This window comes from Salmo salar, chromosome 22 (genome assembly GCF_965601325.2).
Source record: "Salmo salar chromosome 22, fSalSal1, whole genome shotgun sequence".
NCBI lineage: Eukaryota > Metazoa > Chordata > Actinopteri > Salmoniformes > Salmonidae > Salmo > Salmo salar.
Window position 1 is genome coordinate 32,805,004 of NC_138312.1, and position 111,216 is coordinate 32,916,219.

The 111,216-nt window shown below is 42.0% G+C and overlaps 5 protein-coding genes across 7 annotated transcripts; 4 read left to right on the top strand and 1 right to left on the bottom strand.

The window, feature by feature from the left end:
• Positions 1-6,160: 6,160 nt before the first annotated feature.
• parp3 (poly (ADP-ribose) polymerase family, member 3) lies at positions 6,161-21,442 on the top strand. The gene is made up of 11 exons (NM_001139954.1): positions 6,161-6,242; positions 6,807-7,022; positions 7,718-7,843; positions 8,004-8,186; positions 14,365-14,503; positions 15,044-15,261; positions 15,477-15,635; positions 15,839-15,925; positions 16,129-16,306; positions 16,498-16,641; positions 20,103-21,442. The coding sequence occupies exons 2-11, from the start codon at positions 6,828-6,830 to the stop codon at positions 20,270-20,272; spliced, it is 1,599 nt and encodes a 532-aa protein (NP_001133426.1). The 5' UTR covers positions 6,161-6,242; positions 6,807-6,827; the 3' UTR covers positions 20,273-21,442.
• Positions 21,443-22,168: 726 nt separating this feature from the next.
• Positions 22,169-31,913, top strand: LOC106583185 (putative G-protein coupled receptor). The gene is made up of 2 exons (XM_014167086.3): positions 22,169-22,558; positions 24,807-31,913. The coding sequence occupies exon 2, from the start codon at positions 24,909-24,911 to the stop codon at positions 26,202-26,204; it is 1,296 nt and encodes a 431-aa protein (XP_014022561.1). The 5' UTR covers positions 22,169-22,558; positions 24,807-24,908; the 3' UTR covers positions 26,205-31,913.
• A 7,027-nt stretch (positions 31,914-38,940) lies between these two features.
• On the top strand, positions 38,941-44,064 carry LOC106583184 (caveolin-2). 3 transcript variants are annotated; one of them, XM_082967488.1, is made up of 5 exons: positions 38,949-39,314; positions 40,048-40,308; positions 40,582-40,682; positions 43,154-43,300; positions 43,472-44,064. In XM_082967488.1, the coding sequence occupies exons 2-5, from the start codon at positions 40,136-40,138 to the stop codon at positions 43,540-43,542; spliced, it is 492 nt and encodes a 163-aa protein (XP_082823614.1). In that variant the 5' UTR covers positions 38,949-39,314; positions 40,048-40,135; the 3' UTR covers positions 43,543-44,064. The 3 variants fall into 3 exon arrangements, 1 of the variants encoding a protein (XP_082823614.1); XR_014382171.1 differs by lacking the exon at positions 40,582-40,682 and having other exon boundaries at positions 38,941-39,314; positions 43,154-44,064; XR_014382172.1 differs by lacking the exons at positions 40,048-40,308; positions 40,582-40,682 and having other exon boundaries at positions 38,941-39,314; positions 43,154-44,064.
• A 1,666-nt stretch (positions 44,065-45,730) lies between these two features.
• Positions 45,731-52,654, top strand: LOC106583183 (caveolin-3-like). The gene is made up of 2 exons (XM_014167084.3): positions 45,731-45,984; positions 50,380-52,654. Exons 1-2 carry the CDS (start codon positions 45,868-45,870, stop codon positions 50,719-50,721), a joined length of 459 nt encoding a protein of 152 aa, XP_014022559.1. The 5' UTR covers positions 45,731-45,867; the 3' UTR covers positions 50,722-52,654.
• Positions 52,655-54,148: 1,494 nt separating this feature from the next.
• On the bottom strand, positions 54,149-69,579 carry LOC106583182 (isotocin receptor). Its single transcript, XM_014167082.3, has 3 exons — positions 68,905-69,579; positions 67,236-68,407; positions 54,149-55,667 (listed from the first exon to the last, which is right to left on the bottom strand). Exons 2-3 carry the CDS (start codon positions 68,155-68,157, stop codon positions 55,414-55,416), a joined length of 1,176 nt encoding a protein of 391 aa, XP_014022557.1. The 5' UTR covers positions 68,158-68,407; positions 68,905-69,579; the 3' UTR covers positions 54,149-55,413.
• Between the last annotated feature and the right edge of the window lie 41,637 nt (positions 69,580-111,216).

Consider the following 111,216-nt stretch of genomic DNA (forward strand, 5'->3'; position numbering starts at 1 on the left):
AGGTGGAAAGTATAGGCAATTAGCAAGACACCCCCAATAAAGGAGTGGTTCTGCAGGTGGGGACCACAGACCACTTCTCAGTTCCTATGCTTCCTGGCTGATGTTTTGGTCACTTTTGAATGCTGGCGGTGCTTTCACTCTAGTGGTAGCATGAGACGGAGTCTACAACCCACACAAGTGGCTCAGGTAGTGCAGCTCATCCAGGATGGCACATCAATGTGAGCTGTGGCAAGAAGGTTTGCTGTGTCTGTCAGCGTAGTGTCCAGAGCATGGAGGCGCTACCAGGAGACAGGCCAGTACATTAGGAGACGTGGAGGAGGCCATAGGAGGGCAACAACCCAGCAGCAGGACCGCTACCTCCGTCTTTGTGCAAGGAGGAGCAGGAGAAGCACTGCCAGAGCCTTGCAAAATGACCTCCAGCAGGCCACAAATGTGCATGTGTCTGCTCAAACGGTCAGAAACAGACTCCATGAGGGTGGTATGAGGGCCCGACGTCCACAGGTGGCAGTTGTGCTTACAGCCCAACAGGACGTTTGGCATTTGCCAGAGAACACCAAGATTGGCAAATTCGCCACCGGCGCCCTGTGCTCTTCACAGATGAAAGCAGGTTCACACTGAGCACGTGACAGACGTGACAGAGTCTGGAGACGCCGTGGAGAACGTTCTGCTGCCTGCAACATCCTCCAGCATGACCGGTTTGGCGGTGGGTCAGTCATGGTGTGGGGTGGCATTTCTTTGGGGGGCCGCACAGCCCTCCATGTGCTCGCCAGAGGTAGCCTGACTGCCATTAGGTACCGAGATGAGATCCTCAGACCCCTTGTGAGACCATATGCTGGTGCGGTTGGCCCTGGGTTTCTCCTAATGCAAGACAATGCTAGACCTCATGTGGCTGGAGTGTGTCAGCAGATCCTGCAAGAGGAAGGCATTGATGCTATGGACTGGCCCGCCCGTTCCCCAGACCTGAATCCAATTGAGCACATCTGGGACATCATGTCTCGCGCCATCCACCAACGCCACGTTGTACCAAAGACTATCCAGGAGTTGGCGGATGCTTTAGTCCAGGTCTGGGAGGAGATCCCTCAGGTGACCATCCGCCACCTCATCAGGAGCATGCCCAGGCGTTGTAGGGAGGTCATACAGGCACGTGGAGGCCACACACACTACTGAGCCTCATTTTGACTTGTTTTAAGGACATTACATCAAAGTTGGATCAGCCTGTAGTGTGGTTTTCCAATTTAATTTTGAGTGTGACTCCAAATCCAGACCTCTATGGGTTGTTAAATTGGATTTCCATTGATTATTTTTGTGTGATTTTGTTGTCAGCACATTCAACTATGTAAAGAAAAAAGTATTTAATAAGATTATTTATTTCATTCAGATCTAGGATGTGTTGTTTAAGTGTTCCCTTTATTTTTCTGAGCAGTATAGTTAGGGCTTTGATACCGGCAATTCCTTTCAGATATAAGCAAAAGGCGGAAAAAAGTTAGTGATATGAAAAACGTCTTATTCATTAAAACAACTACTACAAGGCCTCCCGAGTGGTGCATAGGTCTAAGTCACTACATCGCAGTGCTAGCTGTGCCACTAGAGAACCTGTTTCGAGTCCAGGCTCTGTCGCAGCCAGCCGCGACTGGGAGACCCATGGGATGGCGCACAATTGGCCCAGCATCGTCCGGGTTAGGGGAGGGTTTGGCCGGCAGGGATGTTCTTGTCCATTTGGGCACTAGCGACTCGTGTGGCGGGCTGGGCGCAATGCACACTGACACGGTTGCCAGGTGTACGGTGTTTTCTCCGACACATTGGTGTGGCTGGCTTCCGTGTTAAGCGGGTGTTGTGTCAAGAAGCAGTAAGAAGAAGAAGCCTGGCTGGGTTGTGTTTCGGAGGATGCTCGGCTCTCGACCTTTGCCTCTCCCGAGTCCATCTAAGAGTTGCAGCGATGGGACTGGACTGTAACTACCAATTGGATACCACGAAATTGGGGGAAAAAAGGGGTAAACATTTTTCAAAAAAATAAAAACAAACAAAAAAATATATAAAACTAATACATGTCAAGAGGACAGATCAAGAGGGATGCTTAGATAGGCAGAAAAATATACAGAATTAACTATAACGATTATATGGCTCTATTGCAGGAAAAAGCTGTTTCAGGTGTTTGAAAAATACAAAATTCTCCAACTTCCCAACTGGGGGCCTAGCCCCCGTCCTAACCACTCACCAGTAATCCTCATGTACTTTGTGCCCCATCAGACTTTTGGGGTGCATGATGGCCCTGCAGAACCTTGTAAGAGAGTAACACTAGACTTCCTAAATCTCTTGCCATGCTGCTCCATGTAAATTGCTGATACACAAGACAAAATGTCTGTTGTTCCTCTTAACATACACTATTCATCTATCAGTTAGTCACAGTCAATAGTACCTCTAAGTGAACATGGAAATATTTGAGATAAGGACATTTCCATAACACAATAAGATATTCTATTTCAGAGGTACATGGCTACACTGCAAATTGCTAATTTTCTACATCAGTATTATAAAGCTTATACTCTTTAATTTGGTTGAGTGCATACGATCACACCAATAAATAGGAATAGCTGGCTATGAATACATTCTGTGTGCCAATATTGGTGAGGGCAATCACACTAAAAACCAACCTGGTCTCAGAGCATTTCGTATTATTCTAAACCGAGACACTCCATTAACCTGTTGAGGACAGACGTTCCGCTAGCGGAACCCCGTTCCGCCTGCGGAACCCCTAGCCAACAGCCAATGGCATCGCACGGCGCGAAATACAAAACCAACTAAAATACCACAATTCAATTTTCTCAAACAATCAACTATTTTACACCATTTTAAAGATAAGACTCTCGTTTATCTAACCACATTGTCCGATTTCAAAAAGGCTTTGCAGCGAAAGCAAAACATTAGATTATGTTAGGAGAGTACATAGACACAAATAATCACACAGCCATTTTCCAAGCAAGCATATATGTCACATAAACCCAAACCACAGCTAAATGCAGCACTAACCTTTGATGATCTTCATCAGATGACACTCCTAGGACATTATGTTATACAATACATGCATGTTTTGTTCAATCAAGTTCCTATTTATATCAAAAACCAGCTTTTTACATTAGCATGTGATGTTCAGAACTAGCATACCCACCGAAAACTTCCGGTGAATTTACTAAATTACTCATGATAAACGTTGACAAAATACATAACAATTATTTTAAGAATTATAGATACAGAACTCCTTTACGCAATCGCTATGTCCGATTTTAAAATAGCGTTTCGGCGAAAGCACATTTTGCAATATTTTGAGTACATAGCTCGGCCATCACAGACTAGCTAATTTGACATCCACCAAGTTTGGGGTTCACTAAACTCAGAATTACTATTAGAAAAATTGTATTAACTTTGCTGTTCTTCGTCAGAATGCACTCCCAGGACTTCTACTTCAACAACAAATGTTGTTTTGGTTCCAAATAATCCATAGTTATATCCAAATACCTCCGTTTTGTTCGTGCGTTCAGGTCACTATCCGAAGGGTAATGCGCAAGCGCATTTCATGACCAAAAAATTCAAAATATTCCATTACCGTACTTAGAAGCATGTCAAACACTGTTTAAAATAAATTTTTATGCTATTTTTCTCGTAAAATAGCGATAATATTCCAACCGGGTGACGTTGTATTCATTCAAAGGCTGAAAGAAAAAAAATGGAGAAGTCTCGTGAACGCGCATCTCAGTCTCACTGTCCCCAGGCTGACCACTTACAAACTCTGCTGTTGTACTTTGCCCAGAGACAGCAGACACCCCATTTCACTTTCTGGCGGCTTTAGAGAGCCAATGGAAGCCTTAGAAAGTGTCACGTTACAGCACAGATGCTGTAATGTCGATAGAGATGCAACAGAAGGACAACAAATTGTCAGACAGGGCACTTCCTGTATGGAATCTTCTCAGGTTTTGGCCTGCCATATGAGTTTTGTTATACTCCCAGACACCATTCAAACAGTTTTAGAAACTTTAGAGTGATTTCTATCCAAATCTACTAATTATATGCATATTCTAGTTTCTGGGCAGGAGTAGTAACCAGATTAAATCGGGTACGTTTTTTATCCGGCCGTGAAAACACTGCCCCCTATCCCAAAGAAGTTAAAAGGGAAAGGTGGATACCTAGTCAGTTGTACAACTGAATGCCTTCAACAGAACTGTGTCTTCCGCATTTAAAACAACCCCTCTTTAGTATGCTATGTTATGTTTTGTATGGTATGTATTAATTTGTCAATGCCCATGACCTATTTCGTATGATATGTTATGAATTTCAATTCGTTTTATATGTTATGAATTTGCAAAACATACAACATGTTACAAATTTGCAAAAAATGTATGATATGTTATGAATACTATCTAGGTGGCTAATTTGAGGCACCTGGCTAATGTTATCTAGGTTAGGGGTTAGGGTTAAGTTTAGGAGTTGGGTTAAGGTAAGGGTTAGGGGAAGGGGAAGGGTTAGCTGAAAGGGTTAGGGTTAGTGGAAGGGTTATCTAGCATGCTAAGTAGTTGTAAAATAACTGAAAAGTAGTAAGTAGTTGAATATTTGCTCATTAGCTAAAATGCTAAAGTTGTGCATGATTTGGGTTGCTAGACATTCGTGTTATACGCCCACCAGACCACCCACCCACCGTACTTTCATTTTTGCCTTTAGTAACTATCTGTCTTATATAAACATATCAAAAGTAACATTTCATACTAATTTGAGTGTCCCCGATTAACATTTACTATGTTTCGTCCAGTCTATGAGACCAGGCTGTAAAACTGGTCCTGACACCCAGACATTCACAGTCACATGTTAACATAATTGAGTAACCATAAGAGACATTCCAATCATGCACTGCAAAGTTGATAAGGTCTGTTAATATGAGTAATGGAAGAGTTTTAGGTATAGAGAGCTCTCTGTTTAAAAGTTACACCGGCTACACTTTCACCAGTGATTGGGCAATATAGTGTGCCATAATCTGAGCAAATATTAACCTATATCATGATACAGTACTATATGATATGACCATTTAAAATAAAACAGTGTAGGGCAGGCAAATCAAGTTGTACATGAATGGCCAGACCATGGTTGATAAAACAGTCACACCTGCCACCTGAGTCAGAGAGGACAGTGTGCAGCTGTGATTGGGTGCAATCTGGAGGCTGGCTCACCCATCACTAGTCTCCTTGAGGCAAAGGTCATGTCAGTAAGGCAGGACTCTCAGAGGCTGCTGTAGGGTCGGGCCAGATACTGTAGGTAGGCTGGTGTAAATCACATTCAAGCCAGAATCCAGCTGGGGCCTGAGTCTGCCTTCCACAGGTATGCGAGACATTTTGGAAAACAAACAGAAACCTGAATCCTCACATTGCACAAGTTGAATTCAATGTTTTGACAGGTTGTACCCAACTACTCTCAGGTTGAAGTTACAGGACAGACAGAGACCAGGCAACTCTGATCAGAACAACTCTAATTATGCCATCTTTAGCAGTCTTCTTCTTCTTCTGTATAATGGTGTTTGCAACAATAGCCTACCTGTAGTAGTTTGGTAGCAGTCCCTTATTTATGAGGACCAATTGCCAATGCGTTTTCAATGCCTGATAATACTTTTGTATTCAATACAGAATGGCAGAACATTGAATTCAGAAATTCAGATTGAATTCCCTATCAAATAAAGTGCACATGTAGGTCTCAGTGTGTAATATGAATTACGGACCACACCTTGAATGGACAGTCTCTCTATAACCGGGATGGGCAACATTGATGGGGGGGTGGTCACAAAAAAATCTGAACTCATCATGAGGGGCAGCAGTGGCTCGTGGGTCTGCAGTACCCACATCCATACCCACACATGCACTCAAAGCCGGCACTAGCACTAGCCATTTGGCCCCAAAGCATTTTAGCGGCCCCCCTCTTGACAGCAGAGAGAATGTTTCAGAGTTAATTTTCTGCAATTCTACACATTTTGCCATGGGGCGTAGAGAAAATGTTGTACTTTTTTTTATCCGGTGGGCCTCCAGTTGCCCATCCCTGCTCTATAATGTACATTTGTATCCGCAACTTTCTGAATGCCGCTTACCCCTCCCCCCTCTAAAAGCGGAAGTAGAACTTCCTCGACAGTCGGTGAGAAGTGTGTCTGTCAAAATATTGTGTTCTGCTACTTCTGACAGTGACCGCTCGACCTGCCGAATACCTGCTCTAAGGTAAGTAGCAAGTCGATAAAGGTTCGCAAATTATTTAGCTAGCTTCCAATTTCTGTCAACTGTAGCGGCATCCATAGCCTTGTAGTTAGTTAGCTAGCTAACGCTAATGCGTGAACTTCTCGATACCAACGGCGTTTAGCTAACGTTAGCTAGCTAGCTACACACCCACAAAATGAAGTTATTGGACTTTGCGCCAAGCTAACTAAACTAGCTAGCTATCTACCTAAACATTACTGAGGGGTTGTACATGGAAATACAGCTAGCACAGCTGCTGTAGCTAGCTAATTAGCACTCGCTCAACCTCCTCAGTGCCACCTTAGACAGGTCAGGGAATTTACCAGCCACGTCAGAGCTTGTCTGCTGTTTCTACTGTGTCTGCTGCTGCTACTTCTGTGTTACTGGAAGTACCACGCCTCACTCAGCTGTATCAAAACACCACTGCCATTGGCCAGTGTGCCAGAAAAAGGTGAAAGGGGATTAGGTGAAAGCCACCTGCCTCAATACTATCATTCATTCTTCAAAGTTTAGTGTGTTGTTGATGCATAATGTTTCTCTTTTCTGCAGTAATTGAAATAAGGATAAGGGATGGCACCAAAGAGAAGGGCTGCCTCATCCACCAAAGCCAATAAAACGGGTGGAAAGAAGGTCAAGCAAGAGCCTGACACACCAAAGGATGCCTTTACCTCTGCCAAAGAGGCTCTGAAAGCTGCAGGGCCAGAAGTTAAGGGCAAAAGGAAGGCTGATGAGCACTGCTTGCTGTCAGAACAGCATTCAGGAAGGGTGAGTTGGACATCATGCCATATCAAGGCAGGGAGTAGACTATTTATTGGGCTGCCTGTGCCACCAATCATATAAATGTATTGTGTACTATTTCAGCTCAAAAGTCCTCCTGTGCAGTCAGTATTACTCATTGAGGTACTTTGAAAGTGTTACTGTGATTGAAGCACTTGTCACACACTGACTGTAAAGGCTATGACAATGAATGGCTGTGTGAGTTTAGTTCAGCCACACCCTTCATTTAGAATCAATGAGGTTTGACTACATTCCAATATACAAACCTTAGAAGTGACATGTAGGGTACAGTAATAGTTTCAGTTGGAAGTAAACTCCCTGAGAGTGAGAGACATTTGCCTCTTGCATTCATCTAATACAGAAGGGGACTATTCTCTTCTTTCCTTGTTCAAGACATTACCTCTGCTCAGTTGTAATGTACGCTCCCCCAAGATACCTGAGATAATGAGTGTGTAAGGTCACTCATATCTACTGTATATGCTGCATTCAGTTACAGCTGTTTCAAAAGACCAATGTGTTGCTACAGCGTGTTTGCTAATCATTCATATGTAGCAGAATCTGAGAAACTGTCACTAGTAACTGGTATTTGCCTTGATTTGTTTGATCAGCCTTGCAGTCACCTCAGTAGGACAGACTGCTGTGCAGTGCAATAGATGAATGTCCTCCTTTAATCTCCCCCACAGGTGCATGAAGATTATGATTGCATGCTGAATCAGACCAACATTGGAAATAACAACAACAAGTTTTATGTCATTCAAGTGTTGTGTATAGATGACTCTTACTACTGCTGGACCAGATGGGGGAGAGTGGTAAGCTTAATTTCAGACAAAGACACGATGGTAGTTTACTACACATTCCTGTGTATACTTTAGTAGTAAATCTACATTTTAGTTAATTATGTTAAATACTAAGCTATTAATTTATTGAGCACCCAGAATTGAGCATCATCTTCTCCTCTCTCCCTTAAAGGGAGAAACAGGCCAGTCAAACCTATCAGACCTCTCCAACAGCCCAGACAAAGCCATCAAAGACTTTGAGAAGAAGTTCAAAGACAAGACGATGAACAGCTGGAAGGAGCGGGACAACTTTGAGTCTCACCCGGGGAAGTACACACTGATAGAGGTGGATGGAGACCAGGATGCAGAGGTCAAGGTAAAGTGGTGGCTGGGTCTCAGTAGGACCACAGATTCTAAAGTAGGGTTTGGCAATTTTATGTATCAATGATGTTTGACAGTCATTGTTGATGTTTTAGCATATTTGAACTTGAATTCACCACCGGAGTCTGGCAGAGCAATGCTGAATACACAGCATTGCGACAAGCCAAATGGCCTATTCCCTATTTGCCATAGCGAAAAAACGAAACGTCCACTCACTGTCAATTGCGTTTATTTTCAGCAAACTTAACATGTGTAAATATTTGTATGAACATAAGATTCAACAACTGAGACATAAACTGAACAAGTTCCACAGACATGTGACTAACAGAACTGGAATAATGTGTCCCTGAACAAAGGGGGATCAAAATCAAAAGTAACAGTCAATATCTGGTGTGGCCACCAGCTGCATTAAGTTCTGCAGTGCATCTCCTCCTCATGGACTGCACCAGATTTGCCAGTTCTTGCTGTGAGATGTTACCCCACTCTTCCACCAAGGCACCTGCAAGTTCCCAGACATTTCTGGGAGGAATGGCCCTAGCCCTCACCCTCCGATCCAACAGGTCCCAGATGTGCTCAATGGGACTCGTCAATGAAGAGCACTTTTTGCCAGTCCTGTCTGGTCCAGCGACGGTGGGTTTGTGCCCATAGGCAACGTTGTTGCTGGTGATGTCTGGTGAGGACCTGCCTTACAACAGGCCTACAAGCCCTCAGTCCAGCCTCTCTCAGCCTATTGCGGACAGTCTGAGCACTGATGGAGGGATTGTGCGTTCCTGGTGTAACTCGGACAGTTGTTGTTGCCGCCATCCTGTACCTGTCCCGCAGGTGTAATGTTTGGATGTACCGATCCTGTGCAGGTGTTGTTATACGTGGTCTGCAACTGCGAGGACGATCTGCTGTCCGTCCTGTCTCCCTGTAGCGCTGTCTTAGGCGTCTCACAGTACGGACATTGCAATTTATTGCCCTGGCCACATCTGCAGTCCTCATGCCTCCTTGCAGCATGCCTAGGGCACGTTCACGCAGAAGAGCAGGGACCCTGGGCATCTTTCTTTTGGTGTTTTTCAGAGTCAGTAGCAAGGCCTCTTTAGTGTCCTAAGTTTTCATAACTGTGACCTTAATTGCCTACCGTCTGTAAGCTGTTAGTGTCTTAACGACTGTTCCACAGGTGCATGTTCATTAATTGTTTATGGTTCATTGAACAAGCATGGGAAATAGTGTTTAAACCCTTTACAATGAAGATCTGTGAAGTTATTTGGATTTTTACGAATTATCTTTGAAAGACAGGGTCCTGAAAAAGGAACTTTCTTTTTTTCTTTTTTTTTTTTACATACAGTGCCTTTGGGAAGTATTCAGACCCCTTGACTTTTTCCACATTTTGTTACGTTACAGCCTTATTCTAAAATTCATTAAATAAATTATAATCCTCAGCAATCTACACACAATACCCCATAATGACAAAGTAAAAACAAAGTAAAAATATTTATTCAAATATTCTTTACATAAGCATTCAGACTCTTTGCTATGAGATTAGAATTTGAGCTCAGGTGCATCCTGTTTCTATTGATCATCCTTGAGATGTTTCTACAACTTGATTGGAGTCCACCTGTGGTAAATTCAGTTGATTGGACATGATTTGGAAAGGCACACACCTGTCTATATATGGTTCCACAGTTGACAGTGCATGTCAGCGTAAAAAAAAGTAATGAGGTCAAAGGAATTGTCTGTAGAGCTTCGAGACACACTTCGAGGCACAGATCTGGGGAAGGGTACCAAAAATGTCTGCAGCATTGAAGGTCCCCAAGAACACAGTGGCATTCATCAATTTTAAGTGAAAGAAGTTTGGAACCACCAAGACTCTTCCTGGAGCAGGAGCTGACATGCACTGTCATTCCAGGGTTTTTCTTTAATTTTCCTTTTTTTTTTTTTTTTTGTAGAATAATGGTGAAGGCATCAAAACTATGAAATAACACATATGGAATCATGTAGTAACCAAACAAGTGTTAAACAAATCAAAATGTTGAATATTTGAGATCCTTTAAAGTACCCACCCTTTACCTTGAGAACAGCTTTGCGCACGCTTGGCATTCTCTCAACCAGCTTCATGAAGTAGTCATCTGGAATGCATTTCAATTAACAGGTGTGCCTTGTTTAAAGTTATTGGTGGATTTTCTTTCCTTTTTAATGCGTTTGAGCCAATCAGTTGTGTTGTGACAAGGTAAGGTTGGTATACAGATGATAGCCCTATTTGGTAAAAGACCAAGTCCATATTATGTCAAGAACAGCTCAAATAAGCAAAGAGAAACGACAGTCCATCATTACTTTAAGACATGAAGGTCACTCAATCTGGATATTTTCAAGAACTTTGAAAGTTTCTTCAAATGCAGTTGCAAAAACCATCAAGTGCTATGATGAAACTGGCACTCATGAGGACCGCCACAGGAATGGAAGACCCAGAGTTACCTCTGCTGCAGAGGATAAGAGTTGGCTGCACCTCAGAATGCAGCCCAAATAAATGCTTCACAGAGTTGAAGTAACAGACACATCTCAACATCAACTGTTCAGAGGAGACTGCGTGAATCAGGCCTTCATGGTCAAATTGCTGCAAAGACACCACTACTAAAGGACACCAACAAGACAAAGACTTGCTTGGGCCAAGAAACACGAGCAATGGACATTAGACAGGTGGAAATCTGTCCTTTGGTCTGATGAGTCCAAATTTGACATTTTTGGTTCCAACCACCTTGTCTTTGTGAGACGCAGAGTAGGTGAACGGATGATTTCCGCATGTGTGGTTCCCTCCGTGAAGGATAGAGGAGGAGCTGTGATGGTGTGTCGGTGCTTTGCTGGTGACACTGTCTGTGATTTATTTAGAATTCAAGGCACACTTAACCAGCATGCTTACCACAGCATTCTGTAGCGATACGCCATCACATCTGGTTTGGTCTTAGTCCCACTATCATCTGTTTTTTCAACAGGACAATGACCCAACACACCTCCAGGCTGTGTAAGGGCTATTTGACCAAGGAGTGTAATGAGTGCTGCATCACATGACCTGGCCTCCACCATCACCTGACGTCAACCCAATTGAGATGGTTTGGGATGAGTTGGACCACAGAGTGAAGGAAAAGCAGCCAGAATGTGCTCAGCATATGTGGGAACTCCTTCAAGACTGTTGAAAAACATTCCTCCTGAATCTTGTTGAGAGAATGCCAAGAATGTGCAAAGCTGTCATCAAGACAAAGGGTGGCTATTTGAAGAATCTCAAATATAAAATATATTTTCAATTGTGTAACACTTTCTTTGGTTACAACATGGTTCCATATGTGTTATTTCATAGTTTGATCTCTTCACTATTATTCTACAATGTTGAAAATAGCGGTTCAATTGTTGTGAAGAAGGCTTCAGGGCACCCAAGAAAATCCAGCAAGCGCCAGGACCGTTTCCTAAAGTTGATTCAGCTGCGGGATCGGGACACCACCAGTACAGAGCTTGCTCAGGAATGGCAGCAGGCAGGTGTGAGTGCATCTGCACGCACAGTGAGGCGAAGACTTTTGGAGGATGGCCTGGTGTCAAGAAGGGCAGCAAAGAAGCCACTTCTCTCCAGGAAAAACATCAGGGACAGACTGATATTCTGCAAAAGGTACAGGGATTGGACTGCTGAGGATTGGGGTAAAGTCATTTTCTCTGATGAATCCCCTTTCCGATTGTTTGGGGCATCCGGAAGAAAGCTTGTCAGGAGAAGACAAGGTGAGCGCTACCATCAGTCCTGTGTCATGCCAACAGTAAAGCATACTGAGACCATTCATTCATGTGTGGGGTTGCTTCTCAGCCAAGGGAGTGGGCTCACTCACAATTTTGCCTAAGAACACAGCCATGAATAAAGAATGGTACCAACACATCCTCCGAGAGCAACTTCTCCCAACCATCCAGGAACAGTTTGGTGACGAACAATGCATTTTCCCGCATGATGGAGCACCTGCCATACAGCAAAAGTGATAACTAAGTGGCTCGGGGAACAAAACATCAATATTTTGGGTCCATGGCCAGGAAACTCCCCAGACCTTAATCCCATTGAGAACTTGTGGTCAATCCTCAAGAGGCAAGTGGACAAACAAAAACCCACAAATTCTGACATTCTCCAGGCATTGATTATGCAAGAATGGCTGCCATCAGTTAGGATGTGGCCCAGAAGTTAATTGACAGCATGCCAGGGTGGATTGCAGAGGTTTTGAAAAAGAAGGGTCAACACTGCAAATATTGACTCTTTGCATCAACTTCATGTAATTGTCAATAAAAGCCTTTGACACTTATGAAATGCTTGTAATTATACTTCAGTATTCCATAGTAACATCTGACAAAAATATCTAAAGACACTGAAGCAGCAAACTTTGTGAAAATTAATATTTGTGTCATTCTCAAAACTTTTGGCCACGACTCTGTGTGTGTGTGTGTGCGCACACAGTTTGTGGTCACTTAGAAATGTCCTTCTTTTTGAAAGAAAAGCATTAAATTTCCATTTTTTAAAACGACATCAAATGGATCAGAAATACAGTGCAGACATTGTTAATGTTGTAAATTACTATTGTAGCTGGAAACGGCTTTTAATGGAATATCTACATAGGCGTACAGAGGCCCGTTATCTGCAACCATCACTCCTGGGTTCAAATGGCACATTGTTAGCTAATCCAAGTTTATCATTTTAAAAGGCTAATTGATCATTAGAAAACCCTTTTGCAATTACGTTAGCACAGCTGAAATCTGTTGTTCTGATTTAAAGAAGCAGTAAAACTGTCCTTTAGACTAGTTGAGTATCTGGAGCATTAGCATTTGTGGGTTTGATTACAGGCTCAAAATGGCCAGAAACAAACACCTTTCTTCTGAAACTCGTCAGTCAATTCTTGTTCTGAGAAATGAAGGTTATTCCATGTGAGAAATTGCTATGAAACTGAAGATCTCGTACAATGCTGTGTACTACTCCCTTCACAGAATAGAGCAAACTGGCTCTAACCAGAATAGGAAGAGTCGGAGGCCCCGGTGCACAACTGAGCAAGAGGACAAGTACATTAGTGTCTAGTTTGAGAAACAGACGCCTCACAAGTCCTCAACTGGCAGCTTCATTAAATACTACCCGCAAAACACCAGTCTCAATGTCAACAGTGAAGAGGCGACTCTGGGATGCTGGCCTTCTAGACAGAGTTGCTAAGAAAAAGCCATATCTCAAACTGGCCAATAAAAATAAAAGATTAAGATGAGCAAAATAACACACACACATAAAAGTCAGCTCCTGAAAAACAAATTATTTAGCCTATAACATTCTTTATAACACTTGAATGAACATTGGTGTAGGCAAAAAATGAATAGGCCAATTAGCATATACTTTTTTTGCATTTCGAACTGTACAAATCCTAAGTATAGGCCAACAAGTTAGAAAATAAAGTAGCCTAAACAAAATAAGTACTAAAATAACAAATGAGTCCAAAAAAATATGCATGTAAGTCTAAGGGTTTGACAGCCTATATATTAGGCTAAAATATTCTATATCTTTCGAATAAGATGCATCTGGATTTGAATATAGGCTACATTTAAATAAAGTGCAATGAGGAACCATTAGGTTTAGTTGTTTTTTACCATGTCTTAGACCTACCTGAAGGTTTCTGGCAGCAAACGCCAGCATGTTCACCTTTTCTGCCCAGAGTAACTCCGCAGGATGATGGACTTGTAAATGTTGGAGGTTTGTAGTCTGTCCATCCATTGCCTGAAACCGAAGGACTGCTTAACACCACCAAGTCAGCCATTGTTTTTTTTCTGATTTAATATAAGGCAGGCTATTCTAAAGTTACTTAGTGAAATGTTTTTTTTATTTTTTATTATTTACAGTCTGAAGTAGCCTAAATGAAGAATTATGCAAATGCCCTTACCCAGATCCTCAAGATGATGCAATAGCCTGCACTTGATATGGCTGTAATATATATATATATCTTTGTCTCTATCAAAAAATAGCTGTAATTTCAGACATCGCCCAACCATACTCTAAAGAATAACAACTTTTTACCTTCCTGGTTCTTGTAATTAGTATATCTTACAATACGCTCAGGCGGTCAGGCTGACTCATTTATAGTTTTGCTGTGTCCATTTCTGTTCCCTCTCTATAACATGCTCTCTTCTGGCTTTTGCAGGTGGACTGTGTTGATGGGAAGATTGTCAAGGGCCCCAGAAACATCCTCCCTTGCACCCTGGATAGCCCCACGCAGAAGCTCATCCAGCTCATCTTCAGCAATGACATGTTCAAAGAGGCCATGGAGTGCATGAACCTGGGTGGGTGTCAATCTGTCCAGCACACCACCTGTACCCCTCCAGCACTGAAGCAACTTTCTGTTCCTCAGTCAGTAAGCCTGGGTGCTGTCTGTCTATGTACACATGTTCTGTTATGTAACATACCTGTTGGACTGGACTGCTTGTTGTATTGTGTTTTACTCTGTCAGTGCAATGATATACTAGGCTGTTAAACTGAAGTCAGGGAAGCCCAGGCATCTGTTCTATGTGATCAGAGAAGAGTATCCTAAATCATTAGTCATTTTAAATGGAGGGTAAAGCCTGGCGATCTGGAGCTAAATGTCTAATCCATATAAAAACCTAGTTTGTCTGATCGATAATGTAAGTATGACTGTAAAATGTATACAATGTTTATTCAGCTGTGTTGCAAGTTCCCTAACTACCACATTTTACCAATGTAGAGGAGAGCAGTCAACATAGGCCTATATAAACTTTGCAGGTGTCTAACATATGAACTCAGACAGAGCAGTGATATGTGTGTAATCATATCCCCCATTTTTGTCTCTCTCTTTGGGCCACCAGACATAAAGAAGATGCCCCTGGGGAAGCTGAGCAAGATGCAGATCGCTAAGGGCTTTGAGGTGCTGGAGGAGATCGAGGGAGCCATGAACGCCAGCAGGCCCAAACTGGAGGAACTCTCCTCCAAGTTCTTCACCACCATCCCACACAACTTTGGACGCACCAGGCCCCCGGTCATCGACAGTTCTGAGATCGTGGAGAAGAAGAAGAAGATGCTTCTGGTGAGATCACCTTGTACTTGATTAGACGCTGTCACAGTATTGTGCTTTATGGAATGACATTGATCTTGGTCAGTACTATTTAGGGCCAATAGTTTTTTAATAGCCTACAATAAGAAACCAGTTTTCCCTGATCAGGTCTGGTGAAACTCCTGGCCCTAATCATGAGTGGTCTTGTCCAGGCCTGATCCCATTCCTGACTGTGCTGTCCCCTGCAGGTGCTGGCTGATATAGAGATAGCCCAGAACTTGAAGGCTGAGACTGAGAAGGCCCAGGAGCAGATGGAGGTGGAGAAAGTACCTCATGCACTGGACCAAAACTATCTGTCTCTCAGCTGCAAACTCAGTCTACTACAAAGAGATACACAGGAATTCAAGGTACTGTGGTCTCTAATAGAAGTTGAATTCTATACAAACACCACTGTATTGTTCAAAATCAGACAAGTCTTTAGTGATATACTGATGGTCATATTTAAATGGGTGACTATATTTACTGTGACAAAGCATCATTTATATTACAAAGAGAAGAATATTGCAAATGTTAAGCTTCCATTGTATTTCCATTCTTGCCTCATTTAAAGGTAATAGAGAGATACCTGAAGGCCACTGCATGTAGTCACAACCAGCCAAAGATTATAGATGTCTGGGAGGTGGACAGAGAGACTGAGGTGGGTAACATATGGCTCAACAACTTCATGTCATAATCCTTGTAGCGTGTAATAGAGTATTTTCTTTTTTACTAATTTGCTGTGATCTTGATTTTTGTGCTGATGTATGTACAAGATAAATATATTGTTATAACTGTAGGTTTGTTTGACTTAGCATTAGTATTTAAAGTGATTGATCTTTCTGTGGGGATTGTTCTCCCCAGGCAGAGAGATTCAGGGAGAACGACGGTCTAGAGAACCGGCGTCTGCTGTGGCACGGTACCAATGTGGCGGTGGTGGCAGCCATCTTGAAGGGCGGCCTTCGGATCATGCCCCAGTCAGGGGGCCGTGTGGGCAGGGGCATCTACTTTGCCTCGGAGAACAGCAAGTCAGCTGCATACGGTGAGGCTATAGCTACCATGTGGCTGAACTACCGGTATCTCTTTTAGACGTCATCTTCGGAATATCCAGTCAATTTCCAAATGTATGTTCATGTAGTGAGTATAAGACTGTTAGGTGCACTACTACGACACTGTTTGTTTTGTGAATAAATAACGTGCTACTTACTACATATGTGTCCTGTCCCTGTGTAGTGCGTACATCTAAAGACAGGGGGGTGATGTTTCTGAACGAGGTGGCGCTGGGGAAGGAAAACACCATCACTATGGACGACAGCTCCCTGAAGGAGGCTCCTACCGGCTACAACTGCGTGGTGGCTAGAGGACAGTTGGAACCAGGTACAGTAGCCTGAGCTATGTTGATGTCAATTAAGAAGAGCGTGGGTCCTAGGATTGCGCTTTGGGGTACTCCCTTGATGACAGGCAGTGGCTGAGACAGCAAATGTTCTGACTTTACACACTGCACACTTTGAAGAGGTAGTTGGCAAACCAGGCCAAATTCCCCTCAGACACAAATACTCCTTAGCCGATCCACAAGAATGGAATGGTCTACCGTATCATAAGCTTTGGCCAAGTCAATAACAGTAGCAGCACAACATTGCTTAGAATCAAGCGCAGTGGTGACATAATATATGACCTTTACATTGCAGTGACACATCCATAACCTAAGCAGAAACCAGATCGCATACCAGAGAGAACACTGTAGACCAAGAAAACCAGTCAGTTGACTTTTGATAAAAAGAACAATATAGAAATTGACCTATGACGGTTAGGATTTCCCAGTGCCTTCCAAGCACTGGGAAACTCCCCAGAGAGGAAAGACATGTTAAAGGTGACAGAGGCTCAACGATGATGGGGGCTGCAACCTTAAAGAAGAAAGGGTCTAAACCATGTTAGGTAGGGCAGTTAGGGTATAAGCGGGTGCTGATGGTGGATGATGGCAGTCAGCAACAGTCAACAAATAGCTATTTGAAAGCTTAAAACCAGCTAATCAAGTTGTTTGGGAACAGACTTAGTGGAGACTACCGAGCACTGAATGTGTTCCTTGGTAAAGATTGCCACTCCACCACCTTTGGAAGATCTGCTTGCCGAAAAAGGATATAACCAGAAAGGTTAACATCAGTGTTCAGAACACTCTTTCTTAACAATGTCTCAGTAATGACCAACACATCTGGATTGGAGCTGTGAACCCACACTTTAATGTACTTGTCCTCTTGCTCAGTTGTGCACCGGGGCCTCCCACTCCCCTTTCTATTCTGGTTAGAGCCAGTTTGCGCTGTTCTGTGAAGGGAGTAGTACACAGCATTGTACGAGATCTTCAGTTTCCTGACAATTTCTCGCATTGAATAACCTTCATTTTTCAGAATATGAATTGACTGACGAGTTTCAGAAGAAAGGTCTTTGTTTCTAGCTATTTTGAACCTGTAATTGAACCCACAAATGGTGATGCTCCAGATACTCAACTAGTCTAAAGAAGGCCAGTTGTATTGCTTCTTTAATTAGCACAACAGTTTTCAGCTGTGCTAACATAATTGCAAAAGGGTTTTCTAATGATCAATTAGCCTTTTAAAATGATAAACTTGGATTAGCTAACACAATATGCCATTGGAACACAGGAGTGATGGTTGCTGATAATGGGCCTCTGTACGCCTAAGTAAAAAATCTGCAGTTTCCAGCTACAATAGTCATTTACAACATTAACAATGTCTACACTCTATTTCTGATCAATTTAATGATATTTTAGTGAAAAAATTAGCTTTTCTTAAAAAACAAAGGACATTTCTAAGTGACCCCAAACGTCTGAAACTGTAGTTAGATTCTTACCCGTATACATGGATGAAAGCTTCACGGCAGACTGCAACCCCTTTCATCTTTTCCATTTAGTTTGCACAGCTTGTTTGGCCCGTTGTGTTCCACTGATTTCTAAACTCGGGTCAACGTCTCCGTGACAACAACACTGTTGATCGCCGTTTCTTCCCCATCACAGTCATCAGAAGACTCTACAATGTCTTCTTCTGCTCTTCCTCCCGGGGAAGGACTGCCCGTTCCATGATCTCGCCATCACGGTTGACAACTCCCTTGTGTCCTCCCAGAGTGCTAAGAACCTTGGCGTGATCCTGGACAACACCCTGTCGTTCTCCACTAACATCAAGGCGGTGACCCGATCCTGTAGGTTCATGCTCTACAACATTCGCAGAGTACGACCCTGCCTCACACAAGAAGCGGTGCAGGTCCTAATCCAGGCACTTGTCATCTCCCGTCTGGATTACTGCAACTCGCTGTTGGCTGGGCTCCCTGCCTGTGCCATTAAACCCCTACAACTCATCCAGAACGCCGCAGCCCGTCTGGTGTTCAACCTTCCCAAGTTCTCTCACGTCAGCCCGCTCCTCCACTCTCAACACTGGCTTCCAGTTGAAGCTCGCATACGCTACAAGACCATGGTGATTGCCTACGGAGCTGTGAAGGGAACGGCACCTCCATACCTTTAGGCTCTGATCAGGCCCTACAACCAAACAAGGGCACTGCGTTCATCCACCTCTGGCCTGCTGGCCCCCCTACCTCTGAGGAAGCACAGTTCCCGCTCAGCCCAGTCAAAACTGTTCGCTGCTCTGGCACCCCAATGGTGGAACAAGCTCCCTCACGACGCCAGGACAGCGGAGTCAATCATCACCTTCCGGAGACACCTGAAACCCCACCTCTTTAAGGAATACCTAGGATAGGATAAAGTAATCCTTCTAACCCCCCCCTTAAAAGATTTAGATGCACTATTGTAAAGTGGTTGTTCCACTGGATATCATAAGGTGAATGCACCAATTTGTAAGTCGCTCTGGATAAGAGCGTCTGCTAAATGACTTAAATGTAAATGTTCTTCAATGAAAATGTTTTTACCTAAATCAGGGATTTCCTCATCGTCTGATACATTTACAGAGTCCGAGAGAAAGTCAGCATGGCACAGTCGTCCTCCAGAAAGTAGTCCATCACAACTTTTTCCCACTGACCTTTGTCGATAGCGCCTGATAAATTCTGGGCAGCGGTGTTATTGAGAACAGTAGCAACATATTTGCAGTTCTCCATGGCTGAAGTTATATCTTTCGAACAAACTGCAGTAGAAAGGATTATTTACGCATAACGAGCAGCTCATTTTAAAGACACAAGATGCTACACCACAGAACAATCTGAAACTCATCTCTCGGCATGTCTGGCCCACTCATTATCTCAGCTAGTCATGGTTAGCGGGAATGTTCCTGGCTTTTTCTTTGGCTAAACCAACTAGGCTATTAATTTATCAACTTTATTTGTGTTTACAGATGGCAAAAAAGTTTGTTTTTAAGGCACTTGAAAGTTCATGTTCGAGAACACATTTCTCCCAGAAAACGCATTTTGATCAAATATTTTTTTACGTTCTAAAGTCTCTCGTGACTTGCGACATATGCCTAGTTTCCTGAATCGGGTCACATATTGTACAGCATTTTCATCAGGTAACGTGAATAAAAAGCCGGAGGGAGGTAGTTGAATAGGATGGGAAACCAAGAGTCTGTGTAAGAGAGTTGTAGTTGCAAGTGTCTTTCTCCATATACACTACTGAAGTGGTCACTGTATGTCTAAACATCCGGTAGATGATTAGCAGATATCCAGAAGACTGCATAAGTCTAGTGAACACTTTTGTTGTGTATATCAGTACAGTGTTTGTATAGTGTTTGTATACTCTACCAATTAGACAGAGTAGGAGACATCTCTCTCCTAAACACTTGTGTGTTTCAGCTGTATGGTTGTGTAGTGAACACTGTGTGTTGTTTCAGACCCGTCTAAGGACATCTTCCTGACTCTGGATGGTAAGCAGGTGGCTGTGCCTCAGGGTGAGCCCATTAAGCAGCCCCAGTACAAGGACAGCGTCTTCTCCAACAGCGAGTATCTGGTCTACAAGGAGAACCAGTGTCGCATCCGCTACCTGCTGGAGCTCAAGTTTTAACCGGAGAGGGGAGAGGCACCTATGCCATCTAGGAGAGAGATGTCTCCTACTCTGTCTAATTGGTAGAGTATCAAGAGTATTATTCAAATGAAGGTGGTTGTTAGACATCACTGTCACTGAGTACCATATTCAACCAAAGTTGTCTATAATGTATCTGATATACTTCTCTGTGCCTTATGCTTTACACAACAGGCTTTGAAGTCTTCCATTGTCAGTTTTAGTTGCAAGTCGTTGGTGATTCTACTCTTAACCGGAGTATAAATACTGCACTCACTTAAAATTATAATCCTTATTGTAATTCTATTAGTCTACAATATTTACTTTGAGCAGACCATAGTATTGTGGATTTTCAATGTTATTGTACTATTTGGCCACTCATTTCTGTTATGGGAGGACTATTCTCTTTACCTTTTACTGGATTTAGTGTGAATACTGTACCTTGACTAATATGCAATACAATACCTACCTGTATCTTTATTCTGCACTATACGTTTTCATTTAGCTGTGAGTATTTCCTACTCTGAATATACTTGTATAAAGCTTTATTTTCACTTACCTACTTTGTGAAAACATCTCTCTTCAATAACTGTTTGAATGTTAGTGCATGCAACATAATTCAATACACTAGATAGGCCTATATGCTGTATTGGCATGAAATAAAATGCATGTTTGAAGGAATAACTGTCGAGTTGATCTGTATGCTTATAGAAATTTGATTTGCATGTAGTGTGTGTCTATGAAGGAGACCATGCAGCTTTGCAGATCTATAATCCCAGTGTACTGTGTATGTTAATATTCATGTGTTACCTAGCAAGGCTCTGAAAGTTCCTGTGGTGATGATCAATGCTCTTGTTTCAGTTTATACATTTTCCTGGGCCTGGGTCCAGATTCACAAAGCGTCTTGAGTAGGAGTCGTGATCTAGGATCAGTTTTGCCTTTTAAATCGTAATGAATAATTGGATGGTGATCTGATTCTGGATCAGCACTCAAACTCTGAGACGCTGTAAGACTATTGGGCTGTTTATTGCACATAGCATCCTGTTGAGAGAATGTCCTTCTGCCTCGTAACCAGGAGGTGTCACTAGTGAACACTCAGTCTCAGACCACCTCTCTGAGCCTTTTTGCACCTGATCTATTTACTTGAAGGCTCAATAAACAAATAACCCTCCAGCTGGCTGTCAGACCTCTCTCTCTCTCTCTTAGGAGACTGCATATGCTTTCAACTATTTATGTAACTCAGCCCAGACCCCAGTGTTTTGACAAATCACTCTTAAGTTATTTTTTTTCAGCACTTTTGATACTTCTGTGGGTTGCCACTATTTAGTGTTTGTTGCTCAACATGTTTGCAACATGCTGTAGATGCACAGTTGGATGTGTTGACCACATTCTTCAGACAACACATTCAACATTTCCATAAACAGCAACACCAACACAGATGGTTACCATTAGTTTCTTCCATAAACCTATATATTGAACAGTGTCATCCAGTGATTGGTGGAAATGTTCTCATATCACCACAGCTGGGTCAATCACTAAATCCAATATAGGAAAGTTCAGGAGTCACGACAAGATTATACCTCATGTTTTAATAACCCTCACTCTATGAGTAATGTGATATTTGGTTGTAAAACATTTTTTTGGGGGGGGGGGGTATTTGCATCTAAGTAGTACAGACACACATTGTTGGAAAAAGCCAACATGTTAACTGCAACTGGCATATACATGTTAATGCAGAGCTGATGTCAGTCTTTTGAATTGGTGTGCTCTAGGGCCCAGGGAATAACTGTCTCTTTAAGGGACAGTGGAGTGTGTGTCTGTCTGGGAGGGAGGGGGGGAATCACACAGTGCACAATGTGTGACAGTCACTGCCTTCCACAGTGATAGAGAGGAGGAGGAGGGATGGAAAGCGCATCCTCACATCTGTCAGGGACTTAGACACCATCCTGAGTGAAGTGAAGTGATCACCCTCTACACACCTGCTCACACACTAGTGTCCCTCTGTGATCACAGCCTGGTCTGGACCAGGGAGATTCCCTCTACACCTATACCAGAGACTTCAAAACCTCCGGAAAACCCATTGGCTAACTCTATCCTCAGCAGTGTGGAGCTTGTCCTGCTCATCCAGTGGAAATACCCAGTGTAACTGGTCTATGTGGACCCGTTCAGGTCTGGATCTGCTTAACTGAGTTCTCCTAAACTAAAACAACACCTGGGATATCCAGAAAGGAGGAATCATAAAATCCTGCTCTCTTTGAATTGGACTGGACATATCATAATCTCATATGGGTAGGTTACAAGACTTCTTATCATTCTACTTATTTTGACTCAGTTCACAAGTTCACAAATCCATAAAATGTATCTTCAACAGGGGGCATAGCTAACAGGTGTACATTCTGTTGGAGATGCACTGTGCATTTTTACATAGAGTGAAATCACTTGAATGTTTCATCAGATAATCATAGATGAGCTGAAAGTTGAGGCAACAAGCTATTTTAAGAGTCATTGTTTTTTGGGGAGTGGGTTTTCTAGTTCAGGTGCATGTGTTTCAAATACAAGGTAATGTACAGTATATCTCCAGTGTTCACTATGTCTATGTGCTCTTAAGAAATTACTTAATCTTTTGAGTAGAATAGTATATGGTAATTTCCTGAATGGAAATTTAACAATGTTTTTATATCCCATCTATTATCATTCATAATACACAGCCTTACAAAACATTTGCCTCTAAAGCTATCTTTAGCTACATCCTAAATACAAAATGTAAATTTTAAGAAAATACTTTTAATATATTAACATTGAAGGATATTATACTGACTCATCTCAGTGGGTTACCCAGTTGACAGTAGCTGTGCAGGGACAGCTCGAGCTGAAATGGCTGGGGGAGAGGGAAGGGGTGGGCTCAGAGAAGGACAGGAAGTGGGGTGGGGGCAGTGAGGGGTACATTGGAGGGACAAGCATGGGTGACTCATGTGACCTCTCAAATATAGCACCATTTAACAGAAGTCATTGGTCCTTCAGTGCAAAACATATTATTTTTAAGTGTTATACTTTTTCTCCTGTCTGTAGAAAATACACCTTTCTAAAGATGGAAAGGACCAGGACATGAATTAAAGGGACTAATACTGGGCTTATGAATCAAAGTCAAAAGTTGTTTTGCTTTCTTCTGTGAGTGAAAGGTTGTTGTTGCTCAATGTTTGAAGAGAAAGTAGGAAAAGCACCACAATCCATCCATTGGCCCCGTGCACCACACCGTATCTAATGTGCCCTTTGCTGTTACCTACTTCGTGTTCCCCAAATCCATGCAATGCTGACACCATGTAGCAAGGAGTAAGGACTATATGTTTTAGACAAACTGTAGTAACCCACTGGGCATAGACGCAAGTTCGTCTAGTTTTGATTTAAATTCAACTAACATGAATTCAACATGAAATTTAAAAAAATTATTCACCATGTCATTATATTTAGCTTAAAAGTTAGCTGAAGAAAATACAAAATGCCCTCATGTTTATAACTGTTTGGAAATCTAATAATTTTTCCAAGTTGGTTCAACTTCATCACATTATTGAGGTTTTGAAATGACATGTAAACAACATTGATTCAATCAGTTTTTGCCCAGTGGGAAGTACTTTATCTGAACTAAAACAGTTTTTTTCTAATTCAGAATCAACTTATGCATCTGTTTTTCTTATCAAAATAGTGAAAATGTATGTGTATTCTCATTTCTTTAGCTGTCTTGGTTTTAGGTCCATGTGATCTGGTAGTTTGGCTTGTCAGATAACCTCCAGGCAGTGAAATAGAGAGCGCTCAGGCCATCCTCTTATGACTATAATGCTGTAGAAATGTAAATAATATCCAACATTTTACAAATTCATTTGCTTTGTTTTATTTTTATTCTAACTTCATTACTATATTAGATTATACACTGAGTGTACATAACATTAAGGGTTAGGGTTAGGCATGGACTTTACAAGGTGTCAAAAGCGTTCCACAGGGATGCTAGCCCATGTTGACTCCAATGCTTCTTGGCTGGATTTCATTTGGGTGATTTCATTTTGGATTTCATTTTGTATTTTACCCCCTAATTTCATGATATACAATTGCGATCCAATTACAATCTTGTCTCATAAACACAGCTATTTTTACTCTTATTTTACCCTAAATGTTTGTTTTTATTACCCTCTCATCCTCTTCTGTGTGAGCAAGGCAGAGCAAAGACGTCATGAAGATTCAACTTGTAGAATATTTTTTTCTCAAGAGCCTGTCAGACAGAATGTCTTTGAAGGCTTAAAGGGTTATTTAATGTAGAACATATTTTTTGTCAATACAATGGGGTCTCCAGGGCCTTCTGAAATGGAATAAATCAGTTTGGGTGTCCCTCACATGACAGGGATGAAGACTGATTTAATAGAAAAAGATTACTAGGCATCAAAGCACTATGTACCGTAGGAGCAAACCATATGTTAAGCTGCATCAGCATGACATTTCAAGCTCCTATACAGTAAATGTTTAAATTGTGTTTTTGTCTCCTTAACAGGACATATCCAACATGATGACAAGTACGTGAAAAGAGAAGAAAGTAAACATTGCAATGGGGCCTGCTGCTGTAGTGATGCCTCTGACTACTCTTCTGTGAAATATGGAGAAATCTGGTCCGATGCTGGCCTCTATTCCTAATCGCACAGGGGACAACCTCACAACCGGTCTATGGGGACCCAACCCCACAGTCCCTGCAGAGGTGGGAGTGGTCACCAGCTCCCAGTCTCAGATTAAAGATCTGATTGGGCTGTTTGCAATGGTGACCCTTAATCTCATCGCCCTATTGGCCAACACTGGAGTCATGGTGGCCATCGCCCGCGCCCCACACCTGAAGAGGTTTGCCTTTGTGTGCCACCTGTGTGCAGTGGACCTGCTGTGTGCCATCCTCCTCATGCCCCTGGGCATCATATCCAACTCACCCTTCTTTGGCACTGTGGTGTTCACGGTGTTGGAGTGCCAGGTCTACATCTTCCTCAACGTGTTCCTCATCTGTGCCTCCATCCTCACCATCACCGCCATCAGTGTGGAGCGCTACTACTACATCGTCCATCCCATGCGCTACGAGGTGAAGATGAGCATCAATCTAGCCATCAGCATAATGCTCCTCATATGGGTCAAGTCCATCCTTCTGGCCCTGGTCACCCTGTTTGGTTGGCCTGCCTACGGGGCCCACAGCTCCATTGCTGCCAACCACTGCTCCCTCCACTGGAGCCACAGTCGGTTGAGGAAGGTGTTCGCCGTGCTCTTCAGCGTGGTGTGTTTCCTGTTACCTGCCATTGTCATCTTCGCTGTCTACTGTAACGTGTACAAGGTGGCGCGCTCGGCTGCCCTGCAGCACGCACCCGCGACCACAACCTGGGCCTCGTCCAACCCAGCCAAACGTGCCAACCGTTCTGACTCCATCAACAGCCAGACCACCATCATCACCACCACCCGCAGCCTGCCCCAGAGACTGTCCCCTGAGAGGGCATTCAGCGGGGGTAAGGCTGCCCTCACCCTGGTGGTCATTGTGAGCCAGTTCCTGCTCTGCTGGCTGCCTTACTTCTCCTTCCACCTGCACTTGTCCTTCAGATCGTCCCTGCAGAGTCCTGGGGACGTGGAGGAGGCCGTCACCTGGCTTGCCTACTCCTCCTTCGCTGTCAACCCTTTCTTTTATGGCCTTCTCAACAGGCAGATCAGGGAGGAGTTGGTCAAGTTCCGGCGCTGCTGCTCCTCCGGGCCAGTGGAGCTGGTGGCCTCCAGCCATGAGGGCTCCTTTCAGGAGAACTTCCTCCAGTTCATTCAGAGAAGCAGCAGCACGGCCGACAAGCGCTCCAGCTGCACCAACTCCAGCCCCAGGAACACTCTGGACCAGGGGGTCAGAATACCTGGCCAGATACCAGAGGAGCATGGCTAAACAAAGGACAGTGGACAACACACTTCAATTTGGACTGTTAATATGACAGCTCTCTGTACTCTCACCCTGAGTTTTTCCTGATTATGTGTCCTGACCAGGAAAACTATAGGGCCCTGAGGTTTTTCAGGTCAGATCATGTGGTTGGTAAAAACTCAATCCTGTACTCATAAGCTGTACCTAATATGCCTCTGAGTAGGTGTCCATTATTTATTGGTATGGGATTCATTCAGGTAAGGTCTCCAACACAAGACCAGTGTTTTAATGTGAAATAAGAAATTATTGTGACAGAATTTAATTGACTTTACCATTGTTTCATGACAGGCCTAAACCGAAACATTATGTTAAACAGTCTCCATATATACTTCCATTCATTGTTTCAACTGGTAGCAAGGGACCTTCAGATGAGTTTCGTGTGGCCTCACCATCATGTTCGTTAGAGTCTCATCTTTCCATAGTTTGTAGGCCAAACCGTTGGTACGCTACAGATGATTTTGTGAGCAGACCGATTTTCGGGATTGTCTCGTGGTCTGACGAACACCACTCTAGTTCTTTCACCACAGATGCAGAATTGTGATATAGGCAGATGTGGTGGACTGAGAGGCATCCATTTCCCCCAAAAACACATCTCTAGCTTAAATTGACAGATTTTTATGGGGATTTTTTTATTATTACAATTAGATTTACACAGGGGCGCGGACATCGACCTTAGGGGGTTAAAATGTATGCTTGTTTTATATAATGTTGTATGAATCATAATCTCAGCAAAAAAAGAAACATCCTCTCACTGTCAACTGCGTTTATTTTCAGCAAACTCAACATTTGTATATATTTGTATGAACATAACAAGATTCAACAACTGAGACATAAACTGAACAAGTTCCACACACATGTGACTAACAGAAATTTAATAATATGTCCCTGAACAAAGGGGGGGTCAAAATCAAAAGTAACAGTCAGTATCTGGTGTGGCCACCAGCTGCATTAAGTACTGCAGTGCATCTCCTCCTCATGGACTGCACCAGATTTGCCAGTTCTTGCTGTGAGATGTTACCCCACTCTTCCACCAATGCACCTGCAAGTTCCCGGACATTTCTGGGGGGAATGGCCCTAGCCCTCACCCGCCGATCCAACAGGTTCCAGACGAGCAGTATGGCTGGTGGCATTGTCATGCCAGGATGAGCAAGGATGTCAGGATGAGCCTGCAGGAAGAGTACAACATAAGGGAGGAGGATGTCTTCCCTGTGACACACAGCGTTGAGATTGCCTGCAATGACAACAAGCTCAGTCCGATGATGCTGTGACACACCGCCTCAGACCATGACGGACCATCCACCTCCAAATCAATCCCGCTCCAGAGTACAGGCCTCGGTGTAATGCTCATTCCTTCGACGATAAATGCAAATCCGGCCATCACCCCTGGTGAAACAAACCCGCGACTCGTCAGTGAAGAGTACTTTTTGCCAGTCCTGTTTGGTCCAGCGACGGTGGGTTTGTGCCCATAGGCGACGTTGTCGCCATTGATGTCTGGTGAGGACCTGCCTTACAACAGGCCTACAAGCCCTCAGTCCAGCCTCTCTCAGCCTATTGCGGACACTCTGAGCACTGATGGAGGGATTATGCGTTCCTGGTTTAACTCGGTGTTACGGGAATTAAGTTATCAATGTTCTTAAACCGAACTTCAATTTAACTACTCAGTTTGTATACCAGAAAGTGTAAGGTTCTGGTTGAAAGAAACAGACTGAGACCCAGCTAACAATGGTCAGAACGTTTATTTACGAGAGCTCTAAAATCCATACAATGCACACAGCTTTTTATATTACCACACACACCCAAATGAACTCGCATCAGTAGAGAACTCCACCCCGCTTTAAGCGGCTGTATTTTTCCACAGTACACATACATTCATTATCAAACCTTGCAACCTGTCTTCTAATCTCCTGCCAGCTAAGCCGTTCTCAGGCAGTTGTTTCTCTCCCTAACTTAGGGAGGCCTCTTCTCCTGTTCCTTTCCCAAGGTCGTCTTATCAACTCTGCCCTGCACATTTTGAAGTAGTAACAGTGTCCTAGTCTTAAAAATCTACTCACACACAGCATTGGATTATAGTCTTTAACACCTTATTATAGCCTTATAATTTCTAATACATTTCAACAGGTTATATGGTTTCTGAGTGAAATCATTTAGTCAAACCTTTAATCATATAATTTCCATTACACTCGGACAGTTGTTGTTGCCATCCTGTACCTGTCCTGCAGGTGTGATATTCGGATGTACCGATCCTGTGCAGGTGTTGGTACACGTGGTCTGCCACTGCGAGGACGATCAGGTGTCCTTCCTGTCTCCCTGTAGCGCTGTCTTAGGCATCTCACAGTACGGACATGGCAATTTATTGCCCTGGCCACATCTGCTGTCCTCATGCCAACCTTCCAGCATGCCAAAGGCACGTTCACGCAGATGAGCAGGGACCCTGTGTTTTTCAGAGTCAGTAGAAAGGCCTCTTTAGTGTCCTAAGTTTTCAACTGTGACATTAATTGCCTACCGTATGTAAGCTGTTAGTGTCTTAACGACTGTTCCACAGGTGCATGTTCATTAATTGTTTATGGTTCATTGAACAAGCATGGGAAACAGTGTTTAAACCCTTTACAATGAAGATCTGTGAAGTTATTTGGATTTTTACGAATTAACTTTGAAAGACAGTGTCCTGAAAAAAGGAAGTTTCTTTTTTTGCTCAGTTTATATTCTGAAATAACATTTATGGACGTGTTTACTCATGTTTCCAATGAACAGGAAAAAAGGTATTGGAATACTTTCCTATTATAAAATTGTACAGCGGGAATGTAAAGCTTCTAATTTACTTTCTCTCATTAACACATTATTTAAATAAAGCATAATTACAAGAGTAACAACAATGGATTTATCTTTTCTAATAATTACAATAATTAAAACCATCTTACAGTGAAAAACTATATGTCATGTGCAAGTACATATCAATGCAAGGGATAAAAGGCAAAACTAGTATAAAACATCAAAAAAGCAACATGGAGATTTAGAAATGGAACCATCCACCATGAATCTGAGGGATGCCTTAAATGTCGTCTGTGCCTGTCGCCATGGAAATGCAGTGAGGCAGTAGGCAGGGACACATAGCAACAATGCTGGATGCAGTGCTGCAGTGCTGGATGCTAGGCTTTTGATCCAGTTTGGGAGAGCATAGAGCGAAAGAGAGAGAGGCCTGAACCTGCTCTTCACATTACATAGGCTGTGGGTCTCATTACCCACAGCCTATAGCTACAGACATACAGAGAGACAGAGCTTATTATCATCTGAATAAAGCCAGTGAAAAAGGATAGGCCAGCATGAGACTTCTCAGTGATTGAATCTACCTGACTACATATAGTGGCACAGTTCCAGTGAGAAAGAGATAGTGAATGTCCAATGGAAATCATTACTTAGTGACGTTAACGCTCTAGGAGTGATGACACTCATTTTATGACTGCTCTTAATCTGGATTGGGGCTCAGGGTGGATTCTTCCCAGCAAATAATGGCACATAGCATCGCCATAGAACAGGTGTATTTGCGTATTGTTATGTAACCTGCGTTGTATGACCGATCCATGAGTTAGTAAGAACAGGGAGGTAGATTCTCAAACACACACACCAGACCTGGGTTCAAATACAGTTGCAAGAAAAAGTTTTTGAACCCTCTGGAATTACCTGGATTTCTGCATTGATTACTCATAAAATGTGGTTTGATCTTCACCCCTTAAAATTAGTGGATTCGGCTATTTCAGTGACACCCGTTGCTGACAGGTGTATAAAATCGAGCACACGGCCATGCAATCTCCATAGACAAACATTGGCAGTAGAATGGCCTTACTGAAGAGCTCAGTAACTTTCAACTTGGAAACATCATAAGATGCCACCTTTCCAACAAGTCAGTTCGTCAAATTTCTGCCCTGCTAGAGCTTCTCCGCCCAACTATAAGTGCTGTTATTGTGAAGTGGAAACATCTAGGAGCAACAACGGCTCAGCCGAGGTGGTAGGCCACACAAGCTCACAGAACGGGCCGCCGAGTGCTGAAGCGCGTAGTGTGTAAAAATGGTCTGTCCTCAGTTGCAACACTTACTACAGAGTTCCAAACTGCCTCTGGAAGCAACGTCAGCACAATAACTGTTCATCGGGACATTCACAAAATGGGTTTCCATGGCCGAGCAGCCGCACAGAATCCTAAGATCATCATGTGCAATGCCAAGCGTCGGCTGGAGTGGTGTAAAGCTCGCAGCTATTGGATTCTGGAGCAGTGGAAATGTATTCTCTGATGAATCACACGTCACCGTCTGGCAGTCCGACAGACTAATCTGGGATTGGCGGATGCCAGGAGAACGCTACCTGCCCCACTGCATAATGCCAACTGTAAAGTTTGGTGGATGAGGAATAATGGTCTGGGGCTATTTTTCATGTTTCGGGCTAGGGAAATCTTAACTCTACAGCATACAATGACATTCTAGACGATTCTGTGCTTCCAACTTTGTGGCAACAGCCTGGGGAAGGCCCTTTCCTGTTTCAGCATGACAATGCCCCTGTGCACAAAGTGAGGTCCATACAGAAATGGTTTGTCGAGATCGGTGTGGAAGAACTTGACTGGCCTGCACAGAGCCCTGACCTCAGCCTCATCGAACACCTTTGGGATGAATTGGAACGCAGACTGTGAGCCAGGCCTAATTGCCCAACATCAGTGCCCGATCTCACTAATGCTCTTGTGGCTGAATTGAAGCAAATCCCCGCAGAAATGTTCCAACACCTAGTGGAAAGCCTTCCCAGAAGAGTGGGGGCTGTTATAGCAGCAACAGGGCAACAAACTCCATATTGGTGCCCATGATTTTGGAATGAGATGTTCGACGAGCAAGTGTCCGCATACTTTTGGTCATGTAGTGTATTTCATCCGTTAAAACATGTTTAAATTATTTATTTAAAGGTAGACTCAGCGATATGACATAGATGCATTAAGTAAACAGCATAGTAGGTCAATTTCCGGAACAACTAAGAGTGTTGATTGCGAGGCACAACTTCTCCGCTGTTTTGGTGGCCTGGCTACCACACTGTACCAACGTGAAGTGAACCCGTGCACATGCGAAGATACTGTGTACGACGGTTTGAGAGTGTAGTCTTTCATCTCACTCATCTCAATATCTGCGGTGCTGCTTGTGGCAATGTCATTTCGCTGAGTCTATCTACCTTTATGTACATTATTTATTGAAATGTCTTTTAAAATGCCAGTCCGATGCATCCGGGGATCAGACACACACACTGGAGATCTACTAATGGGTCTAAAGGTTGGATAAAGCAGATGTTCCCCTTAAAGCACCCTGGGAATCCACTGTGCCAAAACTGGTAGGGGGTAATGTGCTAAGAGCAAATTCAGACAGAGTTGTCTATTTGAACCTGTAGTCAGCTGGAGGTCCTGGCCCAAAGCCCCTCTCTCTGATGATCTACAAAGATAACATAGAGTAGTGTCTGGCAAAGGTGAGGGCCACAAAGGGCTGCCTGCTAGCTTAGTAGTTGTATAATTCAATGTTTCTATCCACACATTACTTGATTACAGTGCTTTCAGAAAGTATTCACACCCATTGACTTTTTCCACATTTTGTTGTGTTAGTCTGAATTTAAAATTGATTAAAAATATATAATAATGTGTCACTGGCTTACACACAATACCCCATAATGTCAAAGTGTATTATTTTTTTTTTTTAATGTTTACAAATTGATACAAAATAAAAGCTGAAATGTCTTGATTCAATAAGTACTCAACTTCTTTGTTATGGCAAGCCTAAATAACTTCAGGAATAAAAATGTGCTTAACAAGTCACATAACAAATTGCAGGGACTCACTCTGTATGCAATAATGGTGTTTAACATGATTTTTGAATGACTACCTCATCTCTGTACCCCTCACATACAATTATCTGTAAGATCCCTCAGTTGAGCAATGAATTTCAGACACAGATTCAACCACAAAGACCAGGGAGGTTTTCCAATGTTTCGCAAAGAAGGGTACCTATTGGTAGATGGGTAAAAAAAGAAGCAGACATTGAATATACTTTTGAGCATGGTGAAGTTATTAATTACACTTTGGATGGCGTATCAATACACCCAGTCTTTACACATATACAGGCGTCCTTCCTAACTCAGTTACCGGAGTGGAAGGGCACTCCGGGATTTCAGGGATTTCACCATGAGGCCAATGGTGACTTGAAAAAAGTTATAGTTTAACTTCTTAAAGTATAGGGGGCAGTATTTTCATGGCCGGATGAAAAACGTACCCAAATTAAACTTGTTACTACTCTGGCCCAGAAACTAGAATATGCATATTATTAGATTTGGATAGAAAATACTCTGAAGTTTCTAAAACGGTTTGAATGATGTCTGTGAGTATAACAGAACTCATATGGCTGGCAAAAACCTGAGAAAAATCCAACCAGGAAAGTCTGAGAATTGTAGTTCTTCTTTTGAATCTCTACCGAAACTACAGTGTCTGTGGGGTCATGTTGCACTTCCTAAGGCTTCCATTGGCTGTCAACAGCCTTCAGAAAGTTCTTTCAGCATTCTCCTGTCACTGGGCAGATAATAGTAGCTCAGTCAATCAGTGGACTGCCTGGGGACAAAGGGATTGGATATGCGCGATCCCGCGAGCGCCGTTCCTTCTTTTTCTTCTTGAATGAATATGCTATTGTCTGGTTGGAATATTAGCAAATTTTTACGTTAAAAATACCATAAAGATTTATTTTAAACAACATTTGACATGCTTCTAAGAACGGTAATGGAACATTTTGACTTTTCGTCTTTGGTACCGCACTCGCGCGTTATGCCTTTGGATAGTGCTCTGAACGCACAAACAAAATGGTATTTGGACATAAATATGGATTATTTCGAACAAAAACAACATTTCTTGTGGAAGTAGCAGTCCTGGGAGTGCATTCTGACGAAGATCAGCAAAGGTAAGAGAATATTAATAATACTAATTCTGAGTTAAGTGACCCCGAACTTGGCGGGTGTCTGTATAGCTTGCTGTGATGGCTGAGGTCTGTACTCAGAATATTGAAAAATGTGCTTTCTCCGTAAAGCTATTTTAAAATCTGACACAGCGGTTGCATCCAGGAGTAGTCTATCTATAATTCTTTAAATAATTGTTATATATTTTGTCAACGTTTATGATGAGTATTTTTGTAAATTGATGTGCACATTCACTGTCCATTTTGGTGGGAATACATTTTCTGAACATCACGAGCCAATGTAAAATGCTGTTTTTGGATATAAATATGAACTTTATCGAACAAGACATACATGTATTGTATAACATGATGTCCTAGGAGTGTCATCTGATGAAGATCGTCAAAGGTTAGTGCTTCATTTAGCTGTGTTTTGGGTTTTTGTGACATATATCCTTGCTTGGAAAATGGCTGTGTTGTTATTTTTGTCTATGTACTCTCCTAACATAATCTAATGTTTTGCTTTCGCTGTAAAGCCTTTTTGAAATCGGACAATGTGGTTACATTAAGGAGAAGTGTATCTTTAAAATGGTGTAAAATAGTCGTATGTTTGAGAAATTGAAATTATGATATTTTTGCTATTTTGTATTTCGCGCCATGATATTTCACTGGCTGTTGAATAGTGTGGGACGGTCACGTCCCACTGAGGCCAGAGAAGTTAATTGCTGTGATAGGAGAAAACTGAGGATGGATCAACAACATTGTAGTTACTCCACAATACTAACCTAATTGACAGACTGAAAAGAAGGAAGCCTGTACAGAATAAAAATATTCCAAAGCATGCATCCTGTTTGCAAAAAAGCACTAAAGTAAAACTGCAAAAAATGTGGCAAAGCAATGAACTTTTATTCCTGAATACAAAGTGTAATGTTTGGAGCAAATACAATACAACACATTGCTGAGTACAACTCTCCATATTTTCAGTCATAGTGGTGGCTGCATCATGTTATGGGTATGCTTGTAATGGTTAAGGACTGGGTAGTTTTTAAAGATAAAAAAATTATGAAATCCTAGAGGAAAACCTGTTTCAGTCTACTTTCCACCAGACACTGGGAGATGAATTCACCTTTCAGCAGGACAATAATCTGAAACACAAATCGGCCAAATCTACACTGGAGTTGCTTACCAAGAAGACAGTAAATGTTCCTGAATGGCGGAGTTACAGTTTTGACTTAAATTTACTTGAAAATCTATGAAAAGACCTGAAAATGGTTGTCTAGCAATGATCAACAACCAATTTGACAGAGGTTGAAGAATTCTGAAAGGAATAATTGGCAAATGTTGCACAATCCAGGTGTGGAAAGCTCTTAGAGACTTACCCAGAAAGACTCACAGCTGTAATCGCTGCCAAAGGTGCTTCTACAAAGTATTGACTCGGGTGTGAATACTTATGTAAATTAGATATTTCTATATTTAATTTTCAATACATTTGCAACATTTCTGAAAAGCTTGTTTCACTTTGTCATTATGTGTTATTGTGTGTAGATAGGTGACATTTAAAAAATATATATATTTTGAATTCAGGCTGTAACTCGACTAAATGTGGAATAAGTCAAGGGGTATGAATACTTTATGAAGGCACTGTATATGATATGACAGATTAACAAAGCCACGGTGGCTTGAGTTACGCTACATAATTTCTGTTGTGTGATAAAGAGCAGGCACATCTCTATCTCTGTCTGTGCGGCTCACCCACCAAGATGCCTGGTACACTCCATCACCATGATTTCACCACACATCAATCATCCCATCCAGTCTCAAAACCCTACCCCAGAATGGCTGCTGTAAAACCAATCCACCCATCAAGACACTCCATTCAGTACACTATATCACCAAGTCGAAGCTTATTTGATGATGATTGTTGTCTGTATATTTATCTACACTTTGACTCAAGTCTGCAATAAGCAGCAATGGGTAGTGGTACAGTACAGCAGACAAAGATGTGTGAGGAAACTAATTCTAATTCACCCTGCATGTTTGGCAATAATGTTTCATAGGCTTCTAAATAGACAAATGCAGAGTACAAAGTCTTGGCCAGCAGAGAGCGCTATAAAGACAAACGTTCTATCTCACTTTCAATGGCTCTATTACAAGGCTTTGAACAGGCTGCTTGCTGGCTCTCCATGTCTGCAGACTGAAGGGCATACTGCGTCAGCTCCGTCTCCTGTGCTGTTCAACCAGGCGATGACAACAAAATCACATCACATCCATGTGAATCATGCTGGGTGTGGATCTATTGAAGCAATTCAATGTCTGACACTTGTATATGCCCTGCGATACACTAGATGACCAAAAGTATGTGGACACCTGCTCAATGAACATCTCATTCCAAAATCATAGGCATTAATATGAAGTTGGTCCCCCTTTGCTGCTATAACAGCCTCCACTCTTCTGGGAGGGCTTTACATTAAATGTTGGAACATTGCTGCAGGGACTTGCTTCCATTCAGCCACAAGAGCATTAGTGAGGCCGGGCACCGATGTTGGGCGATCAAATCAAATGAAATGTATTTATATAGCCCTTCTTACATCAGCTGATATCTCAAGGAGCTGTACAGAAACCCAGCCTAAAACCCCAAACAGCAAGCAATGCAGGTGTAGAAGCACGGTGGCAAGGAAAAACTCCCTAGAAAGGCCAAAACCTAGGAAGAAACCTAGAGAGGAACCAGGCTATGAGGGGTGGCCAGTCCTCTTCTGGCTGTGCTGGGTGGAGATTATAACAGAACATGGCCAACATGTTAAAATGTTCATAGATGACCAGCAGGGTCAAATAATAATAATCATAGTAGTTGTAGAGGGTGCAACAAGTCAGCAACTCAAGAGTAAGTGTCAGTTGGCTTTTTCATAGCTGATCTTTGAGAGTATCTCTACCGCTCCTGCTGTCTCTAGAGAGTTGAAAACAGCAGGTCTGGGACAGGTAGAACGTCCGGTGAACAGGTCAGGGTTCCAGCAGGTCTGGGACAGCAGGTCTGGGACAGGTAGCACGTCCGGTGAACAGGTCAGGGTTTCAGCAGGTCTGGGACAGCAGGTCTGGGACAGGTAGCACGTCCGGTGAACAGGTCAGGGTTCCATAGCCGCAGGCAGAACAGTTGAAACTGGAGCAGCAGCACGGCCAGGTGGCCTGGGGACAGCAGGGAGTCATCATGCCAGGTAGTCCTGAGGCATGGTCCTAGGGCTCAGGTCCTCCGAGAGAGAGAAAGAAAGAAAGAAAGAGAGAAAGAGAGAATTAGAGAGAGAATATTTAAATTCACACAGGACACCGGATAAGACAAGAGAAATACTCCAGATGTAACAGACTGACCCTAGCCCCCCGACATAAGCTTTTGCAGCATAAATACTGGAGGCTGAGACAGGAGGGGTTGAGAGTCACTGTGGTTCTGTTGAGTTTATGGACCCAGTTTTCCCATCTCGAGGCCATAATACCCACTTTATAATACCCACTTTATAATACCCACTTTAAAATACCTACTTTATAATACCCACTTTAAAATACCCACTTTAAAATACCCACTTTATAATACCCACTTTAAAATACCCACTTTATAATACCCACTTTATAATACCCACTTTATAATACCCACTTTAAAATACCCACTTTATAATACCCACTTTATAATACCCACTTTATAATACCCACTTTATAATACCCACTTTATAATACCCACTTTAAAATACCCACTTTCTAATACCCACTTTTTAATACCCACTTTATAATACCCACTTTAAAATACCCACTTTATAATACCCACTTTATAATACCCACTTTATAATACCCACTTTAAAATACCCACTTTATAATACCCACTTTATAATACCCACTTTTTAATACCCACTTTATAATACCCACTTTAAAATACCCACTTTATAATACCCACTTTATAATACCCACTTTAAAATACCCACTTTCTAATACCCACTTTTTAATACCCACTTTATAATACCCACTTTAAAATACCCACTTTATAATACCCACTTTATAATACCCACTTTATAATACCCACTTTATAATACCCACTTTAAAATACCCACTTTAAAATACCCACTTTATAATACCCACTTTATAATACCCACTTTTTAATACCCACTTTTTAATACCCACTTTATAATACCCACTTTATAATACCCACTTTAAAATACCCACTTTATAATACCCACTTTATAATACCCACTATAGGAGGGGTCAGGAGACACCGTGGCCCCATCCGATGAAACCCCCGGACAGGGCCAAACAGGCAGGATATAACCCCACCCACTTTGCCAAAGCACAGCCCCACACCACAAAGCACAGCCCCCACACCACACACCACGCGATTAGACCTGGCTCGCAGTCTACATTCCAATTCATCCCAAAGGTGTTCGATGGGGCTGAGGTCAGGGCTCTGTGCAGGCCAGTCAAGTTCTTCCACAACGAACTTGACAAACCATTTTTGTATGGACCTCACTTTGTGCACAGGGGCATTGTCATGCTGAAAAAGAAAGGGCCTTCCCCAAACTGTTGCCACCAAGTTTGAAGCACAGAATCATCTAGAATGTCATTGTATGCTGTAGCGTTAAGATTTCCCTTCACTGGAACTAAGGGGCCTAGCCCGAACCATGAAAAACAACCCCAGACCATTATTTCTCCTCCACCAACCTTTACAGTTGGCACTATGCATTGGGGAAGGTAGCGTTCTCCTGGCATCCGCCAATCCCAGATTCTTCCTTCAGACTGCCAGATGGTGAAGCATAATTAATCACTCCAGTGAATGCTTTTCCCCTGCTCCAGAGTCAAATGGCGGTGAGCTTTACACCACTCCAGCCATCACTTGGCATTGCGCATGGTGATCTTAGGCTTGTGTGCGGCTGCTCGGCCATGACAACCCATTTTATGAAGCTTCCGACAAACAGTTTTTGTGCTGATGTTGCTTCCAGAGGTAGTATGGAACTCGGAAGTGAGTGTTGCCACTGAGTACAGACGATTTTTATGCGCTTCAGCACTTGGCGGTCCCGTTCTGTGAGCTTGTGTGGCCTACCACTTTGCGGCTGAGCCGTTGTAGTTCCTTGACTTTTCCACTTCACAATAACAGCACTTACAGTTGACCGGGGCAGCTCTAGCAGTGCAGAAATTTGACAAACTGACTTGTTGGAAAGGTGGCATCCTATGATGGTGCCACGTTGAAAGTAACTGAGCTCTTCAGTAAGGCCATTCTACTGCCAATGTTTTTCTATGGATATTGCATGGCTGTGTGCTCGATTTTATATACTTGTCAGCAATGGGTGTGGCTGAAATAGTCAAATCCACTAATTTGAAGGGGTGTCCCCATACTTTTGTATATATATAGTGTATATCATTGTCTCACTATGTATTTTGTGTCTTAAAATACGGCAAAATATGTTTTACAGGACGAAGCAGCATTACCAACATCATTGTAATTAGCACAGTGTTATCAATGGACTCAAATCAACACGTGTGCCTCAGATATTTTTTTTATATAATTCGCTCATTTTACTCTGTCAATTACAATGTGGAGGACAGCTCCTACTTTAGGAAAGTTCTCACACAGGTCAAAATTAGCTCCTTCATTTGACCTGTCAGTTGTAGAATGTCATACGTTATGGGCCTGTGAAAGCCAATTTGGGAATTCCACATTGAGGGAGTATGCACAGACGCAGTCACCAGTCCACTATGTCCCACTGGGGTGTCAGCGACTGGGCTGCTGGGGTGAGAGGAGTAGGATTGGTCTATGGTGGTCAACCTCCAGAGCGACCCCCGCCTTCATCCTCTGTCCCAGCCCAGTGAAGGTGCATGCCTCTGAGACACACACACCATGGCCACGGGACATACGCCAGCCAAGACCAGGCTAGACCTGGAGGACATAGTGGAGCAGGAGACTCCTCTGTGGGTCCCACCCCTGGGGATTCCTCCAGACAGATACACAGCAGAGGGACTACTGGAGGAAGTAGTCGAGGTAGAGGCAGAGGAACCAGCCCAGGAGGATGACTCTGTTTCACTCTCCATCTCTATCCACAGTTACACCAGGCCTCTGGTGAAGGACAGGGACCCAAGGGGAGTCAACAAGTGTCTAAAGGTAACTGACACACACGGCTGCACAGCCCGGTAAACAGCGAGTTAAAGTGAAGGTTTATACAGACAGAGAGCACTCTGTGGGAGATAAAAGCACTGCGTGTGCTTGCAAATACTCCACATACCACACATCCCCTGTCTGTTGACTTCCAGATAGGGGAAGGGGAGGTTAAAACACAGGGATGATATAAGAGAGAGAGACAGTATAATCACGTATTGATGTTCTGAGATCCTCTGGAAATGTTATGGTTGAGATAGGGAAGGATTTGGGTTACCTAAATAGAGCTCTCAGTACGACATGAGCCTTTAATGGTAAACTTGTTAGATAATGTCTATACAATGCATACAATGTTCAGTGGTATGGATTAACTGGCTAGGATTTTATTGAGATGAGCACTCATGTATCTCAAACCCCATAACTTTAATGGTAGACTGGACATACATCTGAAGGCAATAGAGAGGGAGATCTGGCATCCAACAAAGTGGAATCTGATGTTGAAAACTGGTGTGCTGAGCGATGCTGACCTCATGTGGACACAGTTTGAACTAAACTTTGTTTTTCATCTCGCACCGTGACCATATTATAAGTAATGATTCAGTCCCATTGTAATGTGGTTATTGCAGTGAGTGTGATTAAGTTCATGTCTGTGGCTTCTCTGCATCACATTAAATAAATAAAAAATAAAAAGTATTTGAGAACCTCCCAACCTCCTTATTCTGACCATCCCTATACATAGAACTTCACTAAAGTCCCATTCTAAAGAGAGCTCCCACCAGGCCATGCCCTGATTGTACTCTGTGTCTCCTGGGGTGACGTTTGAGGACATGATAGCCGAGCCCCCCTCGGTGCGGAGCTTCGATAAGGTGTGGCTGTGGAGCCACGCCCTGTTTGAAGTGTCCCGTCTCTGGTGCTACCGGCTCATCTCCCTCCTCCTGGCTGTGCCCGTCTCTCTGGTAGCAGGGATCCTCTTCGCTGTCCTCAGCTGCCTACACATCTGGTGGGTCCTCTCACCTTTGACCTCCTCTGATGTGGTCCATTCAATGTCTTCAGTTGGTGCTTGATGGAGTTGAATGATGCGCCTGTTGTTTCAGTGCATTGTGTATAGTATAAACTTGCTTTAAAAGATATTGCACTGGCCTGTTAATGCTCAATCTGTCTGTCTGTCTGTCTGTCTGTCTGTCTGTCTGTCTGTCTGTCTGTCTGTCTGTCTGTCTGTCTGTCTGTCTGTCTGTCTGTCTGTCTGTCTGTCTGTCCGTCCATCCATCCCCAGGCTGATCATGCCCTGTATGCAGCTCTTCCTGATCAACATGCACTGGGTTCAGACCGTGTGGAGTAGTTTGTTAAACATCGCCATCACTCCCTTCTTTAAGAGTATGGGAAAGTGCTGTGGTAGCATCAACGTCCGACTAGCCAGGGACTGATGTTGGGCTTTGCCACCTTCTATGGGAGTGTGGAGGGATGGTGGAGGGAGGGTGGAGGGAAGGAGGGAGGGAGGGTGGAGGGAGTGGGCTGGGCTGAAGCACACTACATTGGCACTGGTTGTTTGCAGTCATGTCTTATTCTCAAAGAAAAAACTACTTTGCAACCTTTACTCTGCAAAGGACGAATTTTGAAAAGTAGAACTTGTCATATTTATTTAGTAAATCTGTTAAATTATATTACACAGTATCTAAAAATGATATAATTTATGTTTTTATTTTAGTACAAAATACAAATTTAGAACTATTATTGGTTCATTGGAGTCAGTTTCATCTCTAAACCATAGCTTGATAAAACAGAAGGAGCTACTGACTTGTCTCTGGAGCCTAAATAGACTTAGGCAATTATAGCTGCCCCAGCAATTCAAATTATGTAAACTTTAAAAGCACTGCACAGCTGTTGTGAGATGTTAATGCACTCTACCGTACTAATCATTGGTATTTCTGACCCTTAGCATGCATACACTACCATTTTCTGGAGCTAAGAGCTGTGCAAAGATACAGCAGGGGAAAGGGCCAAACTTATGAAGCAACTATTTTTGTGATACAGTTCATTTTCAATGGAAATTGCAGTGAACCTTGCCTATACCACAGGGATACATTCTTCAACTTCTCTGGGATTGTAAGAAACCCTTTTAAGTTGTCTGGTGGACCGTACTGTTCAGTAAAGAAGTCAACATCAATGTCAAAACATCTAGGAGTCTTAGACAATCAATTTCACTCCCATGAGGTCTATCTGTGGGGGTGCCATCTGTCTGTCTGTCTGTCTCAGTCTGTCAGTCAGGACCCACTGCAGTTTACAGCATTGACACACACAGGAGACACAGGCATGCCCTCCGTGGCAATCAGGGATCTATTTCTGTCCCTCCTCCTTCTCCGTGCCTCGACCCCCAGCCCACCAGACCCCAGACCACACTCTGATCCCATTCCACCACTCCCCTTTCCTCTCTCCTACCCCCTATTTCCATCTCTCCCACTCTCTGTCTCTCTGCCCAAAGGGAACTGGTACAGGGAACATGATCAAGCCACTGCTCTTCCCTAAAGAAACACTTCAGTTGACTCAATACAGTATTTGTAGCATTCTACTAGACAGCAGTCTGTTGATGGAGATAAATTGCAACAGGCTTACAATAGTGATACACTGCTATTACTGTTGCTTGCTTAGCTAACGCTTCTTTTTCCTCCTCTCCTTCCTCCCTCTTTTCCATATCATCATAATGTATCTATGGTCTTGTTTATGCAACAAGTAAATATAGGATGAAATGACTGATCATGACAACTGTAAGGAATCCTAAATCAGATGATACATTTATTTTGAGAGAGTATTGCGTTTTATAGGGGTATGTAAGCAGTTAGACAGAGCTGACACTGTAAATCATGAAAGATCCCAGTTTAAATAATTTTTTGTGCATTGGTGTCATCATCTCAACATAATATGCATGTGAGAGGGACCAAAATTGTTTCTGTTCTACTATGGGACATATTGGTAGTGGTATATAGTGTATACGTTTATTTTTCATATTAGGAGGTCAAATCTGCTTACTCATCTTTAACTAGTTAATCAAAACATTTGTATTTCAATCAAATGTATTTATAAGGCCCTTTTTACATCAGCCGATGTCACAAAGTGCTATACAGATAAGTGCTACACCGGATAAGACAGGAGAAATACTCCAGATATAACAGACTGACCCGAGCCCCCCGACATAAACTTTTGCAGCATAAATACTGGAGGCTGAGACAGGAGGGGTCGAGAGTCACTGTGGTTCTGTTGGTTTATGGACCCAGTTTTCCCATCTCGAGGCCATAATACCCACTTTATAATACCCACTTTATAATACCCACTTTATAATACCCACTTTAAAATACCCACTTTATAATACCCACTTTAAAATACCCACTTTACAATACCCACATTACAATACCCACTTTATAATACCCACTTTATAATACCCACTTTAAAATACCCACTTTATAATATCCACTTTATAATACCCACTTTAAAATACCCACTTTATAATACCCACTTTATAATACCCACTTTATAATACCCACTTTAAAATACCCACTTTATAATACCCACTTTAAAATACCCACTTTATAATACCCACTTTAAAATACCCACTTTATAATACCCACTTTATAATGCCCACTTTAAAATACCCACTTTATAATACCCACTTTAAAATACCACTTAAACTCATGATGTCCATAAGAAGTAGAGATTATTTGTGCGGGCTTATAATACAGAATAGATACAAAATGCACTGGTGAGTTAGTTGATCTTTTAAGGATGATAAATAATACAAATAATAATAAAGGCTTATGCGAAGTCAATGACATGCTCTTGCTTTCTTCATACAGAATGCATGCCATCAAAGAGGTGGATCCCTAGCATCTATCACCTACAGTACAATGACGAGTTTGAGCATGCTCTTTCCCTGGTAGAAGATGGATGTGCCTGGGTTGACGGGAGCCATGGGATAAAACACCCAATTTCTTGTCTCCAAAGTACTATAATTTAATATTGATTTTGATTTGTCAATGAAATCAGCTACTACTAACTAGGGTTGCAAAATTCTAGGAAAATTGAATGAATTCCCTGGTTTTCCAGATGTTCTATGGTTCCACTTGTTCTGTTCTGTCTTGCCCTGAGACTCACAAGGACATTCTCCTCTGCAGATAAAACAGGCTTTGATGACATCAGCTGTTCCAGTAAAGTCAACACCGCCAACACTCTCCTTGCGAGATAGATACTTCGTACTTCATAGTGTAGAGGAGTCTAAACAGAGAGTGCAAAGGGATTTTGCCAATACTCTGATTTTCTTTTGCACACAAACTGTTTTGAGTTGACTTTAAGTCGAATACTTAGAGACAATATCATAAAGGGTGATTGCTACAGAGACATACATAATCATACATTGATTCAACTGTGTTGAATTGTATTTTTTTTATTGTATTATTTTGTCTGGTTTTGCAATGGAATTGCCACTGTAGTGTTGTGGAAGCTATCTTTAAAATACAGCACCAACCATTTAGGTACATTAAAACATTTAAATGTAAATAATAATAATAATTAAAGGTTTGATTCCCTTATAATCCCATTTCAAAACGAACTGTATATTTACAAACATATACAGTTATTCTCAATACTTAATCTAAAAGGGCATATAGCCTATATCCATTATATCTGGAATATCAAGGTGGAATTGTCGTGTCCTGTACATCCCTCATTGCTTCCTTGCCTATCTTTTTAATAAAAACTTTCAGCATCACCCTGTCTCAGCATGATCAACTTATACCACTGTGAAATAAACAGTGGTTACCTCAATCAGCAGCACTTTTATTAGTAGTATCTATTCATATTTTATTGATGATTATTTATGAACATTATTATTACGTTTTACAGTAACTAGTCTTGCCAAAATACATTGGCACTGACTCACTACTATGTGCTGTCCAGCTATATGCCATAGGTCAATGAAATACTTTATAGTGGACGTATTGAGACAGTGACACACTGCACAGTGTTCTCCCACCAGTGAGGCTTGACTCATAAATGAAAACGTCATTTTATTTTTTATTCTAATTGCTCGCTGTACAGCCCATAGAATTTGTTAATAGACATAAAGGAAGTTGTATAATATGTCACTGACAGCTTGTTAACTGTAACATTTTCAATGTCAGCGGTAGTTTATCAATATAAAGCTGGACAAGATTCTCAATAAAATATTTTTTTTATCACAGTGGGTGACAGCTTACTGATGACTGAAAATGAGCACCTCAACAGGGCATTTGCCTACAGGGCTAGCTGAAACTCATTGACATTGTATATTGATGGTCAGTTCACGGCTGAACTGCACATCATCCGTTGCTTATTAAAAGTAATTACATTCCAAAAGATGCATATGTAAAGTGCATGTTTCTAATTGTTAATGTAGGTATGCGTCAACACCTGCTGAACTATAGTATGCTTTATTGTGCTTTCATCAATACATGGATGAGTAGAGGTGGACGAGTTTTACTTCAATGACCGGTGAGGATACAGAGAGAGGATCACGTTCACCTTTTATGAATGAAGGGAAGCGGTAAAGACACCAAGCTGGGATTACAACATAAACCTTGTGTTAGTGACCAGAGGGCTGAGGACTGTTACATAGTCAAACAACATTCAATGACTTTTGGCCTCTATAAAAACAAAAACAAATCATACAACAACAACACATGGATGAATGATGAATGATCTGGTAAATCCAATATGTATCAATTAAGTATCTTGTTTTGAAAATGTTCTATGCATTCACATATACTTTGTTGACTAAGCATAATACAGTGGATTTCTGTTTATGACAAAGTCCTACATTCTTCCTGTCTGGAAGTTGTTGGTCAGTGGGGATGGTACTGTAGTGAACTGTTGGTGTTAGTGGGAGCAGGAGTAGGAGAGTCGTCACTGCATCACCCTAGAGTGGAAATTCATGCTACCATGTAAGCCCTGCCCTGCTGACCCCACAGCCCAGTGTGAAATTTGACACGGCTATGGGGTCCCCTTTAAGACATGCTTTTGCTGTGTGTGTGTGTGTGTGGGTGTGTGTGTGTGTGTGGTGTGTGTGTGTGTGTGTGTGTGTGTGTGTGTGTGTGTGTGTGTGTGTGTGTGTGTGTGTGTGTGTGTGTGTGTGTGTGTGTGAGAGAGAGAGAGTGTGGGTGTGTGGGTGTGTGAGTCTAGGTGTGTGTGTGTGTGTGTGTGTGTGTGTGTGTGTGTGTGTGTGTGTGTGTGTGTGTGTGTGTGTGTGTGTGTGTGTGTGTGTGTGTGTGTGTGTGTGTGTGTGTGTGTGTGAGAGAGAGTGTGGGTGTGTGGGTGTGTGCATGAATGTGTGTGTTTGTGTGTGCGCATGTGGGGGCAGCAGCTGTCCACTGTAATTTCAGCCGTGTCGTCACAGTAGTAACAGGGAGGATCAGTGTGACTGAGGGGGCTGCCTGCAGTCTGCTTCAGTGGGTTCACACTCACTGTCCTCTGCCCCAGCCCTCCACGCCCCACTACTCTCCCTGCCTCTGCCCCAGCCCAGGCCCACGGCCCCACCATGGCCGACCAGTACCAGTACAACACCAACGAGGAGAAATTTGTGAAAGACAGCCACACCAAGGAGATCGACCTGATCAACAGAGACCCTAAATTGATCAATGAGGATGTGATCAAGGTAGGTAAACCATGACAACACCACCCACTCACACACACACTGAATCTACAGGTTGAACTCTTTTTACCTCAAGTAAGGAAAGACAAGTTTTAAACCTTTAAAATTAAGTCTAATGTCTAAACTTAAAGCCAACACTGTACACTTCAGTATGTTGCTGTGTTGCTGCCATGAAGGTCCCAAAATAGTCCCAGGCCTATTCCTGGGTGCCCCAGCACGGCCCCAGCACGGCACCCAGGGTTTATTTCTGGAATGGGGCTAAAGGGCTGTGACAGACAGGGATATTATGAGGTGGTTTCTTTTCAGAGCTTTATCGCTGCTTTTCCTGTGTTTGTCGTCATGTTTACATACAGTAATATCTATCATGCGCTACATTTCCCCAGAGCTCAGGAGAGCGTGGAAGAAGATAGTCTACTGCCTGGCTAAACAGGGTGTATGGAAAAACGTTTATAGACTTGATTGAGTCATCTGTTAAGTATAGCATGTACAGTGGGGTCAGAAATTATTGATGAAGATGAGCAATAATGACTGTATAAAATAAAAAACATAAATACTGAACTATATTGTATGCAAATCATTTTTTGGGGGGAAATTATATTATTTTATACTAATATAATTGCTCAGAGAAGGTAATGTATTTTTTCTCAAAAAGGTAGGGGTCAAAATTGTTACCCCTAAAGATTTGTATAAATAAATTAATCAAAAGTTTAGTATTTGGTCTCATATTCCTAGCATGCAATGACTGCATCAAACTTGTTGGATGCATTTACAGTTCATCTTGGTTATGTTTCAGATTATTTTGTGCTCAATATAAATTAATGTTAAATAATGTATTGAGTCATTTTGGAGTGACATTTTTTCTAAATAAGAGTAAACCATGTATCTAAACACTTCTCCATTAATGTGGATGCTACTACGATTACAGATAATCATGAAAGAGTCGTGAATAATGATGAGTGAGAAAATTACAGAGGGTCAAAGATTGTAATGTACCCCCAAGACATGCTAACCTTTCCTGTTATTGGTAATGGTTAGCATGTCTTGGGGGTGTGATCTTTGACCGTCTGTGTTATTCACGATTCCTTCAGGATTATCTGTAGTCATGGTAGCACCCACATTAATGTAGAAGTGTTTAGAAACCTATTATTTACAATAAAAGTGACTCCAGAATGACACAATACATTATTTAGCATTTCTATAGTGCACAAAATTATCTAAAACCCAATCCAAATGAACTTCAAATGCATCCAAAAAGTTTGTAGAGTCACAAGCTCGACGTAGTCACCGCATGCTAGGAATATGGGACCAAATACTAAACTTTTGACTACTTTATTTCTAAAAATCTTTCGGGGTGTCAATATTTTTGAGAGAAATATTTTATATATTTGTATAGAGAAAAAAAGTATGACTTGTTAAACATTTTCTTTCAGCGTATACTATAGCTCAGTATTTTCATGACTTACAGTGGCTTGCAAAAGGATTCACCCCTTGGCATTTTTCCTATTTTGTCGTTAAAATATATTTTGGGGGGGGTTGTATGATTTGATTTACACAACATGCTTACCACTTTGATTCACCCTTACCACTTTGATTCACCCTATTCACCCTCCACCCAAAGTATTGACTTTGGGTGGAGGGTGAATAGTTATGCAGGCTCAAGTTTTCTGTTTTTTTTGTCTTATTTCTTGTTTGTTTCACAATAAAAAAGACAAAAAAACAGAAAACTAGAGCCTGCATAACTATTCACCCTCCAACCAAAGTCAATACTTTGTAGAGCCACCATTTGCAGCAATTACAGCTGCAAGTCTCTTGGGGTATGTCTCTATAAGCTTGGCACATCTAACAACTGGGAATTTTGTCCATCCTTCAAGGCAAAACTGTTCCAGCTCCTTCAAGTTGGATGGATTCCGCTGGTGTACAGCAATATTTAAGTCATACCACAGGCTCTCAATTGGATTGAGGTCTGGGCTTTGACTAGGCCATTCCAATACATTTAAATGTTTCCTCTTAAACCACTCGAGTGTTGCTTTAGCAGTATGCTTAGGGTCATTGTCCTGCTGGAAGGTGAACCTCCATCCCAGTCTCAAATCTCTGGAAGACTGAAACAGGTTTCTCTCAAGAATTTCCCTGTATTTAGCACCATCCATCATTCCTTCAATTCTGACCAGTTTCCCAGTCCCTGCCGATGAAAAACATCCCCACAGCATGATGCTGCCACCACCATGCTTCACTGTGGGGATGGTGTTCTCGGGGTGATGAGAGGTGTTGGGTTTGCACCAGACATAGAATTTTTCCTTGATGGCCAAAAAGCTGAATTTTAGTCTCATCTGACCAGAGTACCTTCTTCCATATGTTTGGGGAGTCTCCCACATGCCTTTTGGCAAACACCAAAGTGTTGGCTTTTTTTTTCTTTAATAAGCAATGTTTTTTTTCTGGCCACTCTTCCATTAAGCCCAGCTCTGTGGAGTGTATGGCTTAAAGTGGACAGATACTCCAATCGCCGCTGTGGAGCTTTGCAGCTCCTTCAGGGTTATCTTTGGTCTCTTTGTTGCCTCTCTGATTAATGCCCTCATTGCCTGGTCCCATGAGTTTTGGTGGGCGGCCCTCTCTTGGCAGGTTTGTTGTGGTGCCATATTCTTTCACATTTTTTATAATGGATTTAATGGTGCTCTGTGGGATGCGCAAAGTTTCTGATATTTTTTATAACCCAACCCTGATCTGTACTTCTCCACAACTTTGTCCCTGACCTATTTGGAAAGCTCCTTGGTCTTCATGGTGCCGCTTGCTTGGTGGTGTGCCTTGCTTAGTGGTGTTGCAGATTCTGGGGCCTTTCAGAACAGGTGTATATATACTGAGATTATGTGACAGATCATGTGACACTTAGATTGCACACAGGTGGACTTTATTTAACTAATTATGTGACTTCTGAAGGTAATTGGTTGCACCAGATCTTATTTAGGGGCTTCATAGCAAAGGGGGTGAATACATATGCACGCACCACTTTTCAGTTTGGAAAGCATGCCTACAACCAATTTTAAAGTTGTGTTAATTAAAATGAATAGACTGTGATTCAGTAGTAATATTTCAAATTCTAGAAAAAGGTTTACATCTGTTAGGCATCTGTTGAGTGTAACAAGTTAATTACCATTCAGATGTCTATGCAACAGTGAGCCAGGATTTTGTAAGGACCAGGTGTTGGATACTGAATACAACAAGCAATTACAAACTGGGCCATCATAGACATGCATTTTACGTGAAGAAACTCTGGGTTTCCAGAAACTTTATCCAAATCGTCCTCTGAGAAAAGTTTGGACTATGCATATTCATCAATAGTGTGAAACTGTGGGACATTTTGAGCTAATTTTTTTGATAAATGCAAAGTAACAAACAATACCATATGAGGGTGAAAGTTGACATCACTCATAACTAAACAAAGATATAGGCCCCTTTTCGGTACACAACACAATGACGTCACGCACTGACTTTTGGAGGCAGAATGAAAGCCATCACCATCTGCGTCCATTCAACATAGACCGCATTTACATACTGTAGTTATTACTTCTAAACAAAACAAGTTTTTGGGGTTCTCATACGCTTACAATGTTGTTTTGGTTATTGCTTGAGCAGTTGCTAAGAGTATATTTAGTTGTGATCTTTACCAAATACCTATTTTGGATTCAGTAGTTAACGCTCATTGATATAGTCTGTAGCAAAGTTAGCAAAGGGTATGTTTACTGGTTGAAGTTTAAGTGTTGTTTAGTTTTTTTTAACGTATAATGCAGTTGATGGGCAATGATGACACACACATTATAATAAGCAGGTCATTCATACAAGCTTTACAATCCAATCATAATCCAAGGTAGTGTGAAATGCACTCATAAGCAACATGTAAATGGAGGCTTTTTTGCTAGCGGTCTATAAGAACTCCCTGTGTCCCTCGTGTGGCAATGTTTGCACAGTACACAGTACAGATTTAAGGGTGGTATAGGTCCTAGGTATAGTTGTGTTTATTTCATCCACTATGTATCCCAGGCACTACTAATGATAACAGTAATATCATTAAGTCACAATAACGCATGTCTTTTGCATAATCATAACAATTGATTTGTGAGGAAACTGGGCAGGGATTCAATCAAGGGTGCACTGTTGCGAAGCGCATTGCTCTTGACTTTAAAAGGGAATTTACACTTGTACCGACATTCACAGCATTTACCATGACTTTTCCGTGAATATTAAGAAAATTACCGTTGAAAGGCATATTGTCAACAGTGCAAGGGGTTTATTGACAACAAGTCGTTGATTAAATCATGGCCCTGGTGTTAGGTACTCAGAAAACACTAGACTTCCTTTCATCAGTGAGAATTCACTAACGTCGTCCATGGTATTCCTTCCCTGCAGGTAGAGTTTGAGGATGTAATCGCAGAGCCCGACGGCACACACAGTCTGGATGGGGTGTGGAAGCTCAGCTACACCACCTTCACCGTGTCCAAGTACTGGTGCTACCGCATCCTCTCAGCCATCTTCGGCATCCCCGTGGCTCTGCTCTGGGGCTTCCTCTTCGCCTGCATCTCGTTCTGTCATATCTGGGCCGTGGTGCCCTGCATCAAGAGCTGCCTGATCGAGTCACAGTGCATCAGTCGTATCTACTCCCTCTGCATCCAGACCTTCTGTGACCCCTTCTTTGAAGCCCTGGGCAAGATCTTCAGTAGTGTGAAAGTGGCCCTGCGCAAAGAGGTCTAGACACTCACACCAGAGGTAGCTGGTGAGGGGAGGACGGCTCATAATAATGAATGGAATGGAGTCAATGGAATGAATCAAACACATGGAAACCATGTTTTTAATGTGTTTGAGACCATTCCATTATTCTGTTCCAGCCATTACTGTAAGCCTGTCCTCCCCATTTAAAGTGTCACCAGCCACCACTGACTCACACCCACCACAGTGTTTACATGTGTTTGGATGAAATGTTGCACCCTTTTTATATGCCAGACCAGATGACCAGTCCTGGTGTCCTCATATTTCCCAAGACAACCCCCGTTACCCTCACCCCGCCCGAAACCCTGGGCCCCGACCCTGCCCGTCTTGCCCTTTGAGTCCTGACATGCTACGAGCAACCAGCGCCATTAGAGGCTCTGTGATAGCTGCAGCATGGTTGGGTGACAGCTCTGGCTCCGTTGGAAGGCAGAGAGCTGCCTGTTCATTGAGGGAATAGAGTGCTGGCAGCCATGGCATGAGCAGGACTAACATAGCGAATGTATCTTGAGATGCTGAGGACAGTGGCTTCTCGGTCACATGACATAAACACCCCAGTTACTCTAACAACATTGCAGCACCTGTAGGACAATACTGCCTATAAAGGGCTCTCCAACCCTATTCCTGAAGAGCTGCCATCCTGTAGGTTTCCGCTCCAACCGTAATCTAGCACACCTGATTCTAATAATTAGCTGGTTGATAAGCTGAATCAGGTTAGTTCCAACTAGGGTTGGAGCGAAAACCTACAGGAGGGTAATTCACAGGAACAGGGTTGGAGAGCCCAATTCTGAATTAATATACAGTATATTAAACAGTCAGATGTGTGTGTTGTGTGTGTGTGTGTGTGTGTGTGTGTGTGTGTGTGTGTGTGTGTGTGTGTGTGTGTGTGTGTGTGTGTGTGTGTGTGTGTGTGTGTGTGTGTGTGTATTGTGTGCCTGCTGATAAACTAGTTGATGTTGTACAATAGAAAATAGAATTGTAGTGCTTCAACAAGATTATATCACCTTTTACAGAATCAATAAGAAGCATTTTCTCTACTGAATAATTTTGATTAAACACATTCTAAATTGTAAATTTTGCTTCACATTTCTTTCACATAAGCTACCAATAACTTGACTGTGTGGCTGTTGAAACTGTAAGAATGTTAGAAAGAAAGATGACTCAGGTTTTAAAATGATAAGTGGAATTTTCTATTTGCAGGTCCTACAATTCAGCCAAGTATGTGGCATCAGAGTGTATGCCAACTATCTCACTAAAGATATATACGACATTGGTATTATTGCATTTGTTTATATATTGATTGAGAAAGAGAAGTACAAATATCTGTTGTCGAATTATGATGAGTGGGGCCTAACCTAATCTGTGGGGAATTTGCTCTATCAGCATTTGCACATAATTATTTGATGGATAAGACTGTGGCTATAAATATTCCAGAGCAGTATTTGGGTTTCTTTGAATTGATATCACAGATTATTATTATTTCTAAACATTCACAAGAGTCTTGAGACCTTGAGACCACAGTACAATAGTGCAGTATCCTCTTGGCCTCTATAGATGTAGGATCTTAATTTGAACCAGTTTGCTACAGTAGTAAAATAATCCTGCAGGCAACAGGACATTTTAATTATTATGTGGATTATAATACATTTTTGTAGGGGTTGATAAACTTTTCGTAAGGGAAAATCAAGTCTGAGATTTTAAAGTGGAAATTACAAACTTATTTTTGTAACCAGGTGGACCAGTCATTCTCATTGGAAGGTAGGGATAGAAAAGCCATCTGAGAACCAGTGGTCTGGATCCAAACACGTAAGGCCATGCCTATAAAAGTAGCATTATCCCATCCCAAGTCTTTTTCCTATCTTTCTATGACATGTATGTATGTGCACAATAATAAAAATGTAAGATACAGAAGTTCAACATACTTTATGAGCTGGGTCATTCCTACAATGTGGTGCCTTTTCTGTCCCCAGGAAATATCACTTATTATTTAGTGTAAAATGTGGATTCCAAAAGGCTTTAAGTAGAAGGTCAGTGTCCTTTACCTTAAAAACACAAAAATATGGATCTTGACAGGGAATTCTATGCATTTTGAACACTTTTTTTCAGTGGATATAGGTGTTTTTGACATGTCCCTGGGTGTTATCAAATCAAATCAAATCAAAGTTTATTTGTCACGTGCGCTGAATGCAACAGGTGTAGACCTTACAGTGAAATGCTTACTTACAGGCTCTAACCAATGGTGCAAAAAATGTGCTAGGTGAACAATAGGTAAGTAAAGAAATAAACAACAGTAAAAAGACAGGCTATATACAGTAGCGAGGCTATAAAAGTAGCGAGGCTACATACAGACACCGGTTAGTCAGGCTGATTGAGGTAGTATGTACATGTAGATATGGTTAAAGTGACTATGCATATATGATGAACAGAGAGTAGCAGCAGCGTAAAAAGAGGGGTTGGGGGGCACACAATGCAAATAGTCCGGGTAGCCATTTCATTACCTGTTCAGGAGTCTTATGGCTTGGAGGTAAAAACTGTTGAGAATCCTTTTTGTCCTAGACTTGGCACTCCGGTACCGCTTGCCATGCGGTAGTAAAGAGAACAGTCTATGACTGGGGTGGCTGGGGTCTTTGACAATTTTTAGGGCCTTCCTCTGACACCGCCTGGTGTAGAGGTCCTGGATGGCAGGCAGCTTAGCCCCAGTGATGTACTGGGCCGTACGCACTACCCTCTGTAGTGCCTTGGGGTCAGAGGCCGAGCAATTGCCGTACCAGGCAGTGATGCAACCAGTCAGGATGCTCTCGATGTTGCAGCTGTAGAACCTTTTGAGGATCTCAGAACCCATGCCAAATGTTTTTAGTTTCCTGAGGGGGAATAGGCTTTGTCGTTCCCTCTTCACGACTGTCTTGGTGTGTTGGACCATTCTATTCATCAACTTCCATGAGAAATATTAGCATTGAAATAATAATACATTTATTTTATAGTCCTAGTTAAATTCTCTATCAACAATAATGTTTTTTTTCATGATTATTGTATTTATTATTATTTTATTTAAGATTTGCTGTGTGCCCTTGATATCACTTTGAACCGTGTTAGTTTGTTATAGTTCTCTATTAACATTTCAAAATGTTAAAATATGTTTGGTAGAGAAGTAAAAATCCTGTTCAGGGGTTATGCAAGCTCAATCTTGCTCACTCACAGAGCTATGGCTAATTTGGGCTCCAAATTTACACCCTGTTAGGATTATGGACCTAACAGGTAGAAAAATGCCCCCCTTTTTTTATCATAGAATAGTATTTTTTTAAATAAAATATACTTTTTTCTAAAGTTATGAGGTCCAAAAGGCTCAACTCCATTTGATGCACAAAAAAAATCATTTCAGACTCACTTGATAGAACACAAACAATTTATTTCAAATAAATAAGAGATACATACAGTACGTACTTTCCAAAATACAACACTCTAAATGCAAATAAGGAAATTATGTTTTCTATTAAATGTTCAGTAGGTTTAAGGATAAATTGAAAACCATGACGTTTACAGTAAAAGCAGAAGCCAACTTTGTAAAAAGTAAAATAAAATAATACTGCCATTTGTGATGTGCAGAAGGACCAGAGTTTCAAGTAGCTTCCTAATTAAGGCAGGTCACCCTCTTTATGCAATAGGTTCTAAATTACATTGAATAATCCAGATAGATCAAAGCAGGATTCATGAAATTGCTCTCCCAATTCTGAGTGTTCTGAGTGTGTGTAATCCATTTTCTCAATCCTATTTTGCAATGAAGAAGACGTCAGCCTACCACTCAAAAAGTACAGACAGAGTAATTATGTAGGAACATTTTTGCCAAAGTACACCACAATCTTCATAGAAATACATTTGGATGTTTGTGTTCATCCTAGAAGAAAATGGTAGCTAGTTTATTGAGTTGCCTTCTGTAAAATTAAGTAAGTAAACATTTACAGCATGACAGATATGGCAGTTGTCATTTCACAAACTGTGTAATAGTTGAAACGTACTGTGTGTGTGACCTAACGGATGGTGTGATGCAACAGACATGAGCAACATAGCACAGGAGACATCCTATATGTCAATATGTGCAAAGGAATGTAAGAGGAGAGTAGCTTTACCTTCAGGCTGACAAAATTAATAAGAATTGTCACTCTGTCTTGGTCAGTATTCACAATCCAAACCACCATAACAGATCTGATTGACACGAAGTCTGTGGCATGGGAGGCCTATGTTAATGGACTTTAAGTCCATGGTGAGGAGAACACAGCTCCCTCCTCTCCTTGGTTGGGAGTGACAGACAGTCAGTGCTTCATTTTTCATTTACCATCTCCTGTCCTCCTCCACGGACCAAATATGTAAATCCATCAGTCTGAAAACACAATCAATGGATGACTCACTCTGAACTGCGACAGGACATTTCCCTGTAAGTGGAGACGTTCAACATGTCCCCAAATAAATCTCCATCTGTACAACAATCAATTGTTCAATTTACTCTTGACAAACCATGTCTGAGACGAAATATAAAAATCAGTGCAATAGTTTTAGGTGAGCCTCCCCCGGAGCAGGACAACAGTAGGGGAAGGAGAAATGTGGGTTTGGGGCGGTGTTGGAGGGTGTGTGTGAGGGGTTTACAGTTCTGACTGGGGGGGTACCATTGTGGGGAGTGAGGGCGTCTCATGTGGTGGAGGTCTGTGTGACGCTCCTCTGGCTACTGGTGCTCTTGATGACGTAGGTGGAGGAGTTGCTTTTGCGGCTGGAGTCGTTGTCACGCTCGCAGTGGCACTGGGAGGACTTGAGGTAGCGGGCCGAGCAGCACACAAAGTTCTGCCTCAGGTCTGAGAACAGGTGGCCCGCAAAGCACATGTAGATCCACGGGTTACAGCAACTGTTCAGACTGGCCAGCAGCATGGAGATGATGAAGGGCATGGCTGGGGAAACAAGACACACACAAACACTTAGATTTTTATTGATTGCAAATTGCCTATACATTTTTAAAGATGATATCTGATTGGATCGATCGATTTCCATTGATCTCATTCACACGTTGTAATGATCTACATTTCAGACAGAGCTTAACATCTTACAAACATGACTGTTGGTCTCATTATGAAATTATCCTCTGGTTCTTCTAAGGACAAACATGAGGAAACCATTTACATCTTAATTATCTCTCCCTTTCTCCTTTCTCCTTTCACCCTTTCTCTCTCTTTCTCTTCCCCAGTGATTTTACCCACACACCGCTACTGATTGGATAGCCTATCTATGGGGCTAGTTTGGGTCCGTCAATGTGTCATTAAATGCTTTCAATATGTGTATATGCAGTGGCGGATTTAGGTATAGGAGACATGGGCAGACGCCCAGGGTGGCATCTTACCGGGGTCAGCTGCACAACAAAAAAAATCGTAATGGTGACATTTGCGCGATTGGTTTTCTATTGATCATTTGCACGTCACGTCAATGATATCATGTCAACGCATGGGACTGTGGGTCAATTAACTTTGTCGGAGTGGGCGGCCTTATTCTAGTTTGTGAGCAAGGCAGGCTACTGCCTGGGAAGGTCTCCCATTCAGAAGTACGAGATGGGTAGGGGGGCTGAGGTAGGTTGACCTCAGGTCTCCCCACTGGAAGCCCGAGGTAGAGAGAGCGGGGGTAGGTTGACCTCAGGTCTCCCCACTGGAAGCCCGAGGTAGGGAGAGCGGGGGTAGGTAGACCTCAGGTCTCCCCACTGGAAGCCCGAGGTAGGGGGCGGGGGTAGGTTGACCTCAGGTCTCCCCACTGGAAGCCCGAGGTAGGGAGAGCGGGGGTAGGTTGACCTCAGGTCTCCCCACTGGAAGCCCGAGGTAGGGGAAATCTATCAAATAGCGCACCTCTAACTTTGAACAGTACTAATGCAATTAGTAAAATCATCACTACGAAATGCTACCAAATAAACCACAATTCATTCATAACACTGTGAATATATAGTTTCACAGACATATTTGATGCATTTTTTTATGGTTTGTGCGAAATTGTTAAGAATAATATAAAACCAGTCTGCACACCACCAAGGTGAATTGGTTTAGTCTTGACTCTTGGTTGACAGTGTTGGGGGATGGGTAATGTATTGATGCCTGAGTGCCAAATCAACACAAATTTGTTTCTATTTGTCTTTGTTACTTCTTTTTGATATTTAAGAGACTTATTTTTGTATTTATTTTTATATTTATATCGTTTTAAATGTTATGATTATTTATTTGTGTTGTTCCGAATGTCTGAATAAAAATGACAGTTAGTGCAGAATGGTGCTTTTCATTTTGTTGGCGGGGGGCTGAAGGGGGGGGTTCGCCCAGGGAGCCATACAAGCTAGCACCGCCACTGTGTAAATGAATTTAAAAAATGTATAGTAGATTTCATTTTTTTAAGTCATTGGATTTTGGTGATGTTGACATTTAAAAATATTGTTCCATGTACATTGTCTAATATACTGAAGGTCCCTAACTAGCCCCGTAAGGATATCAAATGCCAAACCAAATTGACCATGGGCATTACGATTGGGTCGCGTGCAGTGCAGCTGCGTTCCGAATTGATGATTACTTGGGTGCTGCCAGCTGTGGGCATTTGGGCAAGATTGAAATAAATCCAACCCAATGAAAACTGTTACGGTATCCTTCATTCTGTGACATACCATTTTTTTCCTACCATCTCACAAATCTCTGTTTGGGACGAGACTGACTTTATGACCAATTTTATCCTATTTACACTTAGTAGTCAATTTTGACACTAGAAAACATTTTCTGAATTGGAATTCTTTAATGGAATTGTCTCATGTCCTGTATTTAACCTCTTCTTGGTGATTGCTAATCTCTCTCCATACGTCCCTCTCCTCCAATATTCCTCTCACATCATCTTTAATGGCTGGCCCTCTAGCTCAAATACGAAGGTTGCTCAAATCTAAATCACTGGGAGCAATCGGCAGAAGGGCACAGGAGCACAACCGAGTAAATAGGGACTAATTGATCCGTCAGTCATTAAGGCTGTGAGTTATATGAGCACAAGTGTCCCGATGTGAACACTGTAACTCATTCTTTTGTCTGGTGATTACAGTGTCAGAGCAGGGAGGACACACATTTACCGGGGATAGGGCCGACATGTGGGGGAAACAACTTTCAGTATGCAAGAGTGAAGTGGAATTGATCTACTAGATAACTACAATGTAAAGATAATACAAAACAAAGTAAACTCAGTCATATGACAAGTCATTATGTCCTGCAGCATTAGGATGTCCTGCAGCATTAGGATATCCTGCAGCATTAGGATGTCCTGCAGCATTAGGATGTCCAGCAGCATTAGGATGTCCTGCAGCATTAAGATGTCCTGCAGCATTAGGATGTCCTGCAGCATTAAGATGTCCTGCAGCATTAGGATATCCTGCAGCATTAAGATGAACTGCAGCATTAGGATATCCTGCAGCATTAGGATGTCCTGCAGTATTAGGATGTCCTGCAGCATTAGGATGTCCTGCAGCATTAGGATGTCCTGCAGCATTAGGATGTCCTGCAGCATTAGGATATCCTGCAGCATTAAGATGAACTGCAGCATTAGGATGTCCTGCAGCTTTAGGATGTCCTGCAGCATTAAGATGCAGCATTAGGATATCCTGCAGCATTAGGATGTCCTGCAGCATTAGGATATCCTGCAGCATTAGGATGTCCTGCAGCATTAGGATATTCTGCAGCATTAGGATGTCCTGCAGCATTAGGATGTCCTGCAGCATTAAGATGCAGCATTAGGATATCCTGCAGCATTAGGATGTCCTGCAGCATTAGGATGTCCTGCAGCATTAGGATGTCCTGCAGCATTAAGATGTCCTGCAGCATTAGGATATCCTGCAGCATTAAGATGAACTGCAGCATTAGGATATCCTGCAGCATTAGGATGTCCTGCAGTATTAAGATGCAGCATTAGGATATCCTGCAGCATTAAGATGTCCTGCAGCATTAGGATATCCTGCAGCATTAAGATGAACTGCAGCATTAGGATATCCTGCAGCATTAAGATGAACTGCAGCATTAGGATATCCTGCAGCATTAGGATGTCCTGCAGTATTAAGATGCAGCATTAGGATGTCCTGCAGCATTAAGATGTCCTGCAGCATTAGGATATCCTGCAGCATTAAGATGAACTGCAGCATTAGGATATCCTGCAGCATTAGGATGTCCTGCAGTATTAGGATGTCCTGCAGCATTAGGATGTCCTGCAGCATTAGGATGTCCTGCAGCATTAGGATGTCCTGCAGCATTAGGATATCCTGCAGCATTAAGATGAACTGCAGCATTAGGATGTCCTGCAGCATTAGGATGTCCTGCAGCATTAAGATGCAGCATTAGGATATCCTGCAGCATTAGGATGTCCTGCAGCATTAGGATGTCCTGCAGCTAGTGAAGTAGATACTCTGTAATTCCATTGCTTTGTAGCTTACTTTGAGCCACAAAATGACACAACTTAAAACTCAATATATAAAATTCAATACATACTGTATGCTATGCTAAATAGCATACAGTATATGGGCTCCTGAGGGGCACAGCGGTCTAAGACACTCCATCTCAGTGCTAGAGGTGTCACTACAGACACCCTGGTTCAAATCCAGGCTGTATTACAACTGGCTGTGATTGAGAGTCTCATAGAGCGGTGCACAATTGGCCCAGCGTCATCCAGGTTTGGCCGGTGTAGGCCGTCATTGTAAATAAGAATTTGTTCTTAACTGACTTGCCTAGTTAAAAAAATGTCTTGCCAGATCATGTCTATAAAAATGTTTTATGGCTTTGTAAAAGGTGGCGCACGGGTGAGAATGGGGCCAAGATGTCATTTGAAGGAAGGAATTATAATGATAAATAACCTTTGGTAGATTAGCTCATGGTGCCGTTTACCAAGAGACGATCAATCACACTAAACTGGCAAATTAGAATCTTTCCCTTGATTCGTAAATCTGCTGTCAGGTCCTGTGCTGACTCATGGCCACGGTTTAGGCTCTTTAGCACATTCATAAAGGCTGACACAACATCAAACTATTTTATTTCCTCTTCTAAGAAAGACAATTATTTACAATCATCTGAGTTTAATATCAAGACTGCACTTCAGATGATTCACTGCCAGAGAAGCTAAGCAGTAGAATTCCAAAACAAGACTCTGTTTTGGCTCTCAGCCAACCACTGACCTGGCTATCAGATGCACTACACTATTAATTCCTTAAATGGAAGCTGGTACAATAACTCTCTATTTAGTCTCTGATCACATGATTGTTTGAGTCAACACAACTGAAAAGGACTTCCCTATTTTAATAAAAAGGCGCATCTAACATTATATTTAATAACACTTTACTAATGCCTCCACAGTGCTAGCTGTGCCAATAGAGATTCTGAGTTTGAGTCCAGGCTCTGTCGCAGCTGTCTGCGACCGGAAGACCCATGGGGCGGTGCACAATTAGCCCAGAGTCCGGGTTAGGGGAGGGTTTGGCCGGCAGAGATGTCTTTGTCCCATCGTGTATGGTGTTTCCTCTGACAGGGTGGTGCAGCTGGCTTCCAGGTTAAGTGGGCATTGTGTCAAGAAGCAGTACGGCTTGGTTGGGTTGTGTTTCAGAGGATGCACGGTTCTCGACCTTCGCCTCTCCCGAGTCTGTACAGGAGTTGCAATTGGATACCATGAAATTGGGGGAGAAAAGGGGTAAAAAAAAAATATATATATATATTTTAAAAAGAAAACTTTACTTTTTGAATGACAATAACAACAATGAGGCTTGGTGTCTCTTAAATAAAGCTTCTTTAAATGCAGGGAGGAGCACACCGTGGCCATGGACAAAAGGAGTCCATGGGGACAAGGCAGACTTGTGGAGGAAATTAATATTCATTACATACTAAACTGTTTAATTAGACATAATGTTTTTTATTTAAATAATTGTCCATTATTACATGCTAGTATTTTTTACTGATACAAACTTTTTGGGTGCGACCGCAGTATGTGACCTCCTGTGCTTGCGATCGGCAGGAATTTAGCTATGTGGGAATTGCTGGGAGGAACAGAGAATGGTGGCAATATCAGCTATCTTGATCTACACAGACGAGCTAAATTACTTTTTACAACTCTGTTTCCAGGGCCTGTTTCTGTACAACTGCTAACTGTCACAAAGATAAAAGGATGTACTTTCTATAAAAGGAGAGAGACAACTCTGTTCGTTGAGCTTTCAACTCTGAACTATTCTTAGTGATGGTTGATTCCTTCATTTCTGCAAATCTTATAATAATGTTGTTGTTTAAAAGAATCTGAAGTCTCTCTTACTATAGAATTTCTACCACAGAATGCTGATCGATGGAGTCACTGCCAGTCAGCATCACACAGCAGAGCAGAGGGTGAGGCAACTTGGGGAGTATGAAGGCTATACACTCAGGTATGGATGGGCATGAACATAACTCATAGATGGGATGCTGCAGATCAGCACCTGATAATCAATATTGAGACAACATAGGCAGCAAACTTTGTCTTGGTCTATTTTCTTTACGGTTTAGCCAGTTTTCTTCATTATGTTGCCATTCAAAACAAATTACAATATAGTGTTAAACCCACAGAAACAAGCTCAAGATACCCACATGAAAAAAGACTATAGTACTGTAGTATTACTATATGTATATATTATACACTGAGTGTACAAAACATTAAGAACACCTTCCTAATATTGAGTTGGACCCCCAGGAGGTCACATACATAGCTTTCACCTGCATTTCACAGTAAGGTCTACATCTGTTGTATTCGGCGCATGTGACAAATAACATTTGATTTCATTTGACTTGATTCACCTGGTTAGTCTATGTTTTGTACACTGTGTGTGTGTGTGATTATGTATTTGCATGTGTGCACTCTAGAGTGTGTTTGTTTATATGAGTAGGAGAAGGTATTCAAGTCCTAAATCCCTTAAATTTGAGCTATGGTACTGTTGTGTAGCAAGAGGGAGGAAGCACAGGTCCACATGAAGCTTCAATCAATGATTTTGCTGTGGGTTGCTGTTTGGGAATCATGTTTCTGCTGAGTTCACCCCTTTTCAGGGAAAGCAGGAAACAGAGAACTTTAACTTTTGTGTTTGCAGTTTGATTTTATTGCGAGAGTGGTGGAAAATTCTCTTATTTGAGCCCATCTCTGGGGAGCCAATGTATAATGGTTTTCGAGGAGGAAAAACACCACTGACAACCATTCTGTACTAACTGATGTTTCCAATTTACAGTTTAGCTTCTCTGTGGCAAGAAAAGGAAGCTACAGGTTAGCAGCTCTATCAAGGGGTATGTCAAATAATCTGCTCTGTAATAAAGTGTCATGACTTAAATCCTACATTATAGTTTAATCAGAATAGTATTACAAGTGTGTCTTGATAGGTTGTTATCTGAATGTGAATAGGTGTAATGCTGACATCATTATCTGCCATGATGGAGGTAATAGGCAGTGTGATGTGGTCCTTATCAAACATTAGCAAAGTACTGCATGTGTTACTAATGGCCTCCTCAGTAATAGCCATTAGTCTGTACGGCTGTCTGGGCTCACTCTGCTGGCTGTGGTGCTGCAAGCTAATGGATACCTTATCTCTCCATAGCCACATGCAGCCAGGTTCTCTTCCATAATGGCTGCTTTCAAATAGTTTATAAGCTACTTTCTTTCCATTTTAAAGCCAATATATTATGGATTTTCCAATCGTATTTTATGGAAACGTATAGTGAAAATAAACTATTTGCACCATGTTGCATCCCCTGTGTATCCGTGAGAGTTAATGCCCAATATGGCAATATAACTGCATTGGCCTTACTGCTGTTAGTCCATAGAAACTCAACAAATAAAAGATTCACTACATGGAACAACAGATAGTCTAGCGTGTGCTCTGGGAGTCGGGAAGCAAGTTCAGGGAGTGAATCATTTAATCAATAAACGGAACATAATACAAAACAAGAAACACGAACAACGCACAGACATGAAACAGAAACAACAACACCTGGGGAAGGAACCAAAAGGAGTGACATAAATAGGGCAGGTAATCTAGGAGGTGATGGAGTCCAGGTGAATGTCATTAGGCGCTGATGCGCGTGACGATGGTGACAGGTGTGCGCAATAATCAGCAGCCTGGTGACCTAGAGGCCAGAGAGGGAGCACACGTCACAGTACACCCTCCTCGACGCGCGGCTTCAGCCGTAGGATGCCGACCAAAATGACAATCCCGGGGACCAGGAGCGAACCGGTCACCTCTGCTGAGGCGCGGGAACCTGTCGATCCAGCTGAGGCGCGGGAGCATCGCGACCTAGAGCGCTGGAGAGAGAGCACACATGACAGTACCCCCTCCCTGGCAGGGAGCTCCAGCCGCAGGACGCCAACCAAAGGGACAATCCCGGGGAACAGGAGCGGACCGGTTGCCTCCGCAGAGGCGTAGAAACCTGACAAACCGGCTGAGGCGTGAGAGCCTGATGACCCGGCTGAAAACTCCCCGGTTGCGTCGGCTGAGGCACGGGAATCTTTTCACCCAGCTGAGGCATGGGAGCCTATCGATCCCACTAAGGTATGGAAACCTGTCGAGCCAGCTGAGGCAGGGGAACCCGTCGAACCCACCGAGGCATGGGAACCTGTCAAGCCAGCTGAGGCAGGGGAACCCGTCGAACCCACCGAGGCATGGGAACCTGTCAAGCCAGCTGAGGCATGAGAGTCCGATGAACCACCTGAGGCCTCCCTGGTAGCTCCGGTACTGACACCCGGACCCGGCCACCTCCAACACAAAAACAAAAAAAACACTTCCCTTTGGTGAGGCGTTATTCTGTAAGTCGGGAAGCATGTCCAGGGAGTGACTAATTTAATCAATAAACATAAGCACACGTGACATAGTCCAAAAATAAATCAAAAGGAAGTTGGTTTTAAGGTGTCTGTTCTATATCAGAAAGATATAAGAAAGATCAGGAAATGATTATCTATTTTTCCCATACAAAATATTTGGGGGCACTAAACCACTTCCATATATACTGTACTTCCTTCAGATGAGTTTTGTGAGGCTGGTGAAAAACAAGTCTCATCTTTCCATAGAGTGGTCATATTTGTCTGTAGGCCAAACTGTTCTGACGCTACAGACGTTTCCGTGACAAGACCGATTTTTGGGATGTCTCATGGTCTGACAAACACAGCTGTAGCTTGGCCACCTTCCAACGCATATGTTGAAGGCTGCCATTGGCGGATGCGGTGGATTGAGACGCAGCCCTTGCAAAAACTGTTATCTCTAGCTTAAACAGATGGATTTGGATGGGGGGTTTTGATTATGCTAATTATATTTCCATGGGGGCGCAGACATCTACTCTACTTAAAAAAAAAAATAACTTTGGCTGAGAATTGTTATTTCTATACTTTTCCATACACTTGTAATGCAAGATTGTTTGGGGATTCTAATAACTGTTTACCACCTCGTTTTATTTCCTGGTGTTTGTCTTGAAATGTTGGGAAATCATTTGTGATGCTGCTGCTGTGGAAATCAGAAGGGAACAGAACAGAAGAGAACAGTTGTGTTGAATATTATTATTTGACCCTGCTGGTCATCTGTGAACATTTGAACATCTTGGCCATGTTCTGTTATAATCTCCACCCGGCACAGCCAGAAGAGGCAATCACAAGCCTGCTGTTCACTAGCCTGCAAAGCAATCACTAGCCTGCTGTTCAGTGGAATGGCTGTGTGGTCCCAAGTCTAAGATTAAGGGTCTCTTTTCCTAGTCTAGAAATATAATTCATTCCACATTGGCCATGCTGTCAATGAAGCATGATTTGTGCTGCACTCAAAACAACTGTTAACTCGGAACTGCAAAATCTGACTTTAGTGAGTTCAAGATAACTGAGAACTCTGGAAAAATGAGCCACGACTGGAAAAATACATTTGGAACTTTCATCCAACTCGGAATTGTAACTCGGCCTCTTTCTAGAACTATGACCTGAAGATCACTGACGTCATCATGATTCAAACTTTTTTTCTGCGAGTTCCCAGTTCTCTTGAAAGCACCATAAATCCAGAGAATGCCAAACTTTGATGACAAAGTTTGATGACAAAATGTGTCCACAAGAAGGACCGCCGCTCCACCTTCCTGTTCAAGTGAGCACAGCACAGCAAGGTGAGTCCAAAAATGTATTGTATGCTTCTGCATAAATTATGTGATATGGCAGGGAGATATATATACTGTAGCTAAGAAGGTAATACTAAGTGTATGTTATGTAGTAAGCTGTTAGTAGCCCATGTGCCTCACTCTAATAATTTGGTCTATTTTCACCTCTTAAAATGTTGCTTACTGTTCTGACTTGGTGGTGCACATGTAGCCTATAACCTGTTTTTGAGAAACGTAATGATCAAATCAAATCAAATCAAATGTTATTGGTCACATAAACATGGTTAGCAGATGTTAATGCGAGTGTAGCGAAATGCTTGTGCTTCTAGTTCTGACCATGCAGTAATATCTAACAAGTAATCTAACAATTTCACAACAACTACCTTTTACACACAAGTGTAAAGGAATTAATAAGAATATGTACATAGAAATATATGGATGAGCGATGGCCGAACGGCATAGGCAAGATGAGAATATTGTAAGAGATTTCATTGTCTGCTTATATGCCTATTTTATTTATCTTATGGTTCTGACTTGGTGTACAGGGAGAGCACTGTAAGAGCGGCCCATGTTCTGAATTATTTCGCTGTACATTTAAAATGTGTTGAACAAATAGTTATATTGACTATGTCTGTCCTAGCTCGCTCATTAATGTCTTAATGGAAATTACGGATTTCCTCTTATTCGCTTTTCATCCCCTTATGCCATAGTTTGTACATCTCAATTGTCAGAAGAAACCACATTTGTTTAAACAATTCAGCCATATCAGCTATGTTTTTTTAAAAGACAGTAAATGAGGCTGAGTGAACTGTTTCGCTGCCAGACAAGGCTCTGCTGATAGCCAGGTGTAGCAGTGGTAAGGTGTTGGAAATGCTGTTGGGACTCAGCTTTATGTAGACCCTAACAGTTTGTGGGCACCGTTTGTCAACGTTACAGTGCAATTAATGTATTGTTGAGTGTTGTGTTGTGGACTGGCTTTGCTGGCATACATCCCACTTTTTTTTTTTGCACCACCAAGATTTATATGCTAAAATCGCCACTGCCAACAGCAATAGCATATTTGACGAAAACCAATGAATTAATGAATAACATTGGATGTGGCCATAAAGCGGGTCATTAAGAGATTAATTGCAGTGGACTGACTGTCTGCTGCGCCATCGAAGAGCTCTAGGGTGTCGTGCCGTGCCGCTGCCCTGTGTGCTGGACTGAGGAGATGACATGCGTGGCCCCACTTGCACGCCGATGTGCCGCCCAGGTAACAATAGCTCGGCGTACATGTATAATCAGACTAATGATTAACTGCAGGCAGGCTCGGTTGGTTGGGCCTCAGAGATGCGCGCAATCCACGCAGGTTACACTCATGAAAGACTGCTTCCAGTGATTTATTTTGGTTGCATGTAAATCATCGTGCGTAGGATAATTTACTTCACTTCAGTGGAGGGGTATTATAGCCTAATAAGATCACTGTTGTCAATGTTGTTGTTGTTCGTTATAGAGAGTGAATCAAATGGACGGTGGTGGTGTTTTTTGTCTTCATAAAACAAACTGTACCAATTCTGGACAACCATTGTCAAATTCAAATCTTTTCAAAAATGAAGGATATGTTGATGGCTTATATAGGCCTATATGAAATTAATAAAACGAATAATGTTTTTTTTTGCAAATGTAACATTATTCCATACATATTTGGATTGTTGCCCCCGCGTCTCCACAAGTCACCATAACATTCGATAGGTGAGCAGAGCTTCATTTGCAACATGGCATTTTGGTTGGCTGGAGGCATATAATGAGATGCTGCGGAATTATCTAAATTTATGTTGTCATTTCATCCACTGCCTGTGTGGGTGGGCGGCTTCTCCATATGATGCGTCTAATCTTACAAATACATCCTCTGGCATACATCCTCTGACGTTCCTCAGGATGACCAACATTTTATGGGTAAAAGTGCAGTGTCCAATATTGTGCGAATTTCAATTGACTGTCAATGGCAAAGGCTGTATAGTGTATCTTTGTATATTTGTATTACCATCGAGGCTATTTGCTATTCGTAATTATTTAAGTTTTACGTACACCATTGCTGTAGCTGTGGGCTGCTCCGGTGCGCAGAATGCCGAAGTCTGATAAATAATAGTACACCGCGTGCAACATTACGCACGCCACATGATACACTCCAAGGCAGAATACGCTCTGAGCGCTTAAATTAACCATGGACATTCATTGTCGTTTAACTTTAAAATGTACATATTAATAATTGCTTCAGTCTAGAATTGCGAAGCCCCTCGTTAAAGTAGCTCCTATTACGCACATAATCTTACCGCACTGCATTGTACTGGTTATTTTCGAGGTGAAGTTTACATTTACCTTCCCGGGGCGCCGCTGGATCCCAAGCCGTCCACATCTGCACGGTGAAGAAAGGTGTCCAGCAAACAATATACGCCAGGACTATGACAAATGTCATTTTAACGGTGGTTATCTTCGCTTTGGAGATGAGCTTTACACTGCTCACCCGGGCGAGCGCATGGCCTTTCGAAGTCTTCGGGGTGAGGCTTATGCACTGGTCCCTCTTGGTTTTCATTCTAAAGTTTTGCCATATCTTAAAGCTTATTAGCCCATAGCAAAGGCTCAGTATGGCCACTGGTATAATGTAGATGGTAAGGCTAATCCAAGTTATATACGCTTTGGCACCCCAGGGCTCAACGAAGTCGCCCCAACAGTCATACACTCCGGCTCCAACGTCCTTCAGAGAAAATATGTACATCTGTGGGCTGCTGAACAATAGGCTGAGGACCCACGATATAATCACATAGAAGCGGTCCTTTCTCTTTTGCAGAGACCGAAGCGGCTGACAAATCGCTAAGCACCTGTCTACGGACATCAAAACAAGCACATAGGTAGAGGCGAACATCCCGACGATTTGAAGGTATTTCACCAACCTGCACAGGATATCGGGTCCATAGAAACGGAAAGTAATGTCCCAGATAAGTTGTGGCAGGACCTGAAATATAGCCACCACCAGATCAGCGATGCTGAGGTGTTTCATGAAGTAGTACATTCGGGACTGGGTGTGCTTGGTGGTGTGGATGGCCACCAGAACACACAGGTTCCCAGCCAGGGCCAGGAACAGAACCAGGGCGAGCACGGTCACCTCCACTTTAGCCACCTCATCGTTCCGTTTCAGGGGGTTAGTCTGGTTTCCCCCGGTGGTCCCGTTGCCAAGGGTTGAGTTCCTCCAGGATTTGTTGAATGACCAAAAGTCCTGCTCATTTAATATGGTACTTTCCATTGCGTTGACCGTATCCTCTGACAGTCCTCGTGCGACGCCCAAAATGCACTTCCAGCAATGTTCAGCCACCTTTAAACAGTGGAGGGTTGTTTTAAAGTACCGCGTATTCTTTGGCTCTTCTTCTAACAGGTGTCAAGGCAAAGCATCCTAGTGTGGAGCCGTGTTGTTACCTTTTACGCACGTGGGAAAATGCAATCGCAATTTTGCGCTGAAGCCTTATTTCTTATTCATATCCGAATAGGAGCAGACACTGAAGGAGAGGAAATAGAGGAAACCCATAAACACCTTGTTTTAATTCAAAACAATTAAATTATATAATACCAAATTAAAGGGGCAATCTGAGATTGGTGCATCCATTTTTGTAATTTAAAATGAATGCGATTTGGCTACCCGTAGCTTTTAAGAATATAGCTTATACATGCCTCGTGAGCTTAGTTCAACTGTCGAACATTAAACAAACATTTTACAGTAAAAAAATATGGTTAAAACTATCATTTTGATAGCATGGAAGGTCTTTGTATTCATATCTCTGTCTGCTTTGTTATTGTTTGAAATGTAGATAGCCCCTTTAAACGAAAAAGGAACAGAACCACATATGATTGTAGAAATGATTGATAGAGGCTCACCAATGTCTAACACATTGTCTATGCATATTCTTCAGACATCCAAATGATATTTTAACATAGCCTACAAGTAATAAATAGCCTATTATGATGGGTTTTCCTAATGTAAATGTAGACTACTTACATGTGCATCTGCTTTACTCTCTGTCTTGTAAATAGAATACTGGAACGCGACAGTGTTTTTTTTCTTCATAAACCATAAACCAGCCTCCCTCACTAGCAGCGATCAGAATGGCCAGTATCATGATATTTATACCACTTGTATCCCTGGCCAAGATCACACGAGAAATGGATTTACACATTATTTCCACTAGGTGTCCGTATGCGCCACTCTGATAGATGATGGCCTGGTACTGGACAATTCACTTCATCTGAAATGAAAAAACTGACAACTGTTCTATTTCCGAAAACGAAGTGGTCATCATCATCATCATCATCATCATCATTTATCCTAGTCAACTAAAAGCCTATAATGACAAAGATAACGAACAATCATAATTAAATGGCCAATTAAAGAACTTCACACTAGAGATTAAATATATGGACACTAGCTTTACAGTCGACAATACAGCCAATCTGTAAATAGCCCACCCGACTACCCCATCCCCATATTATTACTTACCCTCTTGCTCTTTTGCACCCCAGTATCTCTACTTGTACATCATCATCATCTGCACATATATCACTCCAGTAGTAATGCTAAATTGTAATTATTTTCACCTCTATGTCCTATTTAATTGCCTACCTCCCTACCCTTCTACATTTACACGCACTGTACATCGTTTTTTCTATTTTTCTTTTCTTTTGTGTTATTGACTGTATGTCTGTTTATGTGTAACTCTGTGTTGTTGTTTTTTTCGCACTACTTTTGCTTTATCTTGGCCAGGTCACAGTTGTAAATGAGAACTTGTTCTCAACTGGCCTACTTGGTTAAATAAAGGTGAAATAAAAATAATAATACAAAATGGCTAGGCTAGTGCAACATTCCATTTAATTCCATGAATGCCTCTGAAACAATTGTGGAACAAATGTTATCCCACTGAGCCCACATGTTGAATCAATGTTGTTCCCATGTCATTTCAAGGAAGTTATGTTGAACCAACGTGGAATAGAAGTTTAATTTGTACCCCAGTGGGTTCTTTCTTCGGCAGCCTGCTGCTCAAGGTACGTAGGTACATAGGCAAATTATTGATCGAATTTAGGATGGTTGTAAATACAAATGTTGACTACATCCATGCCATGCATAACCTTGAAATTGCATATTTGTCTCATTGATGATGTTTTATAAAGGCGTTCGGCACAGAAATCTATTCTGTGTGCCTGTGATGAACCACACCGCACTACCCCAGCCACTGAAAGGAATGAGCTCGCCTGCATCCGAGTCCCCCAGGGCAGCAGACAAACTTCTTCTGAATTCTAAAAGTCAACAAGTTCCCAAAAATAGCCATAAGAAGAACTAAGAAGTATGGGGTTGCTGGACGATTATTGAGGAAGAAGTCGGCCTATGAGATACTGTGCAGATAGCCTTAGAAGAGACTACAATGTGTGGACTGACTTGTCTTGGCCTAATCTTAGAACATTATTATAGGCCTAGTTACCGCTCCTCTGCTTCCTGACTGCAGGTCAATCAGCCCACATGCTGATGTTACATGCCATTAGTTTCGCCACTGCTGCTGCTTTTTATGTCACACATTAGTTTAAAACATGGCAAAGGTTAAAGGGGCTTATTTTCATAATTAGTCAATGGTGTTGCTTGTTTAACAGAACAAAATTAGGAGATCCCCTTTGTAGATCACTCATTAAAATGTTTGCCTATCCTTAAAAGCAGTTGAGCTGACAGCCATTTTGCACTGTTTCACTATGGTTTTAGTCAACAATCTTAGTCAACACTATGGTTTTAGTCAACAACCCCCCCCCCCCCCCAGAAATTACATTTACATCTTTTTACATTTTAGTCATTTAGCAGACGCTCTTATCCAGAGCGACTTACAGTAGTGAATGCATACATTTCATACATATTATTATTATTTATTTTTTTGTACTGGCCCCCCGTGGGAATCTAACCCACAAATCTTTGTCCTTTAGCTTTCACCTGGAATTGTTCATTTATGTCTGATAAAAATAAAAATAAAATCAACCCATATGATCTAGTACACAATAAAAGTATAATAAAGCAAATATAGGATGTTTGTGAATAAATCCAAAATGATCATTTATTTTTATTTTTTTATTGTGAATGAATAATCTTTTTCATACTTAATAATATGTCCATATATAGTTATATCCTGTTTTTGGAACATCTACCCAAAATATTTCACCTTCTTTATTACTTTACAAAACATATCATTGCATTAGTGATAGGCAAAATCTGTTAATATTGTGAATGTCTAAATCAACATTTGGGCCATTTAAACAGCATTTCTCCCTCATAGACAAGGGGAAATGGGCTGGATTTTGTCATTCTGAGCATATGCAATGTCTCTGCCTCACACGTAAAACAAATGTTTGACTTCCACACAATATTACTTCTTTACTTGTTTTAGGTTTAAGGAAGTGTGTAGATTGCATGCTTTATTATAGTTATATGAAAGTTATGTATTTAGATCTGCCTGCTCGCACAAATTCAGCGATTGCTTTGCCATGTCTGTGCTGTGAAGCAGTCGAGTTGGATAAATGTTTTTCTAAGGAATGCCCATCTATCCTAAAGTTGCAGTGAAGTGATATAAATTGATGTAATGATGCAGCTGACCACCAGAGGGAGGGAAATACACATTTATTAGACAGAGGACGTTTACGTGGTCCGAGGAAGCTCTGGATGGTGAACAAGGCCTTGGGTAGAAGTTTTCTATATCAAACTGTGCTCTTCTTTCTCCTTTGAAGCGAGCTGAGGAGAAAAATAATCATGTTTTAACTGAATTATCCATCCCTCAAACATAATCTGTTTCCATTAACTACATAGTTCACATTTTTTAAGATATACTGAACAAAAATATAAACACAACATGCAACAATTTCAAAGATATTACTGAGATACAGTTCATAGAAGGAAATCAGACAATTGAAATAAATACGTTTTTTCCAACAAAAGGTCTTTATTACAGACAGAAATACTCCTCTAGCCAGAAATACTCCTCAACTATGTGACATAAATCACTCCCAAAATCTACTGTAGCCCACATCCCACCCAGAGCTCATCCCAGTCACTTCTACATTCTCCCACAGATTCCAGTGGCTGTGGAATTCCCACTGACGCAGGGGCCAGCTACGGAGTTAATTATTCTATAGCCCTGATGATGAGGATGGTGATATCACTAACAAAAGGATCACTGGTTGCATAAGCACACCCCGTGGCCCAGACCCTTCTCTTCCCCTCTGTTAGTCGAGGCACATGGCCAGCAGACCCAGGTTACACATTTTAACAGGATGTGTTGTGATTCTACCCTTTAAAGTAACTGTTCTGTGTTTCCAGATTTCTATGAACATAACCCATAATAATTAATTACAATATGAGTGAAATGGTTTTCCTTCTAAAAATGTGTAATTATGTTTAAAAAACAGCTTTTCTATGTTAGAATGGTGTGGGTGCACCTCAATAACAGAATGTGAGTAGACCGCTGATTGGCCAGCTCAGCCTATGAGCCAACATGACATCATCTTCTGTGAGGAAATAAGCATTTTTTAAATGGTCTGTTTAAATACAAGTTTGAGGTGGGGTGCTTGAAGTATTTTTTTCTCAGATTTATGCTTCGGCCACAAATAGTGGCCCACTCTGACAGCCTCCGCAGAGCCTCTTCAGAGCCTGATACAGTCTGTTTGTAAAGTCAGGACCCCAGCCCTCTCGCTCCCAAGCAATAGCAGGCTGAAGCCTCCTGTGGTGTCTGTGGAGTGCCTCTGGGAGAGGTGTTTATTTGGGTTAGCCCAGTCTGAGGGGCACGGCGTGGGCAGGGGTGGTCAACCCTGGCCACTCCTCAGGGGGAAATGAAACTAACAAGTCCAACAATATCCGTCTTTCATTTCAGAGGATTATGCCCTGTTCATATGGAACACAACACAACAAGCGAGGGTGCTGCTGTCCTGTATTTGGATCCAGTGTTAACTGAGCAACCAATTGTTTGTAATTCACATTTTGCCTGTCTTCATGATGAAAACATCCATTATCATAATAGGTGGATGTGGATGAGTCATGCTTCTCTATTTCTAGGAGGAGTAAAGATGGAAACAGCTAGAACACAGTGATTCGAGGTGTTATTTTCATCCACTTTTCATTACAAGTGGAGTCGATGTCAGACCGGAATAATTGGGTTTTCTGAATTCCCAATCTTATCGGCAACAGTCCTAAAAAAGCTAAAATATGACTGTTTTTCAGCTCCTCGTTAGTTTGACCAAAGAATACACAGCGGCTTGTCCGGTTCTCTTTCCAATACATATTCAACAAGAAACAGTTTATGTACCCATTGGGTACAGATGTAAATTATAAAAAAATTCCACACTGGTTCAACGTAATTTAATTGAAATAACGTGGAAACAAAGTTGATTCAACCAGTGTGTGCCCAGTGGGTAGTCCCTCTCCTCTTGCAGCTGTGCTGCAGCTTCTTTACCAACTGTATTATTTCATACTTCAGAAATAAGTATACTTTTATTCTTAAGACAAATTTATATGAAGTGGGGACACGCTTGATAAAGATGAATAAAAATGACTGTATAAAATAAATACTTCAAATACTGAGCTACTGTATATTGTATGCTCAAAATATGGGAAAATTATATTATTTTATACTAATACAATTCATACATTCTCATTTTGATGCCAAACCCACCAATGGTGTGCGTGGCCAAAGAGCTCTATTTTCATGTCAGCTGACCAATCCAAGTGCCAATGTCATTTAGCAAACTCCAGGCATTTCCATTTGTTAAATGACATGAAAATTCAGCTCTTTGGCTACGCACACCAGTGGTGGGTTTGGTGTCGAAATGAGAAAACATGAGCAGAATAAAAACCTATACCTACTGTAAAATATGGTGGTGGATCTAGGATGTTATGGGGCTAATTTGCTTCCACTGGTCCTGGGGCCCTTGTTAAGGTCAATGGCATTATAAACTTTACCCAGTACCATCGATCTTCCAGCAAGAGAATAAATAAATGGTTAATTTGACACAAAATCAACGTTTTGTAATGGCCATCTCAGTCTACGGATTTGAGACCCATTGAAAACCGGTGGTTTGAATTGAAAAGGGTAGTCCATAAGCGCAGACAAAGGATATCAAGGATCTGGAAGGATTCTGTATGGAGGAATGGTCTAGGATCCCTCCCAGTGTGTTCTCCAACTACTTTTCTTGTTGTTGAAAAAGGCTCAGTGTCATTATCATGGCAAGGTGAGGTATTGAAAGATATTGAAAACAGGGGTGTCAATAATCTGACCCTTACCTTTTTGAGAAAAAAATGTATTACTTGTTCAACAAAACATTTTTCTCAGAGTAATTGTATTAGTATTAAATAATATAATTTCACAATTTTTTTTGTTGCATGAATACAGCTTAGTATTTGAATAATATATTTTATACAGTCATTTTTGCTATTCTTTATAAGGGTGCCAATCATTTCAGACCCCACTGTGGGTAGCCTAGTGGTTAAGAGTGTTGGGACAATAGCCAGAAGGTCACTGGTTCGAATTCCTGAGTAAAAAAGGTTCAAATTCCTGAGTCAAAAAGATGAACAATCTATAGACGTGCCCTTGCGCAAAGCGCTAAACCCTAATTGCGCCTGTGAGTCGCTCTATTGCTTTATTGACCAGACAATATGGATCTGCACGAGAGGGAAATGTTATTGTCCAGTTACACCTGAGTACAAAGTCAACCAGCTGACAATCAATCAAATTTATTTATAAAGCCCTTTTTACATCAGCTGATGTCACAAAGTGCTGTACAGAAACCCAGCCTAAAACCCCAAACAGCAAGCAATGCAGATGTAGAAGCACGGTGGCTAGGAAAAACTCCCTGGAAAGGCCGGAACCTAGGAAGAAACCTAGAGAGGAACCAGGCTCTGAGGGGTAGCCAGTCCTCTTCTGGCTGTGCCAGGTGGAGATTATAACAGAACATGGCCAAGATGTTCAAACGTTCATAGATGACCAGCAGGGTCAGATAATAATAATCACAGTGGTTGTAGAGGGTGCAACAGGTCAGCACCTCAGGAGTAAATGTCAGTTGGCTTTTCATAGCCGGTCATTCAGTTAGAGACAGCAGGTGCTGTAGAGAGTGAGTCCAAAACAGCAGGTATGGGGCAAGGTAGCACGTCCAGTGAACAGGTCAGGGTTCCATAGCCGCAGTTAGAACAGTTGAAACTGGAGCAGCAGAATGACCAGGTGGACTGGGGACAGCAAGGAGTCATCAGGCCAGGTAGTCCTGAGGCATGGTCCTAGGGCTCAGGTCCTCAGAGAGAAGAGAGAAAGAGAGAGTGAAAGAGAGAGAGAAGGAGAGAGAGAAGGAGAAAGATAAAGATAGAAAAAGAGAGAGAGAATTAGAGGGAGCATGCTTAAATTCAGACAGGACACTGGATAAGACAGGAGAAAAATACTCCAGACATAACAGACAGACCCTAGCCCCCCGACACAAACTATTGCAGCATAAATACTGGAGGTTGAGACAGGAGGGGTCGGGAGACACTGTGGCCCTGTACAACGATACCCCCGGACAGGGCCAAACAGGCAGGATATAACCCCACCCACTTTGGCAAAGCACAGCCCCCACACCACTAGAGGGATTTCTTCAACCACCAACCTACTACCCTGACACAAGGCCAAGTATAGCCCACGAAGATCTCCCCCACGGCACAAACCCAAGGAGGGCGCCAACCCGGACAGGAAGATCATGTCAGTGACTCAACCCACTCAAGTGACGCACCCCTCCTAGGGACGGCATGGAAGAGCACCAGTAAGCCAGTGACTCAGCCCCCGTAATAGGGTTAGAGGCAGAGAATCCCAGTGGAGAGAGGGGAACCGGCCAGGCAGAGACAGCAAGGGCGGTTCGTCGCTCCAGTACCTTTCCGTTCACCTTCACATCCCTGGGCCAAACACAGGCTTCCAGGGAGGGCAATTTTGGGGCTTCACCATGGTTCATTGAAATGTACAGCTGTGTATCGTCCGCATAGCAGTGAAAGTTAAAATTATGTTTCCAAATGACATCACCAAGAGGTAAAATATGTAGTGAAAACAATAGTGGTCCTAAAACGGAACCTTGAGGAACACCGACATTTACAGTTGATTTGTCAGAAGACAAACCATCCACAGAGACAAACTGAAATATTTCCGACAGATAAGATCTAAACCAGGCCAGAACTTGTCCGTGTAGACCAATTTGGGCATCCAATCTCTCCAAAAGAATGTGGTGATCGATGGTATCAAAAGCAGCACTAAGGTCTAGGAGCACGAGGACAGATGCAGAGCCTTGGTCTGACGCCATTAAAAGGTAATTTACCACCATCACGAGTGCAGTCTCAGTGCTATGATGGGGTCTAAAACCAGACTGAAGCGTTTCGTATACATTCTTTGTTTTCAGGAAGGCAGTGAGTTGCTGCACAGCAGCTTTTCCCCCCCAAAATTTGAGAGGAATGGGAGATTCGATATAGGCAGATAGTTTTTTTATATTTTGTGTCAATGTCACGTCCTGACCATAGTAAGATGTTATTTTCTATGGTAGAGTAGGTCCGGGCGTGACAGAGGGTTTTTTCTACGTTTTCTATTTCTATGTTGTCAGGTTCTAGTTTTGTATTTCTATGTTGGGATTTTGTTTGGGATGATCTCCAATTAGAGGCAGCTGGTCCTCGTTGTCTCTAATTGGAGATCATACTTAAGTAGGTTTTTTTTTTCCACCTGGGTTTGTGGGAGATTGTTTTTGAGTAGTGTATGTTTCACCTCTGTGTCACGGTTTGTTGTTTTGTTCTTTAGTTTATGTATTGCATAGTTTCATAGTGTAAATAAAATGTGGACCGTCACACGCTGCACTTTGGTCCGCTTCTCCTTCCTCTGACAACCGTGACAGTCAAGGTTTGGCTTTTTCAAGAGAGGCTTTAATACTGCCACTTTTAGTGAGTTTGGTACACATCCGGTGGATAGGAAGCTGTTTATTATATTCAACATAGGAGGGCCAAGCACAGGAAGCAGCTCTTTCAGTTGTTTAGTTGGAATAGGGTCCAGTATGCAGCTTGAAGGTTTAGAGGCCAATACTTTTTTTCATCATTGTGTCAAGAGATATAGTGTTAAAAAACTTGAGTGTCTCCCTTTATCCTAGGTCCTGGCAGTGTGGTGCAGACTCAGGACAACTGAGCTTTGGAGAAATATGCAGATTTAAAGAGGAGTCTGTAATTTGCTTTCTAAGGATCATGATCTTTTCGTCAGAAGTTCATGAATTTATCACTGCTGAAGTGAAAGCCATCCTCTCTTGGGGAATGCTGCTTTTTCATTAGCTTTGCGCAAAAATAAATGTAGGATTGTTCTTATTCTCCTCAATTAAGTTGGAAAAATAGGATGATCGAGCAGCAGTGAAAAAAATGTCGGAAGACATTCCAGTTTGGTGTTGCGCCATTTCCGTTCCAATTTTCTGGAAGCTTGCTTCCGGGCTCGGGTATTTTATGTATACCAGGGAGCTAGTTTCTTATGACAAATGGTTTTTGTTTTTAGGGGTGCGAATGCATCTAAGGTATTACGCAAGGTTAAATTTAGTTCCTTAGTTAGGTAGTTAACCAATTTTTGTACTCTGACGTCCTTGGGTAGGTGCAAACGTATTAAAATGGTGGTCCGATAGTCCAGGATTATGAGGAAAACATTAAGATCCACAATATTTATTCCACTGGACAAAACTAGGTCCAGAGTATGACTGTGGTAGTGAGTAGGTCCGGAGACTTGTTGGACAAAACCTACTGAGTTGATGATGGCTCCAAAAGCCTTTTGGAGTGGGTCTGTGGACTTTTCCGTATGAATATTAAAGTCACCAAAAATTGGGATATTATCTGCCATGACTACAAGGTCCGATAGGAACTCAGTGAGGAACGCTGTATACGGCCCAGGAGGCCTGTAAACAGAAGCTATAAAGTGATTTAGTAGGCTGCATAGATTTCATGACTAGAAGCTCAAAAGACAAAAACGCAGTCATTTTTTTGGGAGGCAAATTGAAATTTGCTATCGTAAATGTTAGCAACACCTCCGCCTTTGCGGAATGCGCAGGGGATATGGTCTCTAGTGTAACCAGGAGGAGAGGCCTCATTTAACACAGTAAATTCATCAGGCTTAAGCCATGTTTCAGTCAGGCCAATCACATCAAGATTATGATCAGTGATTAGTTCATTGACTATAACTGCCTTGGAAGTGAAGCCATCCTGTCGAAACCAGTTTATAGCTCATGACTGATCCTGTCCAGTCAATAGCCACACGTGTCTCAGCCACTGGTCCTCTGCCTGTCTAGTATCAACATTAGCCAGGGTTTAGGGATCACGCTATCACACCTGGCAGCTTAATGTTGTTTGTCTTTATCGACAATCACACACAGCTCTGTTCGTCTGTTTCAGAAATAATCTCTCTTTCCCATTGCCACTATGAGATTATACATTTTAATTCATTAATTAAATTACTGATTTCTGTTAGAGAGTTGTAGGCTCTACTCTCTGAACTTTTATTTCAGATAAATGTATGTTTTCCCACAATGGACCAGCGTCAGCTCAAAAGTTAGAATCCAGTGCAATAAAATTGAACAATCAATGAAGTGCAGGTTGACCTTCAGAACACCACCATTCTGAGCAGGGCTCTCCTCTGTCTGTAAAAGCAGAAGGACCTTGAAGCCAAAGCTAATGCAAGGACAGGCTGGGAGCTGGGAGGGAGCTGCAAGAGCAGTGTAGGGCTGTAATGCTTGCTAATGGACGGTGCGTAGGCTGAGCCAAGGGCACTGTGGCCATGATCGGGAGTGGACTGGACACCCTTCTAAAGTCACATGATACAGAGTCTGACTCACCACCACTGGATTGTCAATGTCACATTCACAGCAAACTGACTGGCAGCACAGAGACATGCACTGAGAGATGGAGATACCACTTTCACTAGGGAAATCAAGGTTTCTTAAATTGAAGTTAATGGTTATGAAAATAGCCCAGTCAAAAACAGAATCATTATAGCAGTAATTGCTACAGTGCATTCGGAAAGTATTCAGACCCCTTCCCTTTTTCCACATGTTACGTTACAGCCTTATTATAAAATGGATTAAATTACTTTTTTTCCTCATCAATCTTGTGTGTACAATACCCCATAATGACAAAGCCAAAACAGACATTTTTGCAAATTTATCCAAAATTTGAAACAGAAATAGCTTATTTACATAAGTATTCAGATCCTTTGCTATGAAATTCAAAATTGAGCTCAGGTGTATCCTCTTTCCATTGATCATCCTTGAGATGTTTTTACAACTTGATTGGAGTCCACCTGTGGTAAATTCAAAGGATTGGACATGATTAGGAAAAGCACACACCTGTCTATATAAGGTCCTACAGTTGACAGTGTATGTCAGAGCAAACACACAGCCATGAGGTCGAAGGAATTGTCCGTAGAACGCCGAGACAGGATTGTGTCGTGGCACAGATCTGGGGAAGGGACCTTCAATGCTTCAAAAATTCTGCATCATTGAAGGTCCCCAAGAACACAGTGGCCTTTGTCTTTCCTAAATGGAAGAAGTTTGGAACCACCCAGACTCTTCCTAGAGCTGGCTGCCTGGCCAAACTGAGCAATAGGGGGAGAAGGGCCTTGGTCAGGGAGGGGACCAAGAACCCGATGCTCACTCTGACAGAGCTCCCGAGTTCCTCTGTGGAGATGGGAGAACCTTCAAGAAGGACAACCATCTCTGCAGCACTCCACCAATCAGGCTTTTATGGTAGAGTGGCCAGACTGAGTAAAAAGCACATGACAGCCCGCTTGGAGTTAGCCAAAAAGGCACCTAAAGGACTCTCTGGTCTGATGAAACCAAGATTGAACTCTTTGGCCTGAATGCCAAGCGTCACACCTGGAGGAAACCTGGCACCATCCCTACGTTGAAGCATGGTGGTGGCAGCATCATTCTGTGGGGATGTTTTTCAGCGGCAGGAACTGGGAGTCAGTATGGAAGGAAAGATGAACAGAGCAAAGTACAGAGAGATCCTTCATGAAAACCTGCTTCAGAGCACTCAGGACCTCAGACTGGGGGAAAGGTTCACCTTCCAACAGAACAACGACCCTAAGCACACAGCCAAAACAATGCAGGAGTGGCTTCGGGGCAAATCTCTGAATGTCCTTGAGTGGTCCAGCAAGAGCCCGGACTTGAACCCGATCAAACATCTCCGGAGAGACCTGAAAATAGCTGTGCAGCGACGCTCCCCATCCAATCTGACAGAGCTTGAAAGGATCTTCAGAGAGATGAATGGGAGAAACTCCCCAAATACAGGTGTGCCAAGCTTCGAGGCTGTAATCGCTGCCAAAGTTGCTTCAACAAATTACTGAGTAAAGGGTCTGAATACTTATGTAAATGTGATATACATTATTATTTTATATAAATTACCAAAAAAATTGTGTTTTTCGTGGAGATTGATGAGGGGGGAAACGATTTAATCCATTTTAGAAGAAGGCTGTGACTTAAAAAGAATTGTAAAAAGTCAAGGTATCTGAATACTTTCCAAATGCACTGCATAGATGTGGGAAGACAAAAATAAGTCATGATTACTGAATGATGTTCATATTTTTCGGACTCATTTAGAGTTTGTCCATGTGACCAAGGTAAGACTGCTTTACCCTGTTCTTATTTTGTCTCTAAATTAGGATTTAAAAGGTATTGTCCAGCCCAACTGTTGTCCTACCATCTTACTGCTCTCCATCACTACTCAGGTAATGTAGAGAGGATGATAAGAAACAGGTTATTGGACTCCCATGTTATAAGTCCGAAGAGACCCAGCAGAAGCATGTTTGTGTGTGTATAGTATATGCATGTGTGTGTATGCTTGTGTGTGTGCAAGAGTATGGGAGGATAATCATCCTTCCCAGAAGGGGCACATAGCCTAGTGGTTAGAGAGTTGGGCCAGTAACCAAAAGGTTTCTGGTTTGAATACCCAAGCCAACAAGGTGAAAAATCTGTCCATTGTGAATTTTTTATTTTTTTTGTGTTTAACCTGACCAATACACCTGGTACCTGATCACTGTGGGGTTAGGTGTATGTGAACTGGAGGTGGTTAGTTGGGGCTCTCATATTTCACACCAGTGGGACGGCGTCCACGGCTCTGCTCTTTGGCAAGGGTTTAGCTTTTGGCTCTCATTTCAGATTTAATTCATGTCAGACCAACTCTGCTATCTGTCACAACGTCATGGTGAGTTAGCATACCACAAGGGAGCTCACAGTCAGGAAAACAACTCCAGTTATGTTTCTTTCTCGTGAGAAATATGTTTTAGCATGTTTATGTTTTGAGTTAGGATGGGAACGAAGTTGGTAAAAATGCTAGTCATTATCGTATCCCAGCAGGCAAAATTTGCCATGGTTACATCATAAAGACGTTTCTCACTTCACTGATTTTGGAAGCAGGGCTTCTTATAAAGACACAATTAAATAACAGAGGGAACATAAAAAACACAGAACGCTCTCTTTTCAATCAAACTAAAATCCATTGGATTGTGGACCGATTGTGATTGATCAGCCATAGATGGAATGAATAGACTAAGTGCTGTCAGGTCAGAGGAAGCATCTGAAGGTTTGGCTTGGCCCACAATGCACTGGAGCACCTGAGATTTGTATTATTATCCCTCAATTCCTCTCACCTCACCTCTCCACAAGGTTATTGTTCAACTGTTTTGACAGTACGGTGAGGTAAGAGACAAAAAGCCTCAGGAGGACTATACAGAAATGTCAGATAATGGGAAATATGAAAATTTATAGGCTCATATAAAACTATTTCCCCCATATTTTAAGGTTAAGAACAAAACAGAACAGTAAGGTACATCCAAAAAAGCTCTTTTGAATAATCCATGGGCTGTTGTAGATTGATGATATCTGCCTAGCAGATTGCGGAAGCTTGCGTAACACTTATACAGTTGCAGAAAGCCATAGCGTGCAGGAGACTGCTCTTAGTAGCTTTAAGAAAAACCTCTGCATGTGTCAGAAGTCATAAGAGTTTAATTATGTTATTGTTGGGCAGTAGGTGGGAATTACAGGAGTGAACTTTTGCCCCACTCCCAATCTCAGCACCAAGAGCATGAAATCACCGTCTGATAAATCTCATTTACTTGAAACAAAACATAATCCTCTTAGCTCATGACATTTAGCTTATTAGTAAGGCAGGGTGAGCCCATTAAAACTCGCTCCGCTCTTTTGTTCAGTTTGACGGTCATCCTACAGACATTTGTCAAGCTAGTTTGAGTTTTTCACTCCATTCACACTTTACAGGTGAGAGAAAATAATAATAGACATTATATGCATAGCCTACTGCTGAATGACCACATAGTGAGAGAGAATCAGTGGTTTGTTACATGCCCGAGACATTACCTCATAGGCAATGTTACAGCTGGGCAGTTATCTGACCACAGAGAAGGCAACTCCAGTCAATCCATTTTCACTCCAGCTTCTCCTTCAATCTTTACAAGACACAAGAAAGTTGATTCTAGAAAAGGAATGAGAGTAAAGGGGATTCTTCAGATGAAGGAAATATCTGACGGTTTGGCAGGCAGTCCCAGCCAAGGTGATGCTTTGAAGCTCTCAGTGTTTAATCCTTCCCAGTTTCTCCTCTTCCTCTCAATTTCACCCAACATTCCTGTCTGGTTTGCTAATCCCATTTCACTTCCCTGTCCTCCTATTATTGTTTATTTTGTTTGTTTGTTCCTTCTCTCCTTAAAGCTGGGTCTCGTCAGATGCAATGTTTGTTATCACACGGTGCTTGTCTTGGTTGCCCACGCCCGTCGGTCGCCATAGATATAGCCTCTCCAATTACTGGACCAATTTGGATTACAGGACATGATATCAGTTCAATGAACAGGATCCCATCAAATAAAAATGCAATAATGCGCATGCACTGATGTTAGAGATGAACTAAATAACTTTCCCTAATATCCTGCTTGGATGGAATATGGGTCAAAGGTGTCGGGAACTCAAATAAAGTAATCGGAGGAATTAGCAGGAGAAAATACAGATACTCAGGACCAGGGGGTATTCAACTCTTACCCTACGAAGTCCGGAGCCCACTGGTTTTCTGTTCTACCTGATAATTAATTGCACACGCCTGGTGTCTCAGGTCTAAATCAGTCCCTGATTAGAGGGAAACAATAAAAAAATTCTGTGGAACTGGCTTCGTGGTCCAGAGTTGAGTTTGAAGGCTTTAGACTTTGAAGGCTCACTTTATCACTGAATTCTATCAAATACCAATCATGGCCAATAAGAAAATATTGACCATGACACTAATATTTAATTACCATTTATGATGTGCTGTACTGCACTGTGTGTACTATGATCAGAGCTTGGAATTTAAGACCCCACAGGAGATCTTAAAGTAGATCTCAGTGTAATTGTGATTTTATAAAACAACTATTTGATCCTTTATCTGATTTGCAGCTTGCCAGATCATTTTAATTCACTGTAGAATCTATAAAATGGACCTCAAATAACATTATACTAGATTAGATTACTTGTGATTACTTAGATTTATTCCAGGCAAACGTAGTGGTCTACCTGAAACATAAAGCACTGATCACGTTGAATGTTACAGTTGCTGATAAAAAAAACAGAACTGCAGGTCTACATTTGGAATACCTCATCAACCTGTAGAAAACAGCCAAGCTTGGTGCATGCTCAAATATGGAGTTTGCTCAGATTATCGTCTACATTGATACTCTTTACATGATGGGCAATTATTAATGGACTTTTCAGATTGTGGCATTATATCATGCCAGGGTAATGAAGAGCACTTAATCAATCAAGTAAACATGGTGTTCTTACACTTTCAAGGCCCTATTTGTAATGGAAAATCTGGTTCATAAGTGAGTTATCAAAAACTGGTTTGACACAGAAAGGAGCACAAACAAGTGATACAGTACTAAAGTGAAATTCACTTAAAAATGTTATGGGTCCCAATCAGCTACATGCAATCTCTATGACAGGACAGAACGAGTGTGTCAGAGCGGCTCCACTAAGAACATGTCTGGCAATGACATTGACCATTACTGTAGAAGTCTAAAAGTAGTAAACGTAATACTGTGTGAAAACTGGATGGCACCATTTCTCTTCCATTGATACTTGAATGACCAGGCAGAGGATAGGATGTTCAAACCATAGAAAATACTGCTGACATAAATGACAAATCGCAATGTCTTAAGAACATTCTAGAAAGAAAGTATCCATTTCTATTTCGCAGGAAATTTGTTTGACAAAACCTTCTGCTTTCTAACCCATGGTATTTCAATTACACTGGGCAAATCAGCATATTTTAAGACAGGCTACACGATTAAAGACCCAGTGCAGTCAACATATTTTTTTCCTGTGTTTGTATCATATTGTACAAGAGCTGATGAAACTAACACTGTAAAAGTGTGAAAAAATATCCTGTTAGTTGCTGGTTGAAAATACAATATACACAGGACCTTCTAATCAGCAGGTTTTCATGGGCGGGAGGTTCAGCTTTCATTGGTTACATCACCATGCGGTAAATTGGTTAATAGACCAATAAAAAACATTGTTCCCAACCTCTCTGCCAATAAAATCAAGTTTTCAGTATTTATGCCCATTTTAATGAAAATCTATTACAATAAGGTACTTCATTGTTACCCAGAAATTATTTGATATTGACGTAAAAATGGCTGCATTGGGCCTTTAATTATTTACAACAGTTGAGTCGAAATTGAATTGGGGTTGGCTTGAAAATGATAGCTTTATCAAAAACACTTCAGAAACTCTTAGAATGGTAAGACTGTGAAACTGAAGCCATTACACAGCTAATCTGATAGAAATCTGTTTGTTGTAATATAAAAAAATATTCAATATGATCTGTGACTAATGAAAACTGCTTTGTTGCCTAAAGGAATGGAAGAAAGTGAGAAATCCTGGGCATATTGGATTTCAGTTTGCATTTTGAAAGACTTAAATGCCAGTTCCGCTTCTTTTGATGTTTTGTCTTAATGCCAATGTCTTGCTGTTCGTCTTAATGAAATGTGCACAAACCTGTACTACACTCTAAAAAGAAATGGTTCCTGCAGGATCCTTCAGGAAATGTTAAGGTAAAACATGAACCTTAAGGTTCATGTAGGATCCTTTAGGAAAATATAAGGTAAAAAAAAATAACCTTAAGGTTAACTTTAGAACCCATACTCTGCCGTCAGTTAGTTTTTTTAACCTTTGTAGACTTAAGGGGGCTTTGAAGAACCCTTTTCAAAAGAAGGGTTCGTTTTAGAATCAGTGGTGCACTCATGAGTAAAGGGCGCTCGTATGTGTAATTCAAATTGAGAACGTTGGTTAAAAGACTGGAAGCTGGAAGTGCACGGATGGTTGGAGACGCGACAGAGGATCGACGGGGAAGGTGAGCGAACCTTTGCTATTTGCTAGCTAAGATAATAATTAATCAAACTATCAAAAAACAAAAAAACAATAATGTACATCATGTAGTGTACTCTTCATTTTTCATCAGCAAAGCTATAGACTGCAGCCTAATGTTAGCTGGTAATTGTTGTAGCTATAATCTTTGGTAGCTACATGTATATTTTAGCTAACGTTAGCTAACTTTAGCTAGATAGATTCAATATTTAGACATTTTTGTCCTAATTTAAACAAAATGAAACACATTGTTAATGTAAATTACTATTGTAGCTGGAAATGGCTGATTTGAATGGAATATCTACATAGGCATACAGAAACCCATTATAAGCAACCATCACTCCTGTGTTCCAATGGCACGTTGTCACTAGCGGTTCTGGGGGGGGGGGGGGGGGGGGGCAGTTCCCCTGTGACAACAATTTTAGACCCCCTTGTGGCCCCCCTAAATGTGGAGTATGAAATAATTTTTACATAACTAATTTTTGCTCTTGTTCTTTTTTTACATCCGTTATTAGACAGTGGCAACGATGATGATTATGAACATGGTCTTTTGCCTGCTAATGCCTGCAATGCAGTGAAGAAAACGATATGACAACAATAACGTCTAATGTAACTGGCCCCTCTAACAGTACAACTGGCCCCATCTTGGCCCCCCCAGTTGAAATGGTCTAGAACCGCCACTGCACATTGTGTTAGCTAATCCAAGTTTATCATTTTAAAAGGCTAATTGATCATTAGAAAACCCTTTTTCAATTATGTTAGCACAGCTGAAAACTGTCGTGCTGATTAAAGTAGTAATAGAACTGGCCTTCTTTAGACTAGTTGAGTACAACAAATACACACAAATGTAAAGGGATGAATAAGAATATGTACATATAAATATATGGATGAGCGATGGTGTGCGGCATAGGCAAGATGCAGTAGATGTTGTAGAATACAGTATATTCATATGAGATGAGTAATGTAGGATATGTAAACATTATTAAAGTGGCATTATTTAAAGTGACTAGTGATACCATTATTAAGTCTGTTTATTTAAGTGGCTAGAGATTTGAGTCTGTATGTTGGCAGCAGCCTCTCTATGTTAGTGATGGCTGTTTAACAGTCTGATGGCCTTGAGATAGAAGCTGTTTTTCAGTCTCTCGGTCCCAGCTTTGATGCACCTGTACTGACCTCGCCTTCTGGATGATAGCAGGGTGAACAGGCAGTGGCTTGGGTGGTTGTTGTCCTTGATGATTTTATTGACCTTCCTGTGACATCGGGTGCTGTAGGTGTCCTGGAGGGCAGGTAGTTTACCCTCTGGAGAGCCTTGTGGTCGAGGGCGGTGCAATTACCGTACCAGGTGGTGATACAGCCCGACAGGATGCTCTCAATTGTGCATCTGTGAAAGTTTGTGAGTGTTTTAGATGACAAGCCAAATTTCTTCAGCCTCCTGAGGTTGAAGAAGCGCTGGTGCAACTTCTTCACCACACTGTCTGTTTGGGTGGGTGGACCATTTCAGATTGTCTGTGATGTGTACACTGAGGAACTTAAAACGTTCCATCTTCTGCACTACTGTCCCGTCGATGTGGATGGGTGGGGTGCTTCCTTTGCTGTTTCCTGAAGTCCACGATCATCTCCTTTGTTTTGTTGACGTTGAGTGAGAGGTTATTTTCCTGACACCACACTCCGAGGGCCCTCACCACTCGTCGTTATTGGTAACCAGGCCTACCACTGTAGTGCGTCGGCAAACTTGATGATTGAGTTGGAAGCGTGCATAGCCACGCAGGGAGTACAGCAGAGGGCTGAGAACGCACCCTTGTGGGGCGCCGGTGTTGAGGATCAGCGGGGTGGAAATGTTGTTTCCTACCTTCACCACCTGGGGGTGGCCTGTCAGAAAGTCCAGGTCCCAGTTGCACAGGGCGGGGACGAGGCTCAGGGTCTCGAGCTTAATGAGGAGTTTGGAGGGTACTATGCTGTTAAATGCTGAGCTGTAGTCAATGAACAGCATTCTTACATAGGTATTCCTCTTGTCCAGATGGGATAGGGCAGTGTGCAGTGTGATGGCGATTGCATCGTCAGGGGACCTATTGAGGCGGGAAGCAAATTGGAGTGGGTATCAGGTAGGGTGAAAGTGATATGGTTCTTGGCATACATACATACATACATACATACATACATACATACATACATACATACATACATACATACATACATACATACATACATACATACATACATACATACATACATACATACATACATACATACATAGATACATACATACATACATACATACATACATACATACATACATACATACATACATACATACATACATGTATTTGAAGTGTGATTAAAGTGTGTTCTGTGTTATTCCTTTGTCTTTTCCAATACTAAATGAATGGTGAAAGAATGTATTTACAGTGCAATTATTGTGTGTTATGTTACTCCTGTCTCTGTCCTCCATACTCTTCCTCTCCATACTGTCTTGTCATAATCACTGCAGCTGATAGCATAGCACATATTAAACTTTTACTTGATAATAATCAACGCCATCAAACAATGTAATTTGTATTCCAAACATAATTGTTAGTCTAAATGTAATCTTGTATTTTTCTATTTTGCTTTAGGTACCCCTCTAACCAGAAATACATAGATGTGGGCACAGCACTCATTCAGAAGTACTCCTCATTGAGAGACCACAAGGGGAATGGATTTGTAAGAATTCTTCAAATTTCATTCTCACATTATTCACACACTAATAACCTTTTTACACCACATTGTGCCTACCCAGATCATAATGTGCTGGTTTGGATTTTTTCTTCTCATATTGTTTATTCCATCACATTTTTAGCAGCATAACGAGACAATCGCAAGTTATGTAATTGACTGAGTCTGCTCCTCTGACCTCGGTCAAATGCAAAGATAGAAGTAATACTGTGTAAGGTCAAATCAAATCAAATAAAATGTTATTTGTCACATGTGCCAAATACAACAGGTGTAGACCTTACAGTGAAATGCTTACTTATAAGCCCTTAACCAACAATGCGGTTTAAAAATAAATAAGTATTAAGTAAATAATAAATAAGTTAAAAAAATGTACAAAAATACTAATAATTAAAGAGCAGCAGTAAAATAACAGCGAGGCTATATACAAGGGGTACAGGTAAAGAGTCAATGTGCAGGAGCACCGGTTAATCGAGGTAATTGAGGTAGTATGTACATGTAGGTAGAGTAAAAGTGACAATGCATAGATAATAAACAGAGAGTAGCAGCAGCGTAAAAGAGGGGAGGGGGGGCAATGCAAATAGTCTGGGTAGCCATTTGATTAGCTATTCAGGAGTCTTATGGCTTGGGGGTGGAAGCTGTTAAGAAGCCTTTTTTACCTAGACTTGGCGTTCCGGTACCTCTTGCCATGCGGTAGTAGAGAGAACAGTCTATGACTAGGGTGGCAGGAGTCTTTGACAATTTTTAGGGCCTTCCTCTGACACTGCCTGGTCTTGAGGTCCTGGATGGCAGGAAGCTTGGCCCCCGTGATGTACTGGGCCATACGGACTACCCTCTGTAGTGCCTTGCGGTCGGAGGCCGAGCAGTTGCCATACCAGGCAGTGATGCAACCAGTCAGGATGCTCTCGATGTGCTACATTGTTAACTTACTTAGAAATATGACAAACTTAAGCAAACTTAATCTTATTTTTTTCTTCTTACAGTGTGTTAAGTTCCCATCACCTACCATAAGAATAGTTGGGAATCCCTTTGAGGATGAGAGCCACGTTCAAGTCTTCCTGGATGGAGAGGAGCTACTCACTGAAGAGCCTGAGGACATCTCCATGTGATTGGGACTGGCAATGGGGGTCCATTTCCTTTTTCATATTTAATATGCAGCATCAGTGAAAAGCACTATGCTGTGCATTCAGAAATTGCTAAACAGAAGTTGAATGACAAACTTTTTGCTGTGGAGAGGGATAGGGGAGACCAGAGCACGAAGTAACGGGAGGTCAGTTGTAACAGCCACACAACTCAAATTAGAAACCACTTAGAAGCTGTTATTCAATGTGCTAATGCTTTAAGTGTCTCTACATGCCTATGAGTTTTATTATTGGCCTGTGATTTTTTTTTTATGTATCTAAACATATCATTTGTATCTGTAAGATGGGGTATTTTGATTGGTGTCACGTCCTGACCAGTAAAAGGGGTTATTTGTCATTGTAGTTTGGTCAGGGCGTGGCAGGGGGTGTTTGTTTTGTGTGTTTCGGTTTTTTGGGGGGTTTAGGTTCTATGTTCTCTATTTCTATGTTTATATCTAGTTTTCTACTTCTGTGTTGGGTTTTTGGCAATGACCTCCAATTAGAGGCAGCTGGTTGTCGTTGTCTCTAATTGGAGGCCATATTTAGTTGTGTTTGTTTCACTTGTGTTTTGTGGGTGGTTGTTTTCCTGTATAGCCTGTGTTGCCTTACGGAACTGTTTCGTCGTTTTGTTTATTTTGTTCAAGTGTTATCTTTAACCTGTTAGGGCTAGGGGGCAGTATTGACACAGCTGGATAAAAAACGTACCCGATTTAATCTGGTTACTACTCCTGCCCAGTAACTAGAATATGCATATAATTATTGGCTTTGGATAGAAAACACCCTAAAGTTTCTAAAACTGTTTGAATGGTGTCTGTGAGTATAACAGAACTCCTATGGCAGGCCAAAACCTGAGAAGATTTCAAGCAGGAAGTGGCCTGTCTGAGAAGTAGTGTTTCATCTTGGCTCTTTTTATTGAAGACTCAGGATCTGTGCAATAACGTGACACTTCCTACGTCTTCCATAGGGTCTCAGAGCCCGGGAAAAAGTTGAACGATATCGAGGCAGGCTCTGGCTGAAACACTTTATCGCTTTTGGCAAGTGGCCACTCAGAGTACTATGGGCTTAGGCGCGTGCCCGCTTCGACCGAATGCTTTCTTTTCCTTTGTCTGTTTATCTAAACACAGATTCCCGGTCGGAATATTATCGCTTTTTTATGAGAAAAATGGCATAAAAATTGATTTTAAACAGCGGTTGACATGCTTCGAAGTACGGTAATGGAATATTTAGAATTCTTTTGTCACGAATTGCGCCATGCTCGTCACCCTTATTTACCCTTTAGGATAGTGTCTAGAACGCACGAACAAAACGCCGCTGTTTGGATATAACGATGGATTATTTTGGACCAAACCAACATTTGTTATTGAAGTAGAAGTCCTGGGAGTTTTTATTTTTTTCTTATAGTAAATCTGACTTTGATGAGTGCTAAACCTGCTGGGTGTCTAAATAGCTAGCCCTGTGATGCCGGGCTATCTACTGAGAATATTGCAAAATGTGCTTTCACCGAAAAGCTATTTTAAAATCGGACATATCGAGTGCATAGAGGAGTTCTGTATCTATAATTCTTAAAATAATTGTTATGCTTTTTGTGAACGTTTATCGTGAGTAATTTAGTAAATTCACCGGCAGTGTTCGGTGGGAATGCTAGTCACATGCTAGTCACTTGCTAATGTAAAAAGCTGGTTTTTGATATAAATATGAACTTGATTGAACAAAACATGCATGTATTGTATAACATAATGTCCTAGGGTTGTCATCTGATGAAGATCATCAAAGGTTAGTGCTACATTTAGCTGTGGTTTGGGTTTATGTGACATTATATGCTAGCTTGAAAAATGGGTGTCTGATTATTTCTGGCTGGGTACTCTGCTGACATAATCTAATGTTTTGCTTTCGTTGTAAAGCCTTTTTGAAATCGGACAGTGTGGTTAGATTAACGAGAGTCTTATCTTTAAAATGGTGTAAAATAGTCATATTTTTGAAAAATTGAAGTAATATCATATCTAAGGTATTTGAATAACGCGCCACAGGATTCAACTGGCTGTTGAATAGGTGGGACGCAAGCGTCCCACCTAGCCCATAGAGGTTAAATAAATTAAGAAGATGAGCACTTTATCCGCTGCGCCTTGGTCCAATCATTACGACGCCTATGACAGAACCACCCACCAAACAAGGACCAAGCAGCGGGGATTGGAGCACCAAGGAGAAGGATGGACGTGGGAGGCAGAACAACGTTTCTGGTAGAGAAAATTAAGGGAGCTACATGAGGCCGAGAGGGGCACACGGGGAGTTTGCCAGAGTCAGAGTGGAGACCTGAGCCAACTCCCCGTGCTTATTATGGGGAGCGATGGATCAAGCAAGCACCTTGTTACGCAGAAATGCGCACGGTGTCGCCCATACGCATGCACAGTCCGGTGCGGCGAATAAGGGCTCCGCAGCGTTGCCGGGCGAGAGTTGGCCGGCAGCCAGGAGAAGTGTGCCGGCACAACGGATCTGGTCTCAGTGCGTCTCCTCGGCCCAGTTTACCTTGCGCCTGCTCTACGCACGGCAGCTCTCATTCCCCAGCACGGCCCAGTTCGCCCTGTGCCAGCGCTCCGCCCATGCCGGGCTACAGTGACCATCCAGCCAGGACGGGTTGTGCAGGCCGTGCGCTCCAGACCTCCAGTGCGCCTCCAAGACCCAGTGTACCCTGTGCCTGCTCCGCGCACTCTACCTTCAGTGCGCCACCATAGCCCGGTAAGGCCGGTGCCTGCTGTGAGCACACGATCCGAAGTACGTCTCCCCAGTCTGGTGAGACAAGTTCCAGCGCCCCGAAGGAAGCCTCTAATGATGGTCAATGGTCCGACGTCTCCAGCGATAATCCATGGCATGAAGCCTCCAGTGATGCTCCTTAGCCCGAAGTCTCCAGCGATGCTCCTCAGCCCGGAGTCTCCAGCGACGCTCCTCAGCCAGGAGTCTCCAGCGACGCTCCTCAGCCAGGAGTCTCCAGCGACGCTCCTCAGCCAGGAGTATCCAGCAACGCTCCTCAGCCAGGTGCCTTCAGCGACGCTCCTCAGCCAGGAGCCTTCAGCGACACTCCTCAGCCCGGAGTCTCCAGGGATGCCGTGCAGCCCAGAGTCTTCTGAACGAGAGTTACGGCCAGAGCCAGAGCCACCTCCGTAGTGGGAGGATTGGGAAGGGGGGGTGTAGCACAGGGACCGTTGTTGATGGTGGCCACCTTCCCTTCCCTCCATTTAAGTTTGGGTTTGTTTTTGTGGGTTTTTGTTTTGAGGTGCATTCAGGGTCTGCACCTTTAGGGGGGGGGGGGGGGGGGGGGGGGTACTGTCACGTCCTGACCAGTAAAAGGGGTTATTTGTCATTGTAGTTTGGTCAGGGCGTGGCAGGGGGTGTTTGTTTTGTGTGTTTCGGGGTTTTTGGGGTTTAGGTTCTATGTTCTCTATTTCTATGTTTACATCTAGTTTTCTATTTCTATGTTGGGTTTTTGGCAATGACCTCCAATTAGAGGCAGCTGGTTGTCGTTCTCTCTAATTGGAGGCCATATTTAGTTGTGTTTGTTTCACTTGTGTTTTGTGGGTGGTTGTTTTCCTGTATAGCTTGTGTTGCCTTACGGAACTGTTTCGTCGTTTTGTTTATTTTGTTCAAGTGTTATCTTTAAATAAATTAAGAAGATGAGCACTTTACCCGCTGCGCCTTGGTCCAATCCTTACGACGCCTATGACAATTGGAATAGTTAATAACAATAATTGTTATTGTGTTTTTATTTATTGATTGCATATTTGGATTTCTGTAACTTTCAAAGTTAATACAATTCATTTGTGACTTCAAGTTTGCCATTCAATGTTTTTTGTATTATTATTATTGTTAAGTATTATTGTTATTATTAATAGAATACATGGGACATAAAAGGTTCCTACAGAAATGTAAAACCCTAGAAAGTTCTATGAGGAACCTTTTTAAAAGGTTCCTCAGGGAAAAGGTTCCTGAAGGCACCTTTAGGGCTTCTGCCGGTGTTGCAATCTGAGGAGCCCCTAAAGGTGCCTTCAGGAATATTTTCTTTTGAGTGTACATCCCATGTGACTGAGATCATGGATGTTATCCCTGATATTCTCTCACACTAATGTGTATTCCCTATCCCATGTTACCTGTAAGAATGGGATGATATAGCACTATGATGACAAATGACATTCACCTGGCCTCCTCAGTACAAATGAGAGAGGAGGATGGGTTCTTTAACTACAGTATATACCCCCGTAGGAAATTGGAATGGATGTTAGTTTTTCATATGGGACTAAAGGACCTTTACACCACCACTCCCCCATACTCTGTGTTTCCTAAAGATAACAAAGGCCTTATGGTCCATCATCAGTGTCAGTCATGATGGATGAGAAATGTCATCATCCATACTCTGTAACCAGAGAGCCATGTCCGCAGCCAGTGTGCCCCTGCATAGTCGGCTAGTTTGACATGGAACTGGCTGCGGATATGGATACACATCCCTAGGGGCAGAGGGAGGTGATATGTATCATATCAAAATGAGACAGAGTGAGAGGGAGAACAAGGAAGAGAGAAAGAGAGAATGTAAAGGTAATGGGGCTCATTTCAGAGGTGCTAATGAGGCCAGTAATAACTCCGGACCAGCCGCTACAGCCAGCCACGTTTGCTCTGCTGTACTGCAGCATGCAGCAGAGAACATTTGGCCTAACAGAATGTTGTCTGCACTGTTTGTCCTACAACTCTGTCTACATCCGTCTGTAGTCAGACCAGTGGAAGAGACATCCACAGCCTGTAGCTGGATGTCTGGCCCAACACAGCCCAGGGACGGAAGCCTAACTGCGGGTCCAGTCCGGGAAACTCCACCCTGGGGCATTCCTCAGGTTCTGACTGGATTGTTAGAACCTCCCACAGGAGTACAGCTCCGAGTTGGCTGTCCATAGAAATGTAATGATATTTATATTTCTATGGTGTAGCCTGCATGGTGGAATGGATATTTGTTCTGAAATATTCAGTGGAACTGTGATGCAATGCTGGAGAGAGGTCCCAACTTGAATATAACTAAGCAAAGGAGAAAAGAGATTTGGATAGTGAAGACATGGGATCGGTCAATTGCATGCTTTGAATGGTAGAGGTCAGCTTTGATGCAGCATGTTGACAGATGCATATGGTTCAGATGATTTATGGATGTGACTTCACACCTAATATGTGGTAAGTAGGAAGATATACAGTAGTAGTCATTTGCAGGTGGAAATTATACCTCTACCACATGCATCATCTGTCAGTAAGTGCAGTCCTGGAAATTCAATCTTCCTTAGCCCATCTCGTTCCCTCCTCTTGAATTATATAGTGCTGGCATCTAGTCCAGTAAATAACATGTGAAGGAGCTAAAGTGGTTATTACATAGTAACAACACACTGCACTATAAGGACCTGTCTCTGGTGAGCTGAGCAGCCTTGCAGTTAAGCAGCTTCAACATTGTGAACATAATGTGCTGTCGCCAGGGACCCATTTAATTTCCCAGCCATTGGAATTATTACAGGCTCTACGTTCGGTTCAATACTAATTCATAAAAGTGCGGATGGCTACTTTATCCCTCATCTTATTACGCTCCTTTACAATCCCCATGACAACTGGAGGTGCCTTAATCAGAGAGGTCCATTAAAAACATATTTCACCCTCTCCATTTCACATTCTGTCACAGGACCCAACACGGCTCCTTATGGCTCCACAGACAGGAATAGAATTATGGAGATGGGAAAGAATCAGGTCTCTTTAATACACATCAGGTCTATGTCAGCGCTCAGCTCAGCACTCAGCCATTCCAACGAGCAGAGCAGACAGGCACGCCACTGTGCACCTTTTTAATTATATCCATCTCACACTCATAAAATGTTAACCTAGACCTCATCACTGGCTGTAATCCTGAGTCTGGCTATAGGAATATAGCACTACACAAATTCACACTTTCATTCTGGACATCTGCGTTATAAGATCTGTATTTCTCTGAGTGAAGTTGTGGTTGCGTGGTCTCCAAACCCTTGAAAGAAATGTGAACCTCAATGTTCCGTGCACTTTCATCACCTAGTAAATCTCCGCACACTGTAAGTATGGAGAGGGATCCCTCCTGCAGCAGTGCCAAGTGCCCCCTCAATAGACCAAAGATAAACATAATAACATGTAAATGGGCATATTTATATAATGAATATGAATTTGGAGGGCAGAAATGATTAAATATTAAAGCATTAGACCTCTCACTAAAGGCTTCAGTCATACAAAAACTATACTTATATCCAAACTGGTTCTCTAGCGGATTAGTAAGAATGGCTCACCCCGTGTTCAAGATTGGCCCTTTTCACTTCATTCAGATTACATCCTCTCACTTTTGGTTATTTGAAAATGAAATGATCTCCAAAATATTGCTATTTTTAAAACAAGCCATAGAAAGCTGGTTAATATTTCAGTTTAATCCACCTGAAAAGACAGAAAAAATATTACAACAAATATTATGGTTCAACTAAAATATACTAACTGATTCCCTCACACATGCAGTTAACAGAAATATATGGAAATGTCTGCTCAATCCCAAAATTACAACCAACTGATTGCAGTATTATTGCAAAAAGTGGAAAGGGTAGAAGGTAAGGAACTTGTCTGTCGGCATTAAAGATGAAAGAAAATTGTGTTAAACAAAAAAGTATGCCAGTTCCATTTAAGGACCAAAAAAAGTACAGCTGTGCCATACAGGTTGCAAAATAATTGGCAGGAGATTTTTGATGTACCCATTCCATGGCACATGGTTTATGTCACGACTTCCGCCGAAGTCGGCTCCTCTCCTTGTTCGGGTGGCGTTCAGCGGTCGACGTCACCGGTCTTCTAGCCATTGCCGCTCCGCTTTTCATTGTTCCATGTGTTTTGTCTTGTTTCCCCGCACACCTGGTTTACATTCCCTAATCCCACTACATATATATTCCCTCTGTTCCCCCCAGGTCTTTGTGTGGAATTGTTTTTTTACGTGTTTTGTGTGACGCACCAGGCTGGTTTTTCCCCGGGTACCGTGTTTAGCTCAGTTGGTAGAGCTGGTGTTTGCAACGCATGGTGTTTGCAACGCCAGGGTTGTGGGTTTGAGTCCCATGGGGGGCCAGTACGGGAAAAAAAAAATGTATGAAATGAAATGTATGCATTCACTACTGTAAGTCGCTCTGGATAAGAGCATCTGCTAAAATGTAACCCGAAGTGTGTTTAATTGTTAAGCATTTGCATCATTGTGACTGTTGTCGCGCTTTTCACTTTTGCCATTGGCTGGAAGTTTTTTGACGCAGTTGCGTCCGTCTGTTGTTGCTTCTGCCAAATAAAGTGTGCAACTGATCACAACTCTCTGCTCTCCTGCACCTGACTTCTATACCAGTAGCGCACAACCTGACAGTTTATGAACTGATACACAAAACAATGCCGGATTCAAAACTTGGAGTTTTTCTATTTAAATTATTATACAGGATTCTGGCAACCAATATAATGTTCTATATTTGGGGGATACAACCATCCCAGCTATGCAGATTTTGCTGCGAAGAGACAGAATCATTAGATCATTTGTTTTGGTACTGCCCATGCGTAACTTGTTTTTAGTTGCTAACTTGGAGCTAACTCTGAAAATAGCACTGTTGGAAGATTTGAAAAGTTATTGTCAATCAATCAATAATATAATAATACTCTTGGCAAAAACGTTATCTGTACAATCTGTAGCAACTATGAGAATAGAAATATTCTGAACTTTTGTTAAACATCACAGCACAGTGGAAACATATATGGCAGCTAAAACTGGATGGTCTTCAGAGATAAATGGGAGGGGTTGAGGGTAGCTGAAGGCTGGGACAAAACAAACAAAAGATAACTAATGTAAAATATAGTGTGCCCGTAAAATGTATATAGTATGTTTAAGCTGGAAGTAGAAGTATTGTGGTCCATTAGTTTACTCCAAATAGCGTAAGGGTTGCAGGGTTAGGGGGAAATAATAAAAAAGGAAAATATATTTCAAAAAATATATACAGTTGAAGTCGGAAGTTTACATACATTGAGGTTGGAGTCATTAAAACTTTACAACCACTCCACAAATTTCTTGTTAACAAACTATATATTTGGCAAGTCGGTTAGGACATCTACTTTGTACATGACACAAATCATTTTTCCGACAATTGTTTACAGACAGATTATTTCACTTATAAATCACTGTATCACAATTCCAGTGGGTCATAAGTTTACATACAGTAAGTTGACTGTGCATTTAAACAGCTTGGAAAATTCCAGAAAATGATGTCATGGCTTTAGATGCTTCTGATAGGCTAATTGACATCATTTCAGTCAATTGGAGGTTTACCTGTGGATGTATTTCAAGGCCTACCTTCAAACTCAGTGCCTCTTTGCTTGACATCATGGGAAAATCCAAAGAAATCAGACCTCAGAAAAATAATTGTTGACCTCCACAAGTCTGGTTCATCCTTGGGAGCAATTTCAAAATGCCTGAAGGTACCACGTTCATCTGTGCAAAGAACAGTACACAAGTATAAACACCATGGGACCACGCAGCCGTCATACCGCTCAGGAAGGAGACGTGTTCTGTCTCCTAGAGATGAACGTACTTTGGTGCAAAGTGCAAATCAATCCTAGAACAACAGCAAAGGATCTTGTGAAGATGCTGGAGGAAACAGGTACAAAAGTATCTATATACACAGTAACATGAGTCCTATATCGACATAACCTGAAAGGCCGCTCAGCAAGGAAGAAGCCACTGCACCAAAACCGCCATAAAAAAGCCAGACTACGTTTTGCAACTGCACATGGGACAAAGATCGTACTTTTTGGAGAAATGTCCTCTGGTCTGATGAAACAAAAATAGAACTGTTTGGCCATAATGACCATCGTTATGTTTGGAGGAAAAACGGGGAGGCTTGCAAGCCGACGAACACCATCCCAACCTTGAAGCACGGGGGTGGCAGCATCATGTTGTGGGGGTGCTTTGCTGCAGGAGGGACTGGTGCCCTTCACAAAATAGATGGCATCATGAGGAAAAATATGTGGATATATTGAAGCAACATCTCAAGACATCAGTCAGGAAGTTAAAGCTTGGTTGCAAATGGGTCTTCCAAATGGACAATGACCCCAAGCATACTTCCAAAGTTGTGGCAAAATGGCTTAAACAAAAAAAGGTCAAGGTATTGGAGTAGCCATCACAAAGCCCTGACCTCAATCCAATAGAAAATGTGTGGGCAGAACTGAAAAAGTGTGTGCGAGCAAGGAGGCCTAAAAAACCTGACTCAGTTACACCAGCTCTGTCAGGAGGAATGGGCCAAAATTCACCCAACTTATTGTGGGAAGCTTGTGGAAGGCTACCCGAAACGTTTGACCCAAGTTAAACAATTTACAGGCAATGCTACAAAATACTAATTGAGTGTATGTAAACCTCTGACCCACTGGGAATGTGATGAAAGAAATAAATGCTGAAATAAATCATTCTCTCTACTATTACTCTGACTTTTCACATTCTTAAAATAAAGTGGTGATTCTAACTGACCTAAGACATGGCATTTTTACTAGGATTAAATGTCAGGAACTGTGAAAAACTGAGTTTAAATGTATTTGGCTAAGGTGTATGTAAACTTCCGACTTCAACGGTATTTAAAATGATATATACATTACCAGTCAAACGTTTGGACACACCTACTCATTCCAGGGTTTTTCTTTATTTTTACTATTTTCAACATTGTAGAATAATAGTGAAGACATCAAAACTATGAAATGACACACGTATGGAATCATGTAGTAACCAGAAAACTGTTAAACAATTCAAAATATATTTTAGATTCTTCAAAGTAGCCACCTTTTGCCATGATGACAGCTTTGCACACTCTTGGCATTCTCTCAACCAGCTTCACCTGGAATGCTTTTCCAACAGTCTTGAAGGAGTTCCAACATATGCTGAGCACTTGTTGGCTGCTTTTCCTTCACTCTGCGGTCCAACTCATTCCAAACCATCTCAATCGGGTTGAGGTCGGGTGATTGTGGAGGCCAGGTCATCTGATGCAGCACTTCATCACTCTCCTTCTTGGTGAAATAGCCCTTTCACAGCCAGGCGGTGTGTTGGGTCATTGTCCTGTTGAAAAACAAATAATAGTCCCATTAAGCACAAACCAGATGGGATGGCGTATCACTGCAGAATGCTGTGGTAGCCATGCTGGTTAAGTGTGCCTTGCATTCTAAATAAATCACAGACAGTGTCACCAGCAATGCACCCCCACACCATCATACCTCCTCCTCCATGCTTCACAGTGGGAACCACAAATGTGGAGATTAGCCATTCACCTACTCTGCATCTCACAAAGACACGGCGGTTGGAACCAAAAATCTCAAATTTGGACTCACCAAACCAAAGGACAGATTTCCACCGGTCTAACGTCCATTGCTCATGTTTCTTGGCCCATGCAAGTCTCTTCTTCTTAGTGGTGTCCTTTAGTAGTGGTTTCTTTGCAGCAATTCGACCATTCGACCACTTGAACTCCGTGAAGCATTTATTTGGCCTACATTTTCTGAGGCTGGTAACTCTAATGAACTTATCCTCTGCAGCAGAGGTAACTCTGGGTCTTCCTTTCCTCATGAGAGACAGTTTCATTATAGCGCGTGATGGTTTTTACGACTGCACTTGAAGAAACTTGAAAAGTTCTTGACATTTCTTGACCTTCATGTCTTAAAGTAATTATGGGTGCATATTGAAGATATTGGAAGAACTGTCCACATTTACTTTTTGTCAGTCAACAAGATGAGTAGGCCTTACGAACAGGAAAAGCACTAGCCTATGTCAATCTACTATCCCCCATAGTACAAAGGTCGACATATTCTATTCTGTGCGAGAAATAAATATCCAAAATATTCCACAGTTGTGGGATGCGATAGATCCCAAAGGAATACAACCACTAGCATAAAAAAAGTTCACACAATGTGGCTGACGCAATAGATCAGAACGTTTAGCTTAAAATGTTGATAAACTATTAAGCTATTTCTTTACATTATAAGCGCAGCTATACGCACATGGTAGTAGGCTATACGTGTGAATATTTCATTAGCAGAAAAAAACTATCAAAAGTGAACGATAATGCAATTTTGCATGTAATGCTTTCATTATAAAGGTGCATGTTTATGTTGAAAATGATTTTCCCCAAACTTGAAACTCACTTTCTGCTTATGTATGCCAGTTAGGCTCTACACCCTTTACAAAGCAGATTAATGTGCTTCATTTTAAGAAGTTATTTGGCCACTTTAGTTGTGATACAAACCTTATTAAACATTTAGACCTATGGGCTAGGCTACTTTAGGTGTGTGACTATGATTTGAAAAAGTTGGGGAAAAAGGCATTGTTTCTTATGCTGGGAATCATTGGTAATATATCATTCACAACTGATAGGCTAATATTGGCACCCATCAGACTATTCTTGATTTAACCTCTCTGGGCTAGGTGGGACATTTGCGTCCCACCCTACTCAACAGCCAGTGGAATCCCGTGGCGCGATATTCAAATACCTTAGAAATGCTATTACTTCAATTTCTCAAACATATGACTATTTTACACAATTTTAAAGACAAGACTCTCGTTAATCTAACCACACTGTCCGATTTCAAAAAGGCTTTACAACGAAAGCAAAACATTAGATTATGTCAGCAGAGTACCCAGCCAGAAATAATCAGACACCCATTTTTCAAGCTAGCATATAATGTCATAAAAACCAGAACCACAGCTAAATGCAGCACTAACCTTTGATGATCTTCATCAGATGACACTCCTAGGACATTATGTTATACAATACATGCATATTTTGTTCAATCAAGTTCATATTTATATCAAAAACCAGCTTTTTACATTAGCATGTGACTAGCATGTGACTAGCTGTAACGTCTTGTCTGTAGTGTGGCGGAAAGAAGCGCAGGAAGCAGCGAACACTGTGTGGTAATTTTAATGGAACCACCAGTACAAAAATAAAAGGTCTCCCAACAACAGGGAAAAATACAATAGACAGGCACAGTCGAACAAACGCAGTCGACACACAGAAAAACAATCCCGCACAATAGGGTGCGGGCCAGCTGAACTAAATAGCCCTCTTAATTGCCTAACTCAGGGCAGGTGAGAAAACATAAAAAAAGGGAAAAACAAAAAGGGAATCGGTGGTAGCTAATAGGCCGGTGACGACGACCGCCGAGCGCCACCCGAGCAGGAGGGGGCGCCACCGTCGGTAGGAATCGTGACACTAGCATTCCCACCGAACACTTCCGGTGAATTTACTAAATTACTCACGATAAACGTTCACAAAAAACATAACAATTATTTTAAGAATTATAGATACAGAACTCCTTTATGCAATCGCGGTGTCCGATTTTAAAATAGCTTTTCGGTGAAAGCACATTTTGCAATATTCTGAGTAGATAGCCCGGCCATCATGGCTAGCTATTTTGACATCCACCAAGTTTGGTCCTCACCAAACTCAGATTTACTATAAGAAAAATTGGATTACCTTTGCTGTTCTTCGTCAGAATGCTCTCCCAGGACTTCTACTTCAACAACAAATGTTGGTTTGGTTCCAAATAATCCATAGTTATATCCAAATAGCGGCGTTTTGTTTGTGCGTTCAAGACACTATCCGAAGGGTAACGAAGGGTGACGCGCGGACACGTATCGTGACAAAAAAATTACAAATATTCCATTACCGTACTTCGAAGCATGTCAAACGCTGTTTAAAATCAATTTTTATGCGATTTTTCTCGTAAAATAGCGATAATATTCAGACCGGGAGTCGTTGTTTTCGTTCAAAGACTGAAAATCTAAAATGGACTCTTCACGTGCACGTTACAGCAGAGATCCTCTGTTTTCAATAAAGAGAATAAAGAAGGCCAAGAAATGGTCAGAGAGGGCACTTCCTGTTTGGAATCTTCTCAGGTTTTGGCCTGCCATATGAGTTCTGTTATACTCACAGACACCATTCAAACAGTTTTAGAAACTTTAGGGTGTTTTCTATCCAAATCAAACAATTATATGCATATTCTAGTTTCTGGGCAGGAGTAATAAACAGATTAAATCGGGTACGTTTTTTATCCGGCCGTGAAAATACTGCCCCCTATCCATAACAGGTTAAACTCTGTAACCATGCACAAAGGGATATTCAGTGTCTGCTTCTATTAAAAAAAAGCCGATTTACCAATAGGTGCCCGCCCTTCTTTGCGATGCATTGGAAAAACCTCCTTGGTCTTTGTGGTTGAGCCTGTGTTTGAAATTCACTGCTCGACTGAAATAATTATATGTGTGGGGTACAGAGATGAGATAATGTTTAACATGATTTTTAATGACTATCATTGCACACAGAGCGAGTCCATGCAACTCATTATGTGACTTGTTGAGCACAATTACTTCTGAACTTACACTACATGACCAAAAGCATGTGGACACCTGCTCGTTGAATGTCCCCCCTTTGCTGCTATAACAGCCTCCACTCTTCTGAGAAGGCTTTCCACTAGATGTTGGAACATTGCTGCAGGGACTTGCTTCCATTCAGCCACAAGAACATTAGGGAGATCAGCATTGATGTTGGGCGATTAGGCCTGGTTCGCAGTTGGCGTTCCAATTCATCCCAAAGGTGTTCGATGGGGTTGAGGTCAGGGCTCTATACAGGCCAGTCAAGTTCTTCCACACAGATCTTGACAAACCATTTCAAACTCATCATCAAACTTTGATTATTTGAATCAGCTGTGTAGTGCTAGGGCAAAAAACAAAAGTGCGCCCAGGACCGAGTTTGGAAAACACTGTTGCAGGCTATGGGCTCTCCAACCATGTTCCAGAGGTCTTGGGCCTATAGGCTACGTTTGGAGTTATTTGGCCATTTCAGTTGTGATACAAACCTTAGCAAAACAAATAGGTTTGTGGGCTAGGTTACATGATGACTATGATTTGAAAAAGTCACAAAAGAAATGCATGGGCTGTGTATCATCCACAAGTGATAATATTCTCACCATTCAGACTATTCTCAATTTAATCTTGTCTTTACCAGTACTTACTTGAGCCGGGTCCTGCCGGAACAGGTCACTGCACCTCTCTGTTTTGGACTGTTTCGTTCCAGAATCTATTTGGCCGGATCCGGTACCTCACAATGCATGAAAAACACTTTTTGCAATGTAAAAATTATAATAAAGCAAATCAAAGTTTATTCGATTTGCCTCTCCAGTAGTTCTCCTGCCACATAATGTGAAAATCTGTAAGTGAACAGCACGCAGACAAAACAGGTAATCCTTCAAATACAATCACGGGAAAATACAGGTTGAAAAGCAATGACTCCTGCTGAAAAGAGAAGACTCCAATCCTTATGCTGTAGGCTACCAAAATATTTGATCAAGTTCCAAATATTGTTTTAAGTAAAACAAGAGCGAGATAGGCTTTTGGCACATACGCATCAGCCATCACCAGCGAGTGAGCTGCGCATCAATGGGTGAGTCAGAGAGACTGGAAAGCATTTTTGAACACGACCTTTGCCTCTCCCGAGTCCGTATGGGCGATGAGACAAGACTGTAACTACCAATTGGATACCACGAAAATTGGGAGAATGTTTTTTAAAGGTGCCAGGAACAAAAAGTGAGCTCAAGAAGGGGGTGACCTGGGGAGCGGAATGCATGATTTAAAAAAAAATCACCTTTATAATGAAGCATTGCATGCATAGCATCGTATTTGCATAGTGGCATAGAACAGTAGAGTTAAGGCACTTACAGAAGTTGCACACATGGGGAACATTTTTAGTAGCCGAGGATTCCAGAAAAATGTGTCCTTTTATAAACGCATTTCATGCAAGTCATTTTAGATGACTGGAGACAGGCAAAATCTTTTTTAATATCGCACAAATTATCGAAATGACAGGCTACTTCGACACTGACAAACTGAGAATCTGAGATCAATAAAAACGACCTTGTCTTGAATCCATCAATAGCCTAGGTCTAAGTGTATGTGGAGACGCACATATTGTAGGCTCAAGTTTGGTAGGCTACTAATGATCATCAAAAGCATCAGAGCACAGTTTTGGAGGCTAGTTACCATGACCGCAGTCATGACTCCTGACTGCCGATAATATTGACACCATAACAGCCCTATGTTTGGCACCTACTACCATACCCCATTCAAAGGTACTTAAATCTTTTGTCTTGCCCATTCTCCCTCTGAATGCCTCACATGCACAATTCATGTCTCAATTGTCTCAAGGATTACAAATCATTCTTTAACCTGTTTCCTCCCATTCATCTACACGGATTGAAATGGATTTAACGAGTGACATCAATAAGGGATCATAGCTTTCAGCTGGATTCACCTGGTCAGGCTATGTCATGGAAAGAGTAGAGCTGTGTTCGAGACCTAAAGATGGCACAGGAGGGGAGGGCTGCCGTCTTATCGGCTCTTAACCAACCATGCTATTTTGTTGGTTTTTACGCGTTATTCATAACTTGTTTTGTAAATAATGTTGCTGCTACCATCTCTTATGACTGAAAAGAGCTTCTGGACAGCAGAACTGGGATTACTCTCCTCAAATTGGACCAGGAGTTATTCTTCAATGAGTCGGACGCGAGGGATATACAACAGACACCTGACCAGGCCCAGATCCTGTGATTCGCTGGAAAAGGAAACGTAGGTTTTGTGGAAAAAGATCAGGATGCCTTGCGAGGATCAGGCGATGAGTGGCTAATCTGCCCTTGCCTTTCGTTCTGCTAGCTAATGTTCAATCGCTGGAAAATAAATGGGACGAACTGAAAGCACGTATATCCTACCAACAGGACATTAAAAACTGTAATATCTTATGTTTAACAGAGTCGTGGCTGAACAATGACATTAAGAACATACACTCTATTGGCAGGACAGAACAGCAGCCTCTGGTAAGACACGGGGTGAGGGCCTATGCATATATGTAAACAATAGCTGGTGTACAATATCTAAATAAGTCAAGGTTTTGCTCGCCTGAGGTAGAGTATCTCACGATAAGCTGTAGACCACACCATGTACCTAAAGAGTTTCATTTGTATTTTTTGTAGCTGTCTACATACCGCCACAGACTGAGGCTGGCACTAAAACCGCACTCAATGTGCTGCATTCCGCCAAAGTCAAACAGGAAAACACTCATCCAGAGGCGGCGCTCCTAGTGGCCGAGGACTTTAATGCAGGGACATTTAAATCAGTTTTACCACATCTCTATCAGCATGTTAAATGTGCAACCAGAGGGGAAAAAATTCGATACCACTTTTACTCCACACACAGAGACCTGTACAAAGCTCTCCCTCACCCTCCATTTGGCAAATCTGACCATAACTCTATCCTCCTGATTCCTGCTTACAAGCTAAAATTAAAGCAAGAAGCACAAGTGACTCGGGTTTTAACCCCAGTGCGGCCTCCGTCCCGTATCTTCATGCTAACAATCTCCCTCCCCCCAGCACTGTACCAATAAAGTTATATAATTGTCATGACATTGAGATGGCAATAAACCTATCTTAAAAATATAATATGCTAGTATTGATAGATACAGATTTATCTCAGCTCCGCTTCACAGCTACACAGTGGGCACTGGGCAGTGTCTCTCTCACTGTCTCAGTGGGTCTCTCTTTACCCCTTGATGCAGAACATGTAGTTCTCTCCTTGCAGTATTCACATTGCCTGGATTAGATTTGCTAATTTGGTCAATTTCTCTGTTCACTGTTGTATGAACCCATACATTTCAATACTCTGTATTCCCCTGTGACTGAGTGCTTGCCATGTGCCATTCATCAGTCATGTCACCACTCAGGTCTCAGATGACAAGTTGAGGTGATGACATCACTGTCACTCCTAATTACTGATGTACGCCAAAGGTTTTATGACTTTATGAATGTAGCTGCTCATTTGACTGAACAGATCAGCATAGGAACATTTGTCCACTGTTCTGAAATGTACAGTACAATAGTTTTTTTTAAATGTCATTTCAATTTACACATGTTGAGGAATTTGCTTCCATTTTGAATAACAGTTCAATCATAGGCTAAGGGTTTGTGGTGTAGGACTAACTCTCAACAGTTGTCACTTCAGCACAGAGGACATAATAAATTAGACCCAAATCAGACACCATAATGTCCTGGCAGACACTGAAAGCAAGAGCTCCTGGGAGCTATTACATTGAGTGATTTGATGATAACAAATCAAATTATATTTGGTGCAACGAATGAAAATAAAAAGTGGAGAGGGAAAGAACAGTATACACAGTCACAAACAGACAAATGCACAAAAACAAGGGCATGATCAGTTATTTTTCCCTTTTTCCATTGTGGTCCATTCCTTCGTCTGAACAGGGAAGTGGGGCACACCACGAACACACCCCCTGGGCTCCTCGAGGTCACCACATGTGGAGATTGCAAATGACATATACAGTATGTGTCATCAACAGCATATCAAGGAAACAACTGTCACATTCAGACATCTGATGGACCCTCCTACTACGGTGCATTCGGAAAGTTTTCAGACCCCTTGAATTTTTCCAAATTTTGTTGCATTACAGCTTTATTCTAAAATGGATTAAATTGTTTTTTTTTCCTTCATCAATACCCCATAATGACAAAGCAAAACAGGTTTAAAAATGTTTCCTAATTTACTAAAAATGAAAAACAGGAACATGGAGACTAGTCAGGATCGAGGGTCGAGGATCGAGGATCGAGCAAAGTACAAAGAGATCCTTGATGAAAACCTGCTCCAGAGCACTCAGGTCCTCAGACTGGGGCGAAGGTTCACCTTACAATAGGACAATGACCCTAAGCACACAGCCAAGACAACGCAGGAGTGGCTTCGGGACAAATCTCTGAATGTCCTTGAGTGGCCCAGCCAGAGCACGGATTTGAACCGGATCTAACATCTCTGGAGAGACCTGAAAATAGCTGTGCAGCAACGCTCCCCATCCAACCTGACAGAGCTTGAGGATATGCAGAGAAGAATGGGAGAAACTCCCCAAATACAGTTGTACCAAGCTTGTAGTGTCATACCCAAGAAGACTCGAGGCTGTAATCACTGCCAAAGGTGCTTCAACAAAGTACTGAGTAAAGAGTCTGAATACTTATATAAATGTGATATTTCAGGTTATTTAAAATGTTTAATTTGCAACGTTTTCTAAAAACCTGTTTATGCTTTGTCATTAAAAAACAATTTAATCCATTTAATAAGGCTGTAACGTAACAAAATGTGGAAAAAGTCAGTGTCAGAGTGTCAGACCACAACCTTAAATTTGGTTCTTCAAACAGCATACATTAACATAAGTTTCCATTTGAGTGGTCCACAACACCACATGAATATACACCGGTGTACCGGCAGATGACAGTGACAGCTCATCTTCTTCATAACAACAATGATTCACCCTCTCATCACTACCTACCTTCCCCTTGTCTTGTTTCTCTCAAGTCATGGCCTCTAACTCCAGTGGGACCTGTAAGGGTCCTGCTTACCTTGTCGTTCCTGGTCTCCAGGGCTGCTGTTGCTGTGTGAAGTCCTTAGCGACCCGGTCATGTGTCCTTTAAAGGGGGAGATCTGAGAGAGGAGAGATAAGCAACTCTGCTTCTGTCTGTGTGAATAAACAAATAAACATTGAGCACAGAGGATGAAAAGAAACATATACCTTTGAGGCTGGAGAACAAAGGAGAATGGTTGTCTTAGGGTTTGTGGTTTGTCCCTCTGGAAAGAGCATGATCTGCAGTAGATTTGATTCAATTTTATTTGATTTGTCACACAATAATACCTCTAACACACAGTGTCTTTGAGAAATTATTTTCAATGTAGACAGCAGGGAAAAAATAATACGTTTGTAAGAAACATTTCAAAGTGAGTAAAAGCATATATGATCTGCAGGTGGAATGGACCTCTCCACTTTTGCTGAGACTGAAGTATACTTTTGGTTTTCATCTCTTTCTAATCACTCTCTATACAGAGATATCGCTCAAATATACACCACACCTTCATACAGTCTTGTTGAGCTGAGGTTTAATTCTGTTTAAGATTGGGAGGTGACCCAATAATGAAAGTTTAATTCATCTTAATTTAATTACGGGTATACAGTACCAGTCAAAAGTTTGGACACACCTGCTCATTCAAGGGTTTTTCTTAATTTTTACTATTTTCTACTTTGTAGAATAATAGTGAAGACATCAAAACTATGAAATAACACATATGGAACCATTTAGTAACCCAAAAAGCATTAACCCCTGTGCGGCCTCCGTATGCGGGACGGACATCCAGCAAAAAATCATATCGCCATTAGCATAACAAAATTTAATAATATTTTTTTTGTTTTTTTTTATATCGTTTTATAGATACACCTCTCCTGAATCGAACCACGTTGTCCGATTTCAAAAAGGCTTTACAGCAAAAGCAAAACATTAGATTATGTTAGAGGAGTATATCGTAAAAGTAGCCACATAGCCATTTTCCGACCAACCACATGCATCACAAATAACCAAAAAACAGCTAAATGCAGCACTAACCTTTGACAATCTTCATCAGATGACACACCTAGGACATCATGTTACACAATACATGCATTCTTTTGTTCGATAAAGTTCATATTTATATATAAAAACAGCATTTTACATCGGTGCGTAACGTTGACTAACTATTTTCCCTCAAATGCATCCGATGAAACAGCGCTACAATTTACTAAATTACTATTCGAAAACATTTTTTAAATGTAATATTGTCATTCTAAGATTTATAGATGAATATCTCTTGAAAGCACCTGTAATGCCAGATTTAAAAATAACTTTACTGGGTAATCACACTTTGCGATAAAAGGGGATGCGATACTCAGAACAATAGGCTAGCAATAGCAATAGGCTAGCCATCTTGGAACAATCGCATATCAAATCTAGTCTTGTATACTATTGTCAATAATCCCTTACCTTTGATTATCTTCATCCTTAGGCACTTCCAGGAATCCCAGGTCCACAACAAATGTATTTTCGTTCGAAAAAGTTCATCCTTTATGTTCCATTAGCTTGTTGTTGTTAGCGCGTTCTGAAGGCTGCACCAAAAGTACCGATGTGCGCGGGGCTACTCTTTCAACAAAATGCATTTTTTTCTTATTTAGGTTCGTTCAAACATGTCAAACGTTGTATAACATAAATCTTTAGGGCCTTTTTCAACTAGAGCTCCAATAAGATTCGAGGGGGACGATTGCATTGTGTTTCAAAACGTTTCGAAAGGGGAGGGTAACCAGGGGCGCCGGCATCATAATGGTGATGGCCCTCTCCGTGTGACCACGTTCCACAGCGTGTCATTGTGTCAGTTTTCACAGTAGGAGACTCAAATCACTTTGTAAAGACTGGGGACATCTAGTGGAAGCAATAGGAAGTGCTCAATGAACCATAGCTCACGGTGTGATTAATAGGCAACGTGATGAAGTTGAGTTCGCAATTCAGAATTCCACTTCCTGTTTCGATCTGTCTCGGGGTTTTGACTGCCATATGAGTTCTGTTATACTCACAGACACCATTCAAACAGTTTTAGAAACTTTAGGGTGTTTTCTATCCACAAGTATTAATTATATGCATATCCTAGCTTCTGAGTTTGAGTAGTAGGCCGTTTAAAATGGGCACAATTTTTTTTTAAATACGCTGTGGCGCCCCCTATCCTAGGCGACCGTCAAGAGGTTAAAAAAGTGGTCAGATGAAGTAGATGCTAAATTACAGGACTGTTTTAAAAGAAATCCCGCTATGCCCTCTGCCAAACCATCAAACAGGCAAAGCATCAATACAGGACTAAGATTGAATCGTACTACACCGGCTCTGACACTCGTTGGATGTGGCAGGGCTTGCAAACTATTACAGACTACAAAGGGAAGCACAGCAGAGAGCTGCTCAGTGAGAGCTGCTCAGTGACACTAACTTACCAGACAAGCTAAATAACTTCTATGCTCACTTCGAGGCAAGTAACACTGAAACATGCATGAGAGCATAAGCTGTTCTGGACGAATGTGTGATCACGCTCTCCGCAACCGATGTGAGTAAGACCTTTAAACAGGTCAACATTCACAAGGCCGCTGGGCCAGACGGACTACCAGGACATGTACCCCGAGCATGCGCTGACCAACTGGCAAGTGTCTTCACTGACATTTTCAACCTCTCCCTGTCCGAGTCTGTAATACCAACATGTTTCAAGCAGACCACCATAGTCCACCATAGTAACCTGCCTACATAACTACCAACCCGTAGCACTCACGTATGTAGCCATGAAATGCTTTGAAAGGCTAGTCATGGCTCACATCAACACCATTATCCCAGAAACCCTAGACCCACTCCAATTTGCATACCGCACCAACAGGTCCACAGTGATGCAATCTCTGTTGCACTCCACACTGCCCTTCCCCACCTGGACAAAAGGAACACGTATGTGAGATTGCTATTCATTGACTACAGCTCAGCGTTCAACACCATAGTGCCCTCAAAGCTCATCACTAAGTTAAGGACCCTGGGACTAAACACCTCTCTCTGCAACTGGATCCTGGACTTCCTGACGGGCCGCCCCCAGGTGGTAAGGGTAGGTAACAACACATCCACCACGCTGATCCTCAACACGGGGCCCATCAGGGTTGCGTGCTCAGTCCCCTCCTGTACTCCCTGTTCACTCATGACTGCACGGCCAGGCACGACTCCAACACCATCATTAAGTTTGCTGATGACACAACAGTGGTAGGCCTGATCACCGACAATGATGAGACAGCCAATTGGGAGGAGGTCAGAGACCTGACCGTGTGGTGCAAGGACAACAACCTCTCCCTCAAAGTGATCAAGACAAAGGAGATAATTGTGGACTACAGGAAAAGGAGGACCGAGCACACCCCCATTCTCATCGATGGTGCTGTAGTGGAGCAGGTTGAGAGCTTCAAGTTCCTTGGCGTCTACATCACCAACAAACTAACATGGTCCTAGCACACCAAGACAGTCGTGAGGAGGGCACAACAAAACCTATTCCCCCTCAGGAGACTGAA

Excerpts from the sequence above, each read along its gene's own strand:
- LOC106583185 (XM_014167086.3), top strand. The coding sequence starts at position 24,909 with ATGGAGAAATCTGGTCCGATGCTGGCCTCTATTCCTAATCGCACAGGG.
- parp3 (NM_001139954.1), top strand. The coding sequence starts at position 6,828 with ATGGCACCAAAGAGAAGGGCTGCCTCATCCACCAAAGCCAATAAAACG. Across the intron at positions 14,504-15,043 it reads CATGGAGTGCATGAACCTGG|ACATAAAGAAGATGCCCCTG; the intron begins GTGGGTGTCAAT and ends TTGGGCCACCAG. Across the intron at positions 15,262-15,476 it reads AGAAGAAGAAGATGCTTCTG|GTGCTGGCTGATATAGAGAT; the intron begins GTGAGATCACCT and ends TGTCCCCTGCAG.
- LOC106583183 (XM_014167084.3), top strand. The coding sequence starts at position 45,868 with ATGGCCGACCAGTACCAGTACAACACCAACGAGGAGAAATTTGTGAAA. Across the intron at positions 45,985-50,379 it reads TCAATGAGGATGTGATCAAG|GTAGAGTTTGAGGATGTAAT; the intron begins GTAGGTAAACCA and ends CCTTCCCTGCAG.
- LOC106583182 (XM_014167082.3), bottom strand. The coding sequence starts at position 68,157 with ATGGAAAGTACCATATTAAATGAGCAGGACTTTTGGTCATTCAACAAA. Across the intron at positions 55,668-67,235 it reads TCCAGCGGCGCCCCGGGAAG|CCATGCCCTTCATCATCTCC; the intron begins GTAAATGTAAAC and ends TTGTTTCCCCAG.
- LOC106583184 (XM_082967488.1), top strand. The coding sequence starts at position 40,136 with ATGATAGCCGAGCCCCCCTCGGTGCGGAGCTTCGATAAGGTGTGGCTG. Across the intron at positions 40,309-40,581 it reads CTCAGCTGCCTACACATCTG|GCTGATCATGCCCTGTATGC; the intron begins GTGGGTCCTCTC and ends ATCCATCCCCAG. Across the intron at positions 40,683-43,153 it reads CATCACTCCCTTCTTTAAGA|AATGCATGCCATCAAAGAGG; the intron begins GTATGGGAAAGT and ends TTCTTCATACAG.